The following is a 144,179-nucleotide window of genomic DNA, read 5'->3' on the forward strand; positions in this document are numbered from 1 at the left end:
CAAGGTAGACTGTTGGCCTTCAGACTCGCTGTGAAGAAGAAATCTTCATCTGGTATGATTACTTGATCTCTTTAGCATTATGAAAGTATGTTTGAATGTATATGCGGTAATTCTATCACAATGAATTGGAAAGATCCGCTTCCGCTCATAGGTACTCTTGAATGAGAGTTCCTTTAGGCATATATATAATATCTAAAACTTGTGATAACATATATATTGTGTGAACGTTGTAGTATGTTTTACAAGATAAATTAGATAAAGTCTATGAAGGTGAAGATGTTTTGACCAAAGCATTGGTTACAGATGAACATTGGGGACATGTTAGAGGAGTGGGTGATTTTGTTTCCCATTCCCTATATTTCAAATTAGTAAAACCAAAGTCCACAATGAGCCAAAAAATTGAAGGAGGCTCTAATGAAAAGAATGTTCGACATGCCAAAGTGTCAAGAGAAAAAACTCATAACAAACAATCTCATCAAACCAAATCATCTGTTGGAAGTGTCGCACTTAGTGCATCTAAAGAAGAGGATATTGAGAATATGCCTAAAGAATATTTGGAGGTAATTTATTTATTATGACTTTTAAATTTTAATTATATTGTGCTTAACCATGCATGACATTAGTTCTTTTAAATTTGTTAAGGAAACACCATGGCACTTGACTATTGGAACTCTATATAGTATTGTTGTAGTAGCCACAATGTTTGATGATGATGTGTCATACTTAATGGTTAAAGTACTGATTGACATTGTCATGGGAGAATATTTGCCAATACCAATTCCTGTGAAGAAAAAAATAGAGTCTTTAAATCAAGCAATAGGCAAACATTGCCTCGTGAACTTGTAATTATGGTTGACAAGGAAAAAGTATGCCTCTTTTTCAATATATGACTAAGGTTATTTATTATTTTTCATACTTTGAATTTTCGTAACTTTGGTTATGATAGGACCATTCAATAATTAAGAGTGTTGGCCACTCCTCCAAATATACGGATACCAATGGTACCATCAAACTCTTGAATGGACATGCCATACACAACATGAATGATGTACACATGATCCTTGCCAATTTGAATGAGCATATATTTGGAAGAGACAAATTTGTTTATTTAGACCGTGATGATCTGATCCAATATTGCAATATGATTGAAATTGGTTATATGTGTATATTGACATACATTACGTAATTACTCATCTAGATTCACAATCTTCAAGTATATTTTGTTTCATGTTTAAATAATATTTTAATTTATTTAGGCATCTTTGGGATGAATGTGGTCATGATATTACCAAGAAGTTTTTTATAATTGATCAAGCAAAAATATCGCCACATGTGAAGTCTCTGGATCTTTGATCTAGAAATTTAGCCAACCAACTAGAATTGGCTAATTTGGACCAATTAGTTCTTATTCCTATAACACAAGGTAAGTAAATACAAGTTCTTTAGTTATTTTTAATTTTCATTATACATGTACTAATATTTCAAAATTGTTGCTTATTATAGTTATCATTGGATATTGATTGTTATCAATCTTCAAGAAAATTAAGTTTATGTTTTGAACTCTATTCGATTCAAGAGGATTTTCATGAGTTATAAATATGTAAGTGTAAATAAACTTTCTTAGCTCTTAATTGAAGTATTTATGTTTAACTAATGTTTTCAAACTATTTAGTGGGTTGAAAATATGGCAAGCCAAGCATAATCACCAACACCATCGGTCTTCTCCAAAATGGAAACCTATAAAGGTAAATTTGCATTCATTTTTTAACAATTTATGTTCATTCAAACATAAGAATAATTGTTTTCAACTTCTTCATATGCAGTGCCCCCGTCAATTAGATTTTGTAAGATGCAGGTACTATGTGCAAAAGTATATACACGAAATAGTGCATAATTCTACTACTCCCATTACTAGCCTCGTACGTAAATTATTTATTTTTTATATACTAGCTTTAATTTAATAAATGATGTAAACTTATGTTGAGTTTATCTTCTTTTTTTTTTTCTTTTTGTAGTTCAATACAAAAAATGGATATACCCAAGGAGAGATTGACGTAAGTCGAACACAATGGGCGAGTTTTGTTGGCCGATTTGTGCAAGGATGTACTTCTTGTTTTTTTGTCTCAATAAAATGTAAATGCTAGCTTAGAATGAATCTTGATGAGTTTTGAGTAAAATATGCAAGTTTACAATGAATCCGAAGTACTAATCGTTGGTTTGTGGATAGACGAATTGTTATCTAATCATGATCTATTTATTGAAAGATTTATGTATAATTTTTTTGTTTATGGGTATTTGGTGTAAGTATTAATGGAAGTACTAATTGATATTTGTGAATGGGAGAAACAATTATTAATATTATAGAGGTGGTTGATATTTCTGATTGTAGTTTTGGAGAGGCGATGGTTCCATATGAATGTTGGATATGATAATTATAATTATTGTTCTATGGAAGTGTGTTATAGATATACAAATGTTGGTTAGTATGTTTATTTCATATTTGATAAGTACTTATAGAATGGATTGGAAATATTAGTTCTTGTTTGTGAATAAATTATTATAGAAGTGTGCTTCATTACAGATAACTTTGTATTTAGTTTTGTGGCAAAGTATATTGTTCTATCTACTGTTATATTTCAGGTTTGAGTTCAATGAATTTATAGGCGGAAGACAAATATTGTTGGCTTGCCATGCTGTTCGTTTTTTTTCAATTATTGTCCTTTTTTTAAATGCCATTGTCAAATCCATTTTTAGTGTTGGCCAAAAAGTTAAAAACAACATTATATATCTCGTGTTAAGTCAGAAAATTTTCGTCATTATTTTTATTAAAAAATATAAAAAATTATTCATTGTAATGCGTGCTTGTTGGCTTCAATGTCGGTTTAAAATTGACATTAAAGGGCTTTATTGTCGGTTGACAACCGACGTTAAAGCCCAAAATTCTTGTAGTGTCCCCAGGTTATCCTCCAAATGACCATAATTCAATTATTTAAAAATTACCCTTTAAATATATATATAACCAATTTCACTTAAACTTTTCCAAAACCCTAATTTGATCCAATGTAGGGTTTACTTTACAATTTGGTCCTTTAATTACTTTAAAATTAGCTTAAGATCCAAAATTAATCTCCAATAAAAACTACTCGCTTCAATTTTCTTAAGCCTTAGTCTTTATCATTTTAGGGTTTTCCCTTCCAAATTAACCTTAATTTTACTCCATTTAGGGTTTACTCACAAATAAGTCTCTTAAATTACTTAAGATTACCCTTAATTCCCCTAAATTAATCTAATTTAAGCTCAAAGTGTCTTAACAATACCAATTTGGACTTAAATCAAGTTTGAGTGCACTTAATTTTCCCCAAATCCTAATACCATCCAATATTAGGGTTTCACCTTATACTTTAATCCTTAAATTACCTTAAAATTAACTTAAGATTCCAAATTAATTCAATTCCAAGGTTAGAACATTTTATTGATATCCATTATAACTTAAATTAAATGTAGGAACACCTTAATTAATCTAAATTTTGTCCAATTTTACCTAATTTTTCCATTAATCCTAATTATGGTTTACTTTAAATTAACCCCTTAATCAACTTCAAAATTAACTTTGGATCCCAATTACTTCTAATTTTAGGTTTAAAGTATCATAAAAATACCAATGGGATCCCTAATCATGCTTAAAAGCATTTTAATTAACCTAATTTTGAATTGCCATCTTTTAATCACGGATGCCGGAGTTATCTTCAACCTCCAACCCAGAATCTTCCAGATTCGGCCTCTGTTTTTCCGGCGAACGTTTCAAACTCAAATTCATCCTTTTCCGACCATTGAAAGCTTAATTAACCTACACAAACCATTTACCCATCCTTGAACCTTCGAATCGTCCTAAAACTCCCAAAATCGACGAAATAGTCCACGGTCCTTATTTTTCCAACGAAGCACATACAGAAACTTAAAACATCAAATTCGGCCAACAAAAATAAAATCAAAAGGCATATAACTCTTAGAGGGACCTTAGAAGTATCTCGTCGTTTGACTTTAGAACCTCAAATTAGCCTCTAACTCCACGAATTTACCGTAAATTATGCTTCCCTCTATTTTTGTCCAAATTTCGACAATCAATTTCAGCACTCAATTCTTCAAATCTAGCCAATAATGATTCAAATTTCTAAAAACTCTTAAAAGATTCTTGAACTTACTTTCCTCCAAATTTGAAGGTTTAAATCTCCTTAAATGCTTCAAAATCAGCTCCAATCTTCACAACCCTCGGTTTTTTTTATTTACAAACCAGGCTTTGGTTTTTCTTCCATTTAATAGCTTTCCTGATCGGATTCCAACACAGCAGCCCTAAGGGTTCCTTCTTCACGAAGAAAATTCAAATTTTGCACGAACAAAAACTTCCCACCAACTTCTTCTTTTCTGCTTAAATATCAACCACACTGCTGCCTCTACAGTTAGGAAAAACGAAATGGCAAGAGATATAGGGAAGCCGAAGGGACAAAGATTTTTCCTCTTATATTGCTGTATATTCTTTCTATATTAAATGGTACCATTACAGTGGTTTTAAATAGTCATTTGTGAGAAATAGATAAAGAATAAATTGAATACTTCTGTACAATTTCGATTGGTTTGAGCATATTCTTTCTAACAAATTTTCCTTCTAAAAGGGAGGTGACATGGCCTGTGTACGCTGACTTTGAGAGGCTGTTTGTATATGTGTATTGCTACTGGGTGACTGACGTGGACTTCTCTAACATCCCCCCTCAAACGAGAGGGTACATTAAGGACATTGGGTTTGGAACGAAGAGACTGGAAGTGAAAGTGTGTGAGCGGTTTCGTGAGGCAGTCAACAAATTGACTGACCGAAGAGACATACCAAACTTCCAACGCTTCAGAAGAACATGGTCTCTTACAAAGTGAGCATCAATCTCAATGTGTTTTGTTCTGGCATGAACACAAGATTGGTGGCAATCGCAGCGACGTTTAAGTTATCACACCATATGATGGGTTTTACAGAGGACAACATCCCGAGTTCCGACATCAGTTGATTAAGCCAGATGACTTCAAAAGTAGTGTGTGCTAAGGCCTGCTATTCAGATTCAGTACTCGATCGAGCTACTGCTGTTTTCTTTTTGAATGACCAAGAAACTAGATTGTTTCCAATGAATATACAATATGCTGCAACTGATTTTCGATCATCAATGTTGGAAGCCCAATCTGCATCAGAGTAGGCAGAGACTGATAGGTCGGAGTTTGGTTGAAACAATAGACCAAAGTGTTTGGTTGCGCTAATGTACCGAAGGATACGTTTGACAGCTTGTCAGTGAACATCAGTTGGTTTCTGAAGAAATTGGCTTAAGTGGTTGACTATATATGTGATATCAGGTCGGGTTGTGGTGAGGTACTGCAGTGCAGCAATTATGCTTCTATAGACAAAGGGATCATCAAGAGGAGTACCATCAGCAATGGACAAGTGTTTGCCAAGTACACTGGGGGATGAAGTAGGCTTGAGATTTGTGAGTTGTAATCGGTTTAGAAGGCCATCAACATATTTTGCTTGATTTATGATGAAACTGGAATCAAGATAGTGGACTTAAAGGCCAAGGAAGTATGTTAGTTGTCCCAAGTTTTTGAGAACAAAGGTGTTGTCAAGCGACCGAATGAGTTGATTGATTGTTGAGGGGTCATTGCCAGTGACGATAACATCATCAACATATACCAGAAGAAAAATAACAGAAGACTGCTTGTTGCAGATGAACAGAGAGGAATCTGACCTTAAGTTTCTGAATCCCCATCGAAGAAGCTCCTTTGTGATAGCGCCATTCCAGGCCCTTGGGGCCTGTTTTAGTCCGTAAAGAGCTTTATTAAGCTTGCAGACATGATGTGGGTAGGATGGATGTACATACCTGGAAGGTTGTGTCATATACACGTTTTCTTTTAGATTTCCATTCAGAAAGGCATTATCAAAGTCTAGTTGCCGTAGACTCCATCCTTGAGAGACAACAATACTGAGAATGACTCGAATTATTGAAGGCTTGACAACCGAACTGAATGTCTCAAAGAAATCAATGCCCGAGTTCTGGTGAAATCCATTTGCTACAAGCTGTGCTTTGTAGCGTTGAACTAAACCGTCAGAGTTGCGCTTGATTCTGAAAACCCATTTGTGCCTCACTATATTCATATCTAGTGTTGGAGGCATAAGCCGCCATGTCTGGTTTCGCATTAGAGCAGCATATTTGACATCCATGGCTTGCTTCCAAAGAGGAGAAACTATGGCATCTTGAATTCGAGCGGGTTCGGTTACAGATCAGTCAATAGGGGATGAAGTAGTGAGGTTTTTTGTTTGAAGATACCAGTTTTCCCTCGGGTTATCATAGGATGAGTGGGTAGGGGGATAGGTTTGGCTGATGGAGGATTTGGAAGGTCAGGTTGAAGGTGTCGGGTGAAGGAGGCAGGAGGTACACGATCGGGTGGTGATGATACTGGTATACGATCGTGTAGGCGATCAAGTGTAAATGAACGATCGTTTATTAATGGATTTGGTAGGCGATCGGGTGAGAAAGAGATATGTAGACGATTGTTTGATATAGGTAAACGGTCGTATAAACGATCGGATGTGAGTAGACAATAGATGTTGGGTGAGTGATTTTTTAGTGATAAGGGAGATGAACAATCGAGTTAGGTTGATATAGGTAAACGATCGTGTAGAGATGGTCTTGGTAAACGATCAGGTAGACGATCAGGTGAGGATAGGCGATGGGTAGTAGGTAAGCGATCGATGTGAGGTGAACGATCGTTTAGCGATGAATCTTGTGGCCGATCGGGTAGACGATCAGGTAGGGGTAGGCGATGGACATTAGGTAAACGATCGTGTAGTGAAGGATTTGGTATACGATCGTGTAAGCGATTTAGAGAGGGTGAGCGATGGGTAATAGGTAAGCGATCGGATGATGGATTTAGTAAGCGATGGGCATTTGGTGAGCGATCGTGTGGTAATGGATTAGGTATATGATTGGGTAGGCGATTTAGAGAGGGTGAGCTATGGGTAATAGGTAAGCGATTGGGTGGTGAATTTAGTGGGCGATGGGTATTAGGTAAGCGATCGTGTAGAGATGAGGTTGGTGAGCGATGGGTAGTCGGTAAACAATCATGTATGGCATCTTTCTGTGGGTAAGGATTATTAGGTGGAAGGATGGGCAGAGTGAGGTTGGGTGAGGAATTAAGCTGGTTTTTCGGATTAGCCTGAGATAATTGGGTGAAAGAAAACTCATCTTTATTGAAGGTGACATGCGTAGAGATGATGATCCGGCCAGCTTTGATCAGACATTTGAAACCTTTGTGCTGTTGACTGGGGCTTAGATACACATATTTTTCTAAGTGAAAGCTGAACTTGTTGTGCTAAAAAGGCCGGAGATATGGAAAGCAAGCGCAACCAAAGACCTTGAGCTCTATAAAATTCAAATTCTTGTTAAAGAGAACAGAGACATGGGATTTACCTTGCAGTATCTCTGTTGGTAGCCCATTTATGAGCATTGTGGCTGTGAGGAAGGCATCCCACCAAAAACTCAAAGGTAGGTTGGATTGAGCTAGTAGTGTAAGGTCAGTTTCTACTACATGTCGTGTTTTCTTTCTGCTTGACCATTTTGAGCAGAGGTGTAAAGGCATGATAGCTTGGTTATGATTCCTTTTAAGTTGCATAGCTGATGGATTTTAGCATATTCCCCTCTTTTATCAGACTGAAGCACTTTGATTGTTTTGTTAAATTGGTTCTGAATAATATAAGAAAGTGCTTAAAAGCTTCAAATGCACCACTCTTTTGTCTCAAAGGATAGATCCAGGTGTATCTACTATGGTCATCGACAAACAAGATATAATATTTGTAGCCATCTGATGAAATAACAGTGGCAGGTCCCCATAAGTCGGACTGAATCAGTTTAAATGGTTTTATAGTGTGGCTTTCAGACTTAGAAAATGGAAGTTATGAGCTTTACCCAAGGAACAGGATTCACAAAACATAGTCTCTTTGTTACTTTTAACTTTCAATTTACAAGCACTAAAAACAGAATTTAAAACTTTCAGTGAAGGATGTCCTAAGCATCTATGCCAGATGGCTTTAGATACAGCTACATTAATACTTGTTGTTTTTCCAGACAAAACTAATGCAAAGATGTTCTTATTTATGTCCAAAAGCCTTCTGTATTCAGTGTTCTGATTCTTCAACTCCTCATTTCTTTTCATAGCCACTTGATCCAGATGATACAACCCATCCTTAAGATTTCCTTTTAGAAGAGTTCAATCCGTAAGCTTGTCCTTAACAAAGCAATGAACATCATGAAACTCAAAATAGATGTTATTATCTTGAGCTAACTTAGATACACTAACCAAGTTCTTTGTAATTTCAGGCACACACAGTAAATTCTCAAGTATGACAGTGTTGTTTCCATCAGACAACGAGGTATTACCAGCATAAGAGATTTGTAGTTTATTTCCATTTCCTACAATGACGTTCTCATTACATAAATATTCTCCTAGATTGTTCAGATTTGCATAGTCAACAGTGACATGGTTTGTTGCTCCACTATCCACAAACCAATTTGGATCCACAACAGTCTCTGGTCCGGCAAAGGGGTTGGAGTTTTGGGCTGCTACGAATACAGTAGGATTGGGAAGGGCATTGTTTTCAGGATTCGAGCTCTGTCCTCCTCTGTTCTACCCAAAGTTTCCAACAAACTCTTTGTTAAATCGATTACAACATACAAGGGCTGAATAGCCATATTTACCACAAACTTTACAAGTAGGTTTTTTGCAACGTCCACGACCTCATCCACGACCTCGTCCTCGACCAGTGTTGGAGTTGCCATTACCTTCTCCTCATTGCTAATTAAATGGAGGTAGAGAGTTTGTCTGGTGGTAGTTGTTCATCTGCCTAGCATCGCTGGAGTTCCAACTTTGAGCTGCATTCACACAATGTTGTCGAGATTTCTTTGAGCATTTTGGTGTTCCAGTCGTTTCTCATAAATGAGGAGCTCGGACTGCATATCTAGCCAAGAGATTTCTAATTTGCCTTGTATGACAGCGTTGTCGAGACTTCTTTGAGCATTTTATGTTGAAGATAGTTGGTTCAACATCTAGCTTAGAGATGGCTAGGTAAGGTATCGTTGGACAAAATAAGAAAGTTGATATCAAAGTAACGCAGTGGAAGCATGGTAATAGACGAGGTTGTAAGTGGTTACAACAGTAGTAGTTGTGAAACTTTAAACCAGAGTGAATTCGAGTAAATTTCGAGGACGAAATTTTCTTAAGGGGGAAGTAAATGTGAAACCCAAATTTCCATTTTTCCTACTTAAGTAGGTGATTAAGGAAATTAACTAAGTAAAAGTTAAATCTTATAGGGAAGGAAATTTCTAGGTGTTGAATAGATTTTCCTTGAGTAATTTTGAGTTAAGCTTTAATTGATGAAATTTAGCTAAGTGTAAGGTCAAAAGAACCCATGCGTGAAGTATTAGAAGACATTAACGCATAAATTAAAAAGGTAACCATGCATTTGTAAGGTTGGACGCATGATTGGCCGAAGTAATGGCAAGAGGCATTGCCAAGAGTTGTCATGCGTTGGAAGCCAAAGAGAAAAATGGCTAAGTGTTGGACTATGTGTTGATGTGGTGCCATGCGTTGGATGATGGATGCGATGGATGCATTGGATGCGTTGGATGCGTTGGATGATGGATGCGTTGGATGCATTAGTGAAGGAAGGAAAATGGAAGTGATGTGTTGGAAGGTCGGATGGCACAAGGGTAGGCGAGGACACGAGCAAGGCATGCGGCATGCGTCGAGTGCTCATGCACAGCGCATAGCCCATGCGTCGAGCAGGCCAAGCGCTGCCAAATGCCCAACCATGCGTCGAGCAGCCTTGGCCAAACTGCCCAGCCATGCGTCGAAGCGGGCCAAGCTGTCGTGCCAAGCGATGCGTCGATGGAAGTGCCCATGCGTCGAACAGACGAGTAAGCCCTGCCGAGCGATGCGTTGATGCCAAGCTGCTAACCAAGCGCCCCTGCTCATGCATCGAGCGGCCATGCCAAGTGCACAGCCCATGCATCGAAGCGCCCTGCCAAGCGGTCGTGCATCGAACACCCCTACAATGCGTCGAACGCCTTACCATACGCCCATGCGATCGAGCAAGCTTACGAGCGATGGCCAGCACCTATGCAGCACGCCCATGCTCGAGCGGCTAGCGCCTATGCCAAGCACCATGCGCCCATGCCGAGTAAGCCTTGCGGTGGTACTTAGTGAGCCATGCGTCGAGAATGAGCGGCCACCCTATGCATTGGTGATGGCTGGCTCTTGCGATGGCTAAGTTGGATTGTAATGATAGTGGGTTGGCTTGCTATGCATTGATTATAGGGTATGGATTGAGTATGGACTATGCGTTGAACATCCCAGAGTTGGATGCATATAAAGAATGAGATCACCTAGAAAACGTCATCAAACCATGTGTCTTCTTGGGAGGAAGCCTTAAACCTTAAGCAAATTAGGTGGATTCATAAGAAGACATGTAAAGGATGAGGGCTATGTGTTAGTGAAAGGAGAAGAAGACACCTTGGGTTGTGCTGATGCAAGATTTCGTTGATGGTGTAAGGAACAGACACTTGGTCATGCAGCCAAGTAGAAGGTATCGGCCATGGAGTAATCTTGGACGCCTATAAATAGGACCAAGGACTTCAAATGAGAACTCAAATTCTCTTCAAAGGACATAAAGAAGAGTGTGTGAGGACTAAATAGGAGAAAACCATGCATTGGTAGCAAGACCATGTGTTAGTCAAAAAGTTCCAAGAGGGGAGATGCTGTCGGGTAGAAAAGACAGGAAGTAGCATCAACTTGGAATGAGGATTTCTCCCAGAATACTCATGCTTTGATGTGATTCTAAAGTCATTTGAAAGCTAAAAGAGTCTAGTTTTCATGATGGGGTTTCCAAAGAAGAAGATCTAAGGAATCGGGCTGGAAGCTGAGAAAAAGACAGAAGGGTCAGGCTGTCGGGTAAGCTGGGCCAGTATTGATGTTTTTAAGATTCCGGCTAACCACGAGGAGTTATGAGCTAATATTTTATGGTAAGCTTTCTGAGACATTTTAGAACATATTTGCAGAAGGAAGTATCTTAAAATAAGGTCTGAAACTATAAGTAATCTAAGCTGATATTTGAATCTGAAATTTAGGATTCAAAAAGGGAAACCAAGGAAACCTAAGGAACTTCGGAAATGAAAGTTTCTAACCAACCAAGTTAAGTGGTTATTGTGTGTTTTATTGCTAATATAATTTCTATATATAGGTAAAAAATATATAGGGGATAATGGTAAATTGGTGATCAGGGATATATGTTTATCTGATTACTATACTTGTTGAGATATTTTACTTGTATGTTTGTGTTAGAAACTGAAATTGTAACCAGGATACATAGTTAGCATGCTTGAAAATGGTACTTGGCAGGAAAATATAGTCGGCTTCGGTCGGTGGGAAATGATAGTCGGTGACGACCGACAGAAAATATAGTCAAGTTACCTAAGCATAGCTAGCGAGAAAATAGTCGATGTGCACATTGGCGGGATAATAGGATACAGGGAAAGTTTCTACAGGAATTGTTGTTGTCTTAGTATACGTGTGAAAGTACTGGAGATGTTTTCATTATGTGATAACCAACGGTCAAGCTGGGGATTGATTGTTTTAACCAGCGGTCGAGCGGAGGATTGTCCAGTGGTTTGGCTGGAAAATAATATTGAACTTGTGGTAATATTCTTGTTGACTATGCATTGCTTTCCTAGATGTATAGTTGACAAAATTATTTTTTTATCTAAAGGCACCACTCACTAGGCTTTATAGCTCATGTTTTCCATATTTTATGATTTACCCCCCTTCCCCCCCCCCCCCCCCCAAGTAGCGAAAGGTGAGGAGTTTCAGGGTGCTGCTATGGTCAAGGTCTGCCACATGTCACTGTTACACTTCCAGAGGGTTTTACAGCTGTTGTTGTAAATTTGTAATTAAGTCTTGAAGTTGTATAAATGATACAATATTGTAATAAAATGGGCCTACTTAATCAATTGATTTGTTAAATTTGTTCATTGGTATCAGAGTTATTTCCGCAAGAGTTATTAGGCAGTAAGTGTCAACGAAAGGATTGATAACTGCTGCAGTCATGCCCTTTCTCAGGCTCAAAGGGTAGTCTGGGACGGGGTGTGAATTATTAAACTTAGACCCCCAATTTCAGAATTCCTCGACTTCTTCTTGTTTCTTTTTTCCCAACCTCTCAAATCCAATACTAAGTAATTTAAAAGAACTGAGTAATTTCTTCCTATCTCAACATTTCACCATTCCCATCCATACTTAGTTTCAATCATAGACAAATGTAAATTCCTTAAACAATAATCCTAAGTTTAGCAATTATACTCTCCTTTCCTTCATTAATCTCAACTTGGCCATTTCTTCCAATTTCTTTTTATTGATTTACATGAAGCTATAATTAAGAAAAGAGATTTTAATTTTTATACTTTCAACTTTTATTTAGTTAAGCTTTTGAACTTCGAAAAGGAAATATATTTTACTCCTATTTTTAAAGAGTATTCATTTTGGTCCCTATTTGCAATATTCTTTCACAAAAGAATCTCTGTAATATATTATCGTGAAATTTTGGGATAAAAAAATGAAATAACCAAAACAATCACTTTTCAAATGTATAATTTATGAATGTTCAAAGTGAGGACGAGGACCCCTTATTTGATTCTCTATCTCGAAAAAATCTCCAATTAAAATTTGAGGGTCGAATGAGATAGAGCAACAAATTAAATTATTCCTTATGTTATTTTGAATAATAAAAAAATAGTTAAACGACATATAGAATGGGAGATTCAATGCTATTTGAATCTTTTGATCGAGAAAATGCTCATATTGACAAAAAGAAAAATCATGATAAAATTTATTTTGATCCTATTTTTATACAATATCCATTTTATTCACTATTTACAAGATTCTTACACAAAAGAAACATTATAATATATAGATCTATTTCTATGTTACAATAAATATATTGGGTAATAATGTTATGTAAAATTGTGATAAAGAAAAAAAATAAAAACCAAAACAATCACTTTTCAAAAGAATATATAATTAAGGGAGGTTTAAAGTGCATAAGGTGAGGACGGGACCTTCATTCGATTCTACATCTCAAGAAATATTCTCCAATTAAAATTGAGGGATTCTCTGTGAATAATTCTTCCTTATGTTATTTTTAGTTATAAAAAGTTCTTTTTAGTTAAGTGATATCTGGAGTGTAAGATTTAAACATTTGACCTTTTGGTCAATGAGATGCTCAAACATTGAATTTATACAATTAGATTATGAAATATTCACATTTAAATGGGAGTTTTGTATATTAAATACAAAATGAGATGAGAATGGAAACTAACTAGGATGAGACAATATTCCCGTCTTTCTCCCCATTTAGGTCATACACTCTCATCCTTTGCTTATTTGGAGATCCCTCCACCTCATTTAGAATGTATATTTACATCCATTACCTCATTTCTATGGGAAAAAAAAATAAACTTTTATAAGTATAATAGGGATCAAAATATACCTTCTACAAGAACATGCTAAAGATCGAAATAGACATTTTAAAAATACATGATCAAAATGAACAATAGTAATCAATAATTAGAATAATTCATGTTTATGTCACTTTATTTTATCTAGTTATATCTTATTTTTTTCAAAAGTATCGGTCATATGTCATGATAATGAACCTATGTTCAGACCAACATTAAGATTCTATAAGCATGAATGCAAGAAATTAGGATAAGAATAGAACAAGAAATTAGGGGATTTTAGTTAGGTCCAATAGGAAGGATGAGAGAAAACAATGGACTCAACTCATTCCCATTTTGACCCTTTTTAGGCTAACCTTCACAAATATTCCTCCTTTTTTCATGCAAAATTTCCCTCTCCTCCCTACAAATTCCTCTCTTTTTTTCCCCATCCATTTCCCAACAAAATCAAAATCCAAATACCCTATTTTTTTTTTTACCAAAAAGGGTAAAAATATTGGTTTGATTCAAAGCCGTTTGCAGTCGGAGACAAAAAGCTCCACCGCCAACGGCTGCCGGAGATACCCAAAAAAGTTGGAAGAGCCATGGCGTTTAATCAACGTTATTGCTTCTATTTTGCCCTTCTCTTCCTTTTCATTGCATTTGCTTACTCTCATTCCCCATTCCTCTCTTGTAATTTTCTTTCCCTATTTTTTTTATTCCTTTAAAAAAAAATTTAGGGTTTTTAATTTGTTTTTTATTTATGGAATTTGCAGATGAGGCACTCAAAGCTGGTAAATTTACTGGGCGTTCCCTTCTTCAGGCCAAAAAAAGTGAGTCCTTAAGCTTTTTTTTTTTTTGGGCTTTTTCAATTTTAAAAGAAAATCCATTTCCAGTTTTGGTTTTTTCTTTTTTGGGTAAATGGGGAGGCTTGTTTGGTTTTGTGTTAAAAAATTGATTTTATGGAGGGGGAAAATGTTTAGTAATAATCATCAATTTGGAGAAAAATTATAATTTAGTTTGTGAATTTTATTTATGAATTTTCAAAATTACAAATTAATTAGTCTAAACCTTCTGAATTTTTTCAAAATTAAAAGCTAAAAGGATCTACTAAAAATAAAAATGAATGGAAAGTTTAGAGATGTTATAATAGAAACTAAATAGCATACAAATCTTAAATTTTACTTCCCTACAATATAATACAAGAGGTTCATTCAAAAAGTGCTTATCAATAACAAAATTTAAATATTTAAGACTAAATTATTAGAGCTAGTGCCAAGTTAGGTTTGTATCTAATAAGTTCATAAACTTTCATTTTTATATGTAATAGGTTTCAACTTTCAAGACACGTTTTTTAATTTACGTTTTAGTTTAAAGAGCTATTAGACATAATTCCCCAAGTTCAAATTGTACTATAGTTAGAGTTTTAACCTAACATTAGTTGGTTGATAATCACACTACAACAAAACATACAATTTAAACTCCTACTACCATCGAATCACCAAAGTAAGATAGGTTAACAGTAATTAACATCTACTCCTTTTCTTGAGGCCAAATGTTCAAATTATCACCCCTTAAGCCAATGAACATAGGTTAACAATAATTGACATGTAGAAGTATTCCTTCCATTGATATCGGATGTTCAAATTACCACCCTTTTAAGTCAAAGTGAGTATAACTCATTAGTAATTGACATATACTCCTTTCCTCGAGATCGTTGAAATCTTCATTCCTTTAACCCAAAGTGAGCACAGTTGAATAGTAGTTGGCATGTACTCCTTCCTAAGGTTCAAATGACCACTTTTGTAAATCAGAGTGAGCATAGATTAGTGTTAATTAACATATATATCTTTACGTATATTGTTTTAAACCTTTTTTTTCCGATATTGACAGGTTGCCCAGTAGACATGGAAGGGCAGAATTACACAATCCTAACAAGCAAATGCAAAGGCCCTCAATACCCACCAGCACTCTGTTGTGAGGCATTGTTGGAATTTTGCTGTGGCTTTGTTGATGAATTAAACGACATGACCAACAATTGTGCTGAGACAATGTTTAGTTACATAAATCTCTATGGCCAATACCCTCCTGGCCTCTTTGCCAATCAATGCAAAGAAGGGGAACAAGGTCTTTCTTGTGACAAAGCCCTCAAAGACCAGGCCGAGAAAGCCGAGATCAAAGCTTCATCTTCTGCTTCGTCTCTACTAACTCGACCCGAACTTCATTCTCTTGCTCTCGCTCTCGCTCCTACTTTTATGCTCTATTTGTTGTTGTAGAATACAGAAGTAACCACCACCCCCTTCATTATCATCTTGCTTTATATGATGCCAAAGCTTTCAAATCTCTCTGTTATGTTCTGTTTGTTTGATGGATTCACTTTATAACTATTAACATCGAACTTGTGGTGGGATTTGAGAAAAGAAACTTGAATTTGTTTTGTTTTGTTTTGTTTTCATATGGGTTAATTTACAAATTTAGTATCAAAATTTTTAGGTTTGTATCTATTTCATCTTTAGACTTTCAATTTTTGTGTCCAATAAGTTATTTAAGTGAGATTCTATTACACATATAATTTCACTTTTAACTATGTTAAATGTTTTGAATATTTCAATAACTCTATTAAACACAAAATTAAAAGCTCAGAGATTTACTTGACATTTTAAAAAAACAGGTACTTTTTTTATACAAATTTAAAAATTTAGAGACGAAACTTATAAGTTTGGCATTGTTTGATAACTTTTTGATTTTTTTGTTTTTAGTCTTTGAAAATCAATTTATAAACACTTATTCTTTCTCTAAATTTCTTGCATTATCGTCTACTTTCTACTATAGTTTTCAAAATCTAAGTCAAATTTTGAAAACTAAAAAATAAAGGCTCTCTTTGACAATTATTTGAGTTTTTGTTTTTTGTTTTTAAAACTAAATCTATAAACACTACTTTCACCTCCAAATTTCTCTCATTATTATCTACTTTTTATCAATAGCTTTAAAAATCAAACCAAATTTTGAAAACTAGAAAAGTAGGCCCCGTTTAGTACTCATTTGACTTTTGGTTTTTGTTTTTGAAAATTAAGTCTATTTCATACATATTTTTTATCTTAATTTGCATTTCTTAATTACACTAGTTGAATTCTTTAGCTAAATTCCAAAAATAAAAACTACTTTTTTTTAATTCTCAAAATTTGACTTGGTTTTTTAAACTATTGGTGAAACGTAGATAACAAATAAAGAAATTTGAATGTGGAAGTAGTGTCCATAAGCTTAATTTCTAAAAAAAATGGTTATCAAATGGGGTCATAACTTTTTAAAAATTGTTTTTGTTTTTGAAACTTGGCTAAGAATTAAACTTTTGTACTTAAGCAAGATGCAACCATTGTAAAAAAAATGAGAATGAAATAGACTTAATTTTCAAAAACCAAAAACCAAAAACAAAATAGTTACTAACGGAGTAGTTTTAAACACGTGTTTTTGTTTTTAGAATTTGGCTTAGAATTTAGCCATTTTACTTAATAATAATGCAAATCATGGTAAGAAATTCAAAGAAAATAGATTTTAATTTTCAAAAACCAAAGCCAAATACCAAGATCCCGTTTGATAACGATTTTGTTTTTTAAAATTGAGCCTATAGACACTACTTCCACCTCCAAATTTCTTCTTTTGTTATCTATTTTTTTTTACCGATGACTTAAAAAACTAAGCCAAATTTTGAAAACTAAAAAAATAGCTTTTAAAAACTTTTTTCCCTAGAATTTGACTAGAAATTCAACTATTATACTTAAGAAAGATGCAAAATCATGATAAGAAATGTAGAGAAAATAGACTTAATTTTCAATAATAAAAAAAACAAGTTATCAAACGAGGTCTAAATAATTAACAAAGGGACGTTAACGTTTTTACAGGGTCAACTAAAAAAGGATTTTTTTTTTCTTTTTTCTTTGAATTTTTAGACCAATGACACGTTTTTAGATAGAAAGAAAGACGTATGTCTAAGAATTGATGAAGAATGAGGGAGTCTCCATTTTTTTCATCAAATTGCAAAATTTGGAAATGGATAGAATTAAAATGATTTTGAATTGCGGCTTTTCTTGGTTCTTTGCTAATACATTGTCAGGGACTCAAATGGCTGTATTTTACCAAGAAAACTTTTGTTTCTTTTTGTTTCTTCCTTTCTTTTTGTTTGGTAATGCAAATTCCAGAATCCATCGCATATGAATTTGAATGAAAATAACACATAACAGTGTGTCCAAAAATTGTTAAATCATAAATTTTGTCACGAAGTTTCCTAGACGTTGGGACAACAATTAAAATTGTAAAATCTCGAGAGTCATTTAGTCATGTAGTTCACAATATAAGAGTTAATAAATGTGAAATTAATATTTTTTTTGTTGCGGGCCCATAAGTTCCTTAGATAGACAAAGAGTCGAGTTGCTTCAACTTCTTAAGACAAAAATCCTCGAAACTCTTAAGCTTGTATTAACTACTTAATCTATATATTTTAAATATTTTTAGTATATCAGATGTTTTTGTACAAGTTCAAAGCATTTGAGGGTATTATTAATCATTTTGATAATTTTTAAATCATTTTTATCAGGTTTGAAATTAGTTCAAAACATGCACTGAATCATTTAAAGATTGATTTAATATTTGGTTTTATATGTTCAAATGTGTTTTATATATACTATCAAAACTAATTTTGAATGGTACTAAAAAACTGAACTTTGAATTATTAAATATATGTTTTGGAGTGATTTTAAAGTAACAAAAGTTATTTTAATCGTTTCAAAATCATTCCATAACATTATGTCCTTAATGAATTAAGTTAACAATAATCACTTACTAGATATAAAGTCAAAAGATCGTGGATAAATTAGAAACTTAGTATAGAGACCTGATATATGGAAACATAACCTTGAAAGTTAAAAAATGTATAAGAACTTAAAATAAAGTGATTAACAAAAGTAATTCTTACGTTTTTTATTGTTGTCCTTTAGATGAGGATTTTTCCTAACCCCATTTAAAATAAAAATAATCTCCTTTACAAATTGAATAATAACAATTTTTTGTTGTCCACCGTTAAAAGACCTAATTCTAAGGTTGTTGATTGTTGATCCATTACATGAGGATTTTTCTCTCATTTAAAAGAAAACTAATCCCCTTTACAGATCAACCAAAAGGAATTTCTTGTTGTCCACCACAGATTATTTGTTTGTCAAAGTACTTATCTTACTCGTCCAAAATTTAGTGGTTCTAACGACCTAGTTGGCATACTAGAATTGTCCATTTTTGCCATTTCGAGATTAAAGATAACTATAAATCAAACATACCTCATGGTCAAGACACAATTAATAATATTTCCATTATGAAACCTCAACCACATTTTGGGTGCGACCCCATTGAAGAAAAAGACTAAAAGAAAAACTTTGTGTTTGTGTCAAAGATACTTTTACTTAACCTTCTTTTTCGCGGATCAAACAATGTCAAATTCAAAAATAAATTAAGGGTATTTGAAATACATTTTCAAATATTTAATTTTTAAAAAATAAAGTATTTGATAATGACTCAAAATAGTTTTTGGAATGTATTTTAAACGATTTGATAGAAAAAATTTAATAAAAATGAGTTTTTTAAAAATATTTTTTTCTGAAGTCAATTCAAATGGCCGTAAATTTTTTAGAATGATTTCTTTCGATAACAATTTATAATTTTTGCTTGCCAAGTTTGACTCATTTTTTTTATACTATATTATGACTTCGTTCATTTTAGTCTCATTCGATAAACATAAACATTTATAAAATTAGATAACAATACAATGAAACTTATCAATCAAGACGACTTTTAGCTTTTTTGTATAGTGTTTTTTTTTCTTTTTGATGATGGGAATGAAGGATGGAAATAATATCCACCTTAAAAGGATCAAGTTGAAAAGGCCAAAGTTGTATTGTCAATTTGTCATTACCAAAACAGAGCACTGCAGAGTGTCTGACATTCATTTTTTATCATATCTTATAACAAAAAAATCCACAAAATTACCACTAGTAAAATACATATACCTTGTCACATTATATCATTACATTACAGTATATGATTGAATTACAAGATCAAGCTCTAATAAAAAAACAAAAACAAAAACAAACCCACCACTTGCAATACAGAATTGGGGGTGTTTCCTCAAAGTGATTAATTTTTTTTTTTTATAATAAGACAGAAAAAAAAAGGATGGAGGGCCATTTTATTGCCAAAATCAAAGCTTATCATCTATGAGCAGTGACAAGAGTTTCAATGAATCGCAACCCATCGAATCTCGGAGCAAATTGTTCCGCCGCCGTAGACGGCGGAGATCTTCTGGATGGAGTAGTAATTTCTTGATCTCTGGTGACTTGTTCCTGAAATACCCAAGAATTAGTTTCTTGTTTGGTTTGAGAAATGGGAATTTGAGTGAATTTTAATTACCTGATGGGAGAAAGTGGTTTTGAGGATGCCGGCGGAGGACGGCGGAGCAGACAGGGCGGTGGCGGAGGCGGCGGCGACGGAGGCGGCGAACAGCCCTGTTTTCTTCATGGAAATGTGGTGGTGGCGCTTTTTCTTTTGTGTTTTTTGTTGGAAGGGAAATTGGTGGAAGGGCAAAAACGGCCAATTTATATAGCAATGTGAAAAGGCTACGGTTTAACAAAGTTTTACGCGGCAACTATACCTGTCTAACAAGTTGGATTTACGATTATACCCCTATGTTTTATTTTATAGTGTCTATTTAATCCTTGTATTTTTGTAAATTTTTAAAATAGGTTTTTGTCATTTTCTTTTCTTAGAATGTTCGGATTTGAATTTACGATCTCTAGATAGAAATAAACGTGTTTTAAGTTATAACCATTATAGTCGTGTTGTCTTTGAAATTATATTCTTAAATTTTGTCATCTATTGTTATTTATTATTGTCATGATATTTGTCGTATACCAATAGTAGTTATTTGTATATTGTTATCGGAAGTTGACCTTTTTCAAACTTGGTAAAAAAAACGTTCGAGTTTCTATTTCCTTTAATCAATATTTTTAGATAGAAAAATAAAATTTTAATTTCAAAATGTCTCAAAAACTAAAGTTAACTGTTTTGAACTTTCATTCTTTTGTCAAATTGATCATTATCATTAACGAATCTATCAACCTAATATTTTGGTGGTATCTAATTGTGGGACTAATTGATTTTGGGTAAGTTTAATAGTTTAGTAGCGTAATCTTAAAAGTAACAATCTAGTTGATCATAACTCAATTAATTAATATTTGAATAAGCTTAATAATTAGTGCATTCTTAGAGTTAACAACCAACCTAAGCATAACAAAATTTATTAGGACATTTGTTTTTTTACTAAGATATAAAAAATTTGAATCCACTCATCTCAAACATATGAAGATAGAACTAAACAAATACAATATTCTTATATTAAAACGTAAAGATTATATAGATATAAATGAAAAAGACAATTTGATAATAAAATAAATTTATACTTGGATACATTGCGAATACGTGCAATCTACTCCAATCACATCATAAAAAAAAGTTTAAGAAAAAAATAAAAATAAAAATAAAACGAGAGTAATTATTAATTTTCAATTGGTAATGTTATCCAAGGGCAAGTGAAGTAATTTAGGTTGTGAGACATGAATGGAAGGAATAACACGTGGCAAAGAATGGCTGAGTTGGAAAATGAAGTTTGACAGCTTGCAATTTGGCAACAATTGAAGTTTTAATTCACTGTTTCTCTACACCACAAATTCTAAATGCATCCATCATAATAATTAATTCCCAACTAATTGCACCAATGATATTCTCAAAATCTCTTCTAGAAACTAGATTTTTTTTATAATGTTCTCCCCTTTTTCTTTTAGTCCAACATTTTGAAAAATAAAAAAAAAGATTGTAATATAAAAGTCTTCTAAAGTTTTCAATGTGTTTTTAAATTTTAATTGTATGAGAAAAGTCAATGAACTAAAAAAAATATCTACTAAATTGTGAACCTTTTAATTTTATGTTAATAAATTTATTAGAGATAAAATTGATTTTTTTTCTTAATAAAAATATCATATTTTCAATTAAGATGATAATAAGTCTGCAAATTAAAAGAAGATAATAGATCAAGAATCTTTTAAACTCAAAATTAAAAATTGAATGATCTATTAGACATAAAATTAAAAGGATAAAAACTTACTAGAACTAGATTTTAAGGTCTTATTCGATAAAGTTATTGACTCAACATGTAATTTAACAACAAAAAAAAAAAAAAAAAAAAGTAAAATTTTATTAGTTGGATTCACTAAAAATAAAGTGTTTTTTTCTTTGAGAGAGAATAGAGATAAATATTATTTATATGGAAGAAAGAAAAAGAAGTATTTATTTGTATTAGTTAAAAGAAGAAGTTTATGATTTTGATTTGGAATGAAAATGAGAAGAAATGATAAAGGGATGATATAAATAATGGAGAAAGGTAGCGTGAAAAATATGAAATACATACATGATTGAGGGAATATGCAATGGAAAAGTATAATTGAATATTTTGGCTTTAGAAATTTTGTGGGTGAAAAAGACCAATATTCTTTTGACTCTTTCCCTCACCATAAAGAAAGTATATGTATATATATATATATATAGGCCACCATTATTTGCCTCTTTAGTGGAAAAGGGATGGTTTGAATATAATATCTACCTAAGAACTTGGGTTATTGGTTTTATTTAAAATAACAATAATAATAATAATAATAATAATAAATAATAATAAAATAAAGGAGAAGATCCTAGGTTAAAGATCAAATGAGAGAAAAGGGTAGGTTCAAAGCTTAGAGGTTTAATGGTGAGGTGGAGGATGATTTTCCTATGTGGCTCCTTTGGCTTGCTGAATGGAGAAATGTTTATGGTGGAAATTTCTTAGATGTTATTTGTATTGTTAGGTCTTTTGATCCTAGCCTTTCATCAAAGTAATAAATTTAATCCTTAAACTTTGGTTTGTAACGATTTGATCTCTATATTTTTAATTTTGTAATAATTTAGTTTGTGAACTTTAATGTATAACAATTTGGTTCTCAAATTAGTCCCTAACGTGAAAAAAAATATATCAAAATTAGATGTCAATTTATATTTCTTTATGATATTGACTTTGTATTACATAAAAATATTGAGTCTATAATTTGTTTATTGGTTTATTTATACAAAAAATCTTATTATATCTTACCACAAATTTGTACAATAGGGACTAAATTGTTATATATTTTAAAGTATAAGAACGAAATTGTTACATAGAAAAGTTAGGGACTAAATTGTTACAAAATTGAAAGTGCAGAGACCAAACGTTACCAAAATTCAGGGACTAAATTGTTACTTTTAAGGAAATTTAGGGACTAAAAGTGATTTTTAACTTTATTATAGGTCATTGACGTATGAAGTTTCAAAGTTATTATATGTTAGTTCTTGAATTTTAAAATGTCTATTTTCAGTGCATGAACTTTTAGCAAATAACAATTTTGATCCTTACTCTTATTCAAAATTTTAATAAATAATTAATAATATAGTTTTGACTTTTGAATATGTGTACGTACTATATGTAAATACAAGTATGATTTCAAGCCAATTAAGTTAGAAACGAACATTGGACAAAATAGATTTAAGGTAGAAAAATAACATCGAGGGTATTAAGAGCCTGTTTGGTAGCACTACAAGAAAATAAGTTTCTGCGACGACAAATTTGTCGACGCCTAAAAATGCGTCACCATAGGGTCTCTACGTCGACATCAAAACTTACGTCAACATATAAGGGTTATCCTGATGCCAGAAGAGTGAGGCATCAGGATAAAGAACCTATCCCGACAAAACAAAGGCATCGGGATAAATGGCCTATCCCGACGCTAAAATAATAGCGTCGAGAAAGACCTAATTATTAAGTCCTAAAACTATCTCAAATGCCTTCCTTTTCTTTTTTGGCTACCGCAAACCGTCCCCTACGACTCTTCCCTGCGACCCTCCTTTCGATTTTTCGTCGCGACTCCCCCCTCCAGATTCTTCGTCGCAAGTCACCCATTCCTCTCTCATGTGCGTTCCAACCCCCACTAAGTTTTTTTTTCTCTTACAGTGCACTCTAAGTATAAAGACGAAATTGTTACATAGCAAAGTTTATGGACTAAATTGTTACAAAACTGAAAGTACAAGGACCAAATCATTACCAAAATGTAGGGAATAAATTGTTACTTTATGAAAATTTAGGGACTAAAAGTGATTTTTAACTTTATTATAGGTCGTTGATGTATGAAGTTTCAAAATTATTATATGTTAGTTCTTGAATTTTAAGATGTCTATTTTTAGTCCATGAACTTTTAGCAAATAACAATTTTGATCCTTACTCTTATTCAAATTTTATTAAATAATTAATAATATAGTTTTGACTTTTGAATATATGTACGTACTATATGTAAATACAAGCATGATTTCAAGCCAACTAAGTTAGAAACGAACATTAGACAAAATAGATTTAAGGTAGAAAAATAACATCGAGGATATTAAAAGCCTGTTTGGTAGCACTACAAGAAAACAAGTTTTTGTCGACACCAAAATTGTCAGCGCCTAAAAATGCGTCGCCATAGGGTCTCTACGCCGACATCAAAACTTGCGTCAACATATAGGGGTTATCCCAATGCCAGAAGAGTGAGGCATCAGGACAAAGAACCTATCCCGATAAAACAAAGGCGTCGAGATAAATAGCCTATCCCGACGCCGAAATAATAGCACCGAGAAAGACCTAATTATTAAGCCCTAAAACTATCTCAAATTTTAATAAATAATTAATAATATAGTTTTGACCTTCCTTTCGATTTTTCGTCGCGACTCCCCCCTCTCCCGATTCTTCATTGTAAGTCACCCATTCCTCTCTCCTGTGCATTCCAACCCCCACTAAGTTTTTTCTTCTCTTCCAGTGCTCTCTCTCGTTCATCGCCATTCAGTCCTCTTTTCCATTTGCTATCGATCGCCGCCATTTAGCCCACTCGCCTTCACTTTGCTGCAGGTCTCTCATTCTCACGCTGGAAAGATTTTTCTCACCTTTTTTTTCCTTTTAGCATTTATGCACTACTACAAATTTGGTCTTTCTTGACGCGCATGATTTTTGTTTTCTTGACGGTCATGAAAAAAGACCATCAAGAAAAATACATTTCTTGATACAATTAATTTTTATATTTAGCTTGATGTACATGCACATCAAGAAAAATATCTTTTTTGACACACGAATTCATAAGTCTCGTCAAAATGGTGAATTCTCAGTTTCTTGATGGGCAATGACCATTAAGAAACCTACCTATATTGATGGTCAATGTCCATCAAGAAACATATGTTGACAGTCACAAAGCTCACCAAGAAAAAGAACCAAAATGGCTAGAAAAAGTCAAATTTGCATGCCAGATTGATACCTATTTTGATGGTCAACTGCCTCAAGATTAACAGTATTGTTGAAGGTTGAAGCACAACAAGAAAACAACCAAAATGACGATGTTTTGGCCTTAGCAAAATGACGTCATTTTGCATTCAAATAAAAATCGATTCATATTGCTTTAAAAATCGAAACGACGTCGTTTGATTTAAACCAAAATGGTGCATTTTTGGCTTTATCAAACTATGTTGTTTTGGTTAAATTCAAAACAACGTCGTTTTGGCCTTTAAAGAAAAGCGATGTCATTTTGCATTTCCCAATCCTTTTACATTTCCTCTTCACAGCCAATCCTCGATACTCCACGCCTTTTTCTGATTGGTTCTCTTCTTCAACCACTAAAATCTGGTGTTCGTTTGCTTCCTCAGCCCTAAATCTCGTCGTTTGCTTTACAGACCGTTCGCCTTTCATCAGTTGTTGTCCTTCCCGATTTCCCAAGTCGTCAAGCCGCTATCAAAACTTGATTTCCATCCCAGGCCACCGTCTTCTTGTGCAAATCGTCGTCCGTCTTCAAGCCACCGTCTGTCTACAAGTTGCCGTCGCTAGCCACCGTTGATTAATCATCTTTCAGCTGCCAACCCGATTTCAACTCCTTTGGCCCTAAATGTGTATTAAATATGTTGATTGACATCCCTTAATCTGATTTTGTGATCAATCTTTTATTGATTTATTTGCAAGTTTGAATTGATTATGTTTTTGAGAATTCGGCCAAATTTTGATTTCAAATTTGATTTTTTTTTTCTTTGTTTTTTTAATATGATGAATTTGGAGACAACTAAAACAAAAATTATATTGGGAAACTTATGAAAAATGGTTTTCTAGTTAGTTTCAAAGGAACTCCCAAATTCCACAAGCACATTTGAGTAAGTTTTGAAAACAAAATTGGTTGATTCAATTGTGTTTGATTGACTATATTTTAGGGGTGGGTTAATTTTGTTTTGATAAATTTGGGGGTGGGTTAAATGTATTATGTTGATTACTTAATGATATACTTTGCTTTTTTAGGAATATTGAAAGTATTTATTGTAATAATTATCTAATGTACTTCAATATCTTAAAATCACTATCATTGGAGTTCAATTACATATGTTGATAAATTTAGATATGGAATGACTATCCTGCATTTATGGTAGTCACTTATATGCTTTGTTATAAGGGTGTTGGCTTTTATGTCCTAAAACTCGTGGTTTGTAAACAATAGAACTTATTCTGAAAATTCAATAAAGTTTTTATTGAATATATTATATTTTAGAAATCCAATAAACCAAAGTCTCTTGACTATTATATGAGTACTTGAACTTTATGTGGAGACATACAAGTGGATCAAGTTCGAGTAAATAGTAAAAATGGTCTATAGTGTATGAATAAGGTTGGGTGCCTCTAGTAACACTATTGGATGCAGCATACTCTATAGTTGTTACAAAAAGTTGTAAAAGTGCTACAAACGAAGTGATCCTAATTCGTTCATGTTGGGACATGAGGAGTGGAGGTGTCTTGTGCAATTGAGTTTTGTGCAAGATCGGACCAAGAAACTAGTCACTCTTACTTTATAACATTGTTTACTGTTTAAGACTGACTATTTCGAAGCGATGACCTAGGTAACTTGACCTTAATCCTAAGCTAACTATGAACTCCTGTTTGTTTGAGATTATCCTTTGATCTGCAAACGGTGAGAGTAGACCAACTGCCTCTGCTCAATAAGCTTGTAAATGATGATCTGCAAGCTTTGGAACTTAGACACAGCGGAAGACCTCTACGCGAACTCTAACGCCCAGAAAATGCGTCGGCTATAGCAGCACGATCAATCACGAACAAGTGAATGCAGTAGGGACGACACCACCAAAAAGGAGCCCTTGGCATTCTCGGAGTGAGAATCCAAAGTGTGGTCTTTGGTGAGTTTGGTAGAGATATGAGGAAGTATTAATCGTGTAGACGATAAGCAAGTGGGAGAGAAAAGGAAGCTAGCTGTCACACCCCATCCCAGACTACTCTTTGAGCCTAGGAAAGGATATGACTGCAGCAGTTATCAACCCTTTTGCTGACACTTATTGCCTAATAACTCTTGTGGAAATAACTCTGATACCAATGTGCAAACTCATACATAGCGGATGCCTCTTAGGCCAAATACATCAAGTTTAAACACACAACATATTTAGAGAGATTACATTACTAGTTTCACAAATCCCGATGCCCAAAACCTTAGTCTCTATATGAACAACTGTAACATGTGTACAATATTTACAGTAACTACCTAACAGACGGGTTACAATATCTTTGTCCTTTAGTGATAGAGCAGATGTAGAGCTACCTCCTGAGGATTTGACCGCTACCTGGGGGAAATAATGAAAACAGGGTGAGCTTGCTAGCCCAGTGAGTGACTTAAGAAAGAAAACTGATTCTCATGCAAAAGTCTCAATAAAGAGATTAAACTGAAATATAAATTTCTATAGTAACCTTGTACTACAATATAAACATTTTCCAAGCATAAAGCATATAAAGTTGTTTTTATCAGAAAACATTAAAACTGTTCCTTAGTTGAGAATAACCCTGTTGTGGTTAAATCCCAACGTCAACTACTAGTTAAGAGAGAACCCTTTTGCTCAATCTCTGACTTTAACTACCTACATGCACGTGGCCATACTAAGTATCGTCATACCTTAGGTACTTTTTCTCAGATACCTTCTCAAAACTTGTCCTTCAATATTGAGCTGCTCGAATACCTTCTCAAGTGTCCTTCGGTATCGAGTTTCAAGTAAAACTAGTCATAAAATGACTTTCTCTTTAAAGCATGTAAAGCATAACACATAGAAAACATGTCGTTAAAGATAATAATGCATGCTTGGTGTATTTAAACACATATAAATAGCTTTTCAATAAACATTCATACATGGCATGCGTTTAAAACATAACTCATGATTTGCTTGGAAATTACTTTGTAAAACTAGCTAGCATGAGAACAATCTTTCTTTAAAACATGGTTTCTTTAAAATATTGTAAATATATAGTCACTCACAACTTTTAAAACTATTCCTCAAGGGTCGATATGCTTCTATTACTGGTGTCAATCCTATGGACAAAAAAGCATATATTAGCTACTAGCATAAGTCTCCCTTTTGAGAGTAACCCTTAAGTAAACTTTGTGTTTAGCCTTCCTCTTGAAGACTTTCACAACAACGCACCTTGCTGTGGGTTTAGACACTTAGGAATTTCTTTGAGATTTGGCTCATGCAAAGCTTCCAACCGCTCTTCACAAATGCATCACTACTTATGCAACCAACACTTTTCTCTCTAAGTGTTCTTACAGCTACATATGGTCGTCCTCAAGGCTACTTATGCATCCAAGACTCCACTGTAAGCTCTCCTTGGCCTACACAGCATGTCCAACGCATGGAAAAACTCAACCCTTGGTCTGTCCAAGAATTTCCTTCGAGCTGTCAGCTTACTCAACTCAAGTAGCTGCCTGCTTGTTTATAAAATTTCAGATTCATCTTACGAAATTAATAACTCGAATTCTAGAGCTCATCTAAAGAAGTTTCCTTCTACAAACCTGTTAAAAATCGTCTTCAAAATCTTACCTAAAAAATTGAGCTTTAGACTTCTTGTGGTCTGTCCTAGAGACTCAATTCTTTAATGATGGCTCAGATTCACCCGAGAATAGAACCTTTGGTTCTTTTTCTCCTTCTCCGGCCTTAATCCAATGAGGACTTCTTCTGGCAGCATCATCTCTGAAAGTAGAATTTCGGAGATTTCCAATGACACCAATAACTCTAAATTTGAACGGAGAAATTGATCACACTGATCGTTTGAAATTTAACCTCCCCTTTTTATACTGCTTTTCCACCGCCTCTAATTAAATGCTAGCCCGACACCTTCAACTTTCAAAGAATTAAATCTGGTGCTAAGGACATCAGGTAATTTTAATCGATGATTAATTTCGATCAAACCAGTCTAATCGTTTAGCTCACCGCTCCATCGTTTAGTGACTTCACGCTGATGCTTGTCACCCGACGATCTCGCCGAATGCATAGTACACTGATGCCCATCGTATAGCACAGCACGATTATCGTTTAGCGCACATGCCCATCGCGTAACGCCATCGTCTAACGCTGATGTCGATCGTGTAGTTCCAACGCCCCATCGCTTAACGCTATCGTCCAACACATAGCGTTATCGTTTAACGTGATCCTTCACATCGTCTAGCATCGCGCATCTGCTACACGATCGCCTACCACATCGCTTAGCTTCGTACATTTACTACAAGATCTCCCAGCCCGCCTACACGATCACCTACCTCATCGTGTAGCGTCACTCACTTACTAGACGATTGCATACCCAATTGTGTAACGCCGCTTATTTGCTACCTGATCGTCTACCTCATCGTGTAACGCCGTTCACTGCTACACGATCGTCCAGCACGCGCAACTTCAATGCCTAGCGCCCATGTCTGCGCATACTTGGGGTTGCCGCATGCTTTCCCACGCATAGCTTTTCTCTTGGCCATACTTTGGCTTCCTTCAATGCCCAAATAACCTCTAAAATGAGCATGGTCAATGCATGGCACAACACTTAGCCAATTTTCTAGCCTCCAACGCATGGGTTACAGTTAGCCAATTTTTTCAAGCTTTACTCAAGAGTCAAGCTTTCAAATTCAAATTTTTTCTAAGTTTTCACCATTTTCTCTACAACTACACATTAATTTCCACATCAACCTACTCACCACACTAGTCTCAGTAGGGAACATACTCAAGTAGAGAGATGGGGCTCAGAGTTCACATATCGTATAGCTAAATACTATCGTTTAGAAGAAGTTACACAATCGTGTAGGTTTTACTAAACGATCGTTTAGTAAAAGGTGGACGATCATTTAAAAAATGCGACACACTATACGATCGTTTAGGAAAGCTAAGCAATCGTTTAGAAAGTAGCGTGCAATCGTTTAGGCGCGAGGTGTGCGATCGTTTAGGCGCTGAGTGACTATCGTATAGGCTCTCAACTATTAGATCGTTTACTTTTCCACATCGATGCCAAAATTTTCGAACTTTTCGAACTTTTGCAAAATGAAACAAGATTTCATTTTATTCTTCGGTTACAATAACTGACGCAGTTGCTCCCACTAATGCACGTCCGAGAGAAATTTTAGGACAATTATCATATAGTTAAAATTTAGTATCTATGGTGGAACCAATGTTATATAGTTAAAATTTAGTATCTATGATTTGTAATTAGAACTTAATCCCTATAATTTAGATGCTTGGATTTCTACAATTGATGCAGCGCTCGAGTTTCTTCACATAATTTATGTAAATAACTTAGAAGGTGGAGATGTAGCCATTTTTGCTATTAAATTTTTGTGCATAATGCTTGAACCTTTTGTTAAATTTTTGTGGATTCACCTAATCAAGAAAACAGGATTTCATAATTTTGTCAATAAGATTTTGGAACGTTTACTGCAATTATTGTGTGATATAAGCCTTAAAGCTGATGGATGTAAGCATTGTTGGACAAGAACATTGATGAAGTTACTTGAAGAAGTTCAATCTCATGCTTTGTTTCATACTGTGCATATCCCATGCAGTAAAATAGGAACTTTCAGAACCTAAAACTAAAATGTTGTATGATTTAAGATTGTACTCATACTTTTGTTTTGTGTTGTTGTTTTCAAAGAAGAAAGAGGCAAAATTTAATTTCGTATTACAGAAATCTCTTTTTCCAAATACTGTAGGTCTTGAAGAACATCGCTCGGAAAAGAACAAATGTTTAGATGTGTAAATCCTAAATTGTGTTGTGTAAATCCTGATCTATTGAATGATTGTTGGATGTTTAGATTTTGTTATTGCTCCATAGAACTACATGTTAGATTTGTGATATGTTTCCATATTTTAGGTATTTTATTCATTGTTAGCTTTTCTTGAAGTATTTATAGAAAGAGTCTAACTCTAAGGACACGGTTTATTGTGATATTTGTTTGGATTGATGGAATTTTGAACTTTGCTGAGTTTTTGTTTTTTGGCTTTTCTTTTCATTGATAGAAACTAAGTTCTTGATATTGACTCATACAAAACACGGTCTAAGGACACAATTTATTGTGATATTTGTTTGGATTCAATACTTGATTTTGAGTGATGTTTTTCATTTGTTAGGTTCAAGTTTGACGTGTAAGGCTAAATTTTGATTCTTGGGGATTTGGAAGGAATTTTTTTTTATATATATACTCTTTAATATAAAACAATGACAGACATTTCTTGACCCAACACGAGACATATAATGTCGTTTTTAACTTATTGACCAAAAAAATGGATTCGACAATGGAATTTAAAAAAAAAAAGGACAGATTCGGGCTTCAACGTCGGTTAAGAATTAAAAAAAATAGGCTTTAATGTCGGTTGCAATCGACATTGAAGGCTGTGTTATTGAAGCCCTTTAATGTCGGTTGTCAACCGACATTAAAACCCGAATTTCTTTTAGTGTATGTTTCTACATGAATGATCATGATTAGATCATTTGTAGCATTTTACAATAATTATAACATCTACAAACCGGGTCGTACTCGTAGTGTCACCAGGATAAGATATCCAGCCTTATCCATCTACTGCGGACCATTTAGGTTATCACTTAAACATGATCCACGTGTACGTCTCTATATACATGTTTAAGTTACAAAAGATAAACTTGGATGTTAATTTATTGGTTTGTGGGTTTAACGCTACTAAATGTCAAATAAAACATCTCATATTTCATTAAATAAATAAAATGTTTGTACAATACAATTACAAACCACAGGACCCTACGAGATTTAAGGCATCAACCCCAACATCTTTGTTATACAATGCATCATCAATAGTTCAGTTCTATGAGTTTATGATATGAGATACAATGTCAATTTTGGTAGGGTTAGGTATTATATGATCTTATTTTTAGATATTGGTTGTTTGCAGAAACGTTGTTTTACTGGTTAATCACATAAAATGCTCAATTGATTCGTTAGATTGCAAGTTTATTATATATGTTACTTGTTTCAATGAGATGGTCTGATTATATGAATTTAGATATGTGGCATTGAATATTTAGAGTTGTGTAGAGTTGGTGGATTGTAAAAGATCTATGTAGTTGATGGGTTTGCAGGAGTTGAGTGAAGTTGTGTAAAGTTCTTTTGAAGTTGTTTAAAGTTGTTCTACTACAAACTTTATGTAAGTGTTATGGTGTATTTTGTTGCTTGTGTATGAAGCACATGTTAGGTACCATCAGTGTAAGTGCAAATTGCAGATTAAAAGCTTGTTTGAGGTCAATTATAAGTTCCATATGAGGGGTCCTAATGACCCAGATTTTTCTTTTTATTTTTCAAATTTATATAGTTTACTGGTAAAAAAAGGTCAATAAAAATGTATAGTTGACGCTTAAAAGTCGTCAATAAAAACACTTTCTTGATGTTCAAAACACGTCAATAAAAAGGATTTTCATCACGTTCTTAAAAATAGTTGATGGAAAAAAATGTCAATATTATCTTACTTTGATGTTCGAAGCGTATCAATAAAAGTTTTTTTCTTGATGTTTTTTCCATATAGTTGATGGCCAAAATACGTCAAAGTACCCTTTCTTGATGGCCAAAAACGTCAAAAAAAAGGTTTCTGGTGACATTTTTTTACCATCAATATAACCAATTTTCTTGATGGTCAAGTTTTCTTGATGTTGGCTTTCTTTACGTTTTTTGGCCATCAAAATGGACATTTTTTACATTATTTTTACCCATCAATAAATACCAAATTTGTAATAGTGATGTTTTCTTAATGTTATGTCAAAATTCTAAATAAAGGAAGTGAATAGGTTTTTGTTTTAGTTTAAATTTTTATAGTAGGTGTTTTTCAGTAAACCTATGCCATGTTTTATAGCATGGTAATGTTTTATTAAAGAATTCTATAAGTATGTTTATTGTTTTACAAGGCACCATGTGATGATAATGAAACTATGAGGAATGTTTTAAATGAATGTATATTCTGCCATGTGCATAAATATTTTGTGCCTTATATAAACCCTACTCCAATGTTGGTACCGAAGGTATGGTAAGGTGCCCAGATTTCAGTTGTACTAGGGATACTTGACACCAAAGGTATAGTAAGGTCGTCATGACCCAGTTCAGCTCTACGTGCACGTATGACTATGTTATTGACGTTGATGAGATCGAGCAAAAAATACTCTCTCTCAACTAAGGTTATTAGAGATTGAGCAAAAGAGCTCTCATACATGTTCAAGCAGTGAAGTAATGGTGTTTTCCAGAAAGATGCTAGTGAGTAGTATTTCAGAATTTTTACGTGATGTATTTTATGATTCTAGTTTCATTTTTAAAGCCCTGATTATGATTTTATAAATTTTCAATGATAAGCATGTTCACGTTATTTATGATTTAAAGCATGTTTTATTTAAGATAGTCATTCACTTAGCATTTTAATCTCAATCTTTTAAATGTTTTCTTTTCCCAGGTAGTGGTCGACATCCCAAAGCCGAGTAGATCTGTCAGTCAGTCATTATCCAAGATTTTCCAGAGAATAGTGTCTAGGTGGTTCACCGTATCTATTTAACTATGATTTTGTCTGTACATATCATGAGGATTTGGGTAGAAATATTAAGATGAGGATTGTAATTATAATAATGTCTGTTACTAGTTTAACTTTGATGTGAATGAATGTGGATTTTTAGATCAATAGCACCTGTCTTAATATGTTGTTATGGAATAATGCTTGGAACAGTTATAGTACTGAAATGTTTATCAGATTGCCAGGTGTTATGGATACAAGTTATAGAGTTTGGTAGGATAGTAGTTGTCTTAAATGGGTTTACAATTACTGTCTTCACATCCCTTCTTGGATTAAGAGGGTAATCTGGGAAAGGGTGTGACAACATCTATCCCGACGTTATATGTTAAATGACGTTAAAAGGTCAATGTCTGTAAAAACAACATATCATGATGCATACAAATGTAAGCGTCGGGAAAGCATCTTGTTGATGCATATGAATGCCGATAGTGTAGAGTATCTATGTTGACGCCATGCATTCAGCGTTGACAAATCCATGGACTTAAATGGCGTCAACATAGATAGTCTATGCTGACGCAAACAAAAAAACTATCGGGATATCTCGACGGCTTTTGTCAACATTTCAAAAACATTGGCAAGGCCTTTTGTCGACGCTTTTCAAGGCTATTCTGACACTTTGTAGCGTCGGCAAAAGTTCCATTTTTTGTAGTGTAGAGAATTTGAAAACAATGAATTAAATGAAAACATAGTTGTATTTCATATTTTCAAATATGTGTTTTGTAAAAGAATTCAAAAATTGAATTATAATCTAAACAATTGTAAACTAATTGTAGTTATCAACTAAATGTTATTTGACAATAAATTATTATTAATTTATTTATGAACATGTTTTATGTTAAGAAAATTGTATGATTTTTGTTTAGTAATATTATATAATTTATAGGAAAAATTGAAATTTTGGTCCCTATGGTTTTGAGTAAGTTAAAATTTAAGTTTTTATGGTTTATATTAGAATTTACCCCTATGATTTGATAAAAGCTTCATAATAAATAGTCAATATGATAGGGATTATTTAAGGGGGAAATTGTCATAAATAACACATTTAAGTTTTCACCTTATAAAACTAACATGTTTTTTGAAAACTCATTAGAATAGTTTTTCTTCATCTATCTCATCCGATATCGGCCACAACAATTTTGTTAAAAAATTAATTTTTTCTAATTTATCGATTATTTTGGACCTTCTCGGTACATCTCCCCAGAACTACACATCGAGATTTGCTAATTTTTCCAAATGTTATGTAATCTTCCCACATCTTTCCAAAGTTAAAAAAATCACTCTATCAAATATTACACAATTTGGAGAAATTTGAAAAGATAATTATTAAATTATTAGATAATCAGTAAATCAATTTAAAGATTTGTGTAATTATGTGGATCTCGATGTTAATCTTTGACAAAATAACACCGTGGATCTTGATGTTAATCTTTGGCAAAATAACACCGAGATTCTATATTTTTAGACTTTCTCGATGAAATCCGAGCATAATTAACACCGAAATTTGATATATTTGAGCATTCCTAGTGGAATTTCGAACAAGATTAACACCGAGATTTAGTGAAAACATAAATTATGCTAAAGATATGAAAATTTCCGTAATAATTTGATATAATATTTAGTAAAAATAATCGAATTTGAAGAAAATTTGAAAAGATATAAGATTTGGTATAAGATTTAGGAAAACTACATACAAAACTAGCAAATCTCGTGTGTAATTTGACGAGATGTACCGAGAAGTTATTTTTTTAACTAAATCTCGGTGGTGTTGGGTTTTATTCCCTAAAACTCATAGATAGTAAATGTAAATAATTGACTGTTATCGATGTTATTTTAATAAATGTTATTAATTGTGTTGTATTATATTTTGTCTTAATAACCCTAAATCCAATAAACTAACATCTAAGGTTGTCTTATGAGCCTTGAACAGTATGTGGAGACATACAAAAATCAATGTTCAAGATATAGCCTAAAGGGTCTATAGTATAGGGATAAGGTAGGGTACCTCATCCTGGTGACACTATGGATACGGTCGACTTTGTATTTAATACAAATGCAATGATCTAACGTATTCGTGTATGTGACATACGAGTGGAGGTATCCTATGCAATGAGTTTGCATAAGACTGAATTGCGAAATAATAACCACTAGATGTAACGCCATTGACTAGTTAGGTTTCTATTTCAATAGGATGACCTAGGCAACTTAGTCTTAATCTTGAGTGTATTATAAACTCCTGTTCACGAGTGATTGTACTTTGATTTGTATAGGTGAGAGTGGTCAGTTTGCCAACACGATAAGCCTACCATTTTGGAAACAAGACTGAATGGAGAGTTGGGAACATAATAATATAAGATGGAATTCACTCATTCCCGATTTTAAAGTAAATAGATAAGTGTTCCCTTAAGTGGTGTCTCTAGGACTTGAACAAAGGGCCCTACTTAGGGTTAACAATGGGGTCGGGGTAGGGTGGGGAGAATTCCCCATCCTCGTTCCCACGGGGGGTATTTCCCCTATCCCCGCCTCCATTCCAACCAATTCAAGGTGGAGACGGGACGGAGATTCCCCACCAGAGGAAACGAGTCCCCGCAGAGACCCATCCCCGTTGTTCTTTTTTTAAAAAATATATATTAATTATATATAATTATATTAAATAATTGTAAATAAAATATTTTTAGGGTATATATATATAATTATAATATATTTATTTGCAAAATTATATATATATATATATATATATATATATTAAAAAAAATTACCGGGGATGGAGATAGGGACGAGGACGAGGACGGGGTGGAGATACCCTTCTCGTTCCCATCCCCTCCCCGTTCCCATCCCCTCCTCGAACGGGGATCCAGTTAGAATCCCCAATTTGACCCCCATCCCGGTCAAACTAGGGATTTTGGGGACTTGATCCCGCAAAGACTTTTGCCAACCCCAGGGACCCTACTGAAGGGAAACCATTGAAGGTTTCGCAAAGGAAGCGGAGATCATTCCCATTTTTAGTTTCATAGATTTGATAAAATTACAAAATCAAAACAGAGAAGATTATGAATTAAAACTTAAAAATTACCGGGGATGGGGACGAGGACGAGGACAAGGCAGGGATACCCTCCCCGTCCCCGTCTCGCCCCAGAATGGGGATCCAGTTAGAATCCCTGGTTTGACCCCCATCCCGGTCAAACCAGGGATTCTAGGGACCTGATCTCGCTGGGACTTTTGCCAACTTCAGGGCCCCTACTGAAGGGAAACCATAGAAGATTTCGCAAGGGAAGCGGGGATCATTCCCATTTTTAGTTTCAAAGATTTGATAAAATTACATAATCAAAAGAGGGAATATTATGAATTAAAACTTAAAAATTACAGCATGCTTTTACAGAAAGAAGAAGAGGGGAAGAAGTAACACTTACCCTTGAAGCTAAACTTCTCCGTCGACCCTCGGTCCACGATCATAATCCAATCTCTAAACCAAGACAGTACCACTTGAAAATCCTCTGTATTCTCTTGAGATGAGAATTGGGCAGGAGTGGTGGGCTTTGCACACTTTTTGGAAGAGGATGAGAGAGTTTTTTTTTTTTTTTCCTCTCAGAGAGCCATCTTCTCTGTAATCTAAAGGAAGAAAATGGAGAATTCGTTCAACCCATTGAACTGCCCATATTACACGTCTATTTTTTAGAGAAAATATGATGAGAGAGTTGTAAATCCCTCCCTTTAATTAAATTAAAAATTAATTTAATTAAAATAATATATATAATAACTACCTTATTACATATATATATATACACACTATATGTTATGTCAAATATAACACATAACCTATAGTTTTATATTGTATAAGACACAATATAACCTATAGTTTTATTTTCCCTCAACTATGCATGACATTTAATATAAATCACATTTATACTAAAATTTAATTATATGAATCTCATCCTTATAATTAATATTTGAATCATAATCAAATATTTAATTCCTCTCAACTATTTATGGTATTTAACATGAATCATATTCATATTAAATTTAATTATATGAATCTCATTCATATAATTAGTATTTGAATCATATTAGAATTCCTCTAAAAAAAACTTTTTATTATAATGTATCTAATACATTATATCACATATAATTAACTTAAATAATTATATCATATATAATTAATTTCCATCAATTAATTTGAACAATTCAAATTAATCCAAAAATAATTCTTAATTAAATTCCTGTTGAGTTACAGAGGGGACCTTATGGATTTGTAAATTGAAGCTTCAATGGTACTTGGATAATTAATTAAACTTTTTAATTAAATTAACCAACTTCCATTAACTGTCAGTCATTTCATTACAAACCGACAGTTGTAGTCTTCACACCATAGATATATTTCTATGTCCATTGAATTTAACCAGTCAAAAATTCGATGGCCCTTCACAAATTGCTCGTAAGTACAGCTAGGCCAAAACGACTGTTTTGCCCCTATAGTTACATCTAACTCCTTAAGTACTACTGATCCCTCTAATGAACAATAAGCCATAGTTCAACTATGACCAAGTCTCTCTCGGGCCAAGAGAGGTTGTAGCCACACTGTTCAAGCCTCAAAATCAACCCTTAAGAGAGCAATTTATCTACTTACCCCAACATCAGGGAAGAGTGAATTTTGTCTTGTGTAGCTGTGTTCCCAGCTCCTCAATCAAACGAATCCCTAAAATGGTAGGTATATTGAGTTGGCAATCTGGCCACTCTCATCCATACAAATCAAATGACCGCCTTCATGAGCAGGAGTTCACAACTCACTCAGGATTCAGGTCATATCACCTATAGTCATCCTGGTGAAATGTAAGTCTTTATTATTAACGGTGTTATATAATGAAACCTATTTTGTGGTCCGGTCTTATACAAACTTTTTGTATAAGATACCTCCACTCACATGTCTCCACATGAATGATCAGGATTATATCATTTATAGCACTTTACAATACTTGTAACATCTACAAAGCGGGTTGTTTCCGTAGTGTCACTAGGATAAGGTACTCGACCTTATCCATCTACTACAGACCGTTTAGGTATTATTTAAACAAGATCCACCTGTATGTCTCTACATATTTGTTTAAATTACATAAAATAACCTAGGATCTTAATTTATTGGATTGAGTGTATGCTTATAAAATAAGAATTATTTTATTAATAACAATTTGTTTATACAAGATTTACAAATTACGAGAATACAATGGAGATTTAGGACACCAATCCCAACACCTACCCTCTCACTAACCCGATGGGGGTTTCTGTTTAATGGTTGGACCATAAACATGTTGTTCATTAGAGAAGCACTGGTACTTAAGGATACCGAGGTAACCCAAGGGTAAAACGGTAATTTGACCCAGTTTGTGTTATGAACACTCCTGAACGACTCACTTGTTGTTATTGGTCTATATCCGTGGATATAAAAATATATCTACAATGAGAAGAGTGCAACTATGGTTCTTTAGTGAAATGTACCTATAGTCAACAAATATTGATTAATTTAGTTAATGAGTTTAATCAATTAATCTCATATCGTTAAAACTTCTGATCTGTAGGTCAATCAAGTCCCCTTGTTAGCTAACTAAAGGATATTAATGAAGAATGATCTGGATTATTCATATCAATTGAGGAAATTGTATATTGATGTGATTAATATATAATTAATTATAGATGTGATCTATAATTCAAAGTATGTAAGAGAGATATATTTGAATGATACTCAAATATTATATTTATATGAATTGGATTCTGAAAGAGATGTATTCATATAAATATGTAATATTTATATGTAATTAACTTTATATTAAATATGATTTAATATAGTTACTTAATTGATTGATTAATGGTTAATTAATTGATTAAGAAATTGTAGAGAGTTTGAAGATTATAAACATGTGATGTTTATGTATATTAATTAATCAACCATATATATTAAATTAGATTTAACATATGGTTATTTAGTTAATGTGCCAATTAATTAAATAAGGGTTATTTAATTAATTGACATCAAGAGTAAAAAAAGAATTACATGGAGAAGCATATAAATTTATCTTATTACCCCATTTAGGGCAAGAATTGTTTTTGTGAAAACCATACCCTAGCCACCAAATTATTTCCTCTCTACACTTTCTCTACAATCTCTCTGCCTCTTCCTCTTTTAAAGGTTGGAGACCACTCATCCAACTCTTAGAATCCTAGAGAATAACAAGGTTATTCTTGTGGTAGCGTTGGTGATCATTGAGAAGACGTCCATGAACAACAAGAGGAACTTCAGAAGCTTCGGAGTCTACAAAGGTAAGAACCTTTCTTCCCTTTTGCTTCTCCTTTATTATGCATGCTAAGTATGTTGTTTATCTTATTTCGTTTCTGTTTAAGCTTGCTATTTTTGTTTCATTTAAAATGGAAAAGTCGAATTCAAGGCGGTCCTAATGCTTTCACTAGGGATTCGATCCCTATAGGTGGTCGATCTCGGGCGAGATGGACCGAGAAAAACTATTCTAACAAGTTTTCAAAAAGTGTGTTAGTTTTATAATGTGAAAACTTTAAAAAAAATGTTATTTCTGAAAATTTTCCCTATTTAAGCAGATTTAACAAACCATATGGACTATCAAAACATAGGAACTAAATTCTAAATTTTAAAATCATATGGACTTGTTCAGAATGTCATAAACTCGCAGTTCGCAAATATGGTTAACATATTTTATTTATCGATAAAATTATTATTGAGTATTTTATTCAATAGATTTATTGTTGGTATTGCATTCTTTTTATGAAAATCTAATAAACAAATCTATGGCTATAATATGAATCTTTAACTTTATGTGGCGACATAAAAGAGGATCAAGATTTAGTATATAGCCAAAATGGCTATAAGTATATGGATAAGATTGGGTACCTCATCCTAGTGACACTATTGGATGCGGCCCATTTTGTATATTGATACAAATGATGTGATCCAAAAATCATTCTGATGGACTCGAGATATACGCAGCGGAATTAGGATCAAATTACACTCTAATTGCTCTTAAATTAAAGGAAATAAGCATGCATTATGAAGGAAAAAACAGGGGATTAAAAAGTGTAGGATACTACCTTTGAAGCCCCCGAAAACCGCTTCTCCTCATTGAATCTCGATCCAAACTCTTTCGGACCACCACTAGAGTTGGCCTACTATCCTCTGGACTCAGAACCGAGTTGTGGGACCCAGTGGATGAAGAGAACAGAGAGAGAGAAAAGAGATGGAAAATAAGATGAATTTGAGTTTGGGTTTTTATTTCACTCAAAGAACATAGGATTTTCCAGCCCAAATTTAGAGCACCCTTTTTCTAAAATGGCAAAAGTCTTTTAACTAAATTGAAGAGCCCAATTTATAGAAAAAAGGCATGCAACAATTGCATGAAAAATCTTCACAAAAACCCAACACCTAGAATCCACTCACTTAGTGGGCTTAATGTCTCCACTATAAGCCAACATCTAGCCCACTATTTTGTTAGTGAATTATCCAATAAAAGTTTGGTTTTTCCCACTAACTATAGTCAAAGGGCAAAATAGTCATTTGGTCAAAGTCAAACTTTGACCAAAAAGTCAACATTTTGACTTCTTATGATTTTTTCCGTGTTGACTAATTTCGACCTCCCGAGCATGAATCCGCATTCATTTTCTCGAAATTCAAATCACATTTGAATATAAGGTCGGTCAAAGTTTTGACTTTTCAAAGTCAAAAGTCAACTCTTTGACTTTTTACAACTTTGACCATTTTCATCATTTTCGAGCTTCCGAATATGAACGTATTCATATTCTTGATATTTAAATCACATTTAAATATTAAAGCTATATCTCTAAGCTAAAAAAGACCCGACCACTATATCACATATACTTATCGGTTTCTCTCTTTCTACCTAATTCGAACAATTCAAATTATTCTATCATACCGTTCTAAGTTTATTCCATATGAGCTAGTAGGGGAACCTAATGGACTTATAGATCATGGGCTTCAATGATCCAAGATTAGCTAGCTAAACTCTTTAGATAGAGCTAATCAACATTCGTTAACTAACGTGTCATTCCACTAAAGTCCCGTAGTTGCACTCCCCTCACTATAGATAAATTTGTGTCCATTTGATATAACCATGATGAGTAAGTTAATCCTTCACAGGTTGTTCGTAATCTCAACTGGGTCATAAAAACCGTTTTACCCCCAAGATTACATCTTGTTCCTTAAGTTTCACTGATCCTCTAATGAACAATTGGTTTAAGGTTCAACCTATAAACCGAATCCCTCTCGAGCCAAGGAGAGGGTGGGGCCCCTTGTTCAAGACCTGGATTCAGTACTAAAGGGAACAACCTATCTACTGTCCCTATAACGGGTAGGAGTGAATTCCTTCTTGCATCCTATGTTCCCAGCTATCCGCCCGATCTTACCCCTGAAATGGGAGGCTTATTGGGCCAGCGATATTGAGCTGCCCTCACCTATGCAGATCTAAGGATAATTCTAAGTGAACAGGAGTTCATAGTTAGCTCAGGATTACGATTAAGTTACCTAGGTCATCAATTAACGAAATAGTCACTTTTATACATAAAACGGTATTTAGAACGTAAAAATTGACTATTTCATGGTTCAGTCTTATGTAAACTCTTTACATAGGATACCCTCACTCACATATCTCTATATGAATGATTCAGGATCATATCATTTGTACTATCTACAAAGTGGACCGCATCCATAGTGTCCCTAGAATAAGGCGCCCAACCTTATTCATATACTATAGACCATTTTGGCAATATATTTGAACTTGATCCACATTTATGTCACTACATAAAGTTCAAATTACATTAGATAGCCTCGGAACCTTAATTTATTGGATTCAAGATTACAATTTCAATAACAACTTTATCAAAAAACAAAACAAAATATATTTATTAATTTACAAACTACGAGTTTTAGGACATAAAATCCAACACATTCATGTGGAGATATGTGAGTGGGGCATCCTGTGCAATGAGTTTACATAAGACCAGACCTCAAAATAGTCATTTTTCTTTATAACAATCGTTTACTGTTAAAACTGGTTATTTCAAATTGCATGACCGAGGGTAACTCGATCTTAATCCTGAGCTGACTATGAATTCCTGTTTATTCAGGATTATCCTTTGATCTACATAGGTGAGAGTAGTCCAATAACACTGCTCAATAAGCCTCCCATTTTAGGGATAAAACTAGATAGATAGCTAGGGACATAGTTTTGTAATATGGAATTTACTCCTATCCGACTTAGGGTTAGCATATAGGTTGTTCTCTAAGGCGCTGATGCCTAGTCTTGAACAATGGGACCCTTCCCTTTTATGATTGAGAGGGTTATGATTTGTAAGTTGGACTATAAATCAATTGTTTAATAGAGGATCAGTGGGAGCTTAAGGAACAAGATGTATTTACAGGGGTAAAACGGTAATTTTTGACTCAGCTGTAAATATGAACGACCTGTGAAGGATCGACTTACCGATTATGGTTAAAATGGACAGAAATATATCTATAATGAGGAGAGTCCAACTATCGAGTTATAGTGGAATGTCTTGGTAGTTAACAAATAGTGATTAATTCGATTTAAAGAGTTTAACCAATTAATTGCAAATCGTCGGAACTCATGATCTGTAGATCCATAAGATCCTTCTACTAGCTCGTAAATTGGATTAGTAAATTGAGTAAATTTGATAAGATTCGAAATTAGGGTTTAAAATTTGAAATGTTCAAATTCAATTAGGGTTTCTATTAATTGTATTCGATACAATTGAAACGTTTAATTTTATCGTAATTAAACAAAATTGAAGAGTTCAAAATATTTAAAAATTGATTTAAATATTATATGAGGTGTAATATTATATTTAATATTGATATTAAATTTAATTAATTAAATGAGTTTAATTAATTATCCAATTTTTAATTCAATCGATCAAAATTAGAATTTTGATTAATTAAATTTGAATTTATTGAAATTCAAAATTACAAAATTAAAATTAAAATTGATTTTTTGATAATCATATTTTAATTGAATTAAATTATTCAAAATTTATAAAATTAAAATTGTTTGTTAAATTTGAAAGTGGGAAATCAAACTTTCACCTCATGCCACTTCAATTTCAATGGAAATTGAAGTGACATCAGGCATGTTGTGTTAATTGCATGAAATTCAGGTATATATTGAAGTTTTGAACTTCAATTCAAGGATTCATGCAAGCTTATCAGCTCTAGAAATTCTGCAAAAGCCCTTCCATTCAAACCCTCTCCAATCTTATAAAAAATCAGCTCAATTCAGTGTTTCCACCACACAATCCTTGCAAGAGAATAGTAGAGAAAATCTTTGTGGTGGTCTACTTGAAGATTGAAGCATCAATTCGTAGAACTCAATTGGATTTAAAGAGGGTTCATCAAAGGCATTGTGTTCAACAAACCTTCTTGTGAAATTATTTTTAAAAGCATGTTTTAAACTCAAATTAAATGTAATTAGAGTGCTTATTGATTTTGATTTTTCCCATAGGGACCAAATTTAACTCTTATATATATGTATGTGTATTTCAGCTTTTAAATGATATGAAATGGGTTTATAACATGACATACTATATTTTTAAATACTTTTATCTTCATTTAATATAATTTTACATTTTAAATTTTAAAACTCAAATTCTGGATACAAAAAAAATATAAAAATTTTGTTTTCAAAATTTACATTATTTGTATCACAAAATTCGAAAACAGTTTTCAAAAAAAGAATTTGGATTGTTCGTCAAACATATTTTCGCTGAATTCAATTAATCTAAAAACATAAAATCGAATCCAAATTGCAAACCAACATACTCTAAACTTTTTGTTTTTTCTTTTTATAAATAGTTTAGGAATAAAAATAGACATTTTGAATTTTGAAACTTCACAATACAAGAATTTTAGTCTTTGTGGACGCATTCATAAGCTCTGCCAATGTTTTTAAGTGTGAGCAAAAGGCCATCGATATAGCTTTTGCCATCGCATTTTACATTGCTTGGGCAAAAATGTTGATGCACAATGACTAATGTGGGTAGAAATGGATTTCTGCCTATGCACACTGCGTTGGTAGAAATATTAAAAGACGATGAGAAAATAAAATTTGTTAATTTGCAAATTTTATTAGAGGTTTTTAGTGAACAAAAGACGATGAGAAAATAAAATTTAAACACGAAAGTAAACAAGAAGAGTAGACTGTAGACTTACGGATTGCTTCAGCTTAATGGAACTCCAAGTTCAATGCATATTAATGAAACTAAACTTTGAAGCCTCCACATTTGAAAGGAAGAAGCATATACGTGGACCCTTGACCACCGGATCTTGCTTCTTTCAAGACATTTACTATGATGGGAAAACCAATAATGTAAGTTCAATAAATATGAATGAAGATGTCATTTTTCAATGGGAAAGTTTGATTTACAACAGATTTTTCCTTCTCTCCATGAAAATAGTAATAATGATCCATACAAAAATGGAGAAATTTTCTTTCCCAACGTGGGGTCGAGAGATTTAAATCATCAACTTCAAACAAAAAGAAAAATATATTAATTATTGTCGAATTATATTCGCCACATACATAGCTGTACGTTGAAATTTGATTCCAACTAATTTAATATAAAAGTTACTAGATTTTTAATACGAGGTAGAGGTTTTAGGAAAATTAATATTTTAATCCTTGAATTCTAGAAAAGAGGTGTATTTGATCTCTAAATTTTCTAAATGTATCTTTTTAGCTTTTAAAGATACATTTAAAAGGTCTCTCAAATAATTTTTATTGTTCTTTTAAATAATTATATAGCATTTTAAACTAGAAAAATAAATTTTAAAAATGATTTGTTCTCTCTAAAATATCATATAATTATTTTTTTAAAAAAAATTACTTTAAAGGTCTTTTAAGCCTATTCATTAAAACTAAAACTCCGTTGATAACCATTTGATTTTTTTTTTTTTAAATTAAGCCTATAGACACTATCTTCACCTCCAAATTTGTTTATTTGTTATCTTCTTTTTATCAATGGTTTAAAAAACCAGATCAAATTCTGGAAACTAAAAAAAAAAATAGTTTTAAAAAAAAAACCAGAATTCAACTCTCTTAATTTTGAAAACTTATGGATCAAATGCAACCATTCTTAAAAGCTCAATACCTAAAAAGTTACATTTTAAAAACTGATCAAGTACAAAAGTACATATTCTTCAAAATTTGAGAACTAAGAAAATAAATTTTGCACTAAATATATTTATGGTTTATGAAGTTTGGATTAGATTGTATTTAGGTTAGTTTGAGTGTTGAAATTTAACGATTCTACTTTATGGTTTGTTTTTGGTAGCATCCTAAATCTTTCCACATTTTTTTTTTCTTTTATACAACAGATCTCATATAATTTTATCACGTAGTAGAGGGTATGAATATGCTTTTATCTATTGCTTATAAGCTCTAGTGCTATAAAAATTTTCCATTCATATAATTCTAATTTTTCTTAGAAGAAAATAAACACTAGTGGACACCATTCCTACCCTACTCCCGTTGTTCACTAATAAACTCAACATCATATTGTTTTTAAAAGAGCAATGCTCTAAGGTCTTTAAAGATATCCGTCACCCTTCCTCATTTCATTTTCCTTTCTTACAAAATTTTCCAATTTTCCATTGAGATCAGGGTGAAGATTCTCCTTGAGAAATTAATGGGGATTGAGTTTCCAACGAAAATTTTTTCTTGTAAAAAACTAATTAACTTAAATCATTGCTATGAAAAAGTTATAGTTAAATGATTAGGTAATCATTTTGTTTTTTTGTTTTTTTCTTGAAATTAAGCTTATGAGAACTACTTCTGCCTCTAAATTTCTTCCCTTATTATCTATAATGGTTTAAAAAACCAACCCAAAATTTGAAAACTAAAAAAAGTAGTTTTCTCCAAAAGTTTTTTTTTTTTTTTTTTGGAATTTGGTGAGAATTCAACCATTGTAAGCAAATTTGTTGTAAGAAATGTAGATGAAATAAACTTAATTTTCAAAAACAAAAACAAAAAATTAAATGACTACCAAACATGGCCTAAATTTTTAACCAAGATTTTTATATGATTAGTTCCACGTGGATAATTTGAATTAAAGAAAAATTACTCTAATTTTCTAATAACAATGAAATAATTGTCAATCAAATTATTCATATATATAATCTAAATTTAAATGTTTAATTCAAACCTAATCATTATTAAATAGAATATTTATATAATAACAATAATAACACAACATTAAATTAATATAATAAATAATTAAGAGAGTAACAAAGTGGGACGAGAACGGAAAACGTTCTCTGTTCTCGTGCCATTTAGCCTATGGGAAAAATTTTCCCTATTCCTTCTCCCATTTTTCGCCTTTATACGAGAATTATTCATAGAAAAAATGGATATATCTCTATTTGTGCATCTCACACTAGTCATAAAAAAATTTTAAACAAAAAAAATGAGAAGAATTTGTGACATCATAAATTGTAAGTGGACGAAGAGCCGCTATTTTTTTTTATTATTTATTTAACATTTTTATAGAATAACCAATTTTTTACATTAATAATTCACGAAAAAACTAAAACGTGACAACTAGATGCAACCAAATATAATCAAAGAATTTAAAATAATAATAATAAGAAGAAGAACTTTCTAAAAGCAAAAACAGCAATGGGAAAATAATTGATTGTTAGTAGGTGAAAAACAGCCGAACGGAACCATCTATCTCACCTCGAAGGTAGCGAAACGAAGCCCCAAAATCTTCATTTCTTTTGCAGTTCGTCAAAATCCAAAACCAAAACACCATTGTTCACCAACCCTTTTTTCCATTTCCGTTCTTTTTCTCTCCAAATGGACGGTGGCGATGACAGTTGAGAATCCTCAACGACCCAAATTCATTCCCATTTTTTAAATCACTTCCAAAAACAGAGGATTCGCTCGCAGAGTTAGCAAAACAGAGTTGGCCCATTTCTTCAATGGGCAAAACCAAGAGAATTTGCTTGCTTCTTTTGAGGCTTCTTGCTTTGGGTTCGACTGTTTCTGCTGCCATTGTTATGGCTACAAGTCATGAAGAAGCCAGGTTTTTTGCTCTGTCTTTTGAGGCCAAATACACTCATACACCGTCCTTCAAGTGAGACGTCCTATCTCTGTTTTTTGGATTATGGGTTTTTGTTTTTTTTTTTTTTTTTTTTTACCCTTTTTTTTCTGATTGGAGGTTTTTTAATTTTTTTTTTCGAGGTATTTTGTGATTGCAAATGCTGTTGCGAGTGTTTATGGGTTTCTTGTGCTTTTTCTTCCTGCGGAGAGCTTGCTTTGGCGTTTGGTGCTCTGTTTCGATGTGGTAATTCTCAAAACAGGGGAACCCTGTTCTTCTTCCAACTTAGCGATACAGCCCTGATTTATTATTTTCCTTATGGGTCCAAAACCCATCAAGATTGTGCCCTTTTGTTTTTCCAAAATTTCCTTTTAACCTCTATTTAGTCTCCGAGATGTTTATCAATATTTAATGGTATTTTGACCTTAAAATGTCTAATTTATCGTTAAATTTTTTATTTTATATTTAATAGATGTTTGATATATTTGAAATTTATGAAATTAAATTGATCTATTACACCTAAAATTAAATTTCGTAAGACCTTAAACTTGCAATTCATGAATAGTAATTTTGTTTTTTTTTTTTTCTAAAAAAAAAACAGTTGTTGCAATTATAAAATTGAAAATCTCAAAAGACCAATTAAACACAAAATTAGAAATTCACAAACTGATTACATCATTTTTAAAATTAAGTGACGAATAGACATAAACATAAAATTAAAAAAACTAAAAAAAAAATAATTAACCAATTTTTAATAAACCTTAAATTTTAAATTTCACGTTAAATAGATTTATGATAGTGGACTTATTTCGAACAAACTCAAAAGGTTTAATTACCATAATCATCTTGTTTAAGTATATGTACTATATAGATGCATGACAAATCTAGAAACTATCTTAAAAACTTGGATTTTTGTAACAATAACATGTTTGGATAAAAGTATTTAAAAAATAATAATAAAATAAAACAAATGTAAGAATTTACAAATGGTTATCTACTTTTCAATTATGTTATCATGAATTATTAGATACTATGTCACAAAATTTTCTTTTATGAAAACCAGATTTATTTAATTATTATTATTATTATTTTGTGATTGAGTGGGATGCCTGTCGTCCATGTAGCATCCAAATATTATTAATAATTATATTTATATGATAAATAAATATAACATTTGATTTTAAAAGTTTAAGATGAAATTTATAGTTTGATATTTTTGTAGAAAAAAAATTAAATTTTTACCTCCAAAATCGATAGTACATACTTTGTTGAATATGCACGACGTGTTTTGTTGAATAGATGATGACGATGTTGCTGACGTCGAGTATAGCGGCGGCGTTGGCGGTGGCGCAAATAGGAAAAAATGGGAACTCATACGCCGGATGGCTTCCAATATGCGACCAAGTGGCTAATTATTGTAGCCAAGTCACCGGAGCTTTGGCTATGGGGCTCCTTGGACTCTTTGTTTATTTGTTGCTTCTTCTCTATTCTCTTCACTCTCTCTTGGACCCTCTTCTTTTGAAAAAGCCTTGACACAGACACAGACACAAACTCAAGTCTTTACTTTTATGCCATCTATTGTAAAAATGGGCTTGCCACAAACTTGGAACTTTGGCCCTTTCCCAACTTTTTTCCTAGGGCGAAATAAAAGTTGGAACGTTTTGATGGATTGGATTTTGTTAGTTGAGTTGTTGTGTCATTGTTACGAGTCTTGTCTTGTTTTAGTTAGCAGAGGTTGCATCGTTTTGCTCAAATTTTAAGATTGATAAAGTCCCCTTGATCTTTTTGAAGTGTATTTTAAGAGAAAATTAGATGATGTATACTAATAAGGATATGAGATATTTTGTATTTTAAATTTATCTGTGAGTGTAGCTCAACATTAATTGACATTTTATATATATGATATGTTTGGTTATCCGTTTTCTAACTCGTTCTAAAATATGTTTTTAATCCTTCAAAATTAGTTAGATATTTAATTTTAATAAAAACTAATTTCATAAAATCAATTTTGATTTTGAATGATTTAAAACATGTTAAAGTGATTTTGAACTTTATAAATGTGATTTATTGGATTTTAAGTCATTTCTAAACATGTCAATAAACCATTGTATACATGTAAACAATTTTATGCATATTGATTCTTAAAAGATAATGTGAAGTTAGTAATATCTACTCAATGTAATGATAGTGAACAGATCGATATCGAGTGATTAAGAAACAATGACTTTTCATAAAAAAACTGAAAAAAAACAATAGTAACTACTTGCTCAAAGTGAACGATATAATGTTGTATTATTGTAAATAGGATGGACATTTACCGTATACTTAATTTCTATAATTAATATCACATAATTAAATTTAGGGCAAAATGGAATTTTGGTTGTTGAAATTTGAAGTTGATAAGTTTCAAAACAAAATATTTTAGTCCCAAAAATTGATAAATGATTCTAAATAGTCGTTGAGTAAGACTATTAGTTGAGTAATGGTAAAATGACGTGGCTGTTAAACGATGATTCGTTATGTTCCTCTTCTTTCACTCCTCCCCATCATTTTCATTAACTCTCCTCCGATGAACCTTCGACCGTTGCTGCCATTGTAAATTTTCTGACATCATCGTGCTTTGACGAGTGAACACCAAAGCATAAGAGGCCTTAAAACGAGAACCATAGTCAAACAAAGAATCCAAAGATGTTGCTTTGTCCTTAGAACTCTAAACTCACAGCCGACGCTTCCAACCTGTGCCACGAGATCCATGACTGCATTTTTTTTTTCTTTTCTCAGAACTTAGAACTATAGTCCCATGGCGGCAATAACCTCCTACACACCGAGACCCACACTACTGTTGACCCTCTGACACTGAGACCACCTGCATTTTTTTCTCTTCTCCTACCATTGGTTGTTTCTCATTTTCTCTTTATTTGGGTTTCACGATTTACAGACTTGAAGGAAAAAGAAGATGAGTTGTTTTAAGAAATGCTTTCTGCCCATATGACTTAAATGCCACCAACTTAAACACTGAACAATTGGGAAACATAGAGTCACCTCAGTTATCCATCCCTGCTTTACTACTCAAAAAATCAAACCCCAAATTCTCCTTCACTTGTTTGGAGTCTTCGACATATTTCTCCTCCGGCAAATTTGAGTTTGAACAAGGAGAAATATCTTCTCTATCTTCACTTTGCAAAGCACAATGAAGATGGAAACGATGCCACAAGTAATTCGAAACCAATCATTTTTTTAGGTCAAGAATGCGACCAAACATTGATTAGATAATGAGAGAATCATAGAATAAATATATAAGGGAGGACATGTATTTTCATTTGTAGGAAATCGTTTGGATGAAACTGAAATAGGGTTTATGTTCGTTTGTGATCGTTCGTGTCCTCCTCTCCACTGCTATTTAACACATATGAGACACAACAACTCAATTTCCTTCTAAATTCTTCTCATCGATTCTAGTCCATTTTTCTACCTTATCAAAAAAAAAAAAAAAAAAAGATTTAGACTCAAAGTGAACAATATTATATTATTGTATAGATAATCGGAGGGTCGTTATCCCTATCAATGTGGGATTTTCATTTTAATTCGTAAGAAAATTTTCCTGTTTTAGATTATCCTTATTCTTGTGAATTGGGTGCATCTGCTCTGATACCATATTAAAGCAGAATAAATAAATCTGCTATATCATTTATTAATAAAAAAAATAGGTATAATTACAACAGTGACTAATCATTAACTACCTGTATAACAAACTTATACCAAAATATAAACTAATTTCTAATATTCTGTACGGATTTGATTTTTTGGTGAATTAGAACATTTACGTGTGATATAGCCAATCCACGGCAACATTGGTGCACCGATCTGGATCTCAAAATCCATTTAGAAAAAACAGAAACTAGAAAATTCATAATTTGTTTCGAATTTCTTTTGATTTGGAAATCATGATTGGAATTTTCCAAGTGTGCTATTGTTGTTTGTGGAGTGAATTGGGTACATCTGCTCAAAATTTTGAACTAGAAGCTTGAAGATGACGGAGATTAGGGAAAAAAGGGGCCACGTTATTTAAAAAATAATAATATTAGATTGATAAAAATTTTCCAAGTCACCTCGCTAACTCACTTTTAACTACCGCATCATTTTTCGTTAGTCAATTAACAATCTAAGCAACCTCAAGGATAATATAGGATTGTTTTTCAAACCTTAGGAGGAATGTATTTATTTTGAAATTTCAGTACCAAATAGATATCAATTTCAAATCTTAAGGACTAAAAGTATACTTTAGCCTTAAATTTAACTATTTGGCTAGTGAGTTTTCTCTTTGCATTTGATTTGTCAAATGTCAAGTTTATCTACTTAAAAAAATGCACCTGGTATTTAAAAAAATTTACAAATTTATTAAACATAAGATTAAAATATTAGGGTTTTATTGAACCTAAAATGCACATTTATATATAATATATCAATTAATCAATTAATTTTTAAAAATTTAGAAATTTATGTGAATTATTGTAATCAGCACAAACTTACGTTTTTTAATTATATTTTTTTCTTTCCATTGTTTTCTTTTTTTTCCTTTTTTGGTTTGAATAACAACTATGGATAGAAGATTGAACCTTTGAGCTGGACAAAGATCATGTCAATACCAATAAATGAACTCACTTTAACTTTTTCTAATTAAATATCTAAATTCTTAACTAATTTCAAAAACCTAAATCAAATGAATTATCGACAAAAGGATGTAAGACACTTTTATTTTTTATTTTTTATTTTTTAATAAAAACACTAGCAAAGGTCAAAATAAGTTTTATTGAAAAAGCCAAACTATACCTTTGATTAAAAAAAAAGGGATAAATACATTATAAAATATAAATAATTGGAAAATCACAAACGAAAAAATGGTAGTTCGTTTATCGGTAGGCAGAAAATATTAGAAGATATAATCCCAAAAAGAGAATAACGTCAAAAAATAAATAACTACCTACCAATTAGTACAAAACCATAGAATAATAATTGAGCCTAATTATTGATTAATCAACAATAATTTAGACAAAGGCAACAAATCAAAATACACCCAAATAGAAGGACTCATCTGCAAAATCGGAAGATGGTCGGCGAGCCCATATCACTAATTTCATATCTGGCCGTACACTTCAAATCAACTCAATATAAATATATACATTATATATTATTACAAAACCATCCTCTCATGTCTTTAACGTTTCTTAAATGTTTCCCATTTTTCTAAAAAATAAAATAATAATCGAAATTCATTTTCTATAAGATTACAGAGAAACAAATCAATGGAAGTTCATTTCCCGGAAAAAGCCATAAGGAGAAATTTTCCTTCTCGATAACTTCCAAAAAAAAAAAAAGGGAAAAAACTCTCTCTCTTTTTCTTTTTATCTTCCTTCGAATCGTCATCGGACCCCATTTTTCCGATTTGCTATTGCGATCCATGGCGTCTGGTTCAACTGGTCGGCCTAATTCGGGCTCTAAAGGGTTTGATTTCGGTACCGATGATGTTCTTTGTTCTTATGAGGACTATGGTAACCAGGAATCTTCTAACGGCAGCCATAGCGATCTCTCTATTGCGAATTCTAGCAAGGTAGATTGGTTTTAGTTCTTCTTATATTGATGCGGTTGGTTTTTTCTGTTTTGGGTTATGATTTGTTGGTTGTTTGAACGAAATTTCTTGATTTGTTATTGTTGGCTGCTTGATTAGGGTTTTGGATTGTGGAATTTATGCCTTTTTTCTAGTCTGTCTTTTCGAGGGGATTACTTGTTATTAACATTTAAATTTCTTGGGTGAATGAATGATTGTTATTGGGTTGGGTTACGGAATTATTGTTTGAGGCTGGGGATGAAGATCCGTGCTGTGACCTTTTCGGATTGTGATGATGTAGGTCCTGTTTGATATATCCATTTAGTTTAAGTTTATAAACACTACTTCTATCTATTAGTTTCGATGTATGGTTTTATGCTCTTTAGGAGTGTTTTCAAAATCCAAGCAAGTTTTGAAAACTAGAAAAGGTAGTTTTTAAAATGTTATTTTTGTGGTCGACATTTGACTAAGAATTCAATTTTTGCTTATGGAAAATAAAAACCATGGTTAAGAAATTGTGAGAAAACATGGACAATTTTCAAAAACTAAAAACAAAAAATAAAATGGTTATCGAACAACGAATGAGGCTGTAATGTTTTTAGTTATTGGTTTAACTTTGTGTATTTCGGTTGAGTTGAGGTTCATTTTGAAATAACTTCGAATTTGTTACTGGAAGTCAATATTCTCTTGGTACTTTCCTATCTGCAGAGTGGAAAAAAAAAAGGTTATTCAATCTTGCTTGAGCTATGTATAATTTGGTCCTTATGAGCATTTTCTCCCTTGGATTTTGATAGTTTCATTGTGAGCTTAGGACTGTTGTTATGATGTTCCTAATAGAATCCAAATATATTGAATATAAATGGTAATGAAACTACAAGATAGACCAAGTAATTTGAGGTCCTTGGACCCTCCCAATTTGTTGAGATCACCCTCAAGCCCTAATTCACTCACCAAAGTATTATCTCTTTCCTCATTCCTACCTACTGTATTTATAACCAAACTTCTTTAACAAACTACTTAACTAATAGTTAATTACTAATATACCGTGAATAACTCTCTAATACCATTCCTATCAGTTCCTTGGTTTTCCATTTGATGCAAGGAATTCAACCAATTTTTGTAAATAGTTGTTATAGAAGAAGAGGACATTATCCTAAAATGATCGTTTTTGGTATTGTAATCTAACTGTACTGCGGTGTTACAAGCTTGTAATGTTTGTTCATTCTTATTGGTGTATGGGTTCATGAACTGGCATAGTAAAAAATTAGTTGATCACTGTCTTATATTTTTGGTCTGATATTGAGTCTCATTGTTGAAGTTGAAATTACAAAGGAAGAACGTCCATAAGATTATTTGGCTGCGCCGATTATTATTTCTTCAGCTTGCCTGGAATCAAATGATGTTTCTAGTTTTTGTTTCTGTCTGTTGTCTTATCTTATTAAGTTTTATATTTATCTGTTACATCAATTTTATGCAGGATTTTCATAAAAGCAGAATGTCTACAGTGTATCCTGCTGCTGCCTATGGTCAACCAGATGATTCCATAAAACAAGATGTAATTTCTACTGTTGAGAACAGCATGAAAAAGTATTCTGATAATATTTTGCGTTTTCTAGAGGGAATAAGCTCACGCCTATCACAACTTGAACTGAATTGCTACAACCTTGATAAATCTGTTGGAGAAATGCGATCTGACGTACTTCGTGACCATGAAGAGGAAGATTTGAAGCTTAAATCTCTGGAGAAGCATCTACAAGAGGTAAGCTACAGCTTTTAGAACTTTTATAGTAACCTTTTTTCTTTTGATATTATATGATCATTTATAGACACAAGAGATGCACAACTTCTAACGACCATGTAGAAATATTGAATGAGTTTCCAACTCAAACACAACACTTGTTTGTTGAATCTGGAAATCACGCATTTGACGTGAACAGTGACTCCCCCAAGCATCTTTATGTTATTACCATTTTAGTTCCGTTTAACTTGATGCCAATAGTGCCATCCAAGGGATAAACAGTATTTGAGATATGATTTTGGGTTGTCGTCCATTTCTCTTTTTCAGATGCTTGAACTATTTTTCTCCAAACTGTTACCACAACTTTCTTTGACTACTTTTACTTCATTGTACAAAAGACAGTCTTTCAAATTGTGTCGTCTGAGTTAAAATTATCCTTTATGTTCTTTTGTAGGTCCACAGGTCAGTGCAGATTATAAGAGACAAGCAAGAGCTCGCTGAGACTCAGAAAGACCTAGCCAAACTTCATCTTTTGCAGAAAGAGTCATCTTCATCCAGCCATTCACATTCAAATGATGAGAGAGCTTCACCAGTTGCTTCTGATCCTAAGAAGAACGAAAATCCGTCTGAGAATCACAATAATCAGCAATTAGCTCTCGCCTTACCGCACCAGATTGTCCCACACCAAAATCCTATTACACCACCCCCTCCAGCAGCTTTGCCACAGAATGTACCTCAACAGCAATCTTATTACATCCCTTCAAACCAATTGCCAAGTCAACCAACCCATATCCAGCATGCCCAGGGCCAATATCAACAACTTCCAGATGTTTCTCGGTTGCCATCACAGATGACCAATGCCCAGCTAAGTCAAACTCTACCACCACAACAATTCAATCAGTATCAACAACAATGGACGCAGCAGCAGCAGCCACCTCAACAGGTACAACCTCCACAACAACAGCCTTCTATTCAACAACCTCAGATCAGGCCACCGCCTACTTCAGTCTACTCTTCTTATTCGATGAATCAACCGACTTCTATGCCAGAGACTATGTCAAACAGCATGCCTATGCAATTGTCATTTTCACCTATTCCTCAGCCAGGCTCGAGCCGCATAGACACCGTGCCATATGGATATGTTGGAAGTGGTGTTACCGTGTCCCAGCAACCTCCTCAAGTAAAAAATGCATTTGGACCACAAGCCGGAGAAGGTTATTTACCTTCTGGACCGCAATCTGCGCTTTCCTCGGGAGGTTCATATATGATGTACGATAGGGAAAGTGGAAGGCCACCACACCATCCTCCTCAACCTCAACAACTGCCACACCATCCTCCTCAACCCCAACAACCACACTTCAACCAAAGTGGATACCCTTCAGCCAATGCACCTCTTCAGATTCCTCAGCATTCATCAAGTCCCCACGTTATCGCCAGGAATCCGAACCATCCGCATTTTATGCGCAACCAAAACCAAAACCACCCTTATGGCGAAATAGTTGAGAAACTGGTCGGCATGGGTTTTAGGAGTGACCACGTTGCTAGTGTAATTCATAGGATGGAGGAGAGTGGCCAACCTGTCGACTTCAATGCTGTTCTAGACGGGTTGAGTAATTCCGGAGTTCCTCAGCGGGTATGGTGACAGTAATTTTAGTAGCAGAGTCGCCTGTTTGTTTGTTGTTTGTATGTTGAAGCTCATATCGGCCATGACCAGCCTAGCCTTTGCGTCTTTTTAATGCATTGAATAAAAAGACTGGTTTTTAGGATTCCACTGTGTTCTCCCTTCTCGTATATATAGATATTAATATGGCTTGCGAGATACAAAAGAAGTTGATTGTATTTTATGTTTAAAGTTTAAACTTTGTATGAATATCTTCTACCCTCATCTCTAATCTTACCAGATGATTACCTCTTGATGTTGTTTCTACTTTTTGCATTCCTAAATTTCCATTTGTAGCTCTTGCTTGTTCCTTCGCTTTCACCCGAAAACAAAGGAAAATGTATAGATTTACATGTTGTCCTGCAATGCTATTTGTTTACGATTATTAACACAAGTATCATTTTTCTTTTTTCTTTTTTCTTTTTTGATGTAATATTAAGTATTTGTTAAATACAAGACAATTTTTTTTGGAGGATAAGTTGGAGTTATTGGTTATTATTTAGTTCAATGACGTGTGGAGTGGTGGGATTTGAACTTAAGAAATGTATCAATTATTGCATACTAATTCTAGATTTGAAGAGTAAAAGAAGTATTAAAACATATTGATTATTGAATACTAATGAAGACTTAATTAGTAAGATAAGTACTAAAGTTAAACTAAAATAAGATTTTATTTGAGAAAGTGTTGTATTGAATAATTATTATAATGCCACGTGTTTTTTAAAAATAGTTGTTCTTCTATTGATTCAAGTTTAATTTTAGATTTGGTCTTGGTTAAATATTTTGTAGGATGTTTAAATTATCTGACAACTTGAACAAGGTTGGGCTAGTTTATTTTTAGGTTGAGTTGAGTTAAGTTGAATTTTCTTTTTTTTTTTTGGGTTGGGTTGGGTCTAGGGTTGAATAAAATAATTTGGGTTGACCCAATCCAATCCAAATTATATATATTTTAGAATCGATGAATTTGTGAATTCTTTATGTTTTTCTTTTAAGAATATTATTTTTTGTATAAAGTTTGTAATAGATATTTGGTAGGTAAGAATTTAGTTTTATGCGATTTTAGTTATTAGACCTGTATTGTAGATAAATTTTAATATTTTAAACTACGCAACTCATGTATATCCTAGTATTTTGTAAGCAATTTTTGACTTGATTTGACTAGTTGGATGGATGATTAAAATTATTATTTGGATAACTAAATTTAAAGTAGATTAATTTAAGATATTTTTGTTTTCAAATTTTTGGGTGAGAGATTTTAAAATAGTTATCTAGTTCTTTGATCACTTAGTATATTTGGTTGAAAAATGATCTTTTTCTATTTTTTAATTTTAAAAATTATCTATGACTCCTGACTTTCTTGCTTGGATGTTTCTTTTTTCTCCTCATCTTGATTCTATTATTGCTTTTCCTTGACCTTCTATTATTGCTTTAATTTTTATAGCTCATTTGAAGCATATAATTCATTTATCATATAGTGTTTTTTTTAAAGTATTTATCATATAGGTTTTTTGTATTCATTAAAAGATTAAATGTGGATAATTCTTTTTCGTAATAGGATGCTTTTAAATAACAAACTTCTTCTTTGTTAGTATTACTTCAAATATTGAACTTATCTTTTAAGTTGTTCTTATTTTTTTTTTCAATTAATGAATCTTAATATGAGTAAGAGGTATGTGACTTAAATTTTCTATTCCTATGGTAAAATAATAATAATAATAATAATAATAATAATAATAATAATAATAATATATAGGAAACTCACAAATGAAATAAATTTCCTTTTCTTTTTAATCTTTTAATTTCCTTTTCCTAATTGAATATTAGACTCGCATATTTGTAATTAATATTCTTTTAATTAAAACCTTACTCAAGTCTATATAAACAGTCTTGGATTTGAAGGCATCCAAGAAAAATTTTGGTCTCGATAATCGGAAAGCTCAATCATCTCTCTCTCTTCCCCCAAAAATTCTCAGCCTTCATTCTCCAATACTCACTGCGATCTATGGCGTCTGGTTCAGCAGGTCGCCCTAACTCCTCCCCCAAATCGTTTGATTTCGGTTCTGATGATATCCTTTGCTCATTTGAAGACTACGGCAAACAGGACCCCTCGAACGGTAGCCACACCGATCCCGTTTCCATTACCAATTCTACCAAGGTTCGTGGTACTATTGCTTGTTCTCAGCCTTCTTTCCCTAGTTTCCTGTTTTGGGTTATGAATATTCGAAGCTAATTTTCGATTTTTCTTTCTTATGTGCGATTAGGGTTTGTGATTTTTTATATTAATAGTTAAGTTTTGATCTAAGTTTCATTGGGTGCTGCTTATTTTTAGCTTAAGAATCGAGTATTTGACTACTCGGGGCAGGGGTGATGATGATCCATGTCAATCCTTAGCATTAGCTGAGTTTTAGACCATATGTCTGTCTGGTTTATTATTGAGCGAACATTGTTTGTGCTTTTCGGTCTTTTAGAGTGAAACTAGTTGTTCAATTCAATTTAGCTTTAATCTTGTAAAGTTCAGTCATTAGTCTTGTGAATGATCTTACCTAGTGAGTTAAAATGTTGATACAAAGCTCCTTCTTCTACATATGTGAAAGGAGTTTGATCAATTTTTGTATAATTATCCTAGAAGATAAGTACATTTGCTTTTACGTTTGGGTTTTGTATCTTATTTGTATATCCGTCTTGGGTCTTTTATTTGTTCTTGTAAATGAATGGGTTCATGGACGGATACATGATAGAGTGGTTTGCTGTTCAGAAGCACGTTTCATTAATGCTTAAAGTTGGAATTAATGATGAAGAAATCTATAGGATTGTTAAGCTGCAATAGCAGCTGGTAGTGGCAAAAAATATTGTTTCTCGTCTTATTGTGGCTCAAGCCTTGAAAAATTTAATCCAGACATAATTTTGAACTTTTTAATTGCCTTTGATTTATAATAAGCCATCTATCAGTTTTATGTGTCTTCTTGAATCATACTAAAATAAGAATTCGATTATATGTATTACTTTTTTTTAATAATAAGTATTATACATATTGTACGAGCAGGATTTTCACAAGAGTAGAATGTCTACTGTATTCCCTGCTGCTGCCTATGGTCAAGCTCAAGCAGATGATTCCATTAGTCAAAATGTGATTTCCACTGTTGAGAACAGCATGAAAAAACATTCTGATAACCTTTTGCGTTTTCTTGAGGGGATAAGTTCACGTCTATCACAACTTGAACTATATTGCTACAACCTTGATAAATCTGTTGGAGAAATGCGGTCTGATTTAGCCCGTGACCATGAAGAGGCAGATTCAAAGCTTAAATCTCTTGAGAAGCATGTACAAGAGGTGAGCTACAACTTTAGAACTTTGATGAGTTTATAGTATCTCAAGAGTTTCGAAGTAGTATCTTATCATAAAGACTTTGCAACTTAAACCTATCACTTATTGACTCTTGAATCATGCACTTTATGTGAACATTGACTGTCCTTACCCATTTCCAACCCCCATATTGTTATCATCATTTTTATTCCTTAAAATTCAATGTTGATCAGGAGGATTGATTATGTTTTAATTGAATTTGTACTTGCATTTCTGTAGGTCCACAGGTCTGTACAGATTATAAGAGACAAGCAAGAACTTGCTGAGACTCAAAAAGACTTGGCTAAACTTCAGGTCTCACAGAAAGAGCCATCTTCGTCAAGCCATTCACAGTCAAATGAGGAGAGGGCTTCGTCAGTTGCCTCTGATCCTAAAAAGAATGAAAATCCATCTGAGATTCACAACCAGCAATTAGCTTTGGCCTTGCCACATCAGATCGTCCCACAGCAAAATTCTATAACAGCCCCTTCAGCAGCTTTGCCTCAGAATATGCCTCAACAACAGCAATCTTACTACATATCTTCATCCCAGTTGCCTGGTCAACCACCTCATCTCCAGCATGCTCAGGGCCAATATATCTCGCCTGATTCTAACCGGGCATCACAACCTCAAGATGTTTCACAGATGTCCAATCCCCAGCTAAGTCAAACTCCACCACAACCATTCAATCAGTATCAACAATGGGCGCAACCACCATCTCAGCAGCCACAACCTCCTCAACAGCCTTCTATGCAACCTCAGATCAGACCACCACCCCCTTCAGTCTACCCTTCTACTTATCCACCAAATCAACCAACTTCTATGCCCGAGACGCTGTCAAGCAGCATGCCCATGCCAATGTCTTTTCCATCTATTCCACAACCCGGTTCAAGCCGCATGGATGCAGGGCCTTATGGGTATGCTGCTGCTAGTGGTGGTTCTGCTCCACAGCAACCTCCTCAAGTGAAAAATGCTTATGGTCCAGCAACAGGTGAGGGATATATGCCTCCTGGACAACAATCTGGAGGTGCATATATGATGTATGATAGGGAAAGTGGAAGGCCGCCACACCATCCGCCTCAACAACCACACCATCCGTCTCAACAACCGCACTTCAATCAAAGCGGATATCCTCCGGCCAATGTATCTCATCAGGTTCCTCCTCAGGCTCCAACAGGCCCCCATGTTTCAGCCAGGAATCCAAGTCACTCACATCTAATTGAAAAACTGGTTGGCATGGGTTTCAGGGGTGATCATGTTGCAAGTATAATCCAGAGAATGGAGGACAGTGGGCAACCTGTTGACTTCAACGCAGTTCTAGACAGATTGAGTACTCCTACAGGTCCAGGTCCACAAAGAGCGTGGTGAGAGTAATTTAATCATATCCCCTATTTGCGGCCGATACTGGCCATGACCAGCCTCATACATTGCGTCTTTTTAATGCATTGAATAAAACACTGGTTTATGATTTAATTGTCCTCGTATATATATTTTATTATGGTTTGTGAGATTTATAAACGTTCGGCTGTATGATTTAAACCTTGTGTGAATATCTTCTTCCAAATTCCAGTCTTGCCATATATTCCCCATTGATTTTATTTGCACCTTTAATGATTAATTGGGTTTGTAAATTGTTCTCTGAATCTTTATTTTTTGTGGAGGAGATTTGAGGCTTTGGCTCCCAAGTTTGATAGTGTATGAAACTATGTTGCCCATTGTTTCGCGTGGACGGATTCTAGTCATGGAGATTTTATGTATGCTTTTGGGATGTTTCTTCTTTTAGCTTGGAAGAAGCCATGGTTGTGCATGCCTCTTATTTGTCCTGTTGGGTTGGGGGGGGGGGGGGGGTGGTTAGTTTTTTTTTTTTTTTTTCAAAAAGAAAAATGTTCAGTTTCGACAAAGGCAACATTGTTTGTTATTGCCAATTTTTACTGCAAGTTTTCTATTTTTATACTCCAATCCTTTTCAAAGTTCGTGCCGTGCTCCCATAGACAAGGAAGAAGAAAGAATGAAAGAACGAAAAAGAAAGCATTCTTGCCGACACTCTACGTGGAGGGTCCTTTGCTAGGAGTTAAAGTCCCAGCAGCTTTGAAACTGTGCAATACTTTTGCCTATGCCTATGGTTCAATTTACATTAATTTATGGACAAACATGTCGTTGAGCCGTTCCTTTCTTCTTGGTTGTAGGCCCCTAGATATATCAATCCATAATTTCATTGCACTATTTTCCGTGGCGTTTATTAGCTTCCTTATCTTATAATCTTAAAAGCTTCTATTTGGAACACTCAAACTAATGTCAATCTAAGGATTATCAAATTAGTTATAACTTATAATATCCAAAAATGAGTATAATTCAAACAGTACTTGTATTATTAATCTTGAAGTTAAAGGCTTGATTACAGATTTTTCAATTATTTATATAATGAAATATTGATAACGAAATAGAAGAAATTTAAACTTTTGACCTTTATAGTTGAATTAATAATATATAGATTAAGATAAAACATTTATATAGTAAACATGACAATTAAGATTGAAAATATCTCACATCTTTTTCCAACAAAATATCAATTAATGTTTATCATGGTAACACTTGCATTGGAACATCATATTCCTTTCCTTTACACTATAAACTGTCTCATACTAAAATTAATGAATCTTATTTTATTTTTTAAAAATATGTTGACATGACATACAATAGATAAAAGGAATATGAAGGAAATTTTTTGTCCTAATGTGAATTTAGTGGGGAATCCCTGTCTAAATTACACGTGGCATGCCACCTGTCTCTGCCATGTCACAATCCTTCCAGTAAGATGGCAATCCTGTAAATTCCAAAATTCAACGCGCAGTGCACTAATTTCAGTCAACAATTTATTTATATTTCTAAATAGTTCATGTCACCCACATTGAAACTCACCCATCAACTTCCAATTTGTGAGATTAGTTCGTTGTGAAAGCCTTCAACAAATCTCAAAGAATATGGAGGAGTCTCTGCTAGTAGGAGGAGGAGAAAGTAGCAGTAGCTCCAGCTCTCGACGTCAGATTCCGCATGTCAGGTTCAGGCGCCGCTCCGACGCCATCGCTTATGGCTCTGCTTACCAAAGAGCAGCTGCTCTTGTGGATCTGGTTAGTATTCTTTTGCCGCATTTGCTTCTCGCGCGCATTTTTTTGGTGATGCAAATGGTGTTATCCTTTTTTATCACTCGAATGAACAATCTGATCCTTGTTTCTTACTTTTACTGGATATTTGTCTTTAAAGTACGATGAATTTAGGATCTGTTTTGACGGAATTCGAATCTTGTGTTTCTCCTTCCGAGATATGGATTTGAGAATTTTGACTCAGTGACCTGGAAGTTAGTCCAGCTGAGCGATTTTTGATCGTGGTACTGGAGTGGTTTATTGATGAGATTGTCTTTGGAACTGGACGTATATTTGCATTGAAGATTGTTTTTTCCTGTTGTTAAATCGAGTTACCGTATTCTACTTATATATAATACTTTACTGTACTTTCAGCTTAAAATGTGGTTTTTAACATTCATTGATTTGCTGTCTCCCTTCAATCCTATTTCCAATTCCCATTATGAACTTCTATCAGTGAACCGATGGTTTTACATTTTTTTTTTTTTTAAAAACTGAACATAACTATTTGGAGTCTCTATATTTCATTAGTTTAGTAGAAGGTATATGCTATTTATTGCTTGTTCAACATGCGAGGATTGCTTCGAAATAGATCTTCTACTTTTGGCTGCATAATGCTCTTCTAAATCACCAACCAACCCAAAAGCCTAAGCTAATGGATCATGGTAAATTTAATTATAACAATACTATACCCTCTCCCTTCACTTGTGGGCTTGACAATTTGTAGAAGTCTACAAGTGGAAATCAATATTAGTTGGGAGAGGAAATGACATTACAAGGAGTTTGAACACAAGAACTTCCGTTTGATACTACTTGTATTCCTATACACAATAGTAAGATATATAGCCTTCTTATATTGGAGAGAGACTCTATACATAAAAGGGGAAGAATCAAACTAAGAATGAAATAAAAGCATTGATGATTAACATAGTTACAACCGACAGCTCTATATTATATTATCTCATATAAATAAATAAATAAATAAAGCTCTATAAATGAGCACTTTTATGTTCCTTCAAGTTCAACTCAATAATTTTCTTTATTTTCTTCAAAACTGATAAATGCTAGAATGGAATGAGCAAAATGGATGCTTCTCTAAAATGTGGTCCCCTACCTTTACTCTGTTTCCCTGACTCTTGTTTTATGCCAAGAAATGGTACAAGTTTGCGTGAAATATTTAATAATTAAGCTCATGATTAGTGCTAACCATTAACTTTGTTGGTGAAACAAGGATTCTCTCATAGAGTTTGTGGAGAAAAATAAGGATATAGTTTTACTTTAAACCTTAGCCAACATAACATTTTTGTCACTGCTGATGGAGAGTGAATTTTGCAGGCTGAAGATGGCATTGGTATACCCGAGAAAATTCTTGATCAGTCAAACTTTCAGAGTGCTGCAAAGCTCTACTTCATTTTTATTAAATTTGATTTGATTTGGTCCTTAAATTTCTTTGCGCTGATTGTCCTAAATTTCTTTGAGGTTTGTTCTTCCATTTTTTTAACATCCTTTTTGTTTTCAGTTGTAAAAAATGTTTCTATTCATTTTTTTAATATATGTAAACATCCGCAGAAACCATTGTGGTGCTCCAAATACAATACACATTCTTGTAACGACAGGGAGTATTTCTTTCTTGGGCAGTTGCCGTACTTAACAGCTGTTGAATCTCTTATATATGAGGTAAGAATAAACTACATAAATTCTGTTATTATTATCTTTGAAATCTTTTTACTTCTAATCCAATCAAGTTGAAATTGCTTGTCATGGTTTTGCTAGGATAGAATATTTGGTAGAATTGTGTTACTGCATTCTCACCGTAGTTTCATTGCATACATGCCCTTGCAATTGGCACTGTAAATTATATCTTTGAACGCTACTGCACATAAGTATGCAAGCAAAAACTAAATTATTATATTGGAGGATGAGGTGCTTTATATACAAATATAAATTTGCAGGAAAATTCTGCTTGTAGATGCTTTATACTTTGCACGTCAACAAAATGCCTTTAATGTAAAACTCTACTGTTGGCAGAATCTCACTCATTGAAAGTGTAATGTATTTCTGATAATCTTTTGATAACCTTCAAGATATTTGTCTAAATTGCAGTGCTTTTATTTTCTCAATCTAGGCATTTAATTATCTTGTACTTGTTGTTTCTTGTTACGTGTGACTTGGTATTTTGAGCATTAGCCTATTTTCCTTATATCAATGAAAAGTGTTTGTTTCCTTTCAAAAAGAGAGAAAAAAACCTTCGGTACTTTAAGTAACTATGTGATTGTGATATTAAATTCCACTACATACAAAAAGCTATTGTATGAAGATTTTTAGTTTTCATGTTTTAAATGAAACGGGAAATAAAATTTCTTGGTTCCCTTGATTGATATTCACAAATGGTTCAATTTGCAAAGCTATTTCAGCTGATGCAAGATGTTAGTTTTCCAGATTATCTAGATGTCTAATGTGTCAATAAAACAATCTTGTGCAGTTTTTCAGTCTTCTTAATCTCCTACTTTCCACTTTAATCCTTGTCTTTTTCATCAAATTTATACTTTCTGTATGCAGGCTGTGACTCTCATAATACTCATTATACACACTTTTTTCCCAATTTCATATGAAGGTGCCCAGCTTTATTGGAAAAATCTCTTGAATCAGTTGAAGGTACTTGCCCAGTGTCTGTTTTGTTTGATAGGCATCCTCGAAGTAATTTGAATTAGAAATGAGCTTGAAGGCTCGATATTTGGTTGTTGGAAAATATTCATTTCTTAATGTTCCTTGTAATTTCAGCGTGAAGACAGCTTTCTTATTCCCTTAATGTCGAAATTCAAAAGTGTTCCTATAAATTATTTTCTTTTTATATGGGAGTTTCCAGTTATCCATACAAGACTTGAGCTTGGCAATAATGCATAGATGAATGCCTGTTTTTGAAAAAGTCGAAAAGTTCATTAAGTGAATAAAAAGCTTTATCAGAAATGTAACATTTATTGCCTTCACTGAATTTTTTAGATAGGCTGAAGTTAAACATTACAGTCAGAATCCCATTGCTGAAAAGAAGAAATGGTGGGTTATCGTATGATAAAAACTTAGCTTTCATTGAGAAAAAAGAAGGAATACAAGGTGCTATGCGAGAACCCATCCCCAAAAGGGGTAAAGCTAAAGAAAATGGCTCAAATAAAGCAAGATAATAACAAAAGTCCTCAACACCCACACACAAAAGGATATGAAACATAACATGAGGCCAAACTTCCTCCCTAAACCGCTTCACAATTTTGAACACTCTATTGTTCCTCTCTTCAAAGACACCAAAGGAAAGCACAAGTGCGAGCTATCAACAAAAAGTGACCATTCTTGCTATAGGGTGGATGAAGCAATGACTTCTTGACCATAGAACTGCCATAGGGCGAACCATGTTGATGCCAAATGACTGAAAGAAATTGGTCCAGACTACTAGAGTATAATCACAAGACCATAAAAGATGATCGAGGTCTTCGACTGCTTCCTTACAAAGGATACAACATTGCATGCCTAGCAACAAGGACGGCTTTCCCATAATCTAATCCGTATTGACTCTGCCATGAAGAACTTGCCAGACAAAAAACTTAACCTTCTTGAGGATTTTAACCTTTCAATCCATAGAAAAAACTGAAAGACTAAAACAGGAAGGACTGACCATAAAGTGAAAAAAGGATATGTATGTTAACCCCTTAGAAGGATTAGGATTCCAAGTATGAAGATCCCTCCTCCCTGGAGAAACAAGGAAATCCCTAGTACAAATAAGAGGACCAAAATATTTGGTGTTTCCCTATTGGTTAACAATTGGCGGGAACCAAGGTTGAGAGAAGAGGAGGAATCCTCAAGGAGTAAAAAACTGAAGCCATCAAATGAAGTCTCCTAGAGGATAGGTGGTATAAATGAAGGACTAAATAGTAAAGGGGTCTACACCCAATAACTTCCTTCCAAAAATTAGTATTCAACCCATCCTCACAATGCCTTGAATGGAAAAAAAGAAAAGAAAAGAAAATTCCTTTGAAATCGCTTACCACAAGTGTCTTTCAAACCCCTACTCGAAATCAACTCAAAAGGGTGATGACTGTATTTACTTGCAATAACCTTGTACCAAAGGGTGTCAGGTTCCATGAAGGTAGTGCGACAACCATTTAGCCATAAAGACCTCATTATGCATCCTAAGGTTATCAATGCTTAATCTTCTGAGCTCCACTAACATCAACACCACACTCCAAATTCAGGGAACAGACCCTTTACCTTCACCTACCCCTTTAAGTTTCTCAAGCTTTTCTGTAGAGAATTATTGATTGATTGTGGGGTCCTAAATAAAGAGAAATATGTTGGAATTCTACTTAGAACTGACTAAATCAAAGTGAGCCTTCCTTGCATGGAAAAGAAACTTTACTTCTAGCAAGAAAGACATTTTTGAACTTTTGATCTACTCCTAGGATCATGACCAAAAGGAAGACCTAGGTAAGCTAAGCAGCCCACCTACTTAAATTAGAAGGATTGTAATTCACCCAACATTAAGCATTTTTCTGCATTCATAAAAAGAGGGGAAACGATCTAGATTAATTAAGGACTCCTTTTCCAAGCAGAAAATGACAATATTGTCTGTGAATGGTAAGTGAGACAACTCAACTTATCTTTGCCAATGCCACCTAAAAACCCTACAATGGCGTTGCCCTCTACCCCATGCAAAATGGTTCTGCTCAGAACTTGTCAGGCATAAGACCTACAATTATAAATCTTGTTTGTACTTCATTTCATCTTATCTTTTATAAGCATGGCTATATATTTCCCTCTTACCCTTGGTTAAAGGTAGATTTATAAAATCTTTAGAATGAGCAAGTCAACATTTTAGTAATTGGAGTCTCTTTCCTTATGAATGACAATACCTCATTGGGTTTTAGTGGCTATGATGTTGTGCTTTTGAAGAAATTAATTATAAATCTGCCTCATTCTACAGGTCATTTGCATAATTATTTTGGTTGCTGATTTTCTCGTTTATACCGTATTTTTGTCGCCAGTGGCCTTTGATTATCTTCCATTCAGAGTTGCACCTTATATTAGAGTTGTCTTTTTCATCATGAATATCAGGTATTTCTTGGCAGGGATCTCATTTTTCTGGTCATTTTTATGTGAACTGCATCTTATGTACGTAAATAAATTTGTAGCATCTAACTCAGAGGGATTTATTTCATCTGCTCCTGTATCAGCAAGTAATTTAATTCCTAGAAAGGAGCTTACGTAGCTTCTTCTTACAAATGATTGTTTCAAATATAGCCCCTATAGTGTGTTAATATGGACAAGGTAGTTCATACTAGTTTCCAGGTAATTATCCAAGGTGTAGCGAAGCACTTAATGGTGTCAAATGTGTTGAGGAGATTTAAGAGGGAGCTTTGTACATTTCATTTAAAAATAAAATTTCATGGTAATATTATTTTTGTCGTTGTTGGGTCTCTTGACATTTGAAATAGCCATCAATATTACTCTCTCATTCTATTGGTTAAAGATAGAACATGTATTAATGGGAAAAAGTTGAGTTCTGATGGGACCCTAATATTCTATCTTCATTAATTGCTGATGAAAATTCAAAGTGCAGTATCTGTTCTGATATGGACTTACCTCTTCCCTTGATATTTGATACCGGTTCCTTATTGGTGGGAGTTGATCCTGTTTATGTTACAGTTATTTACTTTTGAACAACTCCAGTAAATTTAATCATTTGATTTGGTCCTTAGGCATCTGCGGGAGAGCATCATCATACTGGCTGGAATGCTTGGCACATACTTGAATGTCTTGGTTCGTAGATAACTTTGGCACATAAATATTCTCTTTCTGTAGAATTTATAATTTACCTTGATGACATCTTATATTTCCCTTTTACTCAAAAAGTTGAAGAACTGTGAGTCTAAAGTTATATTGTGTTTATTATACCAACTCTTATTACTTACTATATTTTTTTTTTTTTTTTTTGCCACTTTTCTTGCAGGCTCTATGGCTTTTGTTTCTTCTGTTTTCCAGCTGGTTGGCATATGTTATTTTTGAGGATACACAGCAGGGGAAATTAATATTTACTTCTTTTGGAGCCACATTATATCAAATGTTTATCTTGTTCACAACATCCAATAATCCGGATGTTTGGATACCTGCTTACAAGTAAGTGGGTAATTTAGAATGGTACACTGTTCATGGCTTTTTATTGATATTGTTATCTACTTGGTTGATCAGTATTCTCTTTCTTCCTCATTCCTTTTGAAGTGTATTGATAAGCTCTTTTCAAGATTGTAAATTTTGGAAATGGTTGTTAATTTGTCATTATGCTATATAATCCAAGATAGAAGTTTAGGAAACTATGTTTCCCAAGGCAGCAAGCAGAACACGATAAGAAAAGCTTTATGGAAGGATATCCCAGTTCTCTGTGGAGTTCTTGCTAATCTCCGATTTCTGCATTTTGTTAGACTGGGAGAAAAATGATGATGGAGCATATTCTACGAAACCATGCTTTTCCAGATAATGCCCATTAAGAATTGAGTCAGGGTTTCATTCATAAATTTTGTGATATTCAAATGGTATCTAATCATTTGAACATTCAATTTGATCCCTAACATTGCACCAGACCACAAGTTTTCCATATTAGTTCTATAGATATAATTACTTGATTTTGATTGAAATTCATGACCTTGAGATGTTAAATTCTGGAGGTTACATGATTAATTATCATGTGTGGTATATCATTATCATTATCTGTATCATATAAAATAATTATATTCATGACATTATTGAAATTATTAATTGAAGAATGCATTTTAAAAGACATTTCTCCAACATCCTGAAGTAAGCATTACATTGACTTGAATTGTCTTTTACAGGGCGTCTCGTTGGTATTGCCTCTTTTTTGTGCTTTACGTGCTGTTGGGTGTTTACTTCGTTACAAACTTGATTCTTGCTGTTGTATACGATAGCTTTAAGAGTCAGGTAAATGCCTATTACATCATGCACTGCCAGCGCAAATATTCATCTATGGATTCTTGCCATTTATTGCTTCATGCATAGGTTTCTTTCCCCTCCCCATATACTTTCTCATCCATAGCTTATTAACAATAATTGATTTGCTTATTATAAATAGGTTAAATTATACAAAATATCCCTAAATTTTGAGGTAGGTTTCAATTATACTCCTGAACTTTGAAAAATTACATTTTTAATTTTGAAGTATGAAATTGTTTAAAAAAAAACATTTGAGGAGTTTTTTTCTCCCCCTTAAAATAAGATGGAAATTGATGCGGTAACAGTGTAAAAATTAGAAGGCACACATGATGTTATTTACAATGTCATTCGCTTAAATTGATTGGTTGATGAGTTAAACTTAAATGATTTTAACATCTTTTGATATTGAATAAATGGTAGTAACAATCTTAGGATTCTATATAGTTGTGAATAATATCACGTACGTCTTGCTAGTTTTTACACACAAGCTACCACGTCAATTTCCATAATTTATTTTAACATAAAAGATATTTTTGGAACATTTTCAAAGCCAAGCGTAAAAATGGAACTTTTCAGAGTTTTAAGGGCATAATTGAAACCTGTCCAAATTTTAGGGATATTTATACAATTTAACCTTTTATATAAGGATCCAAAATCTCACTTTATTATTATTTTTTTTAATATTTAGCTTGCTAAACAAATTTCTGAGATGGATCGCTTGAGGAAAAGTATATTGGCCAAAGCATTTAGTCTCATGGATACTGATGTAAGTATGGTGACCACTTACCATCCAGCTCGCATCCTCAAAGGTTTAACTGGGTGGCTTGTAGATCCTATTTTAATTTTGATAAAAAGAATCTTGTTATACTCTTGGCACAGGGAGCAAGTATCTGAGTTTACCAAAAAAATAAGATTTGCCTTTTAGGATATGTCAATGGGTGAAGTCATGTTTTCTAGAAGAGACCAACGTTATTCATTTTTTAGTTTAGCTGAGAAGATTGTGATTATTTAAAAAAAAAATTCTAAAGCTCATAATAATGTTCATTTTTGTAATCATAGCCTAACTCAGATCAGCACCATTTGGGCCTCTCTTTTTTAACCCATCGGTGTGTGGGGATGTTTCATCTTCCCCTTATTTTGTATTCTTTCTCTGGTTCATGAAATGAAAGTATATTTCTTACCAAATAATAATAATAATAAATAATAATGTTCATTTATGTAGTGGACTTGTGTCGCGATGTCAATGGTTCACACACTCGCACACACTAAAGTTTGTGGTTCACCTCTGTGCAGTGTACTTTAGCATAACCTTTCATATCTTTCTTTAACCACGCCACTAAGTAGTATTTGGCTAAATTGATGTTACCTGCATCCATTTTGTTAGATATAATTAAATTTATCTTCACCCATCAACTTAAGTTTTTGGGTCAATTGATTATTTAAGATGATATCAGAACAGGTGGTCCAAAAAGGTCTTGTGTTCAAACCCCTGTGATGTTATTTCTTCCCCATTTAATATTGACTTCCTCTTGTTGGGTTTTCTTCATATTTCAAGTCTACAAGTGAAGGGGAGTGTTAGATGATATATAACTTCACTCATTAGTTTAAGTTTTTAGGTCAATCGGTGATCAGACATTTCCCTTCCACAACTTTGCTTCCAAATTCACTTGACATATTGGAGAATGCATATATAGTTGGTTTATTGAAATTCTTGTATGTGATCATTCAATGATGCATTCTCGTGAATAAAGGTTCTTCTTTGAAGTACATGTCCCCAATTTTATAATTCTATTTTTTGAAAATATTTTATCCTTGTACTTTGAGTTACTGGTTCTGTACTTCTTCTAATTTATTAGTTGGCTATAATAAGAATAACGTGGTAAATATGGTCCACGTTACTTTTCAATATCATGTTTTCTTGAGAAGTTCATGGTGATTCGGTGAAGATACTGCATGTTGATTACTGTCTCATGTCTTTACAGAACGTTGGCTTTATCAATAAAGAGCAGTGCCTTATACTTCTTGAAGAACTTAATAGATACAGGTTTTTGCTTCTCTGCCTTTCTTTAGGTTTGGCATGCTATTGTTTGAAGTTCATTTATTACAAAAAATCAGGAATAATTACAAAAGTGCCTGATGAAAAACTAATAATCCTTCAATGTGGGATCCAGTGTATCTACAAAGTTCTTGTAATTCTTTCTGTTGGTTTTGTTTTCTTTTTATGATCTAATACCTGGTGAAATTGTTAATTTTGATTCTTATGGTCGCATTTCATGATCATACCTGATGATAAATGATGGATAACATCTTAGTTTTGAAGGTTCCAAATGGAGGTAGACAGTGAATACAAAGGCATAAAGTATAGAAAATCTTTCACACAAATACTAAATATATGTTTGGTCCCCAGTGTTTAAGTGTTTTTCAATTTGGCCCCTAATATTTTAAATTGAATTATTGGCTTTGAAAGACCTATCATACTGCCGACCACATTCTTATAAGTTATATCTAGCCTTGAACTCCTATTTTCCAGTCTATCTTCAGTTTCTGACAGTTTGATTAGAGTGTTTTACTCTGCATCCTCAATGATTACTTTTGCAGACTTTTGTGGATTAGAACAAGCCCATGTCATTAGATATTTCTTTATCTTAGATATTTTAAATTTATATGCATTTCAGAATCTGTGCTGACATATACAAATAACCTTTTGAGTAGGACTTTTTCCTCCAGTTTATTTTCCATAGTTTCGTATATATATTCTTCTAATACATGATTTTTTCTAAACTTGGAATGAGAGACCCTATAAGCATGATTTTTTACATACATCAAAGTTCATCATGCCAGCATATATCTTAATGATTTATTAATTTCTTAAAGATAAAGTCTGTAAAAGAAAATAATATCGACTTTTGAGGAGCTAGAGAGGTAGGTGATGCTGAAGTGAGTACCTTATTCCATTGGTAATTCCCTCACAGGAATTGACGACTCAGTGACAGAACCATGATTGGTTTTTTTTCTTTTTTTTTTTTTTTTTTTTTTTTTTAAAAAAAAGTCATTTTTGTTCTCCACGATCACTGAAAAAATGAAAATTTCAATTTCTTAGTTTTCCTGGTTCAGAAGGCATCTTAGTTTTTGTAATTGCGGGTCGACTAGTCTTACATTATCAAGATTGTTACATTTTTGCTCAGGACATTACCGAAAATATCAAGGGATGATTATGAATTAATATTTGATGAGCTGGATGACAGTCGTGATTTTAAGGTACGTTAGTTTCTCGAATTTGTTAAAACTTGAGTAATTTTTTTTATTCTTGTTCTTTGCATAACTTTTGTTGATCCTTATTACTTGATGATGGTGGTAGTTATAATTTAAAGGCGCATTAGTTTTTTGTGAACTTGTGTTGGTCGGGACCTTGAATGCAATTTAAATTTTGGTTAAAAAAACATTTTTGGTCTCTGATGTTTCATGGAAGTAAATATTTATTTCCTGAACTTTATTTTGTAATGATTTAATCTTTGTATTTACATTTTTGCAGCAACTTGGCCTCTAACCTTTAGAATGTAACAATTTGGTCCTTGTACTTTAAATTTTGTAACAATCTAGTCCTTATTGTAGAAAATATTGTTAAGATTTAATGAGATTTATTACATATGTAGATAGGCTAATCTGGGATCAAATGTGTTTATAAAATACAAAGGCTAGAATATTACATATTAAAAATTGATACTTGGTTTTGATGGCATTTTTCACCGTATGGATTAAATTATTACAAATGTTAAAGTACAAGGACTAAAACGTTACAGGCTAAAGTTTAGAGACTAAATTGTTACAAATTTGAAAGTATTAAAACTAAATTGTTACATATTAGAGTTCAAAGGTTAAATTATTATTTTCATGAAAGTTTAGGGACGGTAAAACTCTTAGGTTTGAGAAAGAATCAAAATGCTCTATTCATTCACCAAAGATATGAATATATACAAGTGTACAAAGTATAGAAAAGGAAAATATCACAAAATATTTACAAGAATGGAAAATCCTAATTATAGAATTATAACACTCCCCCTCAAGTTGAAGCATATATGTTAATCAAGCCCAACTTGTTATATAGATAATCTATACGTCTTCCATCCAATGTTTTCGTGAAGATAGCTCCTAATTGTTCTCCAGTCTTCACATATCCTGTAGATACCAACCCTTGTTGAATTTTCTCACGTACAAAATGGCAATCAACTTCAATATGTTTAGTTCTTTCATGAAACACTGGATTAGACGCAATATGAAGTGCTGCTTGATTATCATACCACAACTTTGTCGGTGTGGTGATTTCAAATCCCAACTCAACAAGAAGTTCATATATCCAAATCAATTCACACACAGATTGTGCCATTACTCTATATTCTGATTCTGCACTTGAACGTGACACCACATTTTGCATCTTACTCTTCCAAGAAATCAAATTACCACCAACAAAAACACAATACCCTGAAGTTGATCTTCTGTCTTCTTTAGATCCTGCCCAATCGGCGTCTGAGAAACATTCAATATTAGTATGACCTTAATCCTTATATAATAAACCACGCCCGGGAGTAGCCTTCAAATAACAAAGAATCTGTTCCAATGCAGCCCAATGATCAACTGTAGGGCATGACATGTATTGACTCACAATACTTACTGAATAGGCTATGTCGGGTCGAGTCACTGTAAGGTAATTAAGTTTTTCCACTAACCTCCTATATCTTTCAGGATCTTTTAGCAATTCTCCATCTTTTGTGAGCTGTAAGTTAGGCATCATTGGAGTACTACATAGTTTGGCCCCTAGCTTTCCTGTTTCAGTCAACAAATCAAGTACATATTTTCTCTGTGATAATAGAATTCCTTTCATGCTTCTTATTACCTCAATTCCTAAGAAGTATTTCAACATGCCCAAATATTTTGTATGGAACTGATTATGAAGAAAGGTCTTTAGAGACTGGATACCTAAAGCATCATCACCAGTAATCACAATATCATCCACATATACGACTAACAAGATGACACCACCCTCAGATCTCTTAAAAAAGACTGAATGATCTGACATGCTCTTCTGCATTCCAAAGCTTTCAATCACCTGACTAAATTTACCAAACCAAGCTCGTGGGCTCTGCTTTAATCCATACAAGGATTTACGAAGGTGACACACCGTTCCATTCTCCCCCTAAGCAACAAACCCTGGTGGTTGCTCCATATACACCTCTTCTTGAAGATCACCATGAAGAAATGCATTTTTAATACAAGCTGATGTAAAGGCCAATGATTGATTGAAGCTAATGAAATAAATAACCGCACAGATGCCATTTTTGCTACAGGAGAAAAAGTATCAGCATAATCAACGCCATAAGTTTGTGCATAGCCTTTCGCTACAAGGCGCGCTTTTAACCGAGCAACATAACCATCAGGATTGACTTTAACCGCAAACACCCATTTTGACGTGGAGGAAAGAAGACATTTAAAAATGTTACCTGTCTCTGCGATAGCCGTAATGGGAGTAAAAGATGATGCCCTCAATGACTCTTGATACTGCTGAAATTTAGCAAACTCCTCTGTAGAAATCGTAATTGACTTGTCAAGATTATCAGGAGTAGAGGTGACATGTGCAGAGTGTGATGGCATTCTCTGACCCTTATTCAGCAATTTTCTGCATTCACGCTTCGTATGACCAGGTTTATGACAATAATAGCAAACAATACCTCCTGGATTTGATCTTTGGTTATTTGGATGACCTTTGAAGCTATTTGATTCAACCCCCTTATTACCTCTATAATCATTTGTGCGCCCAATCAAAGCATTGTAGAATCAGATGATGTAACTGCTTGTGTCTTTTCAGTACGAAGTATTCGAGTGTAAGCTTCTTCCAACAAGGAGATATTTGAGCTTGACAACACTTGATCTTTGGTCATCTCATATTTAGGTGCAATACCAACTAAAAAACTCATGATAAACAACTTTTCACGTTAAGCCATTAGAACTTTTGGATCCGTGCTGATTGGCATCAAGGCATTGAATTCCGTGCATGTATTTTTAACCTCCATAAAGTAGCTTGAAAGAGATTTTTCTCCTTGATCAGGTTGATATAGAGTCTTACAAACATCAAACACTCTATTAATATTCTCTTTCCTTGAATAAAGGAAATCCAGATATTCCAATAGTTCCTTGACAGATTCGCAGTGATTTACTAGTTCAACAATTTCATGGTCAATAGAATTCTTGATTTGTAAAAGCATCCTTGAATCGTCCCGCCACCAAATCTTCTTATTAGCATCAATCGGTGGCTAGGCTCCTCTTTGGACTGGGCGGTGTCGAAAAAAACAGCTTTTTTCTTTTCTTTTTTTCCCCTGCGGCGGCGGCGGCGGCGGCTAACGACGGCGAACGAACCGAAGACGGCGAGTGTGAGAAAAAGTGTAAACTCACCTCTACACAAAACCCTAAACGTATCACAAATGGGTGCTAAATTCTCAAATCCGGCGACTGTGAGCAAAAGTGTAAACTCACCTCTCCACAAAACCCTAAAGTTCACAAAAATCCTAAGTTTATTTAGAGAGCTCACCAAAGATATGAATATATACAAGTGTACAAAGTATAGAAAAGGAAAATATCACAAAATATTTACAAGAATGGAAAATCCTAATTATATAATTATAACATGGACCAAAACCGTTTTTATAACTTTTTAGAGACACAAAAGCCTTCTTTTGATATGGTTATCCACAAAAACCTATTCTCTAGGAGGTTACCAAAAATGCTCCCTTGTTTCTTTTTGTTCTCTAGTTTTTACTTGGGTCATTTTAGTGCCTTCTACTAACTGAATTGTTAAAGTCAAACAAAGAATTGACTGGATGGATGATGTTGGAAAATGACTCAGAAAAAAAACCATATTTTTAATCTGTCCCTAGTCCTTCCTCTCCTTTCTCTCTCTTGATGCCACACAAGGACCAATGATGAAATCACCGAAAGGTAAGGGAGGGGAATGGAGAGCAGCCCCCTGCATTGAGAGCGAGATAGAGAGGAGGGAGAAAGATGAGAGAAAAAGAAGAGAGAGGAAGGAGAGATTAAAGGTATAATCTTTTTCCACGTGCATATGTAGTCGATCCCATCAATCTCTCATTTGAATTTAATAGTTTTATCAGCAAAGGGACCTTTTAGACTTATTTTACAAAACTTATGGACCAAATGTTTGTTGTATATCCTAAAAAGTGCATGTTTTGAAAACTCAAAACACTAAAGCGGTCCCTAAGACGTTAAGGGTACTTTTCCTAAAGGTTAAATACAAATGGAGAACAATCAAAAATGAAAAAAATATGAGGAACACCACTGAGAAAAATAAATTTGATCATAGAAAACCTTTATGCCTTGGAAAGAGCTTACAAAAAGGCTCCCAATTATGGTTAATTACCGTGGTTCAATTGCAATTAAAACTGTGATGATGAACATGCTGATCGATTATATTTTCAGCCATGCATAGAGGAACATAATTTTGAATTAAAAAGAATTCTTTTATCTTTTCCTTGATTCTAGTTGGACTCTTTTCTCATATGTAGATTAATATGGACGAGTTCGATGATCTTTGCAATGCTATAGCCTTGAAGTTCCAGAAGGAGGACATTGTAAGTCTTTATAGTTCTACCCTAGAATTTTAAATAATTGCTGAAGAGTGAACAGAATGAAAAGGGCTTAATTACTTATCTGAACTATTATGGTTGCAGCCTTCATGGTTTGAAGGGTATCCTTCGGTCTACCATTCAGTTTTTTCAAAAAAGTTGAAAGCGTTTGTGCGGAGCCCCACATTCGGATATGCTGTATCTTTTATCCTCATACTGAATCTAGTTGCTGTTATTATTGAAACAACAGTAAGGCTGAAGCTTAAATAATAATTTTATTCAAGTAATTAAGTTCTATTGGCATGTTATGATGAATGGATTTTTTTTTTAATCTTCAGAGTATTGGGTGGGGAGAGACCTCTTTGTGCTTTTATTTTCGAGACTATTTAATTTTCTTCCCTTAAAAACCACTTTATTGCCGACTTCCTTGTTTGGTTTGAGAGATTGTGTTCCTTTTCGTTCGGGTTCTGCCGCTCTCTTTCCGATAGGGAAGCGTTGGATGTGGTCTTTCTTCTTTCTTTACTCGGGGTCACTCTTTTAGGCATGGGAGAAAGGATATGAGAGTCTGAAGACCCAGTCTTTTGGAGGGGTTTTCATGTAAATCTTTCCTTCATAGTCTGGTTGATCATTCTCCGAAAGTGTTTCAGTCTTTTCGATTCTAAGTGAGGCTCTTTACCTAACAAGTTTTTCACGGTTGTGCTAATACGATGGATGGTATTCTTTATTGGAAGGCGGAGGAAGATTTGGATCATATCCTTTGGAGGTGTGGGTATGCTAGTTATATTTGGGAGTTGTTTTTCAAGACGTTTGACTTCTCTGTGGCTCGTCAGAGGGTTACAGGAGTATGATCGAGGAGTTCCTCCTCAATAAGCCGCGTGAGGAGAAGAGTCGTTTATTATAGTTGGCTGGGGTGTATGCGATCTTATGGACTTTGCAAGGGGGGAGTGGAATAATAGGAACTTTTAGATGGAGGGAAAGGGACCCTAGTGATATTTGATCTCTTGTTTGCTATCATGTTTCTTTGTGGGCTTCAATTTCGAAGACCTTCTGTAACTATATTCTATAGACATTCTTTTGCATAATTTGAGGCCCTTCTTGTAGAGGGACATCTCTTTTTGTGCTCTTGGTTTTTGTATGTTCATGCTTGTATTCTTTTTTTTTTTTTTTTTTTTCTTAATTAAAGTGGTTGTTTCTATCAAAATAAATAAAATAAAATAAAAATAGCAGCTCCATTCAACTTATTATCTTTGATGATTTTTGGTTCAAAAAATATTTATTTCAGCTTACAAGACATTTAACTTCTGGTATTAATGTTTCAGCTTGATATAGAAAACAATATGGGTCAGAAAGCATGGCAACAACTCGAGTTTGTATTTGGTAAGGTGTTGATAATGAGATACATTGTTTTCTTCAAATAATTATGTAGTATAACTTTATTAAGCAGGCCTTGTTGAAATTTAAAAAATGGTTATTATGCTTTGAAGTACCTGTTGTTATAATATATATTTTAATTAATATGTACAGTCGTCCTTTATCGTAAATTTGTATATCCTAGATTAGGGTTTCTCATTCACCTATATATATATGTATCTTTTGTCTAATTAAACGATAAAAAAATTATTCTCCAAAAGTATAGAGTACATGGTATCACAGCAGGTAGTCTAGAGACTAGGGGTGGAAATGGTTCGGTACGGTTTGGTGGTCGAACCGAACCGAACCGAGCCACATATATGTGGTTCGGTTCGGTTTCAAATTCGGTTTTGGCATTTTAAAAAAATCCATATTATATTATTTTTAAATTAAAAAACGGTTCGGTTAAGTTTTAAATTCAATTTTGTTCTTTAAATTAAAAGCGGTTCGGTTTTAAATTCGGTTTTACTCTTTTTTTAAATATATAAATAAATAAATATATATTAGTTAAAAACGGTTCGGTTCGGTTTCAAATCCGGTCCGAATTTGAAACTGAACCGAACCGAATTAATTCAGTTTCAAAATTTCTTCAAACCGGATCGAATCGCATTTTTCGGTTTCACTGAGTTTTTGGTTCGGTTTTTAGAAATGGTTCGGCTTTTGCGGTTTGAATGACCACTCCTACTAGAGACGTTCTATATTCAAGTCCCTGCAATGTTGTTTCCTCCCAAATTAATATTTATTGCCACTCGTTGGGTCTTCTTTATATTTCATGTCCACAAGTGAGGGGGAGTGTTAGATGATATGCTTTCACCTATCAACTTAAGCTTTGGGGTCAATTGGTGATCTAAGATAGTATCAGAGCGTTCTTTATTTAGGGTTTAGAATATTCTTTGACGGCTTTATGAGTTAGGGTTTGAGTTTGGGTCATCAACTTCGAGTGGTCGTTTGTCGACACTGCCCACCTTAGGAGGAGCACCGCCGCCGTCCGCCTCAGTCTGCCTTCACCGTTTGCCGGAAACAGCCGCGCGAGGTACACACGCCACCATATCAGGTCTGCTTTGTCGCCACGCACTAGTGCATGGGAGCGCGTGAGGCTGTTTTCTTTGCATCCGTTGGTTGGGTTCGTCTCAGGTTGCCTTTTCCAGTCCATCAGTGCCTTTGGTTCTACTATCATCTACTCGAGTATGAGGTTGTTTGGAAAAATACCCTTTTGTTCCTAGGGTTTGTGACTGTTTTGTTCTAATTTGGGGCTGTTTCACTCTTTGGTTTACCTTGCTTTCGATTTTGATTTGTTTAATTCTGCCTGTGGGATCGTGTGTTAGTTCTTAATTGATGAGATGAAGAATATGATTGTAACCAATGTAATTCCCTTAGCATCAAAGATAATAGAATATAAGTTAAATGGAGCTAATTACTATGATTGGCGTCGCACAATTCAATTTTATTTACTTATTACTGATACGGATGGTCATGTGAATGAGAATCCACCGTAAGATGATAAGAAAAAGGGTTAGCTTCATGATGACGCTTGACTTTATCTTCAGATTAAGAATTCCATTGAGAGTGAGGTTGGTTCGGTGGATCATTGTAATTCTGTTAAAGAACTCTATTTCTTCGTTTGTTTCATCTAACCGGTTGTCTTCACCCACTTATTCCTTTATTACATCTCTTGATTTTAACCTCTATTCCCCACTTTGTTCATGAAGTTTTATCTCATTCTGGGTGGCGTAGTGCAATAATTGAGGAGATAGACTGCTTTGTATGATAATGGTACTTAGGATTTAGTCGCGCGTCCATTAAGAAATAAGGCTATTGGATGTAAATGGGTGTTTTCTATAAAAGCCAATCCCGATGGAATAGTGGCTCGGTTGAAAGCTTGTTTTGTTGCCAAAGGTTATGCTCAAATTTATGAGACTGATTATTTTTGTACATTTTCTCCTGTTGCTAAATCAACTTCCATTCGACTATTTCTGTCCATGGCTGCTACTCACAATTGGCCTTTTCATCAACTCGACATTAAAATACTTTTCTACATGGTGATCTTCGAGAGGAAGTTTACATGGAGCAACTACCTAGGTTTGTTGCTCAGGGGAGAGTGATAAGGTGTGTCATCTTCGAAAATCTTTGTATGGACTGAAACAAAGTCCTCGTGCATGGTTTGGTAAGTTTAGTCAAACATTCGAATGTTTTGGTATGAAGAAAAGTGCTTTTGATCATTCTGTAATCTGTCGACGATCTGACAATGGTATTACTTGTTGTGTATGTTGACAATATCGTTATCACTGAAAATGATATATCAGGTATATCTTCTCTCTAAACTTTCCTTCAAGGTCAATTTCATACTAAAGATTTGGGACAATTGAAGTATTTCTTGAGTATTGAAGTAATGAGAATCAAGAAAGGTATTCATCTATCACAACGGAAATATGTACTTGATTTGTTGTCTGAGACTGGAAAACAAGGAGTCAAACCATGTAGTACTCCGATGCTACCAAATTTGCAACTTGCTAGAGAAGGAGAATTATTTAAAGACCCTAAGAGATAGAAGATTAGTTGGAAAGTTGAACTACTTAACAGTGACATGACCAGATATTGTTTATTCTGTGCGTATTGTGAGTCGGTTTATGTCTTCTCCTACAGTGGATCATTGGGCTGCAGTAGAACAAATTCTATGTTATTTAAAAGCTACACTTGGACATGGGATCTTATATAAAGATCATGGTTATAAAAGGGTTGAACGTTTTTTAGATGCTGATTGGGCTAGATCTCAATAGGATAGGAGATCGACCTCTGGATATTGTGTTTTTGTAGAAGGAAACCTAGTGTCATGGAAAAGTACGAAACATAATATAGTTTCTTGTTCAAGTGTTGAGTCAAAATATAGAACTATGACACAATCTGTGTGTGAAATAGTGTGGATACACCAACTTTTATCTGAGATGGGTTTCAGCATTACCATGCCAGCTAAGTTATGGTGTGATAATCAAGCTGCACTTCACATTGCATCCAATCCAGTACTTCATGAACGAACTAAATGTTCACGAGAAAATACAAGAAGAGTTAATATCTATAGGATATGTGAAGACTGGAGAACAGTTGGGAAATATCTTTACCAAAGCTGTAAATGGAGTAAGAATAAGCTATCTATGCAACAAGCTAGATATGATTGACATATTTACTCTAGTTTGAGGGGGAATGTTATAATATATATTTAAATTAATATGTACAGTCGTCTTTTATCGTAATTTTGTATATCCTAGATTAGGGTTCCTCATTCACCTATATATATGTATCTTTTGTTTAATTAAATGATAAAAATTCATTCTCAAGAAGTACTGGGTACATCTGTGTCATCTTTGGGTTGGAAATGACAATGCAATGTAAGAGATTGAACTCCAAGAAAACTTAAGCAAAGTTGTTGCTTAATATCCAAAAGTTTTATACAAGAGACTATGCTCTAGGATGCAAATCCACCAAGTAAAAATTAATTAGCTAGGCTAACTAACTAACAAACTAGTCCAACCTACAATTAACGAACTCAAAGTAAAACTCTTTACAAGTGTTGATGCACAGATCTGGCCTAGATTGATTGTTCAATTTGCACGATCTAATAAAAAAAATGGGGCCAATAAACCTCCAAAATAGACAAATTGCACATCGGTGTGGCTACTCACTTACCTCCAAAACAGTCTAATTGCACATAGTTGTGGGGACGTGCTAACACTTCAATACTGAAGTTTGTATGAAGTGTTGCCAAAGCTAAGGGTGTGCAATATACCTCATGTGAGAGGTCTCTCTTTCCTTTTATAGGGATATTGCCTCGTTCATAAGCCCATCTCCTAGACCTCCTTCCACCGGGCTCGGTTGACCTTGGATCAGATCACTCGTCCTGCTTATGAGGGAGGATTTTACCAGGAGGTTCATCCATTTATGGTTGGGCTTTTCTTTGCTTACTCAGGTTGGGCCCTGGCTCTCCTTCGCTTGTTTTTGGGTCTCATCAGTTTGGGTTTCCCTCCTGGTCGTTATACAACTTGGGCCAAATTTCACCCATAACAATGAGATTGCCTTTTCCAACTACATAAAGAGAACAAAGAATTTCCATGCTTTCGCAGATACAACATTTAGTTCAGCTATTGACAGGGAAAAATCATATATTCTGGATGAAAGTGAATTATTCTGATGCATCAAAATGTAGGGCTATGAAGTTAAGCAATCTGTACTCATTGGTTGTTTATCATTCTGCATAATTATAGTAGTTCTTTTTTCCTTTCTTACGAAACAAAAGCCATCATTCATTTCCTGTTGAAGTATTAATATAATTAAATTTACCATAACTCATCAGCTTAAGCTTCTAGGTTGATTAGTGATTTAACATAGCATTAGAGTAGGAGTTTGTGTGTTCAGACTCCTATATTGTCATTTTTTCCTAATTAATTTTTATTTCCACTCTTAGGTTTTCTAAAAATTTTCAAGTCCACAAATGAATATGAGAGTTGAATTATTGATATAATTAAATTTACTATGACACATCAACTTAAGTTTTTGGGTTGATAGAGGACTTTTAAGTCTAACAATTCAAGAAGATCAACAACTAAAAAACACAATCTAAGATAAAGGGCCGGGAGTCTCTGGCATTTCTTTCCTTCCAAATAGACCACAAAAGATTATACTAATGGTCCACTATACATAAAGTTCATTGTGCTAGCAAATTCTTTCTTGAGTAGTTTTATTTGGAGGCGTTCTTCCCCATTGTCACCATAAGTATGGCATGTGATGTGAAAAAGCAATTATGTGATTGATTGTTTCCATGGATATTTTTCCTTATTTTAGACAATCTATTCCTTTTTTGCCAACAGGTTGGATATATGTAGTTGAAATGGCTCTAAAAATCTACGCATTTGGGTTTTTGAATTATTGGAGAGATGGCCAAAATCAATTTGATTTCCTTGTCACGTGGATTATAGGTAATTACTATGGACAGACCTTCCTTTGTGTATGTGTGAGAGAGACTTTTTTTTTTGGGCGGGGGGGGGGGGGGGGGGGGGGCCCCCCCCCCCTCAACATTTTAGTTTTTCCTTCGGCCAATATTTTCTTATTAATCTTTTTGGTGTCTCTTCTATTTTGTCAGTGATTGGAGAAACAATAACTTTTGTGGCACCTAGTGGTTTAACTTTTCTTTCAAATGGAGAATGGTAAGAGTAATTTTTTCCATCCTATTTAAACCTAAATATTCTCTATTTTTCCATAAATATAGTCTCTTGCTGTCTAATTTCCATCGAATGAGTGAATAAATTGATGGCTCCTTTGCTTCTGAATGCTGTTCTTTTAATTTGTTGCCTGAAACTTCTGTATTTTAGTTTAACATTTCATTAGTTGAATGATACCGGTAGAGATGGATGAGAGATTGTACGTGATGCAATTCTGTTCAACTGCTTCGGTGGATCCCCTGGATCCATAAAAATTGACAATGACAATTAAGCATTAAAATAATATTTTAAAAAAAAATTGTGGAAGTAATAATCCCGATCTGATTGTAGTCTTAATGATGGATATCAAGGATTCACAAGATTAAAGTATTCAGATTTTAAATTACCATGAGTTGGTTTGTGATGAGAAAAAGTTGTAAAACTCGAATGTGTCTAAATTAATGAGTTCAAACTATGGTGAGTCAATGACCACTTACCTAAGATATTAGATGCTCGGCTAGTTTCTTATTATTTATTATTTATTATTATTTTATTTTTATTTTTATGGCAGAGGTTGTGGGGTGAAACAATGTTTCATAGGATTAGCTGAGCTACACGAGTATCAAAATTATTCACAAATAAACTATTATATCATATAAAATTAAATTTACCTTCGCCTAATGACTTTAGTTTTTGGGTCCATTTGTGATTTAACATACTATCAAAGTCCATAAAGCTCAAATGGGCATTCAATCCAAATACAAAAATTGAGATTCAATCCAAGAATGGTGAACTCAAAGAGGCACCCTCTTGAGGGGCATGACCTCACAATATTAATAAGATAAATGGACTACTCCTCTCATTCTCACCGTTAATTGGTTTTGAGATAGAACCCTATGTTATCAAATATGGTATCATGTCAAATCACCGATATTAATATTAATTTGGGAGGAAAAGCTTTGCAGGAGTTTAAACACAAAACCTCATGGACCACCGGTTCTGATACCAAGTTAAATCACCAATTGACCTAAAAGCTAGTGATTTAACATAAACAAATACAAAGATCATAATAAGATAGTATTTAGTTTTGATCAAAGAAAATGGTTAGATCAGAACAAGATTATTGTTTTACTGTATATTTCGCTTTTGATATATCAATAATAATTTATAGTCGACATTCATTGCATCATATTTTAGGCATGCTTTCTTTCTCTCTCTCTCTCTCTTTTTTTATTTTTTTATTTTATTTTATGTGTGTAAGGGGGAAGTGGTGGGATCTGTTTATTGAGATCGACATGTTTGAGAATGACAAAGCATTTATCAATCAACTCAAGAAATTTATATATGTAGCAATCAACACCTGTCTTTCTAACATGAAATAAGTATCTTCTCCATAGTTATGTTTTCACTGATGGCTGTAAACTAATATTAGGGAATGTTGTTAGCAATGGATTTGATGTCTTTCCTATCTCAATATTTAATTTTAGTCTTGTTTGTCCCGGATATGGACATAGTAGAAGTGAAACCAACCATGGAATGCTGTACTACATTGGTTCAGCTTGACTAAAATCAAGTATTAGACCTAATGTATAGTTTGTAGTTCAGTTTTAGTCTCGCTATAATATACATTCATATTTCCCCTCTTCTTTGCCAACAGGATTCGCTACCTTCTGATAGCAAGAATGCTACGCCTCATAAGGCTCCTAATGCATGTCCGGCAATATCGAGCATTTCTTGCCACCTTCTTAACTCTCATCCCTAGTTTGATGCCATATCTAGGGACTATTTTCTGTGTCCTTTGTCTTTATTGCACTCTTGGCATGCAGGTAAATATGTCGATTTATGTGTACTATTATTGATAATCGAAGAATGACATAGAACCTTGTGAGATAAACTTTTATTTGCCTTTCGTTTGTTTTAAATTGCATCTTGTTGCAACATATAAACTGACTATTTTAGATCCTTGTAAATTTTGATGATCATTAATTTTAATCTGAAGTTTTGTATCATGTTACCAGATTTTTGTTATTTTTATTTCTCTCCTGAGTGAATGATTTTCAATTAATTCTCAGGAATGATTTTGATTTCTTGTAATTGTATCTTTTCATGGTAGTTGGTAGTTCAAAGTCGTTAGATTTTGTACTACTGGGGTGCATGTTTCATGTCATTGTAATATAATGTGGTTACATATCTTTTCTCCTTTTGCTTTGTTTTTACTAGTATCCTCGCTTTTTGTCCCAATCATATGTTAGGTCTTTGGAGGCATTGTCAATGCTGGAAATCCCACTTTGTCTAAGACTGATCTGGATGATGATGAGTATCCTAAGGTTTTCTTTTAATTATTATTATTATAATTATTTGGTTAATCATACTTCTAAATTTTTTGATACTGGATTCATATTTTTTATAGGCTCCATAGTAGGAATTCATTGTGGCTGCAGGAACACGCTTTGAAAATTTATTGAAACTAGTTTAACATTTATTTTATCGTCCTTGTGAAGGACTATTTCTGTTTAGATCCTTGACTGAGTTAGCTACCTACTTTTCAATTTCAACGACTTCCCTAATGGCATGGTGACCTTGTTCAATTTGCTAGTTATGGGAAACTGGCAAGATTGGATGCAGGTACCTTATTTTATTATCAGTTTCCTCTTCTTTGTGCTTCTAACTCCTTAACCTAAAGCGACATATCTGTTAACTGTTATATTCTCTTTTGGGGTATGGTTATGTGTCTTCTAAAAGTGAAAATTGAAATCTTTAGATGATATGTTATGTTATATGCAATAGTTTGTGTGGCTATCAAAGTTTATTCGTTATTTCTTTGAACATTAACATCTTGATATTGCCCTTGAATGTTGAGTAATTTTTGTATTCGGATTAATAAGAAGGAAAAAAAACCTAAATGAAACTAGGCTCAATCTTGGAACAAAAGTTCTGATGAGAGAAAGGTACTGTAATATCATACTAACTTTTTCCTTCAGGAAAATCAGGTGTTTTAAAATTCAGATTATTCTTGCTGTCATAATCCTTTTCCTAATTTCTGTGGCTTTGAAGATTGCTGTATTATTCTCTGGCTACAAGATTAGAATGGCTTCTTTATGCTAATAAGACTATCAATGTGACATACGTAGTCTAATAAAATGTGACCTAGCGGACATTCTTTTTTTTTTTTTTTCTCAATGGAAATTGGTTTAAGTGATATACAAAGTATTATTATTTATATGTACGCTAGCCTCATAAGTTGGTTTTCACAGGATGCCCCATTCATGTGTTTCAAGTAATTATTTTCATTTTCCCTCATTACCATAACTTTTCTTTACAATTTCTGGAATTTGTTACTGAATTTAATTTCATCTGCCCAGAGCTACAAGGAATTAACCGGAAGTATTTGGAGCCTCGTTTATTTTATCAGTTTCTACCTAATAACCGTTTTGCTGCTCTTAAATCTGGTAAGTTGGCTTTGGTATATTTATGCAATGACTTTACCTTGTCGTTTACTGTCGTTTACATTTTTACTATGATGATGGCCTCCAAATAATTGGATTTCCTGGCTGAGAAATGCTGCATATTAATAAATGGAATCTGATTACACCGGGCATTTTTCCCCTTTAAGATTACATTCTATATTGTTTTCTTAGTTGACTTAATACTTTCGTAAGTGATGGAGGAGGAGATGATATTGTTGAAAAGAAATGATAAGATCGGACTTGAAATATATGGAGGGTTTATGTAATTTACTTTATCCCTTCTTTTCTCCTTTTCTCTAATTACCAACGGTTTATTGACCCTCTGCTAAATGGTGCTTGACATGATTGTCAGTTATTAGTTAAGTTTCCAGTGTTCTCGTCAATTGAATTCCTCTCTGTTATGATGAATCCATGCATGTAAGCATATCATATTTGATTTAGTGATGTTAAAAGTACTTAAATATTGTGATATGAATATGATTCAGGTTGTAGCTTTTGTCTTGGAGGCATTCTTTGCTGAATTGGATATTGAATCTTCAGAAAATGGTGAACAACAGGATCAGGTCAGTATCTTCTGATCCTTGAGAAGGATGGATATTATGAACTACTGGACTTCAATTGAAAGTAGAAAAGGAGATTTAATGCAAATTAATGATTTATATTTACAATAATTGAAAAAAAAAAATATGTTGTTGAAACACATATTAAGACTAAATTTGTGGATTTAGAGCTGTACGCTGGTCATCAAATTGATGTTGCTGAAGTTTTATTGTAGTAACTAGACATTAGTTTTGGGGAGAAAAATTGTTGCCTTTCTTTTGAATTCTTGCGTGCATACCTTTAGTTATTGCGATTATTTATCCACCAAACCTCGAAGTTTTGCAATTAAATTCAAAGCTATAAGTCTACCATAGTATGAATCATTAGGAAAAAAAATACTTTAGTTTTTGGGAAATCCTTTTGAAGATATACATTACTAAGTGTTAACACCTTGAAATTATTTAAAATTCTTTTTGTTTTCTCACAAGATAGTTAATCTTTCAACTCTAAAAATTTAGTTAAAATCTTAATATTTATATAATTTTTTTAAATGCCCCTCTGCTCCACCCCTGGTTTTTCAGATTAACTTTGCTGGTTCTGCCATTTTATTGTATTTATTGAGCTGGTACCTTAAGGTTACACTGACATTGAAAAAAAAATAAGACATAAGAAAACAATCATCAAACTTGCTAACCTATTGAACTTTTAGGTTAATTTCTGTTCCAAATGTGACCAAGTATAAGTTTCAAATCATACTGCAATTTTTCTTTCTCTGGATGAGAATTCATTTCTGTTTTACTATCCGAGAATAACTTTTTGATGACCTGGGTCCATTGCACGTGACTGCCAATCATTTTAATTCTGCTCGTCGTGTTAACTATCCTTATACTGACAGAGTACCTGACGGTGTAACAATGCACCTTGATTTAAGTTCCCTGTAACTGAGTTTTTACAATTTTCTGGTTGATTTGTTAGTGACTTTTTTTTTCACAGTAAAAGACTCTTAAACTTCCTCTCAATGGTGAACAACAATGACTTTCCTATTTTCTTTGTATTTAACGGACTTAGTTGCCCTCTGTTTATAACTACCAAATTCCATTTGTCTTTCTTTATCTCATTTTTATCTTTTCATTTTTTGGGGGTCGATGGACATGAAAATTGAGTTCTGGTGAACAATATGTGATCCCACTGTGCTAATGAATCTAAATATTTTCTGTGGTTCAGGACGGAGATAGTAAAAAGGATCGCCGACGTTTAGTTGGGTATGACATTAACTAGTTTTAATATGCATCCGTCCTCTCCATTTGTCTTGAAATTTTGATGTGACAAATTTTTGTGGTCTGTTTCAGCACTAAAACTCGGAGCAGCAAAGTTGACATTCTTCTCCATCATATGTTGAGTGCAGAATTGGATCGAAAGGATTCCGATTAGTCCTGTTTCTTTTCCAGGTTAGCATCTAATTTTTTATTTCTTAGTTAAAACCAACCCCTTGTTCCAAAATAACTTAGTTGAATGCTCTCTGCATCGGTACTGTATCCTCCCCCCTGTCCTTTAATATTTTGATTACATTTTCCACACATATAACGAGAGCTGAGAATGTAGATTCATTCGCCAGAATCCATTTCTCTCGTACTTATTTTGTCATTCAATCCGAGTACTTTACTTTATCCATCCATCTGCTAAGTTCCCACCGATTTGATCATATGTTAATATTGGTATTACTTGAAAATGTGGAAAAGGAGAATTGGTACAAAATATCACTGTACTCAAGGAACCAATAGCAGCAAAGAACGCAAACTTACTCCATGAGAAAAGAACTCTTATTTAATTGTAAATGTTCCCTCAGTGACAAGCACATGCAGACCTACTCACCATATATTTGTGTGCCTGTGTAAAAAATCTGCAGATAAGGAATCTTTCCTCAAATGAAGCTCTGATCTTTGTTCGTTTCCTTATTGCCCGCATCATACTCTCAGATCCCACAGTTCCAGTTCCTGCCTTCCCTGTGATGGAGAATTCCGAATAAACCGAAAAAAGAAAAAGTGTGTAAATGGTCCCTGTACATCATAGTTCCTGTAGTGCTGATGTCAGGGGATAGTTTTGAAGGGGACAACGTTGAAGATGTTGAACATTAATATAGTGTATTATCTGAAATGCGTTGGACTAGTACAGATGAAGACTTTCCAAAGTTCTGTATACTAGATCTCCATTAGGAGAGAGAACTTTGCTATATATACTCTGCTAGTTTGATTTCAGTTGGATTACTTTAGATTCTTGCATAACAATTTTGATTTTTTAAACTATGGAATCCTCGGGCTTTCATCGTTTACCACTCCATTCACAAGGTACGAGACGTTTACTGGTAATAAAATAATGTGACGGTTGGGGAATCGAGCATCTCTACTTTTGTAATGGGTAATTTAATTTAAATTCCTGCGCACGTTGGATTATTGTTGTATATTATATAACATGATTTGTAATTGAAGAATTTACAGGCGTCGCTAATAGAGTGCTAGGGTCGTATCGACGAATAACTTTTCGAGTGGAAATATTTCCATATAAAATTTTTATGCGTGATGATAGAAATTTTCTCTTTTCTTATATATTTATCTATGGAGTCAATTACGGTTGTTTATTAAGAGAACTCTCTCCCTTGACCCTGAAAGAAGGCATCCATCACGTTCTGCTTGGTTGCTTATTTATATTCCCTGCCTAGCAACGGTAAGCAGAAATACAGGTGCTCACAGAGAGAGAAAAAAATGAGGAGCATGAAAGGAGAGGTGTTGCTGAAGCTGCCTGCCGAGAAAGCATGGGAGATGTACAGAGACAACGATGTGGTCAGTAAAATAAATCCTGAGCTGCTTTCTCGAGCTGAATATGTTCAAGGAGATGGTGGCCCTGGAACTCTCAGGCTTTTCAAGCTTGGCCCTGGTCTCTCTCTTTCTCTCTCTAAAATTCTTGTTTCAATATCTTGTGCTCCTGCCTCTATATAAAACCTTCTCAATTTTTGGTCCCATATATGATTCCATGACGAGAGGGGACTTCTCAATCTTTGTCATGATTATGAAGCCAAACCTGAATTCTTAGTCTGTAACTGTAGATTACATACTAGTTATTGGGTGATTTTGAAGACCTACAAAATTTCTTCTAATATCTTTGTTTACAAGGGAAATACTACTGGGGCGTAAAAGATGACTTATCATCTTGAAAAATCTTAGGTGCACCTATGTGTGTCCATCCATCAAATATTTTGCTACATCTATATTTGGACATTCCATCAAATTATCAAATGACAACTTTTTCTTACATCTTTCTCAAAATATTTTAATTTTCTTTTAGTTATTTTGCCGTATGTTGAGAGTGAAATGCCGGATTGGAAGCACTAAATATTATAACTCTATTACTAATATTGATTATGATGACACGTGCAGCTGTGAGAAGCTACGTGGAAGAATCGGTGGAGAAGATAGAGAAGGTAGAGACAGGTAGATCAGTGAGCTACGATGTGGTGGGAGGAGAGCTAAGGAAGATGTATAATCCATACAAAGTGACATTCACATTTACTCCGGTGGAAGGAAAAGAGAAGGAAATGTGCATTGCTCAATGGGAAGCTGAGTACGAGCCAATCACTCCGGCCATCCCTCCACCGGACAAAGCAAGGGATGCTGCTTTGCAATTTCTCCAATGCTTTGACAAGTTTCAGCTCAGCTACTAAGAAGTAAGACCCCCACCTTCAATATTTGAGTGTATCAAAATAACTATGGAGAGGGTAGAACAGTCTATGCGGGGGGGGGGGGCCCCCCCCCCCCCCCTCTTTCTCTCTCTCTCTGAAAAACCAGTTTAATTATGTTTCTCTCTCTTCTGTCATTCTGTGATGTCTCTCTCTCTCTATATATATGTTGTGAAAAAGCAGTTGGGTCAAGTCAGTGTTGTGTGAGAGAGACTTGTAGTTGTGGATTAGGAGCCATCTGTGAAGGGTAATGTATGTGGTGTTACTGTTAAGAAAGTGCTGTGCAAATCCCAATGAAAAAAGTCAAGAAGAATATCGTAAATTTATTTGGGGGACTTTTCTGCACGAAAAGTATTATATTTTGCATACGTATTTGAGAGAGAGAATATCATATTAAAATAATACTAGGAGTTTTCTTTTGGCATTTAATTGAATTATGAGTTCTAGAACTAATATATATTAGAGTTGGAAGTTTATATTTGAGGGTTAGAGTTGTAAAATGAAATTTTTCGATAATTGTGTAAAATATATATAAAAAAAATCGATATATCCAATAGTATTTTTTGAAGTCCAGTTGTATAGTATTAATGTACGAAGTTGGTGGATTAAATACTCCAAGCGTATTTATTTCAATGAGCGTATATATAACTTATTCAAAGTTGGATATACGAAAAAGAGGAAAAGAAAAGTTCCCACAAGTCTTAAAAAAAAGGTTTATGAAAATGGGTCGACTAAGTGCTTTTAAGCATAGTTTGGATTGCTAGCACTTGGTTAAAATACTACCATTTAAATCTAAGATGAGATATGCTCTTAACTCTAAATTATTTATTAGGTAGAAGAGAAATAGTTGGTATTTTTTTAAAAGAAGAAAATTTGGGAAAACAATTTGGTTTTTATTCATTTTTAAATACAAGTATAATACATATATTTAAAAATAGCAATACTTTGTTGTATTTCAAAATGCGTTCATTTTTTATGCATCACTTTTGTCATAATTAAAATATTTAAAGAAAGATGGATAAGGTGTGATAAACTATAATTGAAATATATGGTGAGATGTACAAAAATTGGTGTAGTTTAAGATATATTAAAGAGTGAATCATGGTATTTTAGAAATTTTACTATGTTAATCGGTTTTCACTTTCAATGCTTTCAAAATCAATACTTCTAATTGTATTTGTACATCATTTTTGTCTATGAATAGACATAATTGCTTTGATTTAAAACATGCTTGTTGGTTAGAAATTTAGATCCTTTCATACAATTTAGTTGCAATAGTAAGACAACATTTTCGTGTATTTATTTATACATCACTTGTCGTAACTTTCTTAATTTGTTTAGATTTAGTGTCATTTATTTAATATATATGTTGCAAGCAATTCAACTTTAAAATTATGAAGTTTAACGTAAAGTCATGTACGATGTTGTAACAAAATAAGATAAATCACATGACTTAATATTAAACAATAAGAGCAGAAAAAGAAAAACATAAAGATTGACAACTGAATGTCACCTACTTTGGGGTTGTATGTTCGGTAGAAATAAATTGTACTAGAAAAATAATTAAGTGAAAACATGCCAAACTTAACTAATAGATACTCTCATAAAACTTACTATTCAGTTTCAACTTAGGCTCCTCCTAAGTTTGAGTTCTCAGTTCCACATGCAAGCTTCTCTCAAGCGTTGAATGAGATCCCCTCGATACAATATCAACTACTCGTTTTAAGTTTTCACTTACTCCTAAGTAATTTCATACATTTAAAACTATCAAGTGTAGTCTAATTGATCGGAGATAATATCCTCAACAGCAAAGTGTGTCAAATTCAATAACAGTGCACAAGAGTTTCATGCTTAAACAATTTTTGAATTGAAAAAGCCTTGATGTTCACTCTTCTATTTCAAAAAAAAAAGGCTAACCCTAAACAATATATAACCACATGTAATGTCTCATCGAAACAACCTTAAAAATATCTTCAAGAAAAGAGGATATTCTCTGCAAGAATAGGAAAGCAAATCAGCGAATCTGTGTTAAACACTCTAATTCGATAAGAAAAAATGTCTAAGCAGAATCTGCGATATACAAAATACAATGTTTGATTAAAAAAAAAAACCATTTTATGCTTGTTTATCCTATCAATTGGTATTAGAGGATCATTAAGCATTCTAATTAAACTTAATTTGAGTTACAAAAGCATGCTAAAAACAATTTTTACAAAAAAATGGCTTTATGAAAGTATACCTTTGTAGAATCACTTCAAATCCTTGATGAATTCCACAAATTAGATCTCCAAAACTCTAGTAGACTACCAAGAGAGTCTTTCTCTACTATCTTCAGCCTTGGATTGAGTGATGGAAACTCAAGATTGAGATAAATTGGACAAGGGAGTGGAGAGAGTTTGAGAGTTAAATATGCAAATACTTATATATATAGATGCGGCCTACTTCAACATGGATGGCCTTAAGAAATCTGAATAATGAAGTATTTATCAAGTTTAAATATGCAAATACTTATATATTAAGCGAATTGACACCTCAGTTAGCACTTAGTGAGTGGACAAGATGTCACAAAGTGGAAAACTCCACTAAAACCCTTAATGTGGGATTTTTTCCATTCAAAACCAATTTCTCAAACTTTATTATATTTAATTTAACATTAAATTAAATATAATTTAAAATTAAAATTTCCAAAAAAAATTAATTTAAATTTAATTAATTAAATAATAATTTAATACAAACACCTAATTTAAACATGAATCCCTATTCATGTAAATTATATTTAAATCAACATTTAAATATTTATGAACTTTCCAATTTACGTTTAATTTTAATAAATTAAACGTTTAATTATATCAAATATAATTATCCAAACCCTAAATCGAATTTGAACATTTCAAATTCAAATCCTAATTTCGAATTTGAACATTTCAAATTCGCTCAAATTTCTAATCTAAGGTGTAATGTTTTATGAGCTAGTAGAGCTTATGGACCTACATATCATAAGCTCCAACGATTTGAGATTAATCAGTTAAACTCTTTAATCTGAGTTAATCAATATTCATTAATCACTGAGACATACCACTATAGCTCGTTGGTTGCACTCTCCTCACTATAGATATATTTCTGTCCACTTAATTTAACCATAATCAGTAAGTCAATCCTTCACAGGTTGTTCGTATTTACAACTGCATCAAAATGATCGTTTTACTTTTGTAAATACATCTTGCTCCTTAAGCTCCCACTGATCCTTATTGAGCAATTGGTTTATAGTCCAACTTATAAATAATGTCCCTCTCGACCATGAGAGGGTGGGGCCCCTTTGTTCAAGACCATACTTAAGGGAACAACCTATCTGCTAACCCTAAAATGGGTAGGAGTGAGTTCCATCTTGCAAGACTATGTTTCCAGCTATCTATCCGATCTTATCACTAAAATGGGAGGCTTGTTGAGCAGTGTAGTTGAACTACTCTCACCTATGCAGATCAAAGGATAATCTTGAATAAATAGGAGTTCATAGTTAGCTCGGGATTAAGATCGAGTTACCCTAGGTCATCGAATTGAAATAGTCAGTTTTAACGATAAATAGTTGTTATAAAGAAAAATTGACTATTTTGTGGTTCGATCTCGTGTAAAATTTTTTTTTGCATAAGATGCCCTTACTCGCATGTCTCCATATGAACAATTTCGGGATCACGTCGTTTATATCAGTATACGAAGTAGGCCGCATCTATAGTGTTCCTAGGATGAGGTACCCAATCTCATCCATATAGTTATAGACTTTTTTGGCTATATACTATAACTTGATCCTTTTTTATGTCTCTACAAAAAATTACTGTATTCATATTATAGCCATGGATTTGTTTATTAGATTTTTATGACATAATGCAATTTCAATAACACTTTTATCGAATAAATGCTTCAATAATACTTTTATTGATAAATAGAATATGTTTTTATGATTATGAACTGTGAGTTTTAGGACATTCCCAACAATCTCCCAATTGGACTTAAACTCCAGTGGGTTACTAATATATACAAATATATAATGCTGAGAAAAGAAAAATGTAATAAATTAGGGCATGTATATACCTTTGACATTCTCGCACTTGTCTTAGATTTATGAAGCTTGTAGTTTGAGTCCGACCAGGTGACCCTCGAACACTTTAACTGTGAAGGCCTTTGTAAATGGATCAACAAGATTATCTTTAGAGGCTATTTTCGTGACTATCACGCCTTCTTTGTGTACTATCTCTCGGATGAGATGGTACTTTCTTTCGACTTGTTTCTTGCGTTTGTGGCTCCTCGGTTCCTTTGAGTTAGCAACTGCTCCACTGTTATCATAATACAAGGTGATCATCAGATGCATATTTGGAACCAATTCCAAATCTATCAGGAACTTTCTGAGCCATACTGCTTCTTTAGCTACTTCACATGTAACTACATATTCAGCTTCCATCATGGAATCAACAATACAACTCTGTTTGATACTTCTCCACACTATTGCTTATCCGTTAAGAGTAAATATTGATCCTAAAGTAGATTTCTTAGAATCTACGTCAGTCTGAAAATCAGAATCAATGTATCCCGTAAGGATCATGAGCATATATTTCATCATTCTTCGAAGATACTTGAGGATGTTCTTAATAGCAGACCAATGATTATGGCCATGGTTGGACTGAAATCTGCTGACGATTCCAACTACAATGCACATGTCGGGACGTGTACACAACATAGCATACATCAAGCTCTTGACTGCTAATGCATAAGGAATTCTTTTCATTTTCTCAACTTCTTGATGTGTCTTAGGACACTGTTTCTTAGACAAATCAATTATGTGTCTAAAAGGTAACATACCCTTTTTGAAATTTTGCATGTTATATCTTGACAACATCTTATCAATATAAGATGCTTGAGATAGTGCTAGCGTTCTATTCTTGCGATTTTGAACAATTTATTGCTTGCTTAGGATGTCAAAGTTAATCCATATCATTATTGTTTAAATATTTTATGCATGTGATTTATGTTATATTTAAATTAAATATGTATGTGCATATTGTATGCCATGTAGATTTAAAATCCCATCATAGGAAAGTATGTTTCATGCATTGATATATGTTATAATTTAGTTATAATATATAGTATGGATTTCATAAGTTTAATATAATTGCTATAGTTTTATAAGAGTTATAAAATGGGTTAGACATTTAAAATCTATAACAAAGATAAGTGGCATACTCACTTAGGTTTAATAATAACATTTTTTAATAGTTAAAATAGGTCATTATCTTATAAAACACAGTTACAAACTCAATCGGTCTATAATCCTGTCTAAGATTGTAGGTACTTAAGTTGACGGTTTACGTAACACCTCCTACCTGGGGATTTTAGCCGAATTATTGAGCATTGTTAACCACTTTTATGAGCATGCGTGAGCGGTGTGAGGTAATAAAATGGTTTTATCACTTAGATGTCATAGGTTAAAATCCAAATATAAAAGTTATACGTAGATAAACTACATAGACTTAAGATGTTTTTTAACCGAAATATACCTAAGTACAAGAGATACCCAAATAAATAGAACACTTCAGTGGGAGATTAATAATATATACAATATGTTATTTTTAGCTCTCGTGTCCCTAAAACTTTACACCGTGAGACCCATGCTCGGCTTCATATTGCTTTTACCGCTACTGCTCCATTCGGAAAGTGTTTGCATGGGTCAATATCAAGGGGATAGGGGAAGTAGTTCATAGTAAGTGGGTGTAAGAAATGTGTCAACATATCCTATGGTCTCTTCCATTAATTTGAATCGTGAGATTCCTATGTTGTGCCTATTGTCGTTTTTAGGCGGCACTAGCTAGACGTTTTACGACGATCCCCTCGGAGGGTTGTAACATAGGATTCGGAACAACCCAAACTTCAGAAATGAATAGGATTTCTTAGTTTCGGTTTGGATGGCTGTAACATAGTATTCGAAATAACCCAAACTTCGTAAATAAATAGGGTTTCTTAGTTTCGGTTTGAACATTGTCTTCCTATTCGGGGGAATATTCATACCGTTCTATGAAATCTAAAAATGGAGGGTCACACTTACAAGAATTATTAAGTGTTAGTAAGTTCTTGATCGAAAATGGTAACTAAATGACTATAGGAATAAGAGTTATTCTAGATATAGTATTTGGTCAAGATTGTCTTGCTCTAGTGAAGGAGTATTTGACTATCCCTCAGTAGCATCTATTTTAACTCATTAAAGTATCGTTGCAAATAAATAAAGAAATACAGGCACTTTATTACTTTTGCTAAAATTGGATTTAGATGAAATTTACTTATAGAATTTTTTTATGTTTTAGCATGTCAAACTCGATCATACAACTCTTAACTTCCAACAAATTCAATGGAGAGAATTATTTGAATCAGAAGTCGAAAATAAACACAATACTAGTAGTTGATGATTTAAGATTTGTTTTAACAGAAGAACGTCCTCCTCTTCCCAATCCTAACGCAACCCGGAATATTCGGGATATCTATGACAGATGGATCCGAGCAAATGAAAAAGCCAGCACCTATATTTTGGCAAGCATATCTAATATGCTTACTAAAAAGCATGAAACTATGGTCATTACGAAAGAGATCATGGAGTCGTTGCAAGGGATGTTTGGACAACTGTCTTCATTAGCACGACACGATGCTATTAAATACGTTTATAATTCGCATATGAAGGAAGGACCTCTGTTTAAGAACATGTCCTAGACATGATGATCCACTTCAATATTGCAGAGGCAAATGAGGCTGTCATAGATAAGAAGAGTCAAGTTAGTATGATAATGGAATCTCTGCTGAAGAGTTTTATAACTTTTCGTACGAATGTTGTAATGAATAAGATTGATTACAACTTGACGACTCTTCTCAATGAACTCCAGACTTACCAATCTTTAATGAAAAATAAGGAAGGGGAAGCAAATGTTGTTTCCCAAAGGAAATTTCAAAAGGGTGCTTCATCAAGTTCAAGTCCCTCTGAAAAGAAGTATGGATATTCAAAGGATAAAAGTATCCAGATGAAGAAAAAGGGAAAAGGGAAGAAACAGTCTTCTGCCAATAAAAGCAAGACAAAAGTTGCAAAAGGAAAATATTTCTATTGCAATGTTGACGGGCAATGGAAATGCAATTGCCCTAAGTATCTTGCGGAAAAGAAAGTTGAGAAGGAAAATCAAGGTAAATGCGATTTACTTGTAATAGAAACATGTTTAGTGGAAGGTTCTCACTTAACCTGGATACTGGATTCAGGCGCTGCTAATCATATTTGTACTTTCTTACAGGAAACTAGTTTCTGGAAGCAGCTATCAGAAAATGAAATGACTTTCAAGGTGGGAACAAGTGAAGTCATTTCAGCAGAAGTAGTGGGAGATATCGAGTTATTTTTTAGAGATTCTTACATTTTGCTTGAAAATATATATTTTTTTACCTAAAATAAAAAAAAAAAACTTAATCTTTGTATCTTGTTTATTGGAACATATGTATAAAGTCACTTTTGATATAAATGAAGTGTTCAAGTCAAAAGATGTTCAAATGTGTACAACTAAACTTGAAAATAACTTGTATGTATTGAAACCAACTGAGGCAAAAACCATTTTAAATATAGAGATGTTTAAAATGGCAGAAACTCAAAATAAGAAAAGAAAGATTTCTCCTAACGCCTATCTTTGACACTTAAGACTTGGTCACATAAATCTCAACAGGATTGAAAGATTGGTAAAGAATGGTTATCTAAACCAGTTAGGAGACAAATCTTTACCTCTATGTGAATCATGCCTTGAGGAAAAAATGACTAAAATATTTTTTCTCAGGAAAAGGTCTTAGTGTTGGGATTGATGTCCTAATTCTCCCGGAGTCTCGTTGTTTTGTAAAGATACACATTGTTCAATGAATAAAATAAATGTTATTTAATTATGGCATTTACTCATATCCAATAAACAAAGCTCCTTGGTTATCTTATATGAACTTAAACATGTATATGTGATATACAAGTGGATCATGCCTTAAGTGATAACCTGAATTGGTCTGTAGTATAAGGATTAAGGTGGGATACCTGATCCTGGTGACACTACGGATACGGCCCGCTTTGTAGAGGTTTGCAAGTGTTGTAAACTATTACAGATGGTAGATCTTGACCATTCATGTGGAGACGTGGAGCGGGGGTGTCCTATACAAAGAGTTTGTATAAGACCTGGACCACGAAATGACTAGACTCTGTATATAACGCCGCTGATACTAGAGACTTGCATCTCACCTAAACAACCATAGGTGACACGACCTCAATCCTGAGTGTTTTGGGAACTCCTACCTTTGAGGGTGGTCCTTTGATTAGTATGAGTGAAAGTGGCCAGATTGCCAACTCAACATGCCTACCTTTTTGGGGACTTGTCTGATCTGGGAGCTGGGAACTCAATCCACAAGATGGAATTCACTCCTTTCCCAAAGCAGGGATAAGTAGAGAGATTGCTCCCTTAAGAGCTGATTCTGGGGCTTGAACATAGTGGCCACAGCTTCTCTTTGGAAGAGAAGACTCAGTCATAGTATGACTATGATTTATGTTCATTAGAGGGATCAGTGGTACTTAAGGAGACAAATGTAACTACAGGGGCATAATGGTTATTGGCCTAGCTTTACCTCCGAGCGATCTGTGAAGAGTTGTCACATTGTTGATTAGTTAAGATGGACACATAATATATCTATAGTAAGGAGAGTTCAACTGTCGGTCTTTAGTGGAGTGCTTGGCAGTTAATGGATGGTGGATCCTGTGACTAAAGAGTTTAGTCAGTTATTCACGTACCATTGGAGCTTCGGAGCTACAGGTCCATGAGGTTCCCTTGGTAGCCTGGATTCTGTTGAGGATCAGTTCTTGGTGTTGATTTGAAATGTTCAAATTGACAAGAGGTATTTTGATTATATATGATATAATAGGTATGATGTATAAAATACATCTAGTGGAGGATTTATGTAAATGAGATTTACATTAAGTACCATGGAATAGAAAAAGAACTATGGTTTATATGTTTCATGAGATGAAATATTAAAACTATAGGTTATAAATATAGTATGATAAGTTGGTTATCATTTATGTTTATAATAATATTAATTATTGGATAATTAATTTTTTTTCTTTTAAATAACCAAAGTAGTGGATGGTTATTGGATCATGGTAACCGTGAGTTTAAAAGGAAAGTGGTTTCCTATTTTAAAAAGAAGTTTTACAAAAGATTGAAAAATATTTTTGAGTTTTCTCTCGGCGTATAGAAACTCACGGTGGTCGTCAAGTAAATACTGATTTACTAAACGACGGCTGGGCAAGCTAAACGATCGTGTAGTATTTACTAAACGATCGCATAGTTTTGCTAGACGATCGCTGGCCCAAGATAAACGATCGTGTAGTGTCTGTAGACGACAAGCCGAGCTAAACGATCGCATGTCTTTTGCTAGACAATCACATAGCTTTATCTAAACGATTGGGCATCGACCTATACGATAGGTCTCTGCCATCTCCCACTTGCCCAGTCGTGTACGCGATCGTTGTTTCCTCCTTCGTCTATCTCATACCAAGTCTGAACAAAGTCCACTCTCTGGATTCTCACACCGAGAATACCAAGGTCGCCTTGTCGGTGGTGTCAGACTCAACTCGACACCGTGGAGGTTTTTTGGAGGTCGTTCGTGGTGCTGAGGAGATCGTTCGTGTTGCGGAGGAGTTCATGACCGAGGAGATCATTGAGGATGAGCACGAAGTGTTCGTACGGTGTTTGTTGCTATGTTGCGGTCGTGTAGATAGGACATTCGAGGTTGCTAATTGTTCGAGCGTTCGTGCGTAATGGAGCGTGGAGAGGCTTCTGCCATTGTTTATACAGGTTTCCCTTTGTGCTTTTGAGGCTTTCATGCTGTAATGTCTATATGATTTGCATAACCGTTTATATTTGAAGTCGACTGTAAATGTATTGTTGATTTATGATTGTAATTTGGAATAGTCTTGTTTCGCTGCTCATGAAAATCAGATTCCAATTTCCTTCACTTAGAGCCAAAGAACCTCTAGAACTTATACATTCAGTGGTCCAATGAATGTCAAAACCCGAGGAGGATCTGAATATTATGTCAGTTTTATTGATGACTATTCTAGATATGGCTATGTTTACCTAATGTATCAAAAGTCTGAGACTCTTGAAAAGCTCAAAGAGTATAAAATTAAGGTTGAAAACATATAAGGTAAAAGGATTAAAACACTACGACCAGATCAAAGTGGTGAGTATATGGATTTACAATTCTAGAACTATTTAGTAGAACATGGAATTCAATTCCAACTCACAGCAGAATGGTGTAGCAGAAAGGGGAAATCAAACCTTGTTTGACATGAGTTCGTTCAATGATGAGTTATGCCCAGTTACCTTAGTCTTTTTAGGATAAAAAGCAACCTATATTGCAGGATGCTTAAATTTTGTTATTAACAAAATCAATAGATTATACTAGAGTAATAAATATTATTAGTATGCATCACTCGATGTTTGTTTGTTTGTTTTTTTTTTTTGTTTTTTTTTTAGAATTCCATATAATTTGAACGAAGATAGAATTATTCTTTGTTGTAATGTCCATTTCATCACATCATATAGCCAAACACCTTTTAAATAATCCAATTGGAAGAGCATGATTACTCTTATTTTTTTTATACATCACTCATTTCTCAAGACCTTATTCATCTATCCTAATTTAGTGATTAAGTTCATGGTTGCCCATTTCTCGATCCAATAGTAAATCATAATTAAAGTTCATTAAATTTGAACTTTGATATGACTTGAGCACATATTCTATTATATATGTATATATATTGTAAACCAAGTATAATCCACTTTTCAGATGCTTTATTATTGTTGGGTAAAGAAGATTACAAAATCTTTCTCCCAAATTGGGCATCCTATTCAACAAAATGGGGTCAATTAACTATCACAAGTAGGATTCTCAAAACAAAATTAAAGATGTCTATCTGCAAACAAGCAATGAAATAATGAATATTGACTTTGGGTCAAACATAATTAAAAGAATAATTCATATGTTAATATCACCATATAATTTAATTAATTTTAAATCTGATATAAAACCAAATCAAAGGTAACCATTCTTAGTTATCTGTAGTTCAACCACCTATGTTATCGATATTTGAATCTTCAGCCTTTCTTTTAATTGAGCCTAAAATGCTTTAACCATTAATTTATATTTAAACGTAATATTAATTAGTCATTTTTCACACCATACACAATAATAGTTAGTGATTGATTCACCAATCTACTAAAATTTTATTTTATTTTTAAATAAAAAAACTTCAGTTTATTTGAATAAACTAAAGTCCAATTTACCATGTAGGTCCATTATTTTGTTTGTTTGTTTGTTTTTTTTTTTTTTTTCAGTACATTAGTAAGAAAAAAGGACACAATAAAGGTACTAAGACAAAGCGTAAAAGGATAATCTTCAAGACAAATTTTACTCTAACAATTGCAACTAGCATAGGAAGTAAGATCACAAGATGCCATATTACCAGCAAACAGTTTGAACGTAAAACTAGTAGTGAAACCTTTGTCTCGGATTGTCTATGATCTCGTCACTAATCAACTTTGCCTCATTGACGTAACAGGTATGTCACATGAGTAGCCTCTATAGAATCAGGGAATCCACTTCATCCCTTACATCAATTATGAGGTTAGTTCACTCATGTAATATCGTTGCTTCAATTAACACGTCTGATCCAAGAACATTCCTTAAAAGCTTATATCGCAAGCATCATGGCTCCCCCAATTTCATTATATATATCATCCATCGTAATAACATAAAAAATTTAACTCCAACGGATGTGTGGCAGGTAGTTTCTATTTGACCACATCCATTAGAGTACCCAAGAAATTAGAGTTGCTAGAACCTTATTTGTCCGAGGAGTTAGTGGATCCCACAAACTAATTAATTTTCTAGATTTCATAACTTTTCAAACTTACTTACTCATGGTCTCAAACACCCTTGAGAAAATTTCTAGTACTACAATAGTATGAAAAGTTTTTCACAAAAGTAGAATTTAATAATTATGTGGGATCCACAAGATAAATGAAAATACAATTCAATGATATGTCAAATTATGAACTGGAGTAGTAGCCACGAATGTAGTACTAGCAATTTTTTCAATAGACATAAAACTTTAGATAAATTATAATAAATACCCATTGCACTTTACCTTTTGTTTTTAAAATGCCTCAATACATTTAAATGTTACAATGTTACCCCAAACTTTCACAAATGTTTCAAAACTACTATTAGAATAAAAATTCTTTACAATTTCGAACAAAAATTGATAGTGTGGCGATGACCTAAAGACAATATGGTGATCTAAATTTACATTCTAGATCGCTGCCACACTATTTCATATCTAAATTTTTGTCTAAAAAATTTAGATAATTTATACTTCAAAAAGATATTTTTAAAACATTTACGAAAATTCAAAAGTAACCTTGCGATTTGTAAGGATATTTCTGAAAATAGTCACAAAGCTTCATATGGTCAAAGGTTATCTCAATGCTTAGATTTATTGAATTAAGAAAACCAAAATCTTAAAAGGCCAAAAAAAAAAAAAAAGAAGAAGAAGAAGAAGAAGAAGAAGAAGAAAAAAAGAAAAGAAAAGAAAAAAGCTTATAAATAAAACGTGACTTCCGAAATCCATGAATCAATGAATAGGTTACCAAAAGCAAAGGCATTCCAAATTGTGGCGCCATAGCCTTCGCGCCAAAACCTTCCCTTCCCGCCATTTCCCTCTCTCTCTATATAAACCCTAAAACTTCTCTTCCATAATCATCCAATCCCATCTCCAATTTCTCTACAATTTGTCCCAATTTCCCTTTTCTCTTTCCCTAAATTTCCCTTTCATATCTCCACCATGGTGGTTCCTCTCGGCCCCGGTAAGTTCTACGGCAGCAGCCTCCCTCGTCCCCGCTACTACACTGACGTCAAGCTCAACGATGAGCGTGTCGATCCACCGACGCCGGTCCTCGATCCACTCCTCTCATGGGCGAACGAGGCTCATTGGTCAATGGGTGGCCTCAGCTTCAATCGCCTCAGGCTTCAAGGTCGGATCGAAGGTAATGTTCACAAGCTTCGAGCCGAGCGCGAGAAGGTTGCCAAGGAGAAGCTTAGAGCCAAGAAACTGGACTCTGCGCCAAAGAGATCTGACCCAGATAACGGAGCCAATGCCAACCGCCAATTGAAGAAGGCGAAATCTGTATCTCCACCGCCAGCACCGATTGCAACCAAGAGACGGCGATTGATGGTTCTGTTTGAAGATGAGGATGATGATGTTGGCATGGATAAGGAAGTGATTGGGGTTGTGAAGAGGAGGTTGGTGAAGAAGCTGGGAGACGATTTTGATCGAGTGGCTGCAGAGAGTAAGAGGAATCAATTGAAGGGTTCGAGGGATAGAAGCTCGGAGATCGATGGGGTTGGTGAATCTGTAATGAAGATCGTTGAGGAGATTAACGATGAAAACAATAAAGGGAAAAAGACGAAGAGTGGAGGAAAGGGGAAGAATGGTGGAAAAATGGAGTCTGGTTCTGTTTCTGCGACAAGAACTTCTCCTAGATTGGCTAATAAGCGTGGATTAAATTGATTCAGTATATGAATATAGTGTAGTTTTTCTTTTTGGTTTTTGATTTTCAAAACTGAGCCAAGTCCTGTAATGTTGTTCATTTCCTTGTTTGGCTGTGGAAATATGAAAATGAGCGTGGGTTCCTCCAATTATCTGATCTTTTCGATGAAATTGTTAGAAGATTTGCCTTCTGGGTTTGTTCAATTCAAAGGGGAAAACCCAAAAATTCAACCCCTCAATTCAGATCTTAGGGGGAAAAAAACTCTTTTTGGAGGTTAAACATGGAGAACGAAGCTTAAAGTGAAACTCAATTTGCTGCTGACAAGGTGTTTGAAAGAATGCCGCAGAGATTTATGAATATGTAATGTCTTCACAATTCATTCCATTTCTTTAAAGATCTCTGTTTCTTTAACAAATTTAGTGAAGAACCTAATGTAGGGAACTTTTTAGGTGATTTATCTGTTTGGTGCCTCTTTGGTAAGTTAAAAAAACTCAAACCATCTGCAAGGTATTTTCATTGCAAAAGGATGGGCCTTTTGTTGTTGGTTGTTGTGTTGTAACTTGCTACAGGTCTTGTAATCATCATTTCTTTACAAAAACAAAGAAAGAACTGTTCCCTTTAGCTAAGACAGCATTTTTGTTTCTGGTTTGCATTTAATTGAATTGTTTGTTGTTGCGACAGGCCAATGGAGCCTTTACTTTACCAAACAAAGGATGAACTGTTTTGACTTCTAAGTCAGGCCATGTTTTGTTCCTTGACAATGACAGACAAACAGTGACCTATTGTTCCACAGTTCGGCATTTTTACCATAGTTTTATCATGATCATTAGAATAATTTCAAAACACACTTTTTAATAAGTGATTTTTGCAACAAATTTCATGTCTAAAATGTCCTTTGATCTATATCTAAAAAACAACAAATACCCTTTTGTGATGTTTGAACCACTGCCAATGATTTTTTGAGTGGCGAGCATGAGCATGTGTACGAGAGAGTGGGGAGAAAGAGTTTTAATGGGAAAGTAGATAGATTAGTTTTAATGGGAAAGTAGATAGATTACTAGCATGAAGCAAGGATGCATGGTAGGTTAACTCTTTAGTTGATCCTTATTCTACGTGAATAGGACAAAAAATGATGAAAGAATAAGGAAGGAGCTATGAAAGATATCCGCTGATATGGTTAGTAGAAATAGAATATAGCATATATGCGACAATTGTCCACTACTGTTTGTATGATTTCTCAATCTAATATTACCGTTGCATTGAATTAGTTGAATGCGAGTACAAGAAAAGAGGAGCATGAACACGAAAAAAGTTGTAATATTATTTTCAAAATGAGTCAAACGATGAAATTTGAATCATCCCTATCAAAATCTCTTCTTAAAATTCCAGTAAATTCCCTGGATTTCTTTCATTCATTACAGAAAAAAAGAGAACTGTAAATCTCTAGTCATGATGAAGCATTTCTGGGGGAGAACTCAATCTAAAAAGAAGAGAGGAGTGTTTTTAATTCATATAAACCCAACAACCCTACAGTCACAAGGAAGATCTAAACCATTAAAACCCCAATTAATTTCCCAAATCCATCATACCCACCATTACACAATGTCAGAAGAACCCATAGAATTACTTCTCCTAAAAGTATGATTGGAAAAAAAAAAAAAAAAAAAACTTTACCAAATCAAACCCTCATCAGAAATCTCAAATACCCATTTGATCTAAAACCCTAAATTCTTCCTCCATCCCACCAAAATTAACCATCAAAATCCAAAAATTAGTCTGGATTTCAGTATCTCTAACTTTCATTAGTCTTCCTAAAAAGTGCAAAGTATCCCAAAACAGCACAAACAGCAGCTACCAAATTCCCTTCCTTCAACAAAATCTTAACCACGACTCCAAAAATCTCCTTAGTAATCTTCCTCCCTTCCACCACCAACATCCTCCTTGGCTTCCCAAAGAAATAAAGCAACACAACAATGGCAATCCAAGTCACAAGCGTAGCTGGAATCATCACAGCCAGTGCAGCCATCATCGAAAGAACCCCAAAAACACCCCCAAGAAGCAAAGAAGCATAAATCGCGGGCCACCCAAATGAAGAAGAAGAAGAAGAAGAAGAAGAAGAAGAAGCTTCCACTTGAGATTTATACCATGACAGTATAGAAACAAGAAAATTCCAACAAGATGACAAAAGAAGAGCATAAACTACAACAAATAAACATACCCATGTTCTTCTTTTGCTCATCACTCTCATAAACAAAGAGTACGATTGAGGAATTGCTTGTTGTGGTGAAGCTGTTTCTGGGTTTTCTTCCATTTTCAAAAGTAAAAACACCTCGATTTCCAAATCTGTTAAATCTGTGATTTCAGTGATTTCTGATTTCTGTTTCTTCCTCTTTCGGTGTTAAGGGCAGTGAGAGGATTGAAAAGCAGAGGGTATTTGTAAGAGAAGAGATGGTGAAGGTAAAGAAACTCATAAAAACTCCACTCTCTGTTTTGGTGCTGTGTGTTTCACTTTCCAATGGATTAGTTCAATGGGTTTTTTTTATTGGAAGGTGTACTACACGCGCCATGAACATAGATGGATGGGTATGTTTTCTTTTTTAATGATGGGTAAACCAAAAGGATTGTATTGAGCTTTAGCTTTTGTTAATTCTTTGAGCTTCAAAGAATATTTTCATTTTTGGGTTTCCATTTAATTTACTTGCGTATGTATGAATGAGAATTTTCTAATGATATTATATCTAATTTCTAGTTATAATCTCAAACCTAGCCTAACTTAATTGATATATTGATGTATTAACAATCAAGAAATTTGTAGTTTTGATTTTTTTATTTTTTATTGTACTAAAATAATTTCTAGTATTAGTTAAAGTAAATGGTTGAAAGCAAAAACGAGCAATATGTCACTAAGTTAAGATTTCATATTCTCGATCTAAATATTAGATGTTTGAATTTTCATTGACTTTTTATCTTGTACATCGTTATTACAAAAACCTTGAAAATTAAGGAATCAACTTTATTTGTTTATTCTAGCCTCTAGCTATGTATTAGCTTTATAATTATTGTTTAATATTAGTTATTGTTAGTATAATTCAACTTTGCTTGTTTACTCTAGCCTCCAGGTAAGTATTATCTTTATAATTATTATTTTTATTATTAATTATCTTTAGTATAATTCAAGCGGAAAAAAATCTATAGCCTCGATAAAAAAAAAATTAAAAATTTGAATCTTGTGACTAAATATTAAATATTGAGTTATAGTTCAAAGTTAGTATTTCCTATCTTTTTAGTGCAATTAAAATTGGTAAGTATTAACTTTACAACTATTACCAAATATTAAATATCAAATGTAATTGAAAATGATATGAACTAGCTTAGGAAATTCTAAGAGAGGAAAAATAAATAGATCAAGAATTTTGATTTCCTAATAATAGATATAAAATAACAAATGGATTCCTATTTATTAAATGTACATCGATGTAGTTAATGGACACATACAATTATAAAGATCTTAATTTATGAAGATATCAATGACGCGACTTGATATTTTCTAAATAAACTAAAGACGAACCCAATTTTTTCGACCCGAATTGTGTGCTTTCCTTTTTATTGTTGGGCTAATTTTTTTAATTAATTTTCTTAATCATAGTTTATGAAAGCATGATGGAAAATCTAGTATTTGTTGTATGGCATGGGCTATTTAACTTTTGACTTAAGAAAAAAAAAGTTATGCATATAATTAATGAAATAAAACACTAAGTCAATGTCAAATATGTTCTCATACCATTCATCTGCGTGTCAAATTAAGATTCTACGATATTATTTATATTGTAAGTATAAATAAATAATATACTAATTTTTTCGCAAACAAGAGTTTAGCTTAACTGCTAAATATATTAAGGACCAAGAGATCTGTAATTCAAATTCTCTATTTATAGATATAACAAAATTTATATTTATTTTAAAGGTTTCATAAAATTTTATCGACTAAATTCTAATTTTTTTTTTCTTTTCTAAATTATAGTAACCGATCTTGCCATTTAACCCAATAAAATAAATATATATATTTGACTAGTATTTGAAATATTTTTTTTTAAAAAAAATCAATCCTCTTTATGCCTGTTTTGACAATAATTTCATGGCTTTTTTTTTTGTTGACTCGAATCACCTTTTTGGTTGAACCCATCTCATCTCTAATCTCTATCCCTTATTCATACTTGTATTGTCGTTCATCGGCATTTTTTTGGCTTTTCCCACTTCATCTTCTTCAAATTCTCTCCTATTTCTGATCCAAACACTTCTTTTGATCATTACAAACTTCCCCAATTCCCGCATCATGTCTTCTTCTTCTTCACCCACTCTCTTCTGCGCCGTAGTTTCGATTCTAATCTCCATTTCCATCTCAGCCTCAGCTACAGAGTTTGTCTTCAACACCAATTTCACTTCCACTAATACTTTGCTCTTCGGCAACGCCACCATTGATTCTTCTCTTCTTATCCTCACTAGAAATTCCCCTTTCACCATCGGCCGTGCTCTTTACCCTTTCAAAATTCCGATCCATTTCTCCAATTCTTCATTTTCCTTTGCGACTTCTTTCATTTTCTCTGTTGCCCCTCAGCCAAATCTTCTCCCTGGCCATGGATTTGCTTTTCTCTTCACACCCTTTGCTGGAATCAACGGCACCAGCTCGGCTCAGCATTTGGGGCTTTTCAATTTCACCAATAATGGCAGCCCCAATAACCATGTCTTCGCTGTTGAGTTCGATTCGTTCCAAAATGTGGAGTTCAACGATACCAATGATAACCATGTGGGCGTGGATTTGAATTCTCTTGAATCTACTGTTTCCTCTGCAGCAGGGTTTTGGAGTGGACCAGATGATGGAGAGTTCAAGGAATTGAAGATCAATAATGGAGAAACTTATCAGGTTTGGATTGACTGTCTAGATTCTTTAGTTAATATTACAATGGCTGAAGTGGGAATGATAAGGCCTAGAAGGCCATTGATATCACTGTCTGTTAAGTTCTCTGGATTGCTTTTGGATGAAATGTATGTAGGATTTACAGCAGCCACAGGGCAATTAGTTCAAAGCCATAAGATATTATCTTGGAGTTTTAGTACCTCTAACTTATCTATTGCTGATGCTTTAGTAATAACAGATTTGCCATCTTTTGTTCCTCAAAAGGGGGGCTCCATTTTTGACTCATTAGCTTTCATATTGGGGATAACTCTGGGGGGTGTTGGACTTGTGATTATCTGTTGTTTTGTAATCTATATTGTTGTAATTATCAAAAGGAGGGGAAGAAAGAAACCAAAGGATGGTGAAATTGAAGATTGGGAGTTAGAATATTGGCCACATAGGTTTACTTATGAAGATGTTTATGAAGCAACTGATGGGTTCTCAGAAGCCAATGTGATTGGGTTTGGGAGAAATGGGAAGGTCTACAAAGGGACATTAGGGAGATCAAAAGTTGCTGTGAAGAGAATTTCTGTTGAAGGTGAGAGTGGAATGAGGGAGTTTGTAGCTGAGATTTCAAGTTTAGGAAGATTAAAGCATAGAAATCTAGTAAAGCTTATAGGATGGTGTAAGAAGGAGAAAGGAAGCTTAATCTTAATGTATGATTACATGGAAAATGGAAGTTTAGACAAGAAACTATTTGAGTGTGATGAGAATGAAATGCTGAGTTGGGAGAAAAGGATGAAAGTTTTGAGAGATGTAGCCACAGGGTTGCTATATCTACACCAAGGTTGGGATTCCAAGGTTCTGCATAGAGACATAAAGTCGAACAATGTGCTACTTGACAAGGACATGAATGCAAGGTTAGGAGACTTTGGGTTGGCTCGAATGCAACCCCATGAACGAACGGCAGACACAACTCGTGTAATGGGAACTGTTGGGTATATGGCGCCGGAGGTGGTTCGAACAGGGAGAGTATCTTCACAATCAGATGTTTTCGGATTCGGAGTGTTGATTTTGGAGGTTGTTTGTGGGAGGAGAGCAATAGAAGAAGGGAAGCCATGGTTGATAGATTGGGTTAGAGGATTAATGGAGAGGAATGAGATTGGATTAGCAGTTGATGAGAGATTGAAAGTTGAGGAAACAAGTTGGAATGAGGATGAAATGGAGAGAATGGTTTGTTTGGGGTTATTATGTGCACATAATGAAGCTGTTGCAAGGCCAACAATGCAACAAGTTGTGAATATTTTGTATGAGAGAAATGGAAATGGTTCAAATGATGGATTGTTAAATAGATTAAGATCAACAAGAATAATGTCTGAGATTTATCAAGGCAACAATTCTCAGCAACATCATCCAACGTTTGAAGAAATCAAAACATCTTCATCTTCAACATCGCTCATCGAATCTGATATTTTAAAGAGTGGCCGCTAGCAGAAGATAACTTTGATTGTTTTAATATTGACACAACAGATTGTGGTCTTAGATATGTAAATATTGACACAACAGATTGTGGTCTTAGATATGTAAACTCAGTGTTTATACTATGTTTAATTGATGATATGATTGTACTTATTTATTTTGATTCTTTTCTATATATATATATATATAAGGTTACTAGATTCAGGCATTTGAATTAGGGATCAGAATTTTTGGGTGAGATTTTGGAACATTGTAATCTATGTTTTTAGGGTTACAATAGGCTGAAGAAAATGTTATTTTTTTGGGACATTATGTGATGTGGGATAATTGAATCAGTTTATATAGAATGTTCTCGTTTCTCTATATCTCTACTTCGTCACATTCTTGAAATTATTGTCATTTATTCTAATTTATAGTTTAATCTTGAAATTAGTTATCTTCATATTATTCAATTTTCGTCCACAAGTCATTATTTTCGTTGATATTTCTAATATATTCCGTGGATTTGATATTGATATTAAGGATAAATTGATATTTTCATTATATTGTTAAAAAAAAAAAAAAAAAAAAAAAAAAAAAGTCTTGGAAGCATAAAAAATATGAAAGAAAAATGATACCCAATGGCCCATGTGAATATAATATAGTATTTGAACTTGTGTTAAAAAGTACAAAAGTAATTATTTATTAATTTAAGTTTTTTCCTGAATCTTTTGATTCTATAATTTTCTCTAAAATATGGAGAGGTGGTGGTTTACACCATGGACCTAAAAGTTTACATTTATGACAATCGCAATCTTGACGGAAACAAATAAATTAAATAAGGTTGATTGCTTACAACAGTGCGGGGATAGCTCAGTTGGGAGAGCGTCAGACTGAAGATCTGAAGGTCGCGTGTTCGATCCACGCTCACCGCAATACTTTTCAAAAATTTACTTTTTCCATACCGAAGACATTATTGGGCTATGGAGCGGAAGTCCGGCCCATATTTTCATGGGCAATCAACGTGAAAATTCGGCCACTGTGTTTTTCTTTTCTTAAATATAAGCATAAACATATTTTTGGATGAATTTTAGGGTTGACTGGAGTGATTTTTAGAGTTATAATTAGCAATTGACCAAAATATCCCTCATTCAAATCTTAATAACTGAGAATTTATTGCATATTAAAAATCAAATATTCTATTAAAATAGTAACTAATCCAAAAAATCTAAAATTCAAATCATAACTATCAAGATTCTATTAACCATAGTAACATAAAACTTAATTAAAAAAAAAAACCTACGAAGCACAACACTCAAAATAATTTTTAGTCCCCATCCCACAAATACACTATACTAAGGGTAACCAATTTTCCTATGTTTAAAAGAAATAGCTAAACTTAAATATAGTGTATTGAAAGGAAAAAAAAAGTTTAACAAAAGTTAAAGTCAATTTATTATTGAAGAAGTACCTTAACTATCCTTTTTGTTGGTGCATGAGCTACCAAATAGAGAGGTAGGCACATCACTCTCAACTAAAATTGAGAGCCAAATGGGGGAGAAATTAGGGCTTGCAAATTTGTCCATTTGGCCTAACTTAATTGGACATATAGCAAAAATCTAAAATAATTGTAAAGATGGTAGAACTTAACTTCCGTCTATGCTAAAAGACTAAAAAACCCATGAGTGCAACCCACGATCAACAATCCCTTCTTCTAGTCATTTCAACTCCACGATCTCCCTAATGATATTTCATCATTCTTCTCCATTATCCACAAAATCCTCTTCCCGTCGACGATTCGTTTCCATCCATCTTCCATCTTCATGATCCATCCATTCGCTTCAATTTTTTTTTTTTTTTTTTTAATACAAGCTCACGATCAATTTCATCAACTAGAAGCCCTAACATTTCTTTGGTTTCATCAACAAAATTATTTTAATTTTTTTTTTAAAACCCTAAACCTTTTCTCCCAGTTTCATCGATTAAAAGCCCTAATGTTTCATCGCCCATCTCTAATGTTTCCAAATCCATTAGTCAACGTTCTGTTTCCATCCATCAATTGATTGTGCAAGAGAAATCAGCCGTTAAATCATTGACTGCATGAGAAAATCAGTCAATTTCTAGTAAAATTCCTCTCTAATAGCATTGTAATCGGCCATGAAATCACATTAAAAAATAAGTAAATATTTAATTCCATTGTCGGCTTCTTTATTGATTAGAGTCCGTCGGTGATAGGTTTCTATCACTGATAGACTTCAAGAATGTTGAATTTATTTTCATGGAAACTAAGTAAATGTATAGTTTAGTTAGTTTTTTTTTTCCTATCATTGATAGACTTGGGTGTTGAATTAATTTTCATAAGATGTAAGTAAATTCATAGCTTCACTATTGTTGTTGTTTGGTGTTGTTGATTAGAGTCTATCAGTGAGGTTTCTATCATCAATAGTCTTGAAGGATGTTGAATTTATGTTCATAGAATATAATTAAATGCATAATTTCGTTGTTGTATTTTTGGCGTTGTTGATCAGAGTCTATCAATGATAAGTTTCCATCATTGAAGGCTTGAAGGATGTTCTCTTAGATTTCAAGTGTGTTTGTAATTGAAGTCTACCAGTGATAGGTTTATCACTAATAGACTATTCTTAGTATAATTAAACTATCACTAATAGACTATTGACAGTTTCTATGATTCTTTTCATTTGTATACTAATATTAATATCTACAAAAGATTGGAGATAATAACAAAGAAAAAGACAATCAACGTGAAAATAGGTAAAAAAAAATGGTGCATGACATAACAAACAAAGTGGATGTATTATGATTATCATTTTTGCTATATTGTTTTAAGACTGATAGACTCAATATATATTTATAAACTTCTAATTAAATATTGACATTTCAGGTTGTTCAAGAAAAGACAAACACAAGAACGAAAACTTTGGAAATAGCAAAGAATGCTGAAAATGTTAGGTCGAAGAGACAACCTAAACCATCAAAGTAAATGTTGAGAAATGTAAAAGACCAGAAGATTGCAAGAGACTAGAAGAATGCAAAAGAACAAAAGAAAACTTCTCCAAAACAAACAAGAATAAAGGATTGTGCCCCTAGTTTCGATTTGAAAATTTCTGAAATGTAATGATGTATTACAATAGTTTTGTGGATATTGTAGTACCTTAGTTTTTTTTTTTTTTTTTTTTTTTTTTTTTTTTATTTGCAGTATCTCAGTGATAGAAAATATTAATGATAAACTTCAGAGTGACATTACCTTCACTTGTATGATGTTGTCGTATTAATATAGAAAAGTTTTGGATCACAAGTTTAATCATTGCAAGTTATGTGTCTTTATGTTTCTATTGAGTAAAACTTACTCTCGCTTTCCCGGAATAGTAAGCTGTCTGGTAAACAAAACTCTCTTTTGTGACTCTTGAATGGATGCTAAAATCTATCAATTATACGAAAGTTTATCAATGATAGGCCATATTAGAGATAGATGTCACAGTGACATTACCTTCATATGCAATTGGTTTTTTCATGTTGATATAGAAAAACGTTGGATCACAGGTCGAATCATTGCAAGTTATGTGTGTTTGTGCTTCCATTGAGAAAAAGTAGAGGATTAAACAGATGTTATTGTTTAATGAGTGCTAAGGTCTATCAATGATATACTTCAAATTTATGCCATTCTCTTTAATATATACTTGATTTTGTATTTTTAATATAGAAAAATGTTGAATCATTGCAAATTATGTGCATTTGTGCTTTTATTGAGAAAATTTTCTTTTATTCTTTAATACATGTGAAGTCTATCATCGATAGAAACTATCAGTGACAGACTTTCCAGTGACATTATTACTTCATATTATTACTACTTTCATCATAGTGATGACACTAGTCATTAGGGGTGGAAACAGTTCGGTTCGATTCAGTTTGGTGGTCAAATCGAATCGAACTGAATTTTATAATATGTGAAACCGAACTGAGCCGAACCAAACTACATATATGCAGTTCGGTTCAATTTCAAATTTGGTTTTGGCATTTTAAAAAAATCTATGTTATATATTTTTTTAATTAAAAAACGGTACAGTTGTGTTCGGTTTTAAATTCGGTTTTGTTCTTTAAATTAAAAATGGTTTTGTTTTACTCTTTTTTTAAATATATAAATAAATAAACACATTAGTTAAAAACTGTTCGATTTGGATTCAAATTCGATTTTCAAAATTGAAACGAATCGAACCGAATTAATTCGGTTTCAAAATTTCTTCAAACTGGACCGAACCGCATTTTTCAGTTTCACTGAATTTCTGGTTCGGTTCGATTTTTAGATGTTAAGTTTTATGTTCTAAAACTCACAATTTGTAAAATGATAAACATTTTCAATAATCAATATATTTATTATTGATTTCATAAATTGTATAAAAGTCTAAATCCAATAAACTAAAACCTATGACTATTGTATGAGTACTTGAACTTTATGTGGAGACATAAGGGTGGATCAGGTTCAAGTAAATAGTCAAAATGATATATGGTACGTGAATAAGATTGATACCTTATTCTGGTAACACCATTTGATGCGGCCTACTCTGTAGTTGTTACAAAGAGTTATAAAATGCTACATACGATGTGATCCTAATTCATACATGTTATGACATGAGAAGTGGGGGCTGTTGGGGTTGATGCCCTAAAGTCTCGTGTCCTGTAGTTTGCAAACAGTTTGTACGAACGCTTGTGTTGTATAATATATGATATTTTACTTCACATCTTGTATTTTGCTCAGTTGCATGTCTTGTTTGCTTTACCACAAACCAATAAACTTAAAATCTCTGGTTATCTGTATGTAACTTAAGCATGTATATGGTGACATACAAATGGATCATGTCTTAAGTGATAACCAAAATGGTCTTTAGTATATAGATATAGGAGGGAAACTTTATTCCGGTAACGCTACGGATGTGGCCTGCTTTGTGGAATGGTCACAAGGTTGTGACTTGTCACAGATGGTCTGATCCTGATCATTCGTGTTGGGGACATGCAAGCGGGGGTGTCCTATACAAAGAGTTTGTATAAGACCTGACCACGAAGTGTTAACGTCTCGTTATATAACACCGTTCATGACAGAGACTTCACTTCACTAGGGTGACCATAGGTAACATGACCTCAATCCTGAGTGAGTTGGGAACTCCTGCCATTGAGGGCGGTTCTTTGATTTGTATGGGTGCGAGTGGACAGATCGTCGATTCAAACCTACCATTTTGGGGATTCATCTAATTTGGGAGCTGGGAACTCAGCTACACAAGATGGAATTCACTCCTTCCCCGAGGTAAGGATAAGTAGATAGATAGCTCCTTTAAGGGCTGATTCCATGGCTTGAACGATGTTGCACCACACACCTTATCTTGGCCCGAGAGGTGTTTACACATAGTTGGACTATGTTGTATTGTTCATTAGAGGAATCAGTGATACTTAAGGAGTGAGATGTAACTACAGGGGCAAAATGGTAATTTGATCCAACTGTACTTACAAGCATCTGTGAAGGGTCATCTTACTCATGATTGGTTATATCCGATAGATACAAAAATATATCTGTGGTAAGAAGAGTTCAACTGTTGGTCTTTAGTGGAATGCCTAATAGTTAACGGATGGTGGATCTCGTGGCTAAAGAGTTTAGTCAGCTATTCACGGACCGTTGGAGCTTCGAGCCACAGGTCCATTAGGTCCCCTGGATAGCTTGGATAAAGTCGAGAATCAGTGTTTTGGTTAATTTGAAATGTTCAAATTGACAAGAGAAAGTTCGATTATATATGATATAATTAGAATGGTTAATTATATATGATATAATTGGCTAAATGTATGAGATACATTATTTTGGAGGAAATTAGATATAAATATGATTTATATCAAGTAGAGGAGAAATTACTATAGTAAATATGTGATATCAAACTATAGGGTAAAAATATAATATGATTATATTTATTAATAATTTAATTGGTTAATTATATGATAATTAACCTAAAAACTCTCTCGGACGTGCGTTATTGGGAAAACCGCGTCGATTATTATAACCAAAGAATAAAAATAAAATTTTGTTTCATTTTGAAAAGTTCAGAAAAAGATCGAAAAGGTTTTGCGTTGGTGTGGAAACGTAAACGATCACATAAGTCGAGAGCCTATACGACAGTTGCTCAACGCCTAAACGATTGCATATTTCGCGCCTTAATGATCGCACACTAGTTCCTAAACGATCGGATAGCTTTCCTAAACGATCGTATAGTATGTCGTGTTTGCTAAACGATCATATACCTTTTCCTAAACGATCGTTCAGTAAAACCTACACGATCGTGTAGTTTCTTCTAAATAATAAGCATCTAGCTATGTGATAGCTTCCTATTCTCTCCCACTTGCTTATCGTCTACACGATCAGTTCTTCCTCCTACCTCTACCAAACTCACCAAAGACCACACTTTGGGTTCTCACGGCGAGAATACCAAGGGCTCCTTTCTGGTGGTATCGTCCTCACTACGTTATTTTGTTTGCGGTTGTTCGTGCTGCTACAACCGGCGTATTTGCTAGGCGTTTATTGATCGGGTAGAGGTCTTCCACTGCGTTGAGTTCCAAAGCTTGAAGAGTGTATTTAACTGGTATGCGAACTCTTTCCCTTACTTTTTAGTGTTCAAAGCAATCCGTTAATTACTATATATTTGCATAACTATATGTTCGAATGTATTTGGTGTATTTCGGTCACGATGAAATTAGAGAGATCCGACGGCGCTCATGGATGCTCTTCGTTAAGAGATCCATCAAGAGCGTCCTATGCAATGAGTTTGCATAAGATCAGGACCAAGAAATAAGTCATTCTTACTTTATGACACTGTTTACTATATAAGACTGACTATTTCACCTAGATGACCTAGGTAACTTGATCTTAAACCTGAGCTAACTATGAACTTTTGTTTATTTGGGATTGCCCTTAGATTTGCATAGGTGAGGGTTGACTCAACAGTGCCAGCTCAATAAGACTCCCATTTCAAGGATAAGATCGGATAGATAGCTGGGGAGATAGGGTGGAAGACGGAGTTCACGCCTACCCGATTTAGGGATAGGAGAACATTCTCTCAAGTACTAAATCCAGGTCTTGAACAAGGGGCCCTACCCTCTCACTAGGCTGAGAGAGTATGGTTTAGTGATTGAATCACAAACCAATTGTTCATTAGAGGATCAATAGGACCTTGAGGAATAAGATGTAATCTTGGGGGTAAAACAGATATTTGATCCAGCCGTTATTACGAACAACCTATGAAAGGTCGACTTGCTGATTGTGGTTAAATTATGTGGACATAATATATCTACAGCGAAGGGAGTGCAACAATGGGCTTTAGTGGAGTGACCCATTAGTTAACGAATGGGGATTAATTTGGTCTAATGAATTCAACCAATTAATCTCGGATCGTTGGAGCCTATGATTTGTAGGTCCGTGAGGTCCCCCTACTAACTCATAACAGACTGACTCTAGAATAGCGTGATTAGTTAATTTGAATCGTTCAAATTAGAATTTAGGGAATTAGTAATTATATGGGATATAATTACTTGTTTAATTTGAGAACTAAACGAAATAGGAGAATTTATATATTTAAATATGATTTAAATATATAAAGATGAATATATGTTAAAATTAATTTAATATTTGATATTAAATTAATTAAGTTTTATTTAATAATTAATTTATTAAATTAATTAAAATTTTTTAGTTTTAAAATCAAAATAGATTTTATAAAATCAAATTTTGATTTTGAGATAAAAAATTGAAAATTAAAAAAGCAAAACACAAATGGAAAAATTGGGTTTTCCATTATCCATCTTTCAAGTTGCTCACACAAAATGTAATCAACTTTACCTTGTCTTCTCCAAGCATGAGTTGCAACTCATGTAACTCTTTCCTTTGCATGTTGATATGCAATATAATGAAGAGTTTGGAGTGAAATTCGGTGATGCAATCTATAGAGAATTTTAGAGAAAATTCGGGTTGAAGAATGGGTTCTTCAACAAGATTACTACGGTGAGCATTTCTCCTTCATCCCTTGATTCAAGTTTGTTTTGAGTCCCACAACTCAATCTAGAGTACCAAGAGAATAGTGGGAAAGATCTTGAGGTGATCTGCAACAAGATTTGAAGAAGATAGCAGTTGGAGAAGGAGATTTGAAGAAGTTCTACAAGAGGTATGTCTTGAAACTCACTTGTTTTTTGCAAGAGCATGCTTTATATTTTGCTAAAATTAGTGAATTAGAGTGCTTAGATGATCATTGCGCTTCCGCTGTTACTTATATAATCTTACAATAGAAACGGTTCGGTTTTTACGGTTTGAATGACCACCCCTACTAGTCACTAAAACTTCAAAATGTATTGACAAAAATTGTAGGTTATCAATGAAAAACTCGAGTCACAAACAAATTGAATGCATTTACTATTAACAAAAAAGGAAAAAAGATGTTCTTTATTCCTCAAGAAGAATGATTCGTATTAACAATATAATGCCTACATCACTGTAAAAATGGCTTAAATTTACACTTTCTACGATTGTGACCAGCACGATGATAATGATTGCATTTTAAGTGGCTTTTCTCCTTTCTAATTGATAATATTCTTTGTTATTCTTTGCTTGAGTTGTCCCTATAGACTTCCAATTAGCATGGTTTCCAACTACTTAATCATAATTCCAGATTACTGCAAAAAAAAAAAAAAATACAAATCACAGTTATGATTCTACTATTACACTCATAACATAGAAGACAGGGTCTATCAGTGATAGACTAATATCATTGATGACTAGGATACGAGTCTATCATTAATAGATTAATATCAGTGATAAACTCGTATGAGAAGTCCATCATTGTTTGTAAAAAAAAGAAAAAATGAAGCCTCGACCTAAATGGAAAATGAACTCATAGAGCCTCAAAAGAAAAATCAAAGAAGATGATTTGTGTGCAATTCTTCCTCTGAGATAAATCAAATTTAAATTAAACAACAATCATCAAATCGATTAGTATAATCAACAATGAAGCCTACAAAAGCACAAATTAAATCCAATTTAAAAAATTAGATGAAGCTAAATGGAAAAACTGATGAAAACTTAACAATATGCACGGGTAAGAAGCCTAAATGGAGATGAATCATGCCTACAAAAGCATAAATTGAGAGGATGAGAAAAAAATTGAGAACAAAGCCATAAATTTAGATTAAATTTGATCATACCAACAAATCCAAGAAGAAATTTACTTACATAAGGAGCGTGTCAGAAATCGAACTATCGAATGCAAGGAAACTATCGAACACAGGAAACAGGGAAAAGAATTGCCATCAAATGCAAAATTGAACAGAAAATCGAACAAAAGAGAAACTCCTGTCGAATGGAATGGAGAAGAGAATTGAACGCAAAATCACTCTGATTTTGGTAGAATCTCCAGAAACTATTGAGAAGAAAATCGAAATTGAGAGAATAGAGAAAAGAAAATGACCCAAATTAGGGAGAAGATTGCACTAATGAATGGTCTATTTTTGAGAGAATGGAGAATTTCCTTTGAAATTAAGGCTATATATATATATATATATATATATATATTTATAAAAGTTTGAAATTGCAAAATATTTAAAGTTTAAGAATCAAAATTCTAGATTTTAGCAAATGCCTTGTATTTGAAGGAATTTAAAATATAATGGTCTTCAACTCAACTTTAACATAAATGAATGATAAATCCATATATCTCTCCATCAATTAGATAACATAACATTATCTGATCTTTAACTATCTGGCCTTACCCATGAAAATATTTATTGCCCCTCAAATTAAATATTTCGCCAAGCTTTTTTAATTTACACAACTCTCTTCAAGTGCTTTCCAGTTTTGAACCCATCCAATTTTCAGATATGAATTCAAATCGGTGGATAAGATTTATAAAAATTTTGTTTTAAGGTCTTTCCAATTTTAATTTTAAAAACAAATTTTTAGGAAGATAATCGTCGGATTTAAACGTTCATCAACACAACTTGTTTAAAAGGTTTTTTTTGGAAACTATTAAGGACATTATCGAATTAAAAAAACATTAGATCACGTGTAGTAATGGCTCTTTGCTATAAATCTTATTAATTTTTTGTTTTGACATTCTCTCAAATGCAAATTTAAAAGTTGCTATAGATTCAAATTTGGACCTTTAATATTAATATTGTTGTTTTCAAAACTTATTAGAGAAATATTGTTGTTTTGAAACTTATTAGAGAAATATTGTTGTTTTGGGAGTTCGAGGCTAGAGGTCAAACGTTGAGAACTCGACTAATGTGGAGATCGAACATTGAGAACTCGACGAACAAAGAAAAACTTGGAAACAATACATAGGCCAAAACTTCAACCCTCGACAAGGGAAATCTCGCGAATCTCGCTTAGGTTGTCGAAGGTTGAAGTTTCGACACACATCCACCCTCAAAATTGCAGGTTTATTATTTTTCTTTTTCCCTCATAGAGGAAATAAAGTAATGAGATGGTATACTATATGTATCTGTGTACTCGAGCTGCTTCTAACAACCTATGCATTTTGTTATCATTTCGAATTAGACGGAGGCTTGTGGAATTGACATGAGGGGGTGGGGATGGCTATATTTCTGGGAGCAAACTCCAGGCGAATATGAAGCGCATGGATACAAGTTATGCCTTGGAATGAAAGACAATTCCGAATTAGCTTTGTCTACGAACAAAATTTTGTATATTAGGTTGTCGAAGGTTACACACATGTCGAAACTTCAAAGCGATTAAGGAGATAAGTGGGCTGAAACAGATTAAAGAGAGAACGAGACTCAAAGTGAGATAATAGGAGAGCGAGATGTTGAACGAGATTTTAAGAGAGAGCGAGATTCAAAGCGAGATTTTAGGAGAGAGCGGATTCAAAGCGAAAATGTCGAAGAGAGCGAGATTTAGTTTATATTGACTAATCTGACTAACATTGAACTTGGTAAAATGAAATGGTTGAATAATTAAAAAATGAGATTATTCAGGAATACACATTGAATGCTAAGATTACGCATTGAGTTTTTGATAGTAGATCCATAATAAAAAAAGTGTTTGTGATTGTTCCAGAAGAAATGAAAGCTAGTAATCATTAATGGAAAAATAACAACAATAACAGAGAGCGAGATATTGAGAGAGAGTGAGAGTGAGGAGCGAGAGCGAGAGAGCGAGATCTTAGGAGAGAGCGATACTGAGAGAGCGAGATCTTAGGAGAGAGCGAGAGTGAGAGAACGAGATAAGAGAGAGCGAGTTAAGATAGAGCGAGATCTTAGGAGAGAGCGATACTGAGAGAACGAGATCTTAGAAGAAAGCGAGAGTCTTCACTTTATTTGAACTTTCCATAGAAATATATAAAAAAAAAAAGAGAAAAAAGAGCTAATAATCATACTATAATTGAATAATCATTAGATTATAATTGAATATATTAGATTATTATACTATAATTGAATAATCATTAGACAACAAATTGAATATATTATATTATTATACTATAATTGAATAATCATTAGACAACCAATTGAATATATTAGATTATTATACTATAATTGAATAATCATTAGACAATAAATTGAATATATTAGATTATTATACTATAAATTGAATATATTAGATTATGATAATGTAAAACTTTATTGATTATCCAAAAAAAAAAATTGAATATACGGTAGATTATTATAAAAAAAATTGAATATACAATAAAATGAATATATAATAAAAAAAATTATTTATTATTCAATTCCTAACTATCTGGAGCCCGTCTTAGTAACGAAGAACACTTCCTTCGATTATGTCCTAACTGGTTACAAAATCCACATCGTTGTTGAGTGGCTGGTTCTGTCCAATCCATCTCGTTGTGATAACGTGAACTTTTCGGTCTACCAGGTCTTCTCAACAACGATGGATCAGGATGTAAGACGAGCATAATAGGGTGTGTGATCCAGTAATCTTCATGCGGTACAGGTTGAAATTGAGGAGAGTAACATTCAGCATACGTTGACAATTTGTAGTAGTCCTCAATAAAATCTTCGTAGTTCATGTTAAAATGTGAGCAAACGGCCATAAAATGCGAGCATGGAATGCCGAATGCTTGCTACTTGTTACATGAACAGTACACTATCACTCTACAAGACATAGAAGTGTACACTATCACTCTACAAATTGTCAATGTATGCTGAATGTTACTCTCCTCAATCATCTAATCACAGTCTTGGTCGAGAGATGGAGGCCCGAGATGCACTATCACTCTACAAGACATAGAAGTGTTGTTGGGGTTACCTGTTGACGGTGAGCCAGTCATCGGAGTGATGTACGATGACTGATTAGAAGTTTGTCAACTGTACCTCGGTGCGACCCCACCTGCCGACAAGATTAAAGGATCGAGGTTAAGTTTAATATGGTTAGAAACACAATTTCGTGAGCTCACAGATGATGCAGACGAGGAAACCGTCATAAGATATGCGCGAGCATATATACTACAAATGATGGGTGGAAGTCTGTTTTCATATAAATCAAGTCATTTTGTTCACTTGATGTTCCTGCCACTGTTAGCTAACCTCCATGATGCGGGGCGGTATTCGTGGGGTGGAGCATGCTTGGCATGGTTATATAGACAACTATGCAAAGCAACATGACTTGAGGTTCGAGAGATAGCTGGGCCTCTCATACTTTTGCAACTATGGGCTTGGGAGTGGCTCCACAGCTACATCATGTTAATGACGCTCAGTTAGTTGGACGAGCCTACGGTTCTCAGTATGTTGTTTTAATTCAATTTAATTTTTATATCACTGATCTAGTTAATTTAAATTCTAAATTATCAATTTAAAAATTTAGGTGGAGAGACAAAAATTGTGTAACTAGGACAGCCACACATGTAGTCAACCAGTATAGATACATGTTTGTTCTGCTTCAACCTGAACAGGTACATTACATTAAACCTAATTGATTATTTTATTCACATTTTTATTGTATTTGTCTTTAATATTCTCTAATATAATATTTTGTGTTTTAGGTTATTTGGGAGCCGTACAAAATTATTATGCATACTTTGCCTAATTTTTGTACAAATGGTCAAAACATATGGCGGACAATGAGTCCTCTCATATGTTTTCACATTGGTAAGTGGCATCTTCCTGATAGAGTGATGAGACAATTCGGTTTTCAGCAAGATGTCTCATCGCCTTGTAATACCGAACCCATACTGCATGATATTGATCTAAGGACTAGAGATTGGTCCGAAAAAGTTGCACATTTGGTAGTGCGATAGCACTATCGTGCAAGGTTTATTGCAGTGAGGGTTTCTCTTGAACAGTTTGACACAGATGTCACTCCAGAATATATTCATTGGTATAATAATATCACAAGGCGCTACGTCACTCGTCCGGGAGCAGCTGTGGGTCATCTGGTAAATGAATGAATATTATCTATTTTTTAATTTAAATTTATTTTAAATATTGTCTAATTGTTTTATAATTCACAGAGATCGAACAACAGTAGACTCCGTGAGGTTGTGAATGATTTGAACCAGGTTCTTGCTATATGTAGTGACAACCAAAGCTATATGGAGGAAATTCATTATATGTACGATATACCTATTGTTCCTCCACCAGCTCCTAGACGTAGAGGACATGTTCAGGAAGAGGATGAGTTTGATAAGGTTACACATAATGTGGAAGAGTTACCCTCCTATGACGTAAATGCAGAGTCAAACTGATTATGTTAGTCCGATGATGATGATGCCAGCATTTGGTTCAGGACATTATAACTCAGAGGCTGTTCCTTCGTCTTCATACGTGCATGGACATGATCGGGGTCGTGGAGAGCATAATAAATATTTATATTATGAAGCGCCTGCAGAGGTACCAGAGCAATATCAAGAAGAACCCAAGCAACCTCAAGTTCGAAGTCGACGACGACAACCAGCTCGAAATCGACGACGTCCGCCTTGTGGGATACATTGATTTTTGTAATTATTTTTATATAAATGAGATATTTAATTTAAATTTTTTTATTTTTATGAGTTATTATTTTTTTTAATTTATTCTTTTTAGAGTTTAAATAAAATAATAAAATATTTTTAAAAATTATTTTTATAAAATGAAAAATTTAAAAAAAAAATTAGAAAGAAGAAGGTGGAGTGTGTAATAATTAAAAAGGAAAAAAGGGAAATTTGTACGGTATTCTCACTCTCTATCAAAATCTCGCTATTTCGCTCTCGCTCTCGCTCACGCTCAAAATCTCGCTTTCGCTCTCGCTCATTCTCGCTCTCAAAATCTCGCTCTCTCTCATAATCTCGCTCTCGAATTTGATTGGGAAGTTCAGTGGCAAAAAGAATGAGATTCATTAGCTCGTTATTTAGTCAGACTCGCTGAGATGCCAGAATCCGTAAAAATTATTCAACAAGTTTTGGAAGGAATTCCAAGGGGACCTTATGAAAATTTAGAAATACGATCTTTTGATAGAGAAAGGTCTCCGGATTGATAATTAAATAGACTCAATAATAATGTTAGGAAGGGCAAGGTCGAGGGTTCAAATAGTTTTCAACCCTCGACTTATTTAAAAAAAAAAAAAAAACAATATTTTTACAAATAGTTTGAAAACAACAATATTTTTCTAAATAATTTCTAAAAAGACAATATCCTTTTAATTTTCCCTTCAAATTTCCTTATTTTTATGATTAATCCTTAAAAAGTTTTTGAATTTTGATTTTGGGCTATCATTAGGTAATTTGTTCACTTCCAAGACAAAAAAGTATTGTTTCCAAAGACTGAAAGAAGTTATGAAGAACTCAATGTATTTCCTACATACAAAATACAAATTCAACTGTTAATAAAATGAGTACATATATATATTTTAATCTTCATATATTATATAACTAAAATAAATGCTACCAATCATATATATCATATTTTTTTTTGTTATATTGTAATTTTTATTATTTTTTTAAGCAAGATATTCAAATTTTAATTTAAATCAATATTAATTATATACAAAATCTTAAATTATGATATATTATTTTGTTGAGAAAAATAACATATAAAAATAATATAAATTGTATTAATTTAAAAAGAAATTCAAATGGATAAAAACAAATATGTTATATAAGTTTGAATTAATTATAAATTAATAAATAGTTGTAAGGACATTTTTGGAATATTATGTAAATTAAAGACATTCTTGAATAGAAATCCTACCAAATAAAAGAAGTTATCAAAATATTCCCAAATATCTTACAAAACAAACATGGTATTCTAAAGATGTCGGATATCTATAATTTTGATATCTACAATTCTGCTAATCTATATTTTCAAAAAACAAACGGTTCCAAAACAATACTGTTACTATAATGCATATCCAACAAGGTGACTCTTATACATTATAGTCTCTAGATTGTTAACTTATTTTTATTATATCGTTACAAGTCTCAATTTTCTTCGCTTTGAATATCACCACTAATTAAATTGGTAGTCCATGTTTGCCTAAGTTAATCAGATCATTGTAACATAAACTGTTCATCATTTCTCAATTATTTTTTGTTTAGTAGAAATCCTCTCTCAATGAAGCACATTAAGGTTGACTTTTTCATCCATCAATCTCTTGCTTATGAATATAGAACTCTTCTCAATAAAAGAAAAAAAAAAGCTTATAAAAAAACAAAAACAAAGAGTAAAGGAGAGATTAAGGATATAATGGATCCCAAAAAGCACAACAAATTGAAATTGTTTTATTAATTGAATAATGAATGCTAATGCACATAATAATTAAATTTAGAAATAATATATTATCACATTTTATTAATAGAAGATTTGCCTAATTTGGCATGACAGCCAACCTTGCCTTTCCCTTTCATTAATTTTCAATTAGATTTTTCAATATTGTGTGAAGAATTTTCTACCTAATGTAGCTCAAAATTGGTCAATTAAACATATAAATTTTTTTTCTTGTATCAAATTGACTTTAAAATCTTAGAAGGTTCATAATATTATAATTCAAATTATTATTTATCTCCAAAGAATTTTTTTATAGAAAGAAGATGTTATAATGTAATAAAAAACTAACCTTTGTACGCAACAGACGACATGACCAGAAAGTTATAAGCATTCCTTTTACAACTGACAACAACAGTCAAGAAAATTACAAAAATTACACAAAAGAAATACCTCACTCACCTCTACGAGCAAGCATATGGGTAGTACAATTCCAATCGTGATGAACATAATGAACAGAGATGGAAACAAAAGGAATAGTTGAAATCTCCTATATCATCAACAAAAGTATAGACCTTCAAAACTAGATCAACCTGACAATTAAGCATATTGATTGTTCACAAGTATATCTCTACACTAGTTGTTAAGTAAATTATAGTTTAATATAACTTTTTATTTTTTTGGGTTAGTAAATAGTGTTTAATGACTTTTGAAGTATTTTATTAATCAAAAGCATTTAGTCCAAAAAGCACTATACAATGGCTTGATTAAAATGTATCTTACCTATTTTAATTTTTTTTCCTAAAAGTATTTGTTACTAAGAGAAGTTATGAATTTTAATTTAGAAAGTCAGGCCAAGAAATACTTCCAAATATATCTTTAATAATTACTTTAAAAAATAGAAAAATTCTTATAAATGGAAAAATTCTAAAAATATTTATATTTTATAACAAAAAGTTTCAAAAATACTATGTTATAAAGTGTAAATATTTTTAAATATTTTTTATATTTAAAAAGGTCCCTTAAAATGATGGAATAAAAAGTTTTGGAATTAGCTTTTAGGTTATAAAGATATTTTCATTTCAATTCATAATAAATTACTTTAAATTGTCAAATTTAGAAAGTCAAAGTGAGCTTTATTAATCGATATTGACATGCGGCCTATTTCTAAAAATTTAGAAGTTTAATCACTCACTCCACTTTATTATATGAAAAAAATATAAATATGAATATAACTTAATTAAATGTGATAATTAAAAAAAAAACCATGGTAACATTATTTTATATTAAAAAAAAGGAAATTGAGGACCATATAATTTATCAAGATTCCACCACTTAATCACAGTTAACCCCTAACTCAACCTTTAGTAGTTGGGGTTGCAATTATAGGGGGAAAAAATAAAAAGAGAGAGAGAGAGAGATGGGTCCCATTCCCTTTGCAGTTTGAAAGTAGTATAAATTCTAAACTATGGTTTATAAATTAACAAGTTGATTAATTTAAAAAAAAATTCATAATTGTGATTAGGCATTTGAGAATCTCAAGGTGAAATATCAAAGAAAAAAGGAAAAAGCTTGTGAAAGTGGAAGGGCACTTTTGGGTATCAAAACACTTTTCAATTGATATAACCAATATTTTATATGGCCTTTATATTTGTTTCAAATCATCCAACCTTATCTCACATGCTTTCACTAATTATAGGCCTACTCTCATTATTATATTTCAACTTTCCTTTGAATATCCATATGAGACCCATATAAAAATGGATGAGATTTTATTTTTCTCCATTTTAAATAGGAGAATGACTCATCTCTCTTATCTATATCATAATCATAATTGTGCAAAAGATGCAATGTTAGAGGATATTTTTTAATACTAGGTTTAGATTAGATTTTTTAATATAAGCATTTCCTTTTAAAAAGGCACACATATAGTTGAAGTGTTTGCTATCATTTTTAGAATATTGAAAAGTGTTTTTTAATAATTAATTTTTTTTTTAATTTTTTTAAAAAAAATTATTTTAAATGACAAAACTGGTAAAAATATTTATAAATAATAGCAAAATATCACAATCTATATGCGATAGACAACGATAAACTACTATTTATGTTTATCATGACACAAACAGCAGTCTATTGGGGTCTATCATAATTTATCATAGATAAACAACGAAAACTTGTTATATTAGTAAATATTTTGGTTCATTTTCGTATATTTGAAAACAACTCTTTCTTATACAATGTTTTGTTCTATAAAGAGAGAGGAAAAATATCACTATAAAAACACCTTAAAAAATGTTCGAAGAATTACATATTACCAAAGAAATTAAGGTAAATATTGAAAAATATACACTCAACTAAGTTGAGACGCATATATCTCATTCTTTTTCGAAGGATTTTTTGTAGTCTATATATATATATATTGTTAATAACCAATGCAATACCTCTTCTCTGGCCTTGCTCTTTCAAGATATCACAATCAAAACTAAAGTATTAAGCAAATCAAATCATTGTACATTAAGAGCAAAAAAACAACATTACTCTCTTAGGTTAATTACTTTTTAAGGAATATATGATAGACAAATGAGAAAGTGAAGAGGAGAAGATTGAAATGTTGTATATATATCGAAAGTATTTGTAAGAGCAACAATAATTTTAAGTTTAAGAGTTTGATACAAAACTATGTAATTAAAATGGACTTTTAACCCTTCTTACAAATAAGTTTTCTTAAAGATAAAAAAGAATAAAAGTTTTATATGGTAAAAGAAACTCTCATTTAAAAAATTATAAAATAAAATGCTAAATTAGAGTATTTCTTTTTCTTTTACGATATGTGGGTTGAGAGAATCAAATTTCTGACTTCAAGGTTGATAGTGTTGGAATAAACACTATATCTTTGGATCAATTACTTCACTCTTGTGTGAATCTAATAGAATACTAATAAGCTAGAAATAACAATAATAATCAAAGTAAGGACAATTTTAACGTAGAAAAACCTCCTTTTTGTGAGGAGTAAAAAACCACGGACCGAAGTCAAAATCTCCACTATAATCAATAATGGGTCACAATGAGTTCTCCCAAGTCACAACTAGAGGGATACACAGTAAATATCTCAAGATTAACAATCTTGGCATCAAACGGCAACACATTAAGAAGAATAAAATTAGAAATGTCTTATTTGAAGTGGCAACTAATTACCCACAATATCTGACTGTAGATAGCTTCAAACGAAATCTCCATCATCCATATTGAGACTCTCGTGTCAAAAATACGCTGTCAAAATTTCAACTCGATCGGACCACGAATCAATCCCTAAATGGCTGAAAAAAACATTGTTGGTAGGAATGAACTTTTCTTCAATTTTCACTATCGTTTTATGTAGTCTCGGTTTGCATGCATCACTAAAATCAACGGCTACTGTATATGTTTAAAAAAAAAAAAAACTGATTTGACCCTAATCAGCCTTGGGCCTTAATTTGGGCTTTCACAAAAAAATGTGAAATAAACCCAACAAATCTCTGTCTATTTCACTTTTTGGAGGAACTTTTCATTCCCGCCATGGAACAACAAAACTCAAGCTTCTCTCTTGGTATATTCTTCGTAAACATATCAGATCCATTATGATCAGTATGTATCTTCTCAAGCTCAAACAATTCATCATTCAAAGCATCTCTCATCCAATGATACCACACATCTATATGCTTTGTTCTGGAATGAAATGTAGCATTCTTACCAGGATAAATAGCACTCTGATTGTCGTAGTATATCACATATCTTTGTTGCTTGAAGCCAATCTCCTATATAAAGCGCTTCATCCACAACATCTCTTTGCAAGCCTTTGCTGCTGCAATATACTCTACTTCAGTTGTAGAAAGTGCAAGACACTTCTACAGCCTTGACTCCCAAGAAACTGCACCACCTGCCAATGTCATCAAGTAAAAAGAAGTAAATTTTCAGTTGTCTAAATCTCCTGCCATATCTGAATCAGTGTACCCAGCAAGTACTGGCTTTCTACCTCTAAATGTGAGCTCCAAACTGGAAGTGTCTCTCAAATATCTCATGATGCACTTGACTGCCTCTCAATGTTGTTTTCTTGGATTGGACATAAAACGGCTAACAACACCAACAACATGAGCAATATCAAGTCTAGTACATACCAGGACATACATCAAGCTCCCAACTGCTGAAGCATGAGGGATCTTGCTCATATCTTGTTTCTCTTTATCTATAGAAAAACTCTGTTTGCTACTTAGTTTGAAGTGACTGGATAAAAGAGAACTGTCCTATTTCATTTTACTCATGTTGAAACGCTCAAGCACCTTCTCTAAGTATTGCTCCTGTGACATATACAACTTCTTGTTAGCTTTGTCTCAAACTATTCGAATTATAAGAATTTTCTTTGTTGGCCTCAAATCCTTCATGGCAAAGGATTTGCTCAATTATTTCTTTAACCTATCAATTTTTAAAACATTCCTGCCAACAATCAAAATGCCATCAGTATAAAGCAATAATACAATAAAATCATCATCAAAAAATTTCTAGACAAAAACACAATGATCAAAAGTAGTCTTTTTGTAGCCTTGCTCCCCCATAACTAACTCAAACTTCTTATACTATTGTCTCGATGCCTGTTTCAACCCATAAAGACTTTTCTTCAATTTACACACCATATGGTCTTTGCCTTTCTGCTCAAAACCCTCTAGTTGTTCCATATAAATTTCTTTATCTAAGTCCCTATGAAGAAATGTAGTCTTAACATCCGTCTGCTCAACCTTTAAGTCAAGACTAGTTGCCAAATCCAAGACTACACGTAGAGAAGATATCCTGACAACTGGAGCAAAAATTTCATCAAAGTCGACACCTTTCTTCTGACTGAACCCTTTGACAACCAATCTCGCTTTAGAATGCAGATTTGAGGTATGTTCTTCATGCTTCACTCTATAAACCCACTTATTTTTCAGTATAGTTTTTCCTTTAGGCAATTTAACAAGCTCAAAAGCGTGATTTTCATGTAAAGACTTCATCTCATCTTTCATGACATCAATGCACTCTCTTTTGTGCTCATCATCTATAGTCTCTTCATAACTCTCAGGCTCTCCCCCATCAGTCAATAACAAATATTCATTAGCTGAATATCTTGTTGACGGACGTTGATCTTTGACAGATCTTCTGAGTGAAACATCTATGGGAACTTCTGTTTCTAACAACTGTTCTTAAACGTTGTTATCTGCCTCAAACTGTTCAGAACCCTCATCTGTATCAACAAACTGATCATTCTAAACCTCATTTTCCATCTGTGTAGAAGGTTGTGTCAAAGAAACTGAACTCAGATCAATCAGATCATCGTTGTGCTAAGACTCTGTTTTATCTGTCTTCTCAATATCTAGTATCATTTGGTCTTCAACAAACATAACATCTTAACTTCTTATGAGCTTCTTCTGTACTGGATCATACAATTTATAACCAAACTCATCTTGGCCATAGCCAAGAAATATACATGGTCTAATATTTGCATTAAGCTTTGATCTCTCATCTTTAGGAACATGAACAAAAACTTTATAGCTAAAGACACGTAGGTGATAATAAGATATATCCTTTTTTTACCATATTTTGTTTGAAACTTCTGATCCCAAAGAAACATATGGTGTGAGATTCAAAACATGTACAACTATATGCAATGTTTCACCCCGGAATGATTGTGATAACTATGACTCTGAAAGCAAGCATCTCATTCTCTCAACTAGCGTTTTGTTCATTCTCTTAACTATCCTATTTAACTGGGGAATCTTAGGAGGTGCCTTTTGATGTTGAATACCATGATTTCTGCAATACTCATCAAAAGGTCCACAATACTCACCTCCATTATCAATCTTAATACACTTCAACTTTTTACCGATTTCTCTCTCAATAAGGGCATGGAACTGTTTAAACACCTTTAACACCTAATCTTTAGTCTTCAAGGTATATACCCACATTTTCCTTGAATGATCATCAATAGACGTCAGAACATATGACGCACCTCCAAGTGTTTTTATTTTTATAGGACCACACACATAAGAATGTACCAAGTCTAGTACAATTTATTTCCTTGAATGTTGAGATAACTTAAAAGTAATTCTAGCCTACTTTCCTACCAAACAATGAGGACATCTTTTTAGGAGTGCATTCTTTATATCAGGAAATGATTTCTCTTGGCTAATATCTTCAAACCCTTCTCACTCATGTGACTGAGTCTTTTATGCCAAAGTTCAACACTCACTTCATCATTCACTGTATTTGTATCACAATCAGTGATTTTAGCCTCTATATAATACAGTGAGGAATATTTCTCTCCCTTAGCTACCATCATAGAGCCTTTAGTAAGCTTTCATCTACCATCATAGAAGGTATTGCAGAAACCTTTATCATCAAGCTTGCCTGTAGAAATAAAATTCATGCGAATATCATGAATGTGCTTCACATTCTTCATAATCAACTTAGAACCATTATTATTCTCCAAAGTGTACATCTTCGATGTCAACTGCTTTTGCTGATCCATCATTACCGATCCTAACACTATCAAAATCACCAGGTGTATAGGATGCAAAGGAATCCCTCTCTGATGTAGCATGAACTGAGGTACCACTGTCAATCACCCAACTGCTCTATTGTGTAGCAAGATTCATAACATCACGATCGAATAAGATGTAAATATCTTCAATGACTACAGTAATTATGGCTGCATCATTGTTATCGTCATTCTTCTTTTTCTTGCCTTTATCTTTTATTATCCCTTTTAAATTTTCGACAATGCTTCTTTATATGTCCTTTCACATGACAATAATAACACTCAACATTTGCAAACCGACCACTCTTACTTTTGCTGCTGTCTTTATCTGTTGGACCTTTACTCTTACTCCTCCCCCTTCTTTCAATAACAAGAACATCTGATTGTGAAGAACAACCCAGTGACTTTCTTCTCATCTCCTCATTCAATACACTACTTTTTACTAAGTCCATACTTAGTACACCATTTGGGGTTGAGTTCGATAAGGAAATTCTAAATATCTCTCATGAGTCCGACAATGTACCAAGGACCCTATAACTCATGTATCTCATTCTCAAACTTAATATGTTTAAAAAAAAAAAAAAAAAAAAAAAAAGTGAAATAAATCCAATAGATAGTACAAAACACTATCTCAATTGAGCTAACTTGTTTTGGTGCTAGCTAAATTAGATTATTTTCTTTCATGGAAATCTTTTCTTTATATAATTACTATGTCAACGTGCTGGTCTTAACAAGACAACTAGTTAACGTGGTGTATGAAGTGAGCATTAGTTGGTCATTTGAAGGACCAATTGTGACATAACCTTCCATTAGTTTGGTCGGCCATGTATATTCAAAAGTTTACGTCAATTAATACTATATCAAAATTAGTGTTGAGTTGAGCTTAATTAAAAAATGCATTACCTTGAAGAAAAACATTGATCGCCTTTTAAAGTAAGAAGAGAATGTAAGAGTTTTCATCCTGTATCTAATGGTTCATACCTAGTAGTAGTAGGTTTTGCATCGGGTTGTTTCGTTTCAAGCTTAGTCAATTAATACTATCTCAAAATTAGTGTTGAGCTGAGCTTAATTAAAAAATGCATTACCTTGAAGAAAAACATTGATCGCCTTTTAAAGTAAGAAGAGAATGTAAGAGCTTTCATCCTATATCTAATGGTCCATACCTAGTAGTAGCAGGTTTTGCATCGGGTTGTTTCATTTCAAGCTTAGTCCAATGGTCGAGCTCATACTTGATTGGGTCGGTTTCAACAAGAACTTGCATTCGTCAAAGTAGGAGTGCAACAACAAAGGGAAAATCATACCAAACAAAACCAAACCAATTCATACCAGTACAATAGTTTGGTTTGATTTTTTAGTATAAAATTGGACATATTAATTTGTATTTGGAAAAAGAAAAAAAAAAGTATAGATTCGAATCGATTTTTTATTTGAAAAATCAATCAAAACCGGACCAAACCAAGGGTATATATAACATTAAAAATGAACTCTAACATTAGGTGTCTTTTAATTAGTATTTTAATTATTATAGTATATATATATTTTTTTTTTCTTTAAAAAAAAAGACCAATTATATGGCGCTTGTATATTTTTTATTAAAAAAAAAATACAAAGAAAAAAATATCAAATTTATGTCTATAAAAAGAAAGACTTAATTTTAATTTAAAATTAGAAAAATAAACCATTTCAAAACAAAAGTGGAAATAAAAATAAATGGTGGGAAGAAAATTCAAACACCAAATTGTTAATAAAACAAACGAAAATAAAAACCAATCTATTGGACAATAGTTTGGATCCATAAAACTATTGGTTGACTCCAAAACCAACAAAATCGAACCAACTATCATCTTTAGGAGTATTTCAGATTAGATCCTAAACACGTGTCCCCTTATGGTTGGCCCATGGAGGGAGCCTGAGTTTGTCTCCTAGTCCTAACAACTAGTTTGAGATGTTATTCGAAAGTTTTTTTTTTTTTTTTTTTTTTCCTTTTAATATAAAGTACTATTCTATCATCCCACTAATTTTTTGGTTGGTCTTTTCCAATGGGCTTTTGCACCGGTTTCCATTTTTTTTTAATTAATGAATAATACAAAGTTATTAAAAAATAAATAAGTAGAAGATATATATCTGTTGTTGTTATTTTATTATATGTACTAAATAATAATAGTCTTATAAGACTATGAATCATTCAAATGTTAATTATTCTATTATGTAGGTATTATTATACTTTGTTTTATACTAAACGTAATTAGAAGCTTTGAACGCACAATTGAATGATAAAGTTGACATGATAAATTAATTCCATATCATTTTTTTAATTGTGTATTGTCATGGCCACCTGTAAAACGTTTTTAATTTGTTTAATATCCTACATTGCAATATTTTATTTTAAAATTGAACTCCACTTTTTCATACTCTTCTTTAGATTCAAATTTCAAAGTCTTTTTTCGATATAAACATGTTTTTAACATAAAACTTATGGTGAGGAGCTGAAAAAATTTGTTAAGAGAAACAAAAAAAAAATTTAGTATTGAAACAAATTCGTAGAATATTAAATCTTAGTACAAGTAGTCATTATGAATTGAACTAACGGTCTCTTAATACTTTTATCAAGATCTATATTTTTTTTATTATCATTAGGTCAAATCATATGATGTGTGTTAAATATTTTTTTCCGTGAAAGAAATATGGATATTTGAAAAAATAATAAAAACAAAAAATTCAAAAAGAAAGTTTACTTACTAAAAAAATATTTTTACGCTTTTCAAACTAGTTATAAATTATTATTACTGTTATATGCACATTTGTACTATTTTGTTGCTTATTTTTTATGTTTCATAGATTTTTTTAGGATATAATAAAATATTGATTCATCTCTTATGTCAATTTTAAATTCATAAAAATGTGAAATATCAGTAGAAAATCAAATGATCAACGAAAATTTAATACCATATAGAAGAATTAGATTTTTTTTTCTCAAATTACTTATTTCTTATGAAATAATTAGTTTGCATATAATTTAATCAATTTAAATATAATTCAACCGTTTAAGATATAGTTAGAAATTTAAATATCTCCTATGTGCATATAGTTGACATCTAGATTTTTCTTCATTAGTCATATTTGTAATGGAACACTTTAAAATGAATAAATTTAATGAGACATGTGTTCCCTTGAATACAAATTAATTACTAAAAAATTAATTTATAGGATAAGACGTTGGAGTGTAATTGTTCTGAGACTTCTGTCGTATAGGGAAGGGGTTTCCAATCAGGTCAGAGGCTGTTATGACGGACAAAGGAAGATGGCCACGTCAGCTTGAAAAAATTGGGTCAATTATAATGGAGGTTTTATTTGAATATTATAATTTGAAGAAATATTTAGTGAAATATGATAGTTTTAAAACTATTTAGAGATATTTGGTAGTTTAGCAGCTTTTTCAGAAGTTTGAGGGATGAAAAAAAAAGGAAAAATTAAGAATGAGGTCAAGTGTTGAAAATTTGACATTTATAGATCGAATTTTCAACATTCGATGTACTGAACTACTACCATGTGTTTACCCATCTCGAGACTTGAAATCTTGACCTTGGTCATCTCGTCACATCTCCTAATCGTGTCGATCGCTTTTAAGCAGCTTCTAATCCGTGAGCGATGGCCGCTCGTCTGCCACATCTGCCTCTCTTTTGCTTACTCTCTATCTCTCTCTTCTTCTCTTCTGGCTTTAACTTCTCACAAATTTACTTTCTCCCACACCTTTTTCATTATTCTTCTTCCAAAAAATGTTACTAAATCCTCTTCTTTCTCACATTCGCCCTTCAAATTGTGAGGTTTGTACATTCATTATACTAAATTTCTATTTTTTCAAAATAATTATAAATTTTGTTCCTAATCTCATACTATTTTTTTATATATAGTTTTTATTCCTGTCTGGGAAACAAAAAAGCAAAAAGAGGTAATGTTCACTCAACTAAATTCCTAGTTTTTTTTTAATTAAAAATAAGTTATAGATGCATATTCTCATAATATTCTATTTTTTCATAGTTTTTGTTGTTGGATAACAAATAACAAAGAAAAAAGGGACCGTTGTCACTTTGAGAAGAAAAAAAAATAAAACCGTTATTGAATTTGTGAGTTTATTTTTTTTTTTTATTTATTACTAGTTTTTTATGCTTTTTTTATATTTATATTATGTTAGATATACCATTTTAGTTCCTTATATATTGAAGTTAGTAGTTTTTGAATATCAGTAGTATATTGATGTTAGTAGATATGTTAGTAGATCTATCATGTTAATTTTTTAATAGACGTTGAATTCAAGAATATTTATATATTTCTTGTAATATTCTATTGTTTTAGTATTTAAGTTTGATGTTCAAAGTTTTTTTTTGTTAGTTTTTTAAAAAGTTTGATGTTCAGACTAAGTAAATTTTTATAATTTTTTAAATATTTTTGTTTGTTTTTGTTTGTATTTAATTTTGATGATTAGTAATGTATTATATATATATATATATATATATATATAATATTCTATTTTTTGAATATTATTTTTTATTTAAAAAGTTCAGTATTTTTTTTATTTAATATAAAATTACTAATTTGAGTGAATTATATATATATATATATATATATATATATATTTCTTATAATATTCGATTATTTTAGTATTTAAGTTTGATGTTCAAAGTTTTTCATTATTTTTAATATTTTCTAATATCTTTGTTTTTTTTTTTGTATTTAAGTTTGATAATTAGTAAAATAAATAGTCATGTATTGCCTGTCTGTTTTTTTTTTTTTTTTAGAAAATGGCTTGCAAATGTTTGGATTTACGTTGTTAACAAATGGTAATATGATTGATGGTGATGATGGAGTTGATTATGACCAACCGCCATATGGGGTTTTAGCATAAATGTGAACTTGAGTTGTTTTTTAACAATTCATTAAAATGGTAGGGATGTCACTTGGTGTAGATATGAGAGCAAATCAGTTAGAAATAATATATAGACATCCTAATCTACCACCATCAGTAAGGTTTATGTCATTCCCTATTCCTAATGAACAAGCAAAGAATCTGATGTTCTCGTTTGCAATGTTGATCAATTAATTGGACGAGCCTACGGTTCTCGGTAAGTTGTTTAAATTCAATTTAATTTAACAAATATTTTTATATGATAGTTAATTTAAAATATAAAATATTAATTTAATAATATAGATGGAGAGACAAATTTTGTGTAACTAAGTCAACTACACATGTTAATCAATATGATACATGTTTGATCGACTTCAACCTGATTATGTACATGAATACTGAACCCAATTGAATTTTTTATACATATTTTGAATGTACCAGTCTTTAATATTTTCAATATATTATTTTATGTTTTAGATTATTTGAGAGCCTTACAAAGTTGTTTTTGACACTTTTCCCAATTTCTATACAAACGGTCAATACATATGGCGGACGATAAGCTCTCTCATATGTTTTCATATTTGTGAGTGGCATTTTCCTAACAGGTTGATAAGACAATTTGGTCTCCAACAGGATATCCCATCATGATGCAATACTGAACCTGTACTGCATGACATCGACCTAAGAACCACATCTGGTAGTGCGATGACAATATCATGCAAGGTTTATTGCAACGCGATATCCAATTGGGAAATTTGATAGAGATGCAACTCAAAATTGCATAAATTAGTACAATATTATTACAAAACGCTACGTTATATGTCCAGGAGCAGTTGTGGGTCGTCTGGTACATAATTAAATATTGTTTGATTATTTTTAATATAAATTTATTTTAAATATTATCTTCTTTTTTTTTATTTATAATTCACAGAGATCAAACAACAGTCGTTTTCGTGATGTTGCAAATGATCCAAATTAGGTCCTTACTATATGCAGTAATAACGGGAGTTATACAGAAGAGATACATTATATGTACGATATACCTATTACTCCTCCCTCCTCCACCAGTTCCTAGGCGCAGGGGACATGCTCGAGTAGAAGAAGATGAGTTCGATGAGGTTGACCACAATGTGGAAGAATTTCCTCCTACGATGCAGACACATAGCCAGACTGGTTATGCCAGTCCGATGATGATGATGCCACCTTTTGGTTTATGATATTATCAATCAGTGGCCGATCCATCATCTTCATACATGCATGGACATAAGTGTGCTGTGGAGAGCATACCGAATATTTATACTATGTAGCGTCTGCAGATATACAATAGCCACCAAAACAACATCAAAAGGAACCAGAGCAACCTAGAGTTCAAAGTCAGAGACGAAAACCAGCTTGAAATCGATGATGTCCACCTTGTGAGACACGTTGATTTTTTTATTATTATTTTTAAATGAATGAGAAACATTAAATTGTTGTATTGATACGAACATTTTAATTTACATTTTATTATTTTTTTAATTATGAACAATAGTTATAATATGGAAGAAAAAAGATTGAGAATTTATTCATTTCTATGATGTCTTTTAGAGTTAATTAAGAAATACAAGGATAAATTTTTCTTCTTATTAAGAAATAGAACGGTAAATTTGCATAGGATACCTTGCTTAGGAAAGGTAAAGGATTAAATACTTTGTTTAGGGAAGGTAAAAGATTAATATTAAAAAAGAAAAAGACAAAAGGGTCGAGTGTTCCAAACTCGACCATGTATTGGTCGACTTTTGAACACTCGACAAAGTAAGGTCGAGTTTTCAACCCTCGACCTACATCAATTAAAAAAAAATCGTATAAGTCAAATCTCAAAACTACCATATCTCTCTAATTACTTTCAAAACTATAATATTTCACTAATTATTTATAAAACCTACAATATTCATCCAATTTTTTTTCAATTTTAATATACGTAGGGTCTACTAATATTTATGAAGATAATTTTTTTGATATAAACAAAGAAAATATAGTACTCTCATTGTACTAAAAATTTCTCGAGAAATTTCGAAAAAATTTCCTATATTAGAAGGGTGTGGAAATTTTTTCATACTCCCTATATTTATTGTAGGAAAATTTTCACATATAAAAAATGTTAAACTATTTACAAAAATAGTAAAAAAAATACTGATAGACACCGATAGATACTGATAGACTTCTATCAACGTTTATCAATGATAGACTTCTGACAGTTTCTATCATTGATAGACATTGATAGACATTGATAGATTTTTATTAGTCTCTATTAAATAAGATTAAAATTTTGTTATTTTGTGTAAATAATTTCTTTTATTTTTCTATTTTTGAATTTTTTTTTTGTATGTCGCTTCACTATACTTTTTAAAAAGGAAGTTGGACTCCACTGATACCAATGTAGGGTTCATTGATATTTATAAAGATAAATTTATAATGTGAATGAAGTAGTTTTGTGAAAATTTTTAAATAAAATAAAATGAATTTTGGATTTTGTGCGATTGGTGCACTCGTGACCATGAGAGCGGTGGCCTTAAGGTCACAAAAACAATAATGTGGTCACTGAAATGACAACATTGACCCTCAACTTTACCCATACAAGCTGATTGTATAGTGACAAGTACATGTGTTTCTCAGGAAAAAAAAAAAAAAAATACAAGAATGGTTGGTAAAATAGATTTTTGAAGGTTAAATAGTAAAATTCATTCAAATTTAGTCCTTGGGGTAATTGTAAAACCCTTAGAAATAATTCTAACGTTAAAGGTTATTCATGAGTATTTTATCAAATTATAGGACCATGTATAAGTTTTTGTCAATTTATAGGGACTAAATTATTCTAACTTTTAAAATTATAGGAATTAAACTCTAACTTATTTTAAATTATAGAAATCAAATATACAATTTAATCACTTTTGAATTTATGTTTGGATTTGGTATTCATTTAGAGTTTGAGTTATTAAAATGGATATTTTTTAGATTAGAAAAATAGTTGTAAGGCATTTGATTGTTAATAGTTGAATGGCCAAAAAATAAAAATCCCTACGGTAGTGCACATCCTCAAAGCTATGTCCATTGATAAGGACTAAATGGTTATTTTTCTAAGAGTTTAGGGCTTCTTTGGATTGATATTTTTTTAAAAAATTTATTTTTATTTAAATACTTTTGGATAAAATTTTATTAAAATACATTTGAAAAATTATTTTTAGTGGTTGTCAAACACTCAAATTTTTTTTAAAATGACTTATTTTTTAAAATAAATACTTGAAAATGTATTTCAAACACGTCCTAAGTCTATCCGGTAATTATTATTATTTTTTTTTAATAAAGTCTATTTCCTCTCAGTTTCTTATAATGATTTTCATCTTTTTGAAGTAAAAGTATTGAATTCTTAGCTAAATTCCAAAAACAAAAACTAATTTGAAAAATTTTAAAAGATTGTCTTCATTTTTTAAAGCATTGATATAAATTTGATAATAAGCTAAGAAATCTAGAGACAGGATGATGTGTTTATAAGTTTAAATTTAAAAATTTAAAAGTAAAAAATTAAATAATTATCGAGCGATACCTTAATAACTGACAACCTAAAATTTCAAAAAATAATGATAACCCTATATTAGGAAAAGTTAAAAAAATCCCAGACTTTAAAAAGATACATAAAATTTTCCTCTTTTAACCATTCATTTTGAAATAAAATCTCATGATTATCTATTAGAATATTAAATTTTTTTAAAAAAAACCAATAAAATTTCTCTTTTGAAAATAAGACGACAATTATGGTATGGGTGGAGTAGGATTTTCCACTAGGGTTCGAACCCCACACTGAATTTGGATAAAGCTCACACATCAACGCACATAATAAATCCACGTGTCGCCTATACTGCCAGCTGTCATAGACAACTGCGCCACATTGCTGAATGTCGCCACGTTTCACTTTTGATTCAGACAATTCTTTTCCTACCACTTTGCTTTTCCCAATTATTTCTCTTTGTACCAGATAAGTTCTGGTTTTTTTTTTTTTTGGTTTTTAGGATGAAGACAAAAAAAATAAAATAAATAAAACATGAAAAAACTGTGAAAAAAATCCTGACAAAACATCAATCCAATCCGATCTGTATAGTTTAAATTGGATCATCAATTTATTTAGATTGAATTGAATTCAAATAAATGAAAAGTTTATAGATTGAACTAATTCTTATATTCATTTAGACTAACTCATATCAATTCGAACTTATCTTTAACTTTAAATTTTATATTTTTTTATTTATGATATAATTATATATACATATATTTATTTTACTTTTATTTGATTCCATTATTTTTTGGATAAGTAAATTTTTCAAAAAATTCCTAAAAAAAAAGGTTGAAAGTTATTTTTAATATTTTGGAAAGAAATTTTTTTTTATATAAATTGAACTTAAGTTATTAATTTTTAATTTAATATATAAAAATAATTACATCAAATTTTTACATATTAATATTTTATTTTTTCAAAATAAAAATTTAAATAAATAATCAAATTAATCAATTCAACCGATGGAATTGGATTGGTTTATTTTTTATTTGAATTGAAAAAATTTTCAATCCAAACAAATGAGATTGAATCTAAAAGTGGTTGAACCCTACCCATAAATACACCTAGGTGTGTGGGTGTACTCAGCATTTTCGTGTGTGTGTCATTAGAAATTTAGAATCGATTAGTTTCCTCTCTTTATAGTAAATAAAAAAGGATATTCGAGAATTATCCGATCTATTTTGAATTATATT

General features: G+C 33.0%; 10 protein-coding genes, 1 non-coding gene and 2 pseudogenes across 13 annotated transcripts in view; 11 read left to right on the forward strand and 2 right to left on the reverse strand.

Moving 5' to 3' along the window:
• The first annotated feature begins 1,039 nt into the window (after window positions 1-1,039).
• Window positions 1,040-4,923, forward strand: LOC150036341 (uncharacterized; annotated as a pseudogene).
• An 8,925-nt stretch (window positions 4,924-13,848) lies between these two features.
• On the forward strand, window positions 13,849-15,992 carry LOC120078503 (GPI-anchored protein LLG1-like). 2 transcript variants are annotated; one of them, XM_039032774.2, is made up of 3 exons: window positions 13,849-14,261; window positions 14,345-14,401; window positions 15,462-15,992. In XM_039032774.2, the coding sequence occupies exons 1-3, from the start codon at window positions 14,174-14,176 to the stop codon at window positions 15,842-15,844; spliced, it is 528 nt and encodes a 175-aa protein (XP_038888702.1). In that variant the 5' UTR covers window positions 13,849-14,173; the 3' UTR covers window positions 15,845-15,992. The 2 variants fall into 2 exon arrangements, with proteins under 2 accessions (XP_038888702.1, XP_038888703.1); XM_039032775.2 differs by having other exon boundaries at window positions 13,873-14,189.
• Window positions 15,993-19,601: 3,609 nt separating this feature from the next.
• On the reverse strand, window positions 19,602-20,221 carry LOC120078298 (uncharacterized). The gene is made up of 2 exons (XM_039032534.2): window positions 20,019-20,221; window positions 19,602-19,951 (listed from the first exon to the last, which is right to left on the reverse strand). Exons 1-2 carry the CDS (start codon window positions 20,124-20,126, stop codon window positions 19,820-19,822), a joined length of 240 nt encoding a protein of 79 aa, XP_038888462.1. The 5' UTR covers window positions 20,127-20,221; the 3' UTR covers window positions 19,602-19,819.
• A 27,075-nt stretch (window positions 20,222-47,296) lies between these two features.
• On the forward strand, window positions 47,297-49,605 carry LOC120078404 (CASP-like protein 1C1). Its single transcript, XM_039032676.2, has 3 exons — window positions 47,297-47,786; window positions 47,894-47,996; window positions 49,050-49,605. The coding sequence occupies exons 1-3, from the start codon at window positions 47,632-47,634 to the stop codon at window positions 49,281-49,283; spliced, it is 492 nt and encodes a 163-aa protein (XP_038888604.1). The 5' UTR covers window positions 47,297-47,631; the 3' UTR covers window positions 49,284-49,605.
• A 3,310-nt stretch (window positions 49,606-52,915) lies between these two features.
• On the forward strand, window positions 52,916-57,007 carry LOC120077964 (uncharacterized). The gene is made up of 3 exons (XM_039032102.2): window positions 52,916-53,358; window positions 54,833-55,114; window positions 55,548-57,007. The coding sequence occupies exons 1-3, from the start codon at window positions 53,209-53,211 to the stop codon at window positions 56,733-56,735; spliced, it is 1,620 nt and encodes a 539-aa protein (XP_038888030.1). The 5' UTR covers window positions 52,916-53,208; the 3' UTR covers window positions 56,736-57,007.
• A 1,588-nt stretch (window positions 57,008-58,595) lies between these two features.
• On the forward strand, window positions 58,596-61,660 carry LOC120078213 (uncharacterized). The gene is made up of 3 exons (XM_039032437.2): window positions 58,596-58,908; window positions 59,797-60,084; window positions 60,337-61,660. Exons 1-3 carry the CDS (start codon window positions 58,756-58,758, stop codon window positions 61,462-61,464), a joined length of 1,569 nt encoding a protein of 522 aa, XP_038888365.1. The 5' UTR covers window positions 58,596-58,755; the 3' UTR covers window positions 61,465-61,660.
• Window positions 61,661-62,958: 1,298 nt separating this feature from the next.
• Window positions 62,959-90,721, forward strand: TPC1 (two-pore channel 1). The gene is made up of 24 exons (XM_090313805.1): window positions 62,959-63,224; window positions 64,572-64,715; window positions 64,806-64,913; window positions 65,796-65,891; window positions 68,206-68,336; window positions 68,981-69,041; window positions 69,232-69,398; window positions 70,112-70,217; window positions 70,918-70,995; window positions 72,212-72,273; window positions 73,415-73,487; window positions 77,801-77,866; window positions 77,966-78,109; window positions 79,180-79,237; window positions 84,130-84,237; window positions 84,402-84,465; window positions 86,117-86,285; window positions 86,712-86,776; window positions 86,994-87,084; window positions 87,822-87,908; window positions 88,412-88,489; window positions 89,691-89,728; window positions 89,816-89,914; window positions 90,373-90,721. Exons 1-23 carry the CDS (start codon window positions 63,078-63,080, stop codon window positions 89,895-89,897), a joined length of 2,223 nt encoding a protein of 740 aa, XP_090169931.1. The 5' UTR covers window positions 62,959-63,077; the 3' UTR covers window positions 89,898-89,914; window positions 90,373-90,721.
• Window positions 90,722-91,225: 504 nt separating this feature from the next.
• On the forward strand, window positions 91,226-92,333 carry LOC120077792 (MLP-like protein 423). Its single transcript, XM_039031829.2, has 2 exons — window positions 91,226-91,397; window positions 91,898-92,333. Exons 1-2 carry the CDS (start codon window positions 91,226-91,228, stop codon window positions 92,179-92,181), a joined length of 456 nt encoding a protein of 151 aa, XP_038887757.1. The 3' UTR covers window positions 92,182-92,333.
• Window positions 92,334-102,757: 10,424 nt separating this feature from the next.
• Window positions 102,758-105,996, forward strand: LOC120078599 (microtubule-associated protein). Its single transcript, XM_090314126.1, has one exon. The coding sequence runs from the start codon at window positions 105,143-105,145 to the stop codon at window positions 105,866-105,868; it is 726 nt and encodes a 241-aa protein (XP_090170252.1). The 5' UTR covers window positions 102,758-105,142; the 3' UTR covers window positions 105,869-105,996.
• Window positions 105,997-107,147: 1,151 nt separating this feature from the next.
• Window positions 107,148-108,273, reverse strand: LOC120078600 (uncharacterized). Its single transcript, XM_039032884.2, has one exon. The coding sequence runs from the start codon at window positions 108,157-108,159 to the stop codon at window positions 107,641-107,643; it is 519 nt and encodes a 172-aa protein (XP_038888812.1). The 5' UTR covers window positions 108,160-108,273; the 3' UTR covers window positions 107,148-107,640.
• Window positions 108,274-109,991: 1,718 nt separating this feature from the next.
• Window positions 109,992-112,378, forward strand: LOC120078447 (putative L-type lectin-domain containing receptor kinase VII.2 pseudogene; annotated as a pseudogene). The gene has a single exon (XR_016529480.1). The product of XR_016529480.1 is annotated as a putative L-type lectin-domain containing receptor kinase VII.2 pseudogene (transcript).
• A 684-nt stretch (window positions 112,379-113,062) lies between these two features.
• On the forward strand, window positions 113,063-113,135 carry TRNAF-GAA (transfer RNA phenylalanine (anticodon GAA)). The gene has a single exon. It is a non-coding gene; the product is annotated as a tRNA-Phe (tRNA).
• A 30,935-nt stretch (window positions 113,136-144,070) lies between these two features.
• The window catches only part of LOC120078156 (uncharacterized), a 1,507-nt gene continuing 1,398 nt past the window's right edge, over window positions 144,071-144,179 (forward strand). Inside the window, exon 1 of the mRNA XM_039032378.2 lies at window positions 144,071-144,179. This exon is cut by the window's right edge and continues 462 nt beyond it. The gene's annotated coding sequence lies outside the window, so the exon portion shown is untranslated.

Source organism: Benincasa hispida, chromosome 5 (genome assembly GCF_027475165.1).
Source record: "Benincasa hispida cultivar pf3 chromosome 5, pf3_genome.v1.1, whole genome shotgun sequence".
Lineage (NCBI taxonomy): Eukaryota > Viridiplantae > Streptophyta > Magnoliopsida > Cucurbitales > Cucurbitaceae > Benincasa > Benincasa hispida.

Excerpts from the sequence above, each read along its gene's own strand:
- LOC120078404 (XM_039032676.2), top strand. The coding sequence starts at position 47,632 with ATGGGCAAAACCAAGAGAATTTGCTTGCTTCTTTTGAGGCTTCTTGCT. Across the intron at positions 47,787-47,893 it reads ACTCATACACCGTCCTTCAA|GTATTTTGTGATTGCAAATG; the intron begins GTGAGACGTCCT and ends TTTTTTTTCGAG. Across the intron at positions 47,997-49,049 it reads TGGTGCTCTGTTTCGATGTG|ATGATGACGATGTTGCTGAC; the intron begins GTAATTCTCAAA and ends TTTGTTGAATAG.
- LOC120078600 (XM_039032884.2), bottom strand. The coding sequence starts at position 108,159 with ATGGAAGAAAACCCAGAAACAGCTTCACCACAACAAGCAATTCCTCAA.
- LOC120078599 (XM_090314126.1), top strand. The coding sequence starts at position 105,143 with ATGGTGGTTCCTCTCGGCCCCGGTAAGTTCTACGGCAGCAGCCTCCCT.
- LOC120078503 (XM_039032774.2), top strand. The coding sequence starts at position 14,174 with ATGGCGTTTAATCAACGTTATTGCTTCTATTTTGCCCTTCTCTTCCTT. Across the intron at positions 14,262-14,344 it reads TCATTCCCCATTCCTCTCTT|ATGAGGCACTCAAAGCTGGT; the intron begins GTAATTTTCTTT and ends TGGAATTTGCAG. Across the intron at positions 14,402-15,461 it reads CCTTCTTCAGGCCAAAAAAA|GTTGCCCAGTAGACATGGAA; the intron begins GTGAGTCCTTAA and ends CGATATTGACAG.
- LOC120077964 (XM_039032102.2), top strand. The coding sequence starts at position 53,209 with ATGGCGTCTGGTTCAACTGGTCGGCCTAATTCGGGCTCTAAAGGGTTT. Across the intron at positions 53,359-54,832 it reads CTATTGCGAATTCTAGCAAG|GATTTTCATAAAAGCAGAAT; the intron begins GTAGATTGGTTT and ends AATTTTATGCAG. Across the intron at positions 55,115-55,547 it reads TGGAGAAGCATCTACAAGAG|GTCCACAGGTCAGTGCAGAT; the intron begins GTAAGCTACAGC and ends GTTCTTTTGTAG.
- TPC1 (XM_090313805.1), top strand. The coding sequence starts at position 63,078 with ATGGAGGAGTCTCTGCTAGTAGGAGGAGGAGAAAGTAGCAGTAGCTCC. Across the intron at positions 69,042-69,231 it reads GCACATACTTGAATGTCTTG|GCTCTATGGCTTTTGTTTCT; the intron begins GTTCGTAGATAA and ends CTTTTCTTGCAG. Across the intron at positions 70,996-72,211 it reads TTAGTCTCATGGATACTGAT|AACGTTGGCTTTATCAATAA; the intron begins GTAAGTATGGTG and ends ATGTCTTTACAG.
- LOC120078213 (XM_039032437.2), top strand. The coding sequence starts at position 58,756 with ATGGCGTCTGGTTCAGCAGGTCGCCCTAACTCCTCCCCCAAATCGTTT. Across the intron at positions 58,909-59,796 it reads CCATTACCAATTCTACCAAG|GATTTTCACAAGAGTAGAAT; the intron begins GTTCGTGGTACT and ends TTGTACGAGCAG. Across the intron at positions 60,085-60,336 it reads TTGAGAAGCATGTACAAGAG|GTCCACAGGTCTGTACAGAT; the intron begins GTGAGCTACAAC and ends GCATTTCTGTAG.
- LOC120077792 (XM_039031829.2), top strand. The coding sequence starts at position 91,226 with ATGAGGAGCATGAAAGGAGAGGTGTTGCTGAAGCTGCCTGCCGAGAAA. Across the intron at positions 91,398-91,897 it reads GCTTTTCAAGCTTGGCCCTG|CTGTGAGAAGCTACGTGGAA; the intron begins GTCTCTCTCTTT and ends TGACACGTGCAG.
- LOC120078298 (XM_039032534.2), bottom strand. The coding sequence starts at position 20,126 with ATGAAGAAAACAGGGCTGTTCGCCGCCTCCGTCGCCGCCGCCTCCGCC. Across the intron at positions 19,952-20,018 it reads AAACCACTTTCTCCCATCAG|GAACAAGTCACCAGAGATCA; the intron begins GTAATTAAAATT and ends TGGGTATTTCAG.